The sequence below is a fragment of the Leptidea sinapis genome, chromosome 4, assembly GCF_905404315.1.
Source record: "Leptidea sinapis chromosome 4, ilLepSina1.1, whole genome shotgun sequence".
Lineage (NCBI taxonomy): Eukaryota > Metazoa > Arthropoda > Insecta > Lepidoptera > Pieridae > Leptidea > Leptidea sinapis.
Genome location: NC_066268.1, coordinates 15224028 through 15368206, shown reverse-complemented (window position 1 = coordinate 15368206; position 144179 = coordinate 15224028). Strand labels below are relative to the sequence as shown.

General features: G+C 34.7%; 3 protein-coding genes and 1 long non-coding RNA gene across 4 annotated transcripts; 1 reads left to right on the top strand and 3 right to left on the bottom strand.

Moving 5' to 3' along the window:
- Positions 1-24347: 24347 nt before the first annotated feature.
- On the top strand, positions 24348-91418 carry LOC126979914 (protein Wnt-6). The gene is made up of 6 exons (XM_050829508.1): positions 24348-24573; positions 62771-62991; positions 87990-88096; positions 88934-89140; positions 90649-90789; positions 91047-91418. Exons 1-6 carry the CDS (start codon positions 24512-24514, stop codon positions 91365-91367), a joined length of 1059 nt encoding a protein of 352 aa, XP_050685465.1. The 5' UTR covers positions 24348-24511; the 3' UTR covers positions 91368-91418.
- Positions 91419-91861: 443 nt separating this feature from the next.
- On the bottom strand, positions 91862-93282 carry LOC126979951 (uncharacterized). The gene is made up of 5 exons (XR_007732923.1): positions 93133-93282; positions 92635-92822; positions 92296-92434; positions 92090-92223; positions 91862-92011 (listed from the first exon to the last, which is right to left on the bottom strand). It is a non-coding gene; the product is annotated as an uncharacterized LOC126979951 (long non-coding RNA).
- Positions 93283-96737: 3455 nt separating this feature from the next.
- On the bottom strand, positions 96738-102548 carry LOC126980070 (uncharacterized). The gene is made up of 6 exons (XM_050829688.1): positions 102444-102548; positions 101043-101084; positions 98907-99094; positions 97897-98038; positions 97257-97390; positions 96738-97184 (listed from the first exon to the last, which is right to left on the bottom strand). The coding sequence occupies exons 1-6, from the start codon at positions 102508-102510 to the stop codon at positions 96738-96740; spliced, it is 1020 nt and encodes a 339-aa protein (XP_050685645.1). The 5' UTR covers positions 102511-102548.
- Positions 102549-111445: 8897 nt separating this feature from the next.
- LOC126979908 (protein Wnt-1) lies at positions 111446-134247 on the bottom strand. Its single transcript, XM_050829499.1, has 4 exons — positions 134075-134247; positions 123386-123648; positions 115451-115749; positions 111446-114004 (listed from the first exon to the last, which is right to left on the bottom strand). Exons 1-4 carry the CDS (start codon positions 134164-134166, stop codon positions 113477-113479), a joined length of 1182 nt encoding a protein of 393 aa, XP_050685456.1. The 5' UTR covers positions 134167-134247; the 3' UTR covers positions 111446-113476.
- Positions 134248-144179: the final 9932 nt, after the last annotated feature.

The window sequence follows — 144179 nt, the reverse complement described above, 5'->3', positions numbered from 1 at the left end:
CACGAAGCATCCTTACACAAACAATGAATTCAAGCTCTAAAGGTTGATGCATCCAATATACGATAATTTATATTTTTACAATAAATTCCTTATTACTTTTTATGAAATAATTTATATAATTTCAATACGACTCATAAATTGGATTCAGCAAACTAATTTGTTATATTGTATTTAACAGCCTTTGTAAAATACTCTATTTGATTGAAAATAGTGGCCATTGAGTTTCTTATATGTTCTTCTCGCGAGAATTCAGTAATTTAAAAGAAATATTTGTAGTGACGATTCAAAAGCGCTTAGTTTAAGCCTAATTGAATAAAGTTTGTTTGACTTTGACTCACTTTTTGACCTGTTGGCACACCAATACGATGACACTTACCGATGAGATTTAGCATAAAATAATCTTCTAAGTTAATTATATTTTCTAAGGTATTAATATTTCTTCACAATCATCATTATCATCATTTCGACTGGAAGACGTCCACTGCTGGACAAAAGCCTTCCCCAAAGATCTCCATGATGATCGATGCCGCGCTACACTCATCCAACGTATTCCATAGGCTTGACCAAATCGTCGGTTCATCTTGCGTTTTCCCGTACGTGGTCGTCATTCGAGGATTTTACTGCTCCAACGGCCATCCATCCATCGAATTATGTGCCCTGCCCATTGCCACTTCAGTTTCGCAATCCTTTGGGCTATGTCGATGACTTTTGTTATGCTACGGATCTCTTAATTTCTGATTCAATCTCGCAGACTTGACTACGTCAGCGTACCGTTATTCATTACTGGCAACACACTCTTTGCACAGGATGCGGACGCCTGTTTATGGCGCCTATTTCTGCTGTGAAGCAGTCATGTGTAAGCATTACTGTGTCTCGGTCTGTAGGGCGCCGTAGCTTCAAATAAATCACTGGGCAAATGAGACTTATTTTCATAAAAAAAAAACTCATTATTCATCAAAGAATTATGCTGCCCCTACGAGTTGGTTTCGAAAATCCGGATTCTTTCGCGAAATTGAACCTACCTAACTGTATTATTTGTCTGTAATAATATAACATAATTTGATACTTAATATAGAATTATCACCCAAAATACTTCAAATAGTAAATCTATCGGTATTTTCAAGTACAGACTATTAAATCTCACACCATTCAGCAGCCACTAAACTTAAAACTGTTTACTTTCAGATTCACATAAATGTCAGAATCACTCGATACCTCTGCTTTGTGTAAAGTGCATTGATAATAATCTCAGCTATAGTAGCCTAATAGAGACAGCAATAGATATTTTCTGAGTCAGAGAGAGATAGAGCGTCTTGTACATAAGCTGTTGTAGACTGAGAATGTCGGCAAAAATTGAAAGAACTAGAAGTGTATATAATAATAATAAAAACAAGTATTCAACCATTTTAAATTTACTTTGAGCATCACCTTATAATAATAATTTTATTTTTATTGATTGTAGTGAACCGTAAACGATTAAAGATGAACGTGAAAATAAAAAAAAATCTGAATTGCTCGAAAAAAAATATGCTTGAAGGCATATCTCTTTTTCCCAGAAAAATAAAGAAAATTTTATTATTTGTAATTGAAGCATGTACATTTTAAAAATGCACTGGATGCACGTAATTTTGCCTCTTAAAACATATTAGCAGTTATTGTTTAAAATAAATTTAAAACTGTGCAAACTATTTCACAAATCAGTTAAATTTGCTTGAAGTAATGTTGTTTCAAGAAATGCCTACCAAATTTGAACCACAACAAATACATTAAAACTTTACAGCATATTTATCGCACGCGCGTCGAGTTTTGTTTATGAACCATTCTGTTTTCGATAGTATAGTGTAGATGGCGTGATATTTCACAAAATAATCCGTCACTAATTACTTACCCGAAAAACAATCATGGAAGGTACAATCCAAATTTGCAATGGTACAAAAATAGGTATATATTTTTATTTTTCTATTACTTTACATGTGTTTCTTTAATCACATCGAAGCAATTAATTGTTTATTTCTTTTGATGACATAATTTATATTATTTAAACACGACTCTTATATTGGATGCAGCACCTTATAAACTATTTTGTTACGTATATTACAGCCATTGTAAAATACTCTATTTGATTGAAAATAGTGGCCAGTTTTTTATACACAGAGTTCCTTATATTATGTTCTTCTTACGGGCTTAACTTTTTACGAACATATTATGGTAAATTCAGTAATTTATGGTGAAGATTCAGAAGCGCTTAGCTTAAGCCTATTTGAATAAAGTTTATTTGACTTTGACTTTCGTCAAAATATGATTTTATATCGCAACGTTGACATGTTGAGGGAATTTAATCGATGTGTTGCTTTGGAGGATATTGAGGATGTTAGGGCTATAGAATATTATTATATAGAATTTGCACGGCAAAGTCAAATTGACTACGTAGAAACTGTGGGTTAGCGATACAATTCTTCAGTTCTAGGTGTATATAATATAAGAAAGAGGCCAGATACATATAATATATTGCTATAATCTCTTGTCTGGTATTCTTTAGTATCCAAGTCAGTAAATAAATAATTAGGAAAACCTGTTAACCCTAAAGGCCATCCCTGTAACTTCCCCCTAACTCCATACCTAAACGCTTCAAATTGTACTTATGACGATTTTGAGCTTTTCGAGCTAAAAATATAATTTGTGTTATTTTGAGTTCTTCGAGCTCTAACTCTTTGAGCACGAAGCTAACTACGAACTAAGCTGTTTATTTTTTGAACTAAAAATTTTATAAATTTTTAAACCACAATTACTTTTGAATGAATGAATGAATGAATGAAAACTTTATTAATAAAAAACACAAATATATATTGATTGAATAAACCGATTTTCACGCAGTTTTCAGTTGTTTCATTTGTTTAAAAACTATTCCAAAATTTAGATTTTTTTTTCATAGTTGTTTTGAGATTTCTCAAAATGTACCGGTCCAAATTGAATTAGAAATCTCAGTTTGGTCAAGCCATTTCGAATGGCAACACACACATAAAAATTTGATTCGATACAGAAATTTAGAAAAATAGCCGATTTTTTAAAATTTTCAATTTTCTTAGTGCGAAATTAAAAAGAGATTTATACGCCCATTCTTCTTAGGTCCGAGGCATACTGAACTTTCGAATGGTGGTAGTTTTGATGTTAAATAAATAATTAAAAACCCTTTTTTGATTAGAAATATTTGAAATTGAATATCACCTAGTGCTAGGCTAGGTAGAGTTTACAAGGATCTAGTACTCGGTAAACGGCTCGTTGGGAGAATTCCAAAGAGTTGTAAGATCTGATTCTTCCCGCAAAACTCCAGCTTCGCATCACACGCCTCAAACGTCACCATCTGGATGTACGCCATATTTCCACAGTATAGTTTTCAATGAATTTTCTTCCCTGCTTGATTATTGAGTACCTTCAAAAAGGCGCGTAAATCTACAACTAAAGCTCTCCGAGCAAATAGCAAAAAGAGCTTCATGCTAAATTTCCTTTAACAATGTTCAATATCCACAAAGATAAGACTTTGAAATTATACAAAAGAAATTTTATAGAGATAACTAAACAATATTCCAAAGTAATAACCATTCATAGATTTAAAGATACCATGATGGAGATATAATTTCAACAGATATTTTCATACAAATACTCAAATCGTTTATTTCAGGGATTACATATTCACTCCATATTTTGTACTGACTCTCACTAAAATTAACCAAAACTTAAAATGAGGAGGCGGCTAGTTACGTCGAACAGTTGTCTGAAACAAATTTAACTTAACTAAACAAATTAACTTTTGAGTGAAAGCTGTTATATACTTTGAAATGGATTTAATTTAAATTTATTTATAATTTTAACTTTACTATGCCGTGTTATTTTACAATTACGAAATTAGTTTGCTGCTAAATGCTGTACATTAGGTTTAATAGTATATTTAGGATAATACTGTAGATTTAATTTTATTGTAAGTAGCATTATTGTTCCACGAGAGCAGCTGCAGACAAACTACTAACGTAGTTTGGCAGATTGTACTTAAGAAATTTTGTAAAGGCTACTTCAATAAATGAATAAAAAAAATACTTACAATTGGATCCTATTTTATATATTGTCAAATAAAATCACGCTGCACTTATGAATTTGCTTCTGATTTATACGCAAATATAAACTTAGATACTGTCTGCAACTAATCAACTAATCAGTGTTAAAGGATTAATATTTTTTTTTCAGCCCAGCTCACGAGGCAAAGGCTAATTTAACATCCAAGCGCGGTAGGTAAGGTGTGGGAAACAAAATGAGCGCCAAAATACCGCGCGGCCCGAACCAACAAAGCCATGGGAATACAACAAATTAGCCGAATTTCAAACCTCTGTGACTCATTGATCTCGGTTGCTAATGCCTAATTTATTACTGAACCCTCGTAACTGTGAAATTGTCAAACTATTAACACGAATGAGCTTGGGATCTGATGACTTGATGAAAATTATTAGAATTAGGCATTATATTGCAGATACCCAGAAGTATACAGAATTTGTGAGTTTTCTTGAATATATATTCTACCAAAATTTGTCATTAGTCAACTCGACATGTGTTTCGCCTCTACACGAGGCATCCTCAGGAGATGTTGCCTCACCATATTCTGGCACGAGACTAACTTGATGAAAGTTTTATTTAATTTTCGAGCATGTCTATTTAATATAATCATTTGCCGCGAACCTGAATACTGGTCTGGCTTCTTTCACTAGCATCAAACCTTTTATATGTAAAATATGTAAGGCTATTCTACTAAGAACATGTTGTAATTATTTTTTAGGAACGCTGCAGTGTAAATAATAGCTTGTTTTCTAGAAAAACTGCACTGCAACTGCACGTTTACTGCTAAATAATCAATTATTCATTCTACTTCTATTATTCATTTTCAAACAAAAATATGTAAATATAACAATTTTCAATCAACCCGTTTACTATTATTAATTCATCTTTTCGTGCGTTCATTCATTGGTGGAAATTAATTTTGATTTTAAACTATTACTTTATTTGACTAAATCGGCTTTACTCACAGTATGTACCGTGTAGTTGCAGAGATGGTCCGACTAGTTTCGGACCATTCGGAGGTCCTTCATTAGGGTGAGTGCAGTAAGTTTGCGGTGATATCCCGCCTCAAATTCATGGTATTACTTGTAACTTTTTTATTACAGAACTCGTGCAGTTGCAATGCTGTGAAACTTAATAGAATACGTCAATTAGTACTGCACTGTAACTGCACGACTCAAATGAAGTAGCAGTGCAGTTGCAGTTATAAAATAGAATTGCCCTACTGTACTTTTCTCAGTACCTACTTTTAGTAGAATGTACATGTAGTACACCTTTTCCAACAATGCATTTTATTCCATTTATCAATTCCTCTCATGGTTTGTCCAGCCTGTCTCCACTTTAATCATTTTACTTTTACTGAAACGTCCTCCTCGGGAATCTTTGCTATCTACCTGCCTATTAATTAACTATAAAGCTTATAAAATATTAAAGAAAAAATGTTATAATTTTCAAACGTCAACGAACGAACTTATACAAGGGGCAGCCCTTGTATATAGGTTCATGTTTTTGAAACACGAATTTTAGTAAACAGAAGTATACTTGTCCCTTATAGATTTTTTGTTGGCGAATATCGATTGAGCCATTGTTCGTAGGACATACTTATGCGCGCCTCTTGCTGTGGCTACGTAAATCAGCGCTGGGAGGATATGTTCTTCTTATTGGGGGCCGTGCATTCCAAGTACTTTTCTGAAAGTTACAAATTCTAGTGCTAGATCTAACTAATGTTGGAACAGAACGTTTTTATTAATAAGACAATATTTTAGAAAATTTGAAAATAAAACGACGACCCATATAGCCGAATGCTTAGTGACCCTGACTACTAAGCTAGATGTCCCGGGTTCGAATCCCGGTAGGTGCAATCATTTATATGATGAATATAGATGTTTGTTTCCGAGTTATGGATGTTTATATGTATTTATGTATGTTTAAGTAAGTATATTGTATTAAATATATCGTTTGTCTTGTACCCATACATTGTATAGGCTATGCCTAGTTTGGGGCAAGATAAAAAATAATTAAAAACCAGTGATTTGGCATTAATTTTTTCAATGCGTCATTATAATTTTCCGTACGTGTTAAAAACCTGAATACTTACCTAAATTATGTCTCACAGAAAGCCAATGACACGGTTGCAGTTATTTTTCGTGCTGTCAAAATTTAATGATCTTAATTATTATCAAGGAAGTCAGCTCTTTAGAAAGTTGTTTACGCATGCGTAATTACGTGATTGTAATTAATTGTAATTACATATAGGTAGGTAATTTATTCACACCTAAAAAAATATATTTTAAAATAATTTAAATTTCGATTTTTTGTGCAAATAGCAAATAACACCGTCTGGATGCTTGATGCATATCACTGTTTTCAAGCAACTATCGCGCATAGCCAAACCATGTTAATTAGTTTTATTTACACAAATAAAATTTGAAAAACAAAATTTTATGAACGATGCGGGACTCGAACCCACGACGTCTGGCGTTTCGTGCCAGTGATCTAACCAACTGAGCCAACCGTTTGAGTGGCATATCGTCATAAAATCTTGTATGCTTTGTTCAACTCTCAGGTTGTGGCTTCATCTACAGGATCTACTTTATAGTTAATAACCTGCTCAACCCCAATAATTGCATATTAGGAAATTGACTTGAGATGCCGCTCTTGAAAATCTAAATTGTTTAGTTTTATTTTCTTTAATAATTTAATTATGGTAATTAGATATGACACGTGTCTGTATCTAATAGGCGCGTGGCAACATTCTTGTCATTCCTCTCGTGTTGCAAGACCCAGGTAGCAGTGATCACTTATTATGTCTGTCATTTAAGTGAAGGGTTGTCGTTGAGTAGGCTTCGAGCCTTCGACCCGTATCCGAATATATACAAATCTACATAAGAATGTACTGAAGTCGCATAGTCATGTTAACAACGCTTCAAAGGTGACATAATAATAAACACCAGCGAGTAAGTAGTGATTTAGTTAATAAACTGGAACGGCGACCGTGAAACAATGCATAAATATTATGGTGTGTTTTTTTTTATGGAATAGGAGGACAAACGAGCGTACTGGTCACCTGGTGTTAAGTGATCACCGCCGCCCACAATCTCTTGCAACACCAGAGGAATCACAAGAGCGTTTCGGGCCTTTAAGGAAAGTGTACGCGCTTTGTTTGAAGGTCATATCGTCCCGGAAACACCGCACAAGGAAGCTCATTCCACAGCTTAGTAGTACGAGGAAGAAAGCTCCTTGAAAACCGCACTGTGGAGGACCGCACACATCCAGATGGTGGTATTTCAGTATATCTGACTGTGGAACTTTCCACATCTAGAAATAGTACCAATCTAACAAAATATTAGATTTCATCGGAAAGTCTTTATTTAAATAAACTACTGTTTTTTTTTATAAAATATATTATGACGATCATTATTCCCTATGACACTTGATTTATTTATATCGTCGTCGTTTTGCAGCTATTTCTGCACTAATCTCTCAATATCCGGAGCGTAACTTCCGGCGGTCGGCGACGTCCGCGATACTTGCGGAACACGACCCCCTTCGGCCACAGCAGCACGTCCAGGAAGGTCGATATATTATGTTCTGTCGGGACGCGAACAACAAAAGAGTTAAAATCTACTGCGTGACGCGTCACCAACTTTTCGACCCCCAACCGAAACCTTGTCTTGTCCACCAAGTACTGAACAATATCGGAGGCCCTGGTGGTGTGGTGAAAGCGAGAGACGTAGATATACGTCATAATATATGTATGTGCATATGTATAATACATGTATATAACGGGGAAAGGCCGGTCACATGGTCAGGATCATGGTAGTTGTCTATACGTTACAATCATATTTGGTATTTGTTATTGCTGTATAAAAATCACAAAATATACATATTTATAAATACTTCTTCGGATTATTTCTCAGTAATCATTCCAGCGGAAATATTGAATTAGCCAGCCGCTGCCAGCTCTAATCCTTTTATCCTTCGCCAAGCCAGTTCGGGCAAGCCAGCAGTGAAAAGCCTGCGTCCCACTTGTATTCGCATCCAGTCTTGCACCTTCAAAGACCCGTCACACGAAAGCGGGAATGGTAAGAGGTCATAGAGGCTACTAAATTCATTTGTACATGTCTGTATTGAGCATAATACCTCCTTGGACTTAAATATTTAATCTCTGATTCTCCTAAAATTCTCATACATCTTGTTCTGTACCGTTAAAGTACTTTTAAGGACATCATCTTACCGCTCCCAACAGCATGATATAAAGCAACGACCTTTTTTTTTTCTAAAACACTGTCGATGATGATCAGATCGCTTGATGCATAAATACAATTAAATTAAATATTTAGCAAACTTAGGAATTTAATAATATAAAAATATAATACTACCAAAATAACATAATTTTAGCAGTAAAACCTTCAATAAGCATAGTAGAACACGAACTTAAAACACTTGAAACCATTGTTTAACTAATTAAGTTAAGCTCACGTCGGGCTCTTAATAAAATATTATGGTATTTTATGTTAGGTTATTATGAAATTGTTGACTCCGTAATGAAGGGTTAAGCACTGCCGTTAGAATTGTATGGATATGCTTGTGTTTCATTTTACAAATTTATTTGTGAATAGTACTTTTAACGGACTATTGCTTGACAGAAGCACTCGTAAAACATTTAAAAATAAATTTTGTGTACAAAATTTGTATTTTTATATCCATTAATTCTCTACTTTTAATTATAATATATATGTATATATGTAACTGTCGCTTTATAATTTTATACCAGTGTATTATTTTGATTCTAAAATATTTTTTATAAGTTTTTTTGTAGTTGTTGGAGCATACTCGTATAATGAATCGTATAATTTACTAATACAGCCTATATTATATATATTTTTAGAAACACAAGAAAATTTTCATGACGTGACGTCACCTCTCCACACTTGCAGCCGACAGACCGCTATATAAGCGGTAGCAGAACAGTTGGTGACTATTACTACGTTCGTCCTCGGAATGTGAACATCTCTCCGAAACTCTGTCCGTTTTCGTATTGACTGTTTTTGTGAGTAATTATTTAAATTGTGTTGACAGTGACAGGTGCACAGTGTGAAGACGTCTATAAAAGGTGACGTCTGCCTAGCGTCGACACATTTTCGCTGCAACCGTTGACTAGTTAGGACGTTACTCTGCCCGATTTCTATTCGAATATTTGTCTTTGTGTTGTTTGAAATTTATTCTTAGAAGCTTAAAAACCCTTTTTAATCTTATTTCCTAATAATATATATATAAATAAATTATTATTATAATAATAGCCAATATCTCACGCTTTCACCTCATCCCAACCAGGAATCCCCACAATTATTTGATACATAATTTAGAAATTCAGGGAAAAAAACCAGTTTGTAAGCTTTATTTAATTTTCTATATTTGCGAAACTAGACTTGACCGATTATCCTCTTAAAAACCTCTCAAAACATTCTCCTTTCAGGCATCAATAATTCAGATTTTCAGCTCAGGAAATATGAATGAAAAAGTTATATACATTGATTTGATTGTGTCCTTGATACGGATCACCTTCTCAGGCTTCTAGCGACCCAGCACTGTATGAGGTTAGAACGTTTAAATAATTTACGCAACTAGTTCCATAATGATTAATGATACCATATAGTTCTGTTTTTGAATAACAGATGGAATTGATTATATACATTTATACATAATAATTCCCTGACATTTTTGAATGATACGTGAAAATTCACTATGTTTAATTTCAGCAAACAAATGTTTATATCTATAGAAATAATAATATACGAGTCTACAGATCACCCGAGGTTAAGTGATGCCTATATACATCATTCATCATCTTTATGGTACGCAATTATTCATGGAATATTTTTATTTAAATTGTACATAACACGTGTATAATAGTTTATTAAAACTCCAAAGTCTTATCCACACAATACTTAAGTCATCAAAGAACAATAACTCGTAAACATTTATTACGCGTATTAAATGAGCATTTTTCAAAACGCTAATTATTTTCACAATTAGGTCGCGGCAAATCACAAAACAATTTATTCGCCGCTTTTCACTTTGTCGCTGTTATTGTTTCATTATGTTTTCGTGTGATCGTGTGTTTAAAGGCTACAAATGATTTGAGTTTACTTTCGTGTTAATTCCGCCAATGTTTGTCTTTAAACAATCCGACACGTGTTTCGCCTCTACACGAGGCATCCTCAGGATGTGTTGTCTCGCCAAAATCTTCCAGATTTTGGAAATTAACACTAAAGAAAACTCAAATCATTTGTATAATTATGAATTTTCGCAATGTAACACCTACTTCAATAAGTTTTTGTTTAAAGGCTACCAATTTTTTTAAAGTTTCGCACTTTTAAAAGAAAAACGGAGCCCTATAAGATCAATTTGCTCATCTGGCAACACCCTTCTCCTCTGGAATGTGTGGAGATATCAAGTTCAATTTATGTAAGACGCTTGGATCAGCGATTCATGGCAAACATTCTGACTTTTCACAATCTTATCAAAATGAACAGGGTTCTGTAAAACTTGCTTGGATGCAACCTTACCTTTCAAAGTAATTTGTTACCTAAGTATGTTACAATATATTAAATTAATAATAAGCTATTGTAACATACTCATTGATTTTAAAGAGTAGCCGTTGAGTTTCTGTCGATTCAAAAAGCCATTATTTTCAGCCTAATTAAATGAAAATTATTTAACTTTGCACCATGAAATTTGGAGTGTAACAATGTCTCTAATATAATGTCAAAAACTGTGCTGCTCCTATTTTTATAGTTAAACTGAATCTAACGCACTACTTTGCGTCTCCATGTCTTCTATCCAACTGGCTAAAAGCGTTCACCATTCATTAATGAAGAGTACCTGTCCCCATTGGTTTATGTCCCAAAGGCGATGTTCACGAGCAAAGTGTAACACGATGTTGTCTTTTAAGTTATGGGGCTTTTTCAAGTACAAGATTATGGCCACTTTTCCAAATTTTTCTGCAAACTGTACGCTCCCTCGAACTCCTCACACGATTAAGTTCATTTCAGGCTTCTACAGCTTTTACTCGTATGCTACGAGCTTGGAGTTTCAAGATACGCTAATTCCGCCCTGAAGTACACCTTTATCTGCCTTAGTCCCTCCTTCTTACAAGAGAATTCGCCAGCTGAAGACTGGCGGCAATAGACCAATGACCAATTCTTCGCATTTCAGTTACGTTAATGTGCTTTTACTATGAGATAATTACTAGCACAATATTTGGGTAACGTACGAACTTAATACAAACTCAATTTTAAGTATAAAAGGCATTTATTTTCTTTTTGATGTCATTTCTTATACTACTAGATACTACTACCGCTTCGGAAACATATCAAGTTTTTGAAATATAATTATAAGCAATCCAAACTTTAAAATGTTAAAATACTACGAATAATGACAATAGATTTAAATGTAAAATAATATATTATATCTTACAATTATACATCACTAGTGTAGTGATGTCATTAAAGTAAAATTTATCGATTACATCAATAAAAATAAATGTTAATTAAGAAATCAAATTCCATACATTATAATAGTGTTGGATAGATGTCGAAGACACGATGCCACCCCAGTCAAGTGACTTGCTCTATCATATCGATGTTGCCGTCAAAACTAAAAACCATGCAGAACGTGAAGTGTCCAGGGAATTCCCTGACTCATCTTTTACTTTTTGTTTGCTTAAATATGGTATTTTCTTTTTTTAATTTAAAATATCGCTTTCTTAATTATTATAATTTAAAAATAAATGTTATATGTATTCTGAGATTATGTTTATCATAAGGTTGCTCAGACTGATTTTGCAAAAGCTTTTAAGTGGCTGAAAGTATTATGTAACTTTAGTTGTTTTTGATGATGTACTTAATAGTGCCTAGAACAAAAACCACGATTAATAATGTTTCTCACTGAAACACAAAGTGAGTCCAATATAAATCAAATCCTAGTAGGCTTACTTTTTGTCCTATAACTGTGTATTTCTTATTTCTTAAGAACGCGGTGAGATGAAAAGGGGCTAAGATGTAATTATTAATATAAAAAACAATGACGTTTGAAGTTTCTTGAGACTCTCAAAAGCTACGGCATTTAATGATAATATTTTATCACTCCACTTATATCAAAACTTTTCTAAAATATTTTTAAAGTTATTCGTTCAACAATTTTTTGAAGTCTCATACTTTGTTCTAGCGCTAACATAACTTGAAAGTCTATTCAATCGTCATAGTTGATTAAACTATTAAATCATTTATCTTATTTTTTTTTTCATAAAATATTTATTTTGGGATAAAATGAATACTTTAAGATAAAAATGATATACTTTAAGGCTATTTATAAAGGTTAACAGGCAGAAATAATATAAAGTTAATGAACAATTGTTACTTAGAACCTTTGGTGCGTGAATTTATTTTTTTTAACTACCCAGACTTATTCTGCTATGACAAATTCCACAACCGTATGCTAACATCGATAAGATCTCAAATAACATCGATACCGTACACTAGACAGATCTATTGAAGTCGTGATCCTGATGAAATAATGAATTGTGACTATTAATGATACGTTAGAGATACGAAATGATGACGTTCGTGGAACGAATTAAATTATTCAAATGCTTTTAATGGCTTTGTTTTTTGTTTGATGTGTTTTATGAGTAAATATTTTAACGTACTTATCTTAATATACAAACTTTTATAATTGCCAAAATTTTTGGATGATTTTTTTTAATGAAAATACGGGAAGAGACGAGCAGGACGTTCAGCTGATGGTAATTGATACGCCCTGCCCCTTACAATGCAATGCCGTTCAGGATTCTTGAAAAGCCCAAAAATTCTGAGAGGCACTACAATTGCGCTCGTCACCTTGAGACATAAGATGTTAAGTCTCATTTGCCCGGTAATTTCACTAGCTATGGCGCCCTTCAGACCTAAACACAGTAATGCTTACACATTACTGTTTCACGGCAGAAATAGGCGCCGTTGTGGTACCCATAATCTAGCCGGCATCCTGTGCAGAGGAGCCGCCCACTGGTTTGAACCCGTACAACATTCTAACCGCTAATAACAAATATAATTTTACATATTATATGAAGTGACAGTCACTTATAGAAATAAAAAAATGTTTAATACCCAGAATGAAGAAATTAATAAGCGGTAATGGCGTTTAATTCTTTAAAATATGGTCGTGTGAGATGATGGCTGGTCGATTCATCATTGACGCGTAGGGGCGCTTCTTCTGCTCACTGGATGATTCTGTCATCGAGAACTCATCTCATGTTTGTTAAATTTTAAACCATCTTATAAAACCTAAATTTGTTAACAGTTTGTGTTCATTTACTCGTGTAAGTTATGACATTTAGGTATTTTTATTGAATCTATTCACATAAATTCATTAGATTATATTAATTGTAATTGTGATTTAAAACTGTGAAACTGAGTTTCTTGTCGCTTTTTCTCATTAGAATCCAACCATCTAAAAGTAGTGGTAGATTATAACTAGATATATTTTTAACTGTCGTTAATTGAATAAATCTGATATGATTTGAATTATTTAGAAGTTTCATATCACTGGTTTATGTTTATTTCTTTTATTTATTCGTACGAATGGCATAAATATATGTTATATACATTTACCAATTAATATTCCTTGGTGGCAGGATGCAGGGTACCTAAGTAATTTGTAGATACTAATTCGAAACTAGCAACTTAATCGCCGGCGACTTAAATCACGTAAGCCTCTTGTTTTGCAAATCAGTTTCAATACCACGATCATGGTATACGGTTGGTAGTCAGAAAAATACCGTAGGACAAGATAAAAATAAATACACTGATATGCTTTAGTGAAAAAGTCGACAAAGTAATGAATATACCAAAAGTATTCATATTAATTATACTTGATAATTAATCATTTTGTTGCTGATCTTCTTCTACTTCACACGGGAGCTTTCCGCAACTCGACGTCATATGCGCCTATTTTGCGTGCGAGGGTGGTAGAGCCTACTCCAACCAGCCAAGCTCCTTCAAGAAGTCACCCAACTTCTTAACGTCTCGGAAGACTTCCCGAAGAGCGCCTGGTGACCCCAGCTGCTTCGCCCTGTAGTTTGCCACCTTACTGCATTCCAGCAGAACGTGAGCGGCTATTTCCTCTGCCCCCAGGCAACCTCAGCTTAGAGGGCTGTTCGTGACACCTATATTAAAAAGATGCCTGTTAAAACTGCCGTGACCTGTGGCTGCACATAATATTAATCTTAGTCGACACCGATTAATTTGTAAGATTTCCTTGGTAAAACGCAAGTCGGCGCAAAGTAAAGCTGCTTTGGCTTGCCTGCACTCCTCAAGGCTATCCCAGTATTGTTGATGTAGTGCTTTTATCTTTTGGTTTAAGTGGTTCCTGAACCAACTATGTGGCAGAGGCAGAAAAGGCTCTGGTCCGACCGGTTGGATCTCTGAACCCCTTCCAGCTAGTTGGTCTGCCACCTCGTTGCCCCTGACCCCACTGTGGTACCTTTGATCCACTGAAGTGTTAAGTTGTTGTTTTTGCCAGCCACCTTATTTAATGCTGAGTGGCATTCAAGTAATAGGCTGGAATTGATTATCTTACCTTGAAGGGATTGTAATACCGATTTGCTATCAGAGAGTATTCTAATGGTGTGATCTTGAACCTCTCTGGCCAGGATAGCATTGGCAGCTAGCATAATCTCCATGCATTCAGCCTGGTATACAGTGTTAAGCTTACCCAAGGACTCGGATATGCTGATATTAAGATCTTCCGAGAAGACTCCCGTACCTGTGCCTGAATACGTCTTCGAACCATCTGTGTAGAGGTCGAGCTCATGATGTGTAAGGACACTGTCTTTCCTTACCTCGAGCTCTATTCTGTATTTTTTGTCAAAAATGAATGTCCGCTCTATTTTTTCACTAGCTGCTTCCACAAGTGGCATAGCTGTCCATGGTTCTGAAAGTATGCTAAGATGTCTCACTTTGTCAATTCTCTGTGTTTTCAGGTGTTTTAATCTTAGCGCAGCCATTGCCGCTTCTTGATATATGAATAGGTGGAGCGGAGGGATGCTCAGGGTTATTTGCTGATACATCACAAAACGTTTTATACGATGCTGGAGTTCAGCAATACTTCACACTAGTCCACATACCAGTGTACAAAAAGCAGGTCCGGCCACATATGAAGAATTGCTCTCATATTCTCTGATCTGGTGCATCCCAGTATTAGCCGATTTGACCAAGTGCAACGTAGAGCTGCCTGAATCATCGGGGTTTCAGTGCTCTTGATTATCATCTCTAACATCTGGAAGCCTGGCGTTCCTGTACAGTGCGGTAGCAACCGAACTTTCTTCTAGTAAAACCTAACTATGGGAATGAGCTTCCATAAGCGGTGTTTCCAGGATAATAAGAAATCGATACGTTCAAAACTAGCGCGTACACTTTTCTAAAAGGCCGGAAACACTCCTGTGATACCTCTGCAGTAAAAGGTGGTGGTGATCACTTAGCACAAGTTGACCCGTGTCATCCATAGTAAATGAATTTTAAGAAATTATTCAAAATATTAAATTAAAATTACGAATTACATTGTAGTTCCTTTATTCCATATGAATTTCCAAAATATATCATTGAGTGTCGACATTTGCTTAAGTACACAAAATCGAAATAACAGCTATTTCATCATTCCTTTGCACAGGCTTTTGTAAATTTATACATTTATTTACATACATTATTGCTTCCGTCTGAAGCAATAATGTATGAGCAATGTGATTCGGTCTGAAGGGCGCCGTAGCTAGTGAAATTACTGGGCAAATGAGACTTAACATCTTGTCTCATGGTGACGAGCGCAATTGTAGTGCCGCTCAGAGTTTTTGGGTTTTTCAAGAATCCTGAGCGGCAATACATTGTAATATGCAGGGCGTATAAATTACCCTCAGCTGAACGTCCTGCTCGTCTCGTCCCTTATTTTTATTTAAAAAATATAGTCAATTTATGATTCATGATCATGATCTAACCTCTGCCGCTCAAAGTGAAGAAGGAAAAACTTGAAGAGGTACATAGGAATGGTTTTAAGTGAATTAGTTTAGAGCGGTCTGTGTTTCTGTAAGTGTTGGCCTTACGCATTCTGATCTTGTGGAGTGTTTGTTTGTCCCTAACAAGGCTTACGTGACCATAACAAACGGGGGCTTCACAGACACCGGTGTCCACCCATCTTGTATTTATCAACTGGCTATGACGCAGTCTCACTTACTAATCTTATTATATTTAAATGCATAAAAAGAGTGTTATTTATTAAGACGTGTGTAAATAAAGTAGACATATCTTATTATAGTAAAATAAATAATATTATTTTTTATTTTACTAAGGTCGGCAACACCGAAACTGGGCGATAGTTATTCGAGTCAGAAGTGAGTCCCGATTTAAATATTGGTGTAATTTCACTATATTTCAGAAGGTCAGTCTTTTTTTTATGGAATAGGAGAACAAACGAGTGTACGGGTCACCTGGTGTTAAGTGATCACCACCGCCCACATTCTCTTGCAACACCAGAGGAATCACAAGAGCGTTGCCGGCTTTTAAGGAAGGTTTACGCGCTTTTTTGAAGGTACCCATGTCGTATCGTCCCGGAAACACCGCACAAGGATGCTCATTCCACAGCTTTGTAGTACGAGGGAGAAAGCTCCTTGAAAACCGCACTGTGGAGGACCACCACACATCCAGATGGTGGGGATGATATCCTAACTTGTGGCGTGTCGTGCGAAGGTGAAATTCAGTCTCTTTTAAAAGCCCCAAGATTTTTTAAATACCCCCCTGAATAAAATGTGTCTATATTTTTTTAAAATGTGAGTTGTGTACTATATGCGTATTATGAATTGTTTCAGGATATCAGTAATTCTTGGCTGATAACATATAGCAGGTGCATTATTTCTTCACAGAAATAACGCAAACACTTAAACATCAAATGATTGAAACTCCGCTTCTCTCGACATGAAATATCAAACTATTTCATAAAGCTTTTGTAGAACTTTACAAACAATTCAGAAATCCTTTGATGTTTCCTTCGCGTTTAGATAATATGAAAAAACATCTTGTAATTCTTAGAATATTAATTAAATTTTTTGATGTTTCATTTTAATACAAAATTAGGAAATGGAAATAATGTTGGATTTTTTTAAATTATATCTAATAATAATTCTTAATAATATATATTCTGAAATAAAAGTCTTTTGAAGGATTAAATGTGTCCCCCTGAAAACGAGATCTGGAAAGGTCTTCAAACGTGTGGTTAAACTGAAATAAAAATGTAACTTTTATGCAAAAATCTAACGTAAAAACAGTTACAATTTCACGCGTTTTAAATTTTAATCACATAAAAGTGTTTTATTTAAATGTGTAACACTCGCGTTAATCAAAGAAAATACTATTATATATTCTACAATTATTCCTGTATATATTTGATTATACGAATTTAGTGCTTTTTTTAAAGGTATTTTTAGGTATCTGACAGACGGACGGATAGCAGAAGTAGTAATAGGATTTCCTTTGTTTACCTTTCTGATACGGAATCCTGAAGAGTAATTGTGAGACGAGGTTAAAATATATTTCGGCTCTCGACCTCCTACGTGCAATGTGGCACAAAATATGAACTGTTTGGCGCACTAATGCAGTAAATAAAAAGCACGCGAGTGTAAAATATTGTTTATGAATAAATAATTTTTAGTTTAAAATCGATCATAATATTCAAGTACACTGAAAAATATTGTTAAATTCATGTCCATTCAATTTAAATTGATAGAATTGGTGGTTTCAAATAAAAACACAAAAAAAATCTTTATAATATTAGGGATTGTTTCGTCAATCGCCATCATTTATTATAAAGCAATCTTACTTATGTATTCAGTGTAAACTTATTAATTCGTATACACCATTATAAACATTAAAGTTATTTATTCACATTTATATACCGGTAATACGATTCTCATTCAACTAATGTTTTTTATTACGCCATTAATGTCAAAGCTTTGCGCTATTGTAAACAATTATTAGATTTATTGCTCCATTGAGATGATACGACTGGAACATTATAGACAAAGTAGCGGTAGACTAGGTTTATAGTAAAACTTTGACTATACCTGAAGTATTTACTCTGTCTTATTAGTTACACTCGAAGTAAAGTTACTCCAAATTTAAAACTTTTTGTATTTATCTTACCTTTGTCATTACAGAATAACATGACAGAGAGAAGTAATTTTAAACTTGGAGTAACTTTACATTGCGATTATTAATAAGGCAGTGAGAGTTTCCCTTAGATTTCAATCCAGTGTTTTTTAAGTGTGATGTTATACTCTGTCTTCACTACATGTTATAAAACAATATCCACACGGCGTCTGTTTGTATATTCCCGATTAACTGAAAGACAACTGAACTGATTTTAATGATGCTTTCACAAACAGAATGATTCATGACGATAGCTTAAGATCTCTGAAAAAATTGGGATGGTAGCTTTCATCGAAAATTCTACCTTATCCCTTTTGATAATCCCTTTGAGATAATTATGAAATAACAGTGTATGATGGGAATGTTTCTATTTTATTTGTTAATTTGTTGGTTTCCAAAATAGTAATTAAATGGTTCGGTGATTGTTTCTAACAATTATTATGAACAATTATTAATCCTAATCAAAATAATTAAGTGAAACATTACGAGTAAAATTTGTTGTTTATTGATTTTTTTTTGATTGGACGCAATGGATCAAAATATTTTTTCCACTGTTATCTGTGTGCCTTAGGCAACGCCATAAAATGCAAAGGAGCATCACCTGCGGGACATCAGCCTAGCTGTACGTAAAAAGAAAGCGAAAACGACATTAAAGTCTAGTTGACGGACCTCTTACCCACATCTGGGTAACTATTGCCAGCCTTCGGAAACAAGGGACCTCGCCTAGTAACACAAGGTCCGGTAGCACATTGTAAGATGCCTTCCTCACCAACACATTACGATTGATTTACCCCAAACTTGGCATCACCTATAAGTATGGGTGCATGTGAACGATATATTTATTTAAACCTACACTTATGCATCAATGACTCAGAAACAAATACTTAGATTGATCACATAAATGTTTGCATCTACCGGGTTTCAACTCAGGAACCACTTGTTCCGTAGACAGAATAACTAAATTTTATTCTTGAGCAAGCACATATTTTGGTAGAGTACAGAGCCCCATACTATATCGTTGCAAAGGTCTGATGGGAAAAGTTTATAACCTTTTTGGATTTCTAGATGATATAATTATTTAGCAAAATGATTAAAAACGTCAAGTTAGTTATACAATTTTGTTAAATATAGGGGCACTGACGTGAACTACAACACTCTGCCTTTTTAATTTTGGATATGCTGTTATTGGGTCAGTTTTTTACAGAACACTTTGTCATTGCCTGGCGTTGTATTCAAAGCGCGGTCGATACACAACTGAATGAAAACTGTCTTATAGACGCGCGAGGCAGTGTTTTGCTTCAGATATTTTTAAAAATGATTTTTTTTATTAGAAATTCATTATGGAACATGCGACAAATTACACCATAATGAACTTCAACTCCTACACCTGTACATTACCGCATTTACTACTTTTGAATATTCTTGGTCAGTAAGCAGCAGTATTTTTTTTTATGAAAATAAGGGTTGAGACGAGCAGGACGATCAGCTGATAGTAATTGCAATGCAGTTATGTAAAATAATAAAAAATAGTTTTAAAAACAATTATTTCGTTAAGGTTTCGGGTTCGGACAGTGACAGTTGACACACGACTGAGGCGAAAAGTGTGCTAACATTGTCCTTAGGTTGGTGATATATCCATAAAAGTCATTGCAATCAAAATAGATTTAGAAATGTCAACTTAAACAAATATCATCCCCAACATCTGGATGTTTGACGTTCCTCCAGAGGGCGATTCTCAAGGAACTTTGTTCCACAGTGGGAGACTCCAGGATGCCGGCTAGATTATGGATACCACAACGGCGCCTTTTTCTGACGTAAAGCAGTAATGTGTAAGCATTATTGTGTTTCGATCTGAAGGGCGCTGTAGCTAGTGAAATTACTGGGAAAATGAGACAACATCTTATGTCTCAAGGTGACGAGCTCATTATTGTAGTGTCGCTCAGCAATTTTTGAGCTTTTCAAGAATCCTGAGAGGCAATACATTGTAATGGGCATGTCGTAGCAATTACCATCAGCTGAACGTCCTGCTCGTCTCGTCCCTTATTTTCAAAAAAAAAACGTACAAACAAGGTGTGGAATGAGCTTCCATGTGCGGTGTTTCCAGGACGACAGAACAGGAACCTTCAAAATAGCGCGTATACTTTTCTAAAAGGTCAGCAACGGTCCTGTGATGACTGTGGGCGGCGGTGACAACTTAACATCAGATGACCCGTACGCTCAAAAAAGACTCATAAAAGTTTTCTATCTCCGGTTGTGTATATACTATATATGTTAAAGATCACTTTTACCCGCACTGTTTGCTTGATGGAAAATCTTCAATAGAAATTTGGTAAAACGAATATAGTCTCAGTGGCGTAGTAGGTAAAATCGTTGCCATTCACTATGGTGTCCCCGATTTGATCCTCAGCCGCCATATATACGAAATACTAAGTCTAATACGAAAGTTTCTGTTTTCAAAGTCATGTGTAACGTTTATCCGACGCTTTGTATCGTCTGCAACTTTCATACCATCAGGTGACCCCTATGCTCGATTGCCCCCACCCCCTTTCTTGTATTACTTAAAAAAAAATCAGTTGTAGAGACTGCCGATAGAAATGAGAACATATAAAATTTGAAATATCATACCTAATGTTTAAAAACAATTAAATGATTAATTTCAATTTATTTTTAAAACTTATTTACAATCTATAATATATAAATCAAACAAAAACAACATTTCAACTTTGTTTACATTATATACACATTGAACTTTTCACTAAATCCGTTCAAATTTCACTTAAAAACATATACACAGCACTAATGTTGCACAATATGTCAGCTGTACTCAGATACTACAGATATACTGCTATAAGTATAAGTATACTATGACGCGAACTCACGAGATTTCACCCATCCAAAACGTGTCTTATATATTTATTTTTTAATTATTAATTCATCGCGTGCGCTAGTGCGCATGTCGGTGACGCCAACCCATAAGATTTTAACCTATCAAAAAGTGCCCAATGCGGCTAAAGAATATATCGCTATCTCTGTCTCTTCGCTCAGAGATAGCAGAAGTTCTGATGAAAGAAATGATGACCTTTTTGATACAAAAAAAATTATCTCTGATCGTGTCTTTACTATTCTTAAGCACGACGACTTTATCTCACAATTAAAAAGAAATTAATTTTAATATAAGTTAGGTTTGACCCACATTATACTTAGCCCATAGACAAACAAACCGCAAGTTAGGCATAGACAAACGAGTAGTAAATAGTGAGAGCGAAGAACATCTCTAACGAAAATACAGCAAGATAGAAAAGGAAAGCGAATCTGTTGTAACTGTAACCGATTTTGACTGACAAGTCGTAAGCAGTCAGCCATGCTCGTAATTCGTTCCTTAGTGTTTTGAATATTAATATGCTGGTATATTCTGGTTAAAACGATTAAATGTTGAAATAATTTAATTAAACTCCTTAACGATTGTCAATTTGTCCATCTCTTGGCTCAGGTGTTTCGTATTGTTTGTTTAACACAATTACTGCAAGGCACCTGTTGGCTATTAATAGCGCGCCGCTCCACTGTCCATCACTAGCTCGAATCTACAAATCTGTTTTGTATTAGTACATCTATTAGCCAAAGAGTCGCTGAATGTTTTTTCACATTGTTTAATGTTAGGTAATTTATACGTCTACATTTTTTGCTATTAGACAACCGATATAAACAGGCCAGGTTTTATACTTTAGTGTGCGTGAAAAGCACTTCGTGTTAATATTGCTTTAACTTCATCATCATCAGCTGGAAGACGTCCACTGCTGGCCAAAGGCTTCCCCAAAAGACTTCTGCCCCAACCAACGTATTCCGGCGATCTTAACCAGATCGTCGGTCCATCTAGTGGCCTACCAACACTACGTCTTCCGGTACGTGGTCGCCATTCCATTGCTTTAACTTGCATTGCTCAAAATAGAGGTTAACTCTAAAGTCAATTTTTTTCGACGTTTTCGCAGCTGTCATAGTCAATCTAGACGTACAAAAGATCTAAGCGTTAAATTTTCTCAATAATGATATGTTCTTAAATAAGGATAGCGTAGTTAACGCCACTATTTAGTAGACAATGAATACAAGCAGGATTTCAACGTTAAATTGGCAGGCAGCACTATATACATACAAACATTCAATCATACCTCAAGGGTGTAGGCAAATTTTATAGTTTTCTATTTTTCATGGTTCTGATCTTATCGCTCTTTCCATTAAAGCATCAAAACTTTTGAAACAAGCAAAACTCCGGCATTAAAAGAAGAACTTACTTGAATGGCTTCTGGAATACGAACCTTATTCGTGACTCTCCTGAACTCTTTTTCAGTACAGCCCGACTGTATGGAATGTATGACTTGCTTCCCTACAATCTACATTCACTCATTAATAGGTTGAGTTGATAAACTTTCTATATTTCCACGTATCGTTGCCATTGACTGGAATAATTAATGAACAAATTATATAAATTGTATATATCTAACATTAATATTCGAACAAGGACAATTCATATTTCTACAAGCCTTAGATCACTTATACATCTAGACAGACCGTGAAGACAGTGAAAACGTCGAAAAAAAATGAGATTGATAGTTAACCTCTACTTTAAGCCATGCACGCACACTAACACAAAGTGTCATACAAAACGCGAGTGTAAAATGGAGCTTGTCACTCTAAAGTGATAAAACTGGCCTATTTTCATCGGTTGTGTAGTTAGCAATAAGCTCTACAGTGTAAATTATGTAAGATGAAGGCATAATGCATAATATTCGCCTACTCTTTCGGTTAGGATTTGTGTTCTAAAGTCTCAACAAGCTGTATAATATGGTTCTGTACCTAAAGGGTAATCACCAACCTTGTAACAAAGACCCCGAAATCTATCTTCAAGCGAACTCTATCCCATAAACAGCTGATAGTTTGACAGTGTGTCTTTTACCGCTAAAAAAACAAGATGGCGGTTTTTTTCAAAATGGCCGACGTGCTGATCAAAAAGAGTTTCTTTTACAAAAGAATTTAAACAAAAATAGTATCTTTGCGGTTCGAAAGCCTAAATATGCGTTTTTGACGCGCTCTTGACTGCTGTTGATTGCTTATGGTAATTTTTATGAAAAATAATATGCTGGCTGCTCTATTAAGAAAGTGAAATCGTTGTCAGAGATTATTCTTTTGTATTGGAAAAAATGTGTAGATAATATGAAAACTGTAAAGGGAGGATATAAATTGCTGAGTTCCTTGCTGGTTCTTCTCAGAACAAGGTCCTGGTAGTCTCTTAAACCAATGCATCAAGATTGATTTCCATAATTGTATAAATTTTACCTTAATGAATAAAGAAGTTTCATTCATTCACCAAGAATTTTATAAAAAAAAAACTAGCCTTCAGTTATCGTAGGGTGAAAAGTGTAGCTTCTTTATGGTTTATTTATTAAAGAAATATAATAAGTAGAGTTCTGATTCACGTTTGATTTTAATTATTAATTATAATTAACATCTACTTATCTAATCCAATATAAAACAAAACTAAATAAGCACTAATTAACGATATAAATTTTATAATAAAAATATAACACCAACTTTTGCAAACTCTTGATGTTTGCCACGGAAACGTATATACTTAGATAATCCTACAAATGTTTACAATGTCTATCAAACTTACAGATACCAATCGCGATCTCAAATGAAAACTTCTTGAAGCTACATTAATAACTATGCCATCATTATTAAAAGCGTATAAATCGTGTGTTATAAAATAAACCGTACATTTTTAATTAAAACTTGAATCGGACCCATAAAACATGTTATTGACATTCGACAGCGATACCAATTTAATTACACCCCAAAACAGGCTAATATATTAATCGGTAAGCGTTAATTTATTATCGCCCACACACATCCCCACTTATCTAATACAGAGCCTAATTCGCGAAATATTGGCCAAAATAGAGCGAAAATCGTTAAAGCGTTGCTCGTGCGCAAGGATAGCCCGTATCGTCAGTTGCGTTTGGTTCTCTGGACGAAACAGCACGTCACGCTGCCGCGAAATTTCGGTACAAAACGAAACGAGAACAATTTGCACGCTCAGCTATTTGTTTTTCAAATGGAGTTTGTGTAGAGAGGAGAGGGAGGGTAGGAGTGATGACCCGGGAGACATGCGGCCGATCCTCATCGCGGCTTGCCTGCTGCTGCTAGCGCCTATCACCGATTCTTGGTGGTGAGTCTTGACATCAACGAACGTTTAATTAATAATAATATCTTTTTATTTTCTCCTCACAAAAGATTTTAAAAATAATCAGTATATTAGTGTTACATTTTTAACAGCTGATATTCGTAAGGAGTTTGTCTGAAGTAGGTTGACCCTGTATGTAACCAGGACCTCACCCCTAGATTAATCCCTAAGGACCAGAATTTGTAAAACATATATAATAAATAATAACATGGTATACGATGACTTTTTAATGGCTCTATATTATTGTTTAATATTTTATATAATAACACAGATGTAGCATTAAAAAATCTGTAATGTAAACTTTATTAAGAAAGCTTTACTAAAGGCTTTTAAAAGAAAACTAGATGGGTGGTTAGTTCTAAATATTTTCAAAGAAATCATAAAACTTTTGTTATTTCCCAAACTTTAAACTAAATAATTAATATTATGACAAACTAGATATTTAGTATAGTATATATTAAGTATAGTACAGTAAGTACATTATTTCAAAACTCTAGATTAATCCAATACAGAGTTTTCCGCTTGGTATACTGCGTAGTTCAACGAAGTTATAGTCTTTATATTTGAGAGCTTATTACGTTTAAGCATCTGTTCAGAAACATTTACTGAATGAACTGGAATTATTATCAAATATAGAATTCAAAACGTACTCTAATTAGAATCTGAGTTACTGTGGTATGTATGTATTTGTTTGATAATAATTATTTCTCTTAAAACATAGGTTTACAGCAGCTAGTGGCCGGAGTCACCTTTTAGGCAAACAATGCCTGTACAATATGTTATGTTTTTAAAGTGATAACCCTGACTTCTAGGATTAATACACAAATAAAATTTGAAAACAAAACTTTATCAACGATGCGGTATTCGAACCAACCGAAAGTTGAGCAGGTTATCAACTGTAAAGTAGATCCTGTAGATGAAGCCACAACCTGAAAGTTGAACAAAGCAAACGGAATTTTATAACGAAGCTGTACTCGAACGGTTAGCTCAGTTGGTTAGAGCACCGACACGGAACGCCGGAGGGCGTGGGTTCGAATCCCGCATCGTTCATAAAGTTTTGTTTTTCAAATTTTATTTGTGTAAATAATGCCTGTACCAGGTATCCCCGCTCTTCCATTTCAGCAATTAGTAGATTTGATACTGTTTTATATAAGCGTGGCTAAGTATTAACTGAAAAAAGCGAAGTTCGTTTCGATATTTTAATGTTGTACAGTGACAAATAAATATATAAAGTATGTACTTTATGATTTACGGGTTCATTATTTAAGAAACGGTTTTGCTAAATTTGGGTTTTAAAATTCAAAATGATCATATGCAAAATAATATGTGGCGTGTATCATAAATTAATTAATTTATATTGATCGCACTCACACAAGTTAATTAGCCCCAAATATTACGGTATATTACGCAGAGTCTGCTAAGATAATAAGAGAAAGATTATTTTTTTTATGTAAGATCACCGCCGCCCCCACAACACCAGAGGAATCAAAGGAGCGTAGCGCCTTTAAGGAAGGAATTATATTTTTTTTAATGAAAATACGGTACGAGACGAGCAGGACGTTCAGCTGATGGTAATTGATACGCCCTGCCCATTACAATGCAGTGCCGCTCCGGATTCTTGAAGAGCCCAAAAATTCTAAGCGGCACTACAATTGCGCTCGTCACCTTCAGACATAAGATTTATTTCAATAAACATTCTTAATCATACAAAAATACATATAAACATACTGATATAACGCGAAGACAAAAATTCATATTCATCACACTATAAATGTTTGTACGTACCGGGATGCGAACCCAGTAGCCCTATTTTATTAAGTCAGGCTCGCGAACCACTGAGCCATATGGGTGGGTCATCGTGATGATAACCATTCTCTCATATCTTCCATTAGTGGGAGTATCTGTAATCCAAATTGTCTTTTTTGTTCTACAATTGAATTGAAACACTCAATGCTACTACAGGATCGCTTGACTTCCGTAGGCAATGTCAATGAAATTCGAATGAATTCAATTCATAAAGTATAAATGTTAGGTACTATTTGTATGTCATATAAAGTTCTTAAATACGAACACACTTAAACTTACATAAATACTTAACATCCATGACTCGGAAACAAACATTCATATTTATCATATAAATGTTTGCACCTGCTCGGATTCGAACCCGGGACCTCTAGCTCATATTCTGTAATTTTGAATTAATATATTCTTCTTTTATGATTTCGTTATGAACATTTATTGTTTAAACTGGTTCACATTATACTTTTACTTTTTAAATTTCAATCTGGACTCATTTGTAATAATTTTTTACAGACGATGAGAATGTATTTATGTAATTAATGTATTCTGGCACGCGTTGATAGGGTCCTATTGTAACAAGTAGCGATATTCGCTACATATATTAACGATTATTATTAAGTGGTACCTACAAATATATTTAGGTATTCATAATGATGCAGAGATTTCTTTATAAGAAGAGGGGCAAACGGGCACAAAACTCACGAGATCAGAAATGGAGAGGCAACATAAATGACATGAAGACGAAGATGTATTAGACTGGATCATGTAAGAGAGTCTTTCCTTCGATACTTTTTCCCGTGACTTTGTTCACGTGGAAGTACGTTTCTTTGTGATCCCGGGTCTTAAGCTTTCATCATAATTGCTTGAGTAGTGAAGCCCTGAAAAAGAAACAGACTGTTCCGCTGACTGTTTTTTCCTCTCTAATAGGTAAAAAAAAATATAAGTTTAGTATGTACGGATGCGACATTAGTAGGTAGCATATCAATTGATTTTTTGTAGGAAATCTCTACAAAATGGTTAAACAACACAATATAAAATTTTACATTATTCAGCTGATCTACAATAAAAATAAAATAAAATATGTATTGAGTCTATTTTGCTACAACTGGCCACCAGATGGAGCCGCTGCATAACTCAACCAATATGAGAATTACCTGAACCTTACACTTTGCTCATAGAGAAGTGTCAAATTTAATAGTAAGTACCTACACTCGCCAAGCGTGATTTTGAGCGGGATAGCTTCGTATAAAACAAAACAACCCAAGCGGGCACACACGCATGGCCTTTTAATAATTACAGTACCTAAGTAAGCTGTTTATAATATTAGGTTAGAATGTCATTGATATGAGTTTTTATATTGTTTAGGGCTTGGCACCGACTTACAAGCTATCAATAGGTAGCACATACGAATAATAGTATTTTATTAATATTAAAGGTAAAGGTTTGCAGAAAATGTGTATTTATTAATTTTTTACTAAGTTATTTTATACTTTTCAGTTTTTGAAGTCGGTTTTTTTATCTATCATATGTTTAAGGATTCGATTTTAGCCAGCTGAATAATTATCCAAAAGCTTTCACGTTCAAAAAAGCCATTCATTAATTCAAATTTTCAAAATACTAAGGAGTTAATTTCAAACGTTGCTGTCTGTTTACAACTTGTGAATCAAAAATGATTACATTAAGAATGGATTCGCTTTCCTTTTGTATCTTGCTGTATCTTTACCAGTGGGAGGCTCCTTTGCACAGGAAGCCGGCTAGATTATGGGTACCACAACGGCGCCTAATTCTGCCGTGAAGCAGTAATGTGTAAGCATTACTGTGTTTCGGTCTGAAGGGCGCCATAGCTAGAGAAATTACTGGGCAAATGAGGCTTAACATCTTATGTCTCAAGGTGACGAGCGAAATTGTAGTGCCGCTCAGAATTTTTGGGTTTTTTGAGAATCCTGAGCGGCACTGCATTGTAATGGGCATAGCGTATCAATTACCATCAGCCGAACGTCCTGCTCGTCTCGTTCCTTATTATCATAAAAAAAATAGTTTTTCTTCTCATTTCCTCGCTTTGTTTGTCACTATGATTATTGCTGTTGCTCTAAAATAATCTCTCAATGATTTTAACCTGCTGAATAATTATCGAATAGCTGGCACGTAAAAAAAGCATTCATAAATTCACAAAATAACTCAACATCGACTCTATAATCGCATCGCTTTCGAATAATAATAAACTTGTAATATCCATCGCATAAATCAACGGATAAAATTCAATAAAGTTATAGTCAGGAACCTCCACGGAGGGAGTTTAATTTGCAATTAATCAACTTGAGATGAATTTGTCCGTTCGAGCACGATTAACGAAAATCGATACTCGTTCGACGAGCCATTCTGTTGGGCAGTTTGTGTTTCTTTCGAGTGGAGGGTCACAAGTTCGAATAGTTTGTCCAAGTTTTCAATAAAGATAAATATATTCGATGGTGGCACATTATTTTTCAATAGTGGGAGGATTTCTAGGTGCTGTGGCTTGTAAAATTACTGAGCTTATGGGATTTAACTACTTATTTCTTAAAGTGACAAGCGCGATTTTGGATTTAATAAAAATACTTATTTATAATCATTTATTTACGGTGTGTGTAGATTGTATGCATCTACTGTAATAACTCGTGTTTTAACGTATTAATTTACATTTACTTTTTTTGACTTATTCGTGTAAGGCATTGAGTATTTGACTGCGATGAAACTGTAAATGTTGATTTAAAAGAGTGGCAATGAGTTTCTTGCCACTTCTTCTCATCAAAGCTCAAACTCAACCTTTACCAGTGGGAGATTCCTTTGCACACCAGTGGGAGGCGGGAGGAGATTTTGTGAAGCATTAATGTGTAAGCATTGCTGTGTTTCGGCCTGATGAGCGCCGTACCTAGTTAAATTACTGGACAAATGAGACATAACATCTTATGTTTCAAGGTGCCGAGCGCAATTGTAGTGCCGCTCAGAGTTATTGGGTTTTCAATAATCCAAGGCTCTGCATTGTAATGGGCATGGCGTAACAATTACTACAGCTGAACGTCCTGCCCATCCCGTTCTTTATTATCATAAAATCCCACCTTCGCATAGATTTGAACAAGAAATACTGCGATAGTTCTATGCGCCTTTTAAATACTATAGTGGCTATTCAACCACGTAGGAACTATGACCACATGATGGATGAAACTCAGCAGTGATTAGCTGGAACAAACGGCAGACAAAATAAATAAATAATTAAATATATATATACTAGCTGACCCAACAGACCTTGACCTGTACCTAATAAATAAAATACTGTTTTTTATAAATTTGTCAATAATATTTCATAACATCAAAAATTATTTCGTAAAATATGCTCTCTGTCGTTATAATAAAATTGTTTCACAGCAGAACTGTCAACCCGCGCGTCAATAAATTGTCTCACAGAAAATATGTCTATACAAAACAAATATTGGAAATAAAATAATTATGGGTTCCAAATCGAAATAAAAACTATCCTATCTCTCAAGTTGGACTGAACTGCACTCCATGAAGTAATCCCCATTTAAATCCGTTCATTAGTTTAGGAGTCCATCGGTGACAAACAACGTGTCACGTAATTTATATATATTAAGATATAACCACATTATAAATGTCAATGAATCTCTACACAAGTCGTAGACGGTATCGTGGGATCAAATAAAGGTATGATTAACAATGTATTATTTAACTTGGAAGTCATCATTTAGCATTGCCATGGCTAATTTTTAAGTGTGAAAAAATATAAATACAAATTTAATTAATATTAAATCAAGAAAAAAACGTGACGTATAAGAAACTGTATGTCTTGATAGATTTAGTAAGATATTGTTATTTCACTTAGCACACTTTTAAGTTAAAATTCATTGTATATGTAGATAAGAAAATTCAAACTTAAAAGTTGTAAATTAACGAACCCGCAAAAACCTGCAAAACTTCCATTAATTTCACTCTACTTTTCCGCTTACGAGTCAACCTGCTGGTCAATCATTTCATTAATGTCATCATAATGGTGAAAAATGACTCAATATTAGCCTCAGACTTTAATAACACACTCGAGTACACACACGTATATTTTCAAATTTCTTGCTTCTTATCTCCACGATGTATCTATATGACGGTAAAAATAAACTTGTAATGCCCTGAGGCTGTTGTTTAGTGTATTTTCGACACAAATTTTATAATTTAATATCTTGTTAGGTAAGGATATACATTGATATATATACTTAGTCTGGCCGTAAATACTGTTACTATTAAAAATAAACAAAATATTACATTTGAATTTGGAATCTGTCATTTTTATATGATTGTTCATTGAGTTTTCTCATTTTGGCGCCAATACATTGTACAATATCTTGCGATATTAAAATGGAGTGGGGTGATAAAGTGAAGCGAATCGCTGTGATTGCATTACACAAGGTAGTTATGGAGCCAAATGCAATTTTTCAAAACTCTCCATACGCTTGGTATTAGTAAAATGTTTGTGTATTGTGGGCTACTAAAGGTACAATGAGACCTCCTCTGTTTGTGACAGAAAAAGTCTGGCCGTCAACGTAGAGTTTGTACGAAAAAAGCGGTCAAAGCAGTAAGGGAAAGAATTCGAAGAAATCCTGCCTGAAAGCAATAGATTTTATCTCAGGTGATGAAGATAGCACCTAGAACCATGTCACCTATTTTAAAAGGTGGCTTAGGACTTGCAGCCTATAAAAGACGTACTGGTTTTTTCTTAACTGATAATTTAAAAAAAAATAGGGTGTTAAAATCGAAACAACTCCTGAAGCGGTACGCAAAGGGAGGTCACAGAAAATTTTTGTTTGCGGATGAGATTTTTTTTTATTATTGAGCAATATTTTAACAAACAAAATGACCGTATTTATGCTAAAAAGCTCTAAGAAAGCTTCCTTATTAGTCGGCAGTGTGCAACGTGGGCACTATCCGACTTCAGAAATGGTTTGGTGAGGTATTAGCTACGAAGGAGTGACTGAGCCATACTCTTGTGAAAAAGGTATCAAAACATCGGCATAAGTGTATCAAGATACCATTCTTGAGAAGATAGTGTAGCCCCTTAACAACACCATGTTCAATAACCAAGAATGATCCTTCCAGGAAAAAGCATAAAGCTCGGTCTACACAGTCTTGGTTGGAAACGAACGTTTCGGACTTCATCAGAGCTGAAGACTGGCTGTCGCTCGTCTAGCCCCGATCCTAATCCGCTGGATTATGATTTATGGTCAGTTTTAGAGAGTACGGCTTGCTCTTAACGCCATGATAATTTGGAGTCCCTAAAACATTCCGTACGATTGGCAGTGAAGAATTTTCCGATGGAAAGTGTGCGTGCTTCTATTGATAACTGGCCTCAACGTTTAAAGGACTGTATTGCAGCTTCGAATAAGCTTTTTATCAATTTTTTTTATTTATGTATTCAACTAAAACACTGTAAAAGTAATAGATGTTATTTGCAACAGAAATTTATTTTTCTTTGTTTCAGTATTTATGGCAAGACTAGGTTTATATATATATTTATGATGGTTTAAGGCAGGTCCAATGGTCAGGATCAAGTGGTTGTCCATTACTTGTGGGCGTAGCGTTCCCGGCATGCGCGTGCGACACAACCGCTTCGCTCGATTGCTCCTCCCTCACTGCCTGCTCGGCGCTTGCCCGGCGCCCTATCTCGATTCTCGACTGCCTCGACTACACTCGCACCGCAACAAGATATATATATATATATATAATTAATTTTGAGACATTAAATCCCTTTATATATATACCAAGACATCAAATAAAATGGGATTTACTCTCTCAAAATTAATTTCGTTAAAATACTTTAAGATGTCAATTATAGCACTACTGCACCGAAACAAAAGACGCAAACACTCATGGGACGGTATTTTCAAGACTGTAATTGCTACAAAATAATCATAATCACAATCTAGTCCCTGGCTATTCCGCTTTTAGATATTAGTTTTAATGCTGTGAAAATAAAAATCATTACTGGGCACCTGCTGTTGAATGCCTATTTATATTGTATGGGTATAGGAAATGTTCCTGATTTATTTACTGTTTGAGGGTAGATGACTCAGCTGATCATACCTTATTTGACTACCAACTGTGGGTCTGAAAGAAGGCTACATTAGCCGAATGAAAAAGGAATACCTCAAAAGACTGGAAGAAAACGGGCTTTGGATGCTCTCAGCGATTGACTACTCGACATTAATGACGAGACTTGCACGGGAGGTCCTATTGTTGAAGAAAAAGGAAGAAGAGGGTATGGAAATTTAGCTGCAAGCAGAAGTATAATACGCGACGTAGCGATAACGCTGTCCTGCAGAACTACGTACCAGAGAGGGGAAGTATTTAGTGCATAAATATCCCACATTGCCGGTCAAACAGTGCCTGGAGGTTATCTTATTGAAGGCTTTCCCCCTCTCACCGAAAAAAGGACCAGTTTTAAATTCAGATTCAATTATGAAGCAAATACTAGATACACGCTGTATGTATAGAGGTCGTTTGAGTTATAAATTGTTTGCCGCAACTGCACTACAAATGTTGACTTCTAAATTAATCACGTTTTTATTTTAATGTCTCTACTGGGTAATGATGGATAGACGAGCAATTAACCGTGGTAGAACTGTGTCAGACTATTTCCTAAGTCGACTTCTTATATTGCACAATATTATGATTATTCATTTACTAGATGCAAGAACGAAACTGATTGCCATTTCTTTAATATTATGTTTGGGATTTAAGCACTTAATTCATGGATTTATCATAATCTTGAACCAATTAACCTTTTTTTGGAAAGGAGAAAAGTATATTTACGTTTTGAAGACGTTGTAACCCCTACCGACTAAAAACCTCCTCAGTGCTGATAACCCTAAAGGCTTTTACAGCGAAGTGGGTGGGGGCCTTAGAGGCCTTTTTGGAGAGGATGAAAATACAAACAATTAACCATTAGAAACCAAATCTAAGAAGAATGAGCTTCCTTGTGCGGTGTTTCCGGGACAATACGACATAGGTACCTTCAAAAAAAGCGCGTACACCTTCCTTAAAGGCCGGCAACGCTCTTGTGATTCCTCTGGTGTTGCAAGAGAATGTGGGCGGCGGTGATCACTTAACACCAGGTGACCCGTACGCTCGTTTGTCCTCCTATTCCATACAAAAAAAAAAGAACATGAAAAGTTACAATTGTCAAATGATTATAGCAATGCTTTTAAGGTATTTACGACGTAAAAGTGAAAACTGAATGAAAGAGTGATACAAATAATTCAACCAAATAACTTACCTTTGCATTATTGAAAACGATGTTATTTTTATTACACAACAGGTAATATTTATTTTATGAAAACTTGCTATATCTAATCTATAATAGGTTGAAATTCTACACAAGCAAAGACAATTTTTTTAACTGTCTGCTAATATTTTTGCAAAATAAAACAGCGCATTTGTTTTTTGTGATAATGTCTCACTTAAAGATCATACTTAGAACGACATGTGACGATGTGACTAGACCAATGAAGCATATAATAAAAATTAATTCGGTCTTCGGAAGTCAAGTGCTAGTCAATCCGCCGCTAGCATAGTTAAATAAGAAGAGAGTTTGCCCTGTACTTTCCCCGGGGCATAAAAAGAATAGGGGAGTCCCAGTCCCATGGATGTCGTAAGAGGCGACTAAGGGCTTTTTAGAAATGGGAGAGTCACGCAGCCGTCTTTTGACGTCAGCACAATCGGGCCAGACTCGTCCGGGTTAATTACCACACTCGCACAGAATACCGGCGTGAAATAGCGGCCTAGTGCCGCTATGTTTCGTATAGGTTAGTGTCGAGGACCGGAGGCCATTTCCCCCCCCCCTTCCCCAACAAAGATTATGAAAGCGGTCCCTAAAGAGATAGTACCCCAGGAGGGTACCGGCTCTACCGGAGTCGGAGAATCCCTCCCCGAGCACTCTAGCTCGGGCTGCCCTTCGTATTCTGGGGAGGGCACAGTACCGCGCATGACCAAGGACAAACGAGGCAGTAACACCACGGCACCCCGCTCCACACTCAACGTGGACTTTTGCAATATCAGGGTAATTCACTCCAACTTAAACGCCGTCCACCACCACCTTGAGACGGCGAAGCCGGCCTTGTGTTTCCTTACGGAGACGCAGATATCTGGCGATACGTCATATTTAACGTACCCCGGGTACAAAATTGAGCACAATTTTTTGCCTCATGCCGGGGCATGTGTGTACGTTAGGGAGGATATCTGCTGTCGCCGTCTCGGCAGTTTTGAGGGTAGGGACCTGTCCACTCTCTGGCTCCGCGTAGATTTAGAGGACCGCGTCCGCATCTATGCGTGTGTCTACAGGTCCCATAGTGGTAACGCAGAAACCGATCATCTCATGGGCTGCGTTCAAGCGGCAATTGATGACGTGCTTGCACAGATCCCCTCCGCTAAAATTGTAGTCTTGGGTGATTTCAACGGGCACAATGCCGAATGGCTTGGATGACGTACCACAGACTACGCAGGGTGATCTGTGCATAATTTTGCATTGGCGTACGGTCTGTCCCAATTGGTTTCGTCGCCAACGCGGCTCCCGGATGTGGATAGCCACATGCCGTCCTTATTAGATCTTCTGCTGACTACACATCCCGATGGTTACCAGGTCATTGTCGAAGCCCCTCTCGGAACGTCCGACCATTGCCTGGTCAGGAGTGTAGTGCCTATCCGACGCCCACGTCGCAGACCACCAGCGACCCGCCGCGTTTGGCACTACAAGTCAGCAGATTTAGATAGGATGCGTTCCTTTTTTGCATCCTACCCTTGAAGCAGGGTTTGATTCCCTTCGGATGATCCTAGTGCCAGCGCCGTTGCAGTAGCCGATGTGATACTACAGGGCATGGATATTTTTATACCAAGCTCTGTAGTACCGATCGGTGGCAGATCACAGCCCTGGTTCGATGCGTCGGTTAAAGCAGCATCTGACTGCAAAAAACAGACGTATCGAACTTGGGTTGCGGCGCTGGGCACAAAGGATCCAAACTGCATAGTTCTTAAGAGGAAATACAACCGTGATTCCAGATTTTTTAAGCAGCAAATCGCCCGTGAAAAGTCAAAACACGTCGTCAAAATCGGCGAGCAGCTTTCCAGTTACCCGACCGAAACACGCAAGTTCTGGTCGTTGTCGAAAGCTGCTCTTGGTAACTTCAGCCAGCCGTCCATGCCGCCGTTGCACATGAGGAATGACACCCTGGCCCATACGGCAAAAGAGAAAGCCGATCTCCTGTGCGCTCTTTTCGCCTCCAACTCGACTCTTGACGACAACGGAAAAACACCGCCGACCATCCCGCGGTGTCAGAGCTCTATGCCTGAAGTACAGTTCAGACAGAAAACTGTTCGGCGAGCTCTGTTTTCGTTGGACGTCAGGAAGTCGAGCGGGCCGGATGGCATTTCTCCAATTGTGCTTAGAACGTGTGCCCCTGAGTTGACGCCGGTGTTAACGCGTTTATTCCGGCACTCTTATTCCAAAGGCGTAGTCCCTGACTCATGGAAGTCAGCCCTTGTCCATCCGATCCAAAAAAAAGGAGACACATCGGATCCGGCAAACTACAGGCCTATTGCTATTACCTCCCTGCTCTCCAAAATCATGGAGAGCATAATTAGCCGTCAGCTCTTGGTATACCTAGAGGGTCACCAGTTGATCAACGACCGACAATACGGCTTTCGCCATGGTCGGTCGGCAGGTGATCTTCTGGTATACCTAACACATAGATGGGCTGCAGCTATTGAAGGCAAGGGGGAAGGCCTGGCAGTTAGCCTGGATATAGCGAAGGCCTTTGATCGTGTATGGCACAAGGCGCTCCTCTCTAAGCTTCCATCATTTGGGCTTCCCGAGAGCTTGTGCAAGTGGACCTCCAGCTTCTTCACTGGGCGCAGCATACAGGTCGTTGTCGACGAACATTGCTCGAACCTGAAGCCCGTGAATGCTGGAGTGCCCCAAGGCTGTGTGCTATCTCACCTTTGGACACCTCCAACATTCATTGCCATGCAGATGACAGCACTGGTGATGCCGTATACACGGGCCATGCACGTCTCTCCCGGGAAATCGTCGACCAGTGCCGGGAGAAACTTGTGTCTTCTATCGAGTCCTCTCTTGAGAAGGTCGCGGAATGGGGTAAATCGATTCTTGTAAATTGTCCAATTTAACCCCCAGAAGACTCAAGTTTGCGAGTTTACCACTAAAAAAACCCCATTTGTCGCATCACCGCTCTTCAACAACACTTCCCTAAAAGCCTCGCCTAGTATCGGAATACTGGGTCTTAAAATCTCGAGCGATTGCCAATTCCGTGGCCATCTGGAGGGCAAAGCCAAATTGGCTTCAAAGAAACTGGGCGTCATTAATAGAGCACGGCAATACTTTAAGCCGGCCCACATTCTAGCGCTGTACAAAGCGCAGGTCCGGCCACACATGGAGTATTGCTGTCATCTCTGGTCTGGCGCACCCCAGTATCAGCTCGATCCATTTGACCGCGTGCAACGCAGAGCAGCTCGAATTGTCGGGGACCCAGTACTCTGTGAACGGCTGGATCACTTGGCGTTGCGTAGAGACGTCGCTGTCATTGTGTGTCTTCTACCGCATTTATCACGGGAGTGTTCCGAAGAGCTGTTTTACCTAATTCCTGCCGCCGAATTCCACCTTCGCACGACACGCCACAAGTTAGGATATCATCCTCACCATCTGGATGTGTGGCGGTCCTCCACAGTGCGGTTTACAAGGAGCTTTCTTCCACGTACTACAAAGCTGTGGAATGAACTTCCTTGTGCGGTGTTTCCGGGACGATACGACATGGGTACCTTCAAAAAAAGCGCACCTACCTTAAAGGCCGGCAACGCTCCTGTGATTCCTCTGGTGTTGCAAGAGAGTGTGGGCGGCGATGATCACTTAACAACAGGTGACCCATACGCTCGTTTGTCCTCCTATTCCATTAAAAAAAAAAAGTTCTAGAAGTAAGACTTTTATTTGTAATTGAATGGCGGACTTAAGACATAGCGCAAATATGGTGTAACCGTATTCCTAACTTAACTAACAATTGAGACAAAAAACTAAATGGTCAAATTATATGTAGAGGTAGTTGGTGAGTATTGCATAGTATGTAGATGAACATTATTTTTTGTTATTTGGTTGAGTTCTCGTGACAGGTATCGTCATGCTCTGCATCCACTGCTTGTGGCGACGACGTGGGGCGGGATCTTTCCTTCTCAAAAATATATTTACCAGGCTCCTTTGCACAGGCTACATGCTGACTAGATTATGGGTACCACAACGGCGCCTATTTCTGTCGTGAAGCAGTAAGCATTACTGTGTTTCGGCCTGAACGGCGCCGTAGCTAATGAAATTACTGGGCAAAGGAGACTTAACACATTATGTCTCAAGGTGATGAGCGCAGTTGTAGTGCCGCTCAAAATTTTTGGGTTTTTCAAGAATCCTGAGCAGCAGTTTATTGTAATGGGCGGGCGTATCAATTGCCATCAGCTGTACGTCCTGCTCGTCTCGTTCCTTAATATCATAAAAAATATTTTCGAGGGAGGCGATGGCTAGTCCGTCTTGTTACTGAGAACTCTGCTTCTTGTTTTTTTAATTTAAGTAATAATATTTTCTATAATTGTTAATAAAATGTTCGCGTTGTCTGTGTGTCTATTGATGCATCTACTGTAATCCTGTACATTTTGTTACGAAACAACTTTCCTTTGCAAGGCATTTAGTATTTGATGTTTGAGTATTTTTGTTGCAACACTTTACATTTTATATTTTAATTGGAATGATTCGTAAAACGATGAAACTGTAAATGTTAATTTAAAAGAGTGGCAATGACTTTCTTGCCACTTCTTCTTGTTAGCTCAACCTTTTCCGAAGTGGTGGTAATTGTAAAAAAAGAAAACTTTGAACATTCATAAGTGTCATTCCTTGACCTGCATGAATAAAGTGATTTTGATTTGATTTGAGACTGGAATCACTTAAGCGGCTCCAACGGTAGTAAATTGTCTTACCCACTCGGATCTGATTTATTATTTAATTAACAGATCAATAACCGGCAATGTAAAACCAAGTATGAGCGTCAGATAAAACTCATTTCCTCTATTCATAGCTTATCTGAATTCTAATGAGTAGTGTATAAATAATATAATACATCCGTATCAAGGCTCAGATATTATGGTAAGTTAAAAGTGCCTTTTCATTGCTACTAAAAAGAAGGTCTCTATCCTGATAGGCAGGAATAAGGAAGAAGAAGATTAATAAGGTTAATCAATAAGTTATTTGCCATATTTTGACGTTATTTTTCATGAAAATCAGTGACGGAAGAGCTAATAACCCATCTGATGTTGAAGGCCATCTACCAATAACAGGATAATTACTAAAAGACTAGAATAGAATAGAAATTCATTTAAGTGCCATAGGGAGTGATAATAACATAATATATTGCAACAACTTGGTAAACGTCATGATACTACATCAGTTAATAAAAGGGCTGTTTCATTCTCAACATGACGTCAAAATGCCAAAGACCACCGGCATGTGACGTCTGGCATTCCACAACCGCGCAGAAATTAAATGCCCCGCACGGCCACTATGTGGGATCAATTACAGACTGCTGTTGTCCCGAACCGATAAGACCTTCAAGAAAAGAGCATACTCACTCCTTAAAGGCCGATGACATATCTTTTGACAACTGTTGTTGCGGATATCCATGGGGGGTTGCCTCACCACTCGCGATTCCGTGAGCCTCTTGTATAAAAAACCAATGCAAGCGGCGTTACGAGTAAATCATTCCACTACGAGATTTGTATTGAAACGGCACCAGTACCAAGAATAAGAATCCTGGTATGAAATGGATGATGTATGAGGAAGACGCGAGATAAGTGTATCAGTACGTGATAAACAGAAGCCCATATCTTCATCTCCTCCTCTAGAAGACAACCGTGAAAGTCTGAATGTAAATCATGGCAAAATCACTCAATCCTACTCATCCATTGTCTCTATCTGTTCTGCATTGTTATTAGCTCCGTACTCTAACAGTAAGAGAGAGAGTAAATAGTCCAAATCGCGGAAATAGGTATAAGAAAAAACTTACAAAATGCACTTAAATTGTCGAATAAATCCCATTTAATTTTGAATTTAGATATTGTAGAATTTCATCAACTTATACTATGGAGCCTCATACTAGGGAGCCTGCCCACTATACCGTGCTATACTCTGACCGTGCTATGAAAGTGTCAGACATGGATAGAAATACGAAACGGACAACTTTTCCCACTAGATCGTTTCACCAGAGAATAGAGACGCTCCATGCATGCGACTTCAAAAATGAACTCAAAATCATGATCTACCTAAAAACACTGGAAACGATATGCAAATTCTTGATATTATAGTTTTGCGAGGCAGCCATCTTGGATTTCCCAAATAATCTCAATTTCCTTTAAAACAGTTCCGAGAAATCTCCAAGTCATTCCTTTTACTTCTATAGCTTTCTTTTGCTGTCATTTGTGAGATGTATATCCGTCCTAAAATTCATATCGCACTCGGAATAAAAAACTTTCTAAGCCTTTTCTCCCTCGTGACTGAGGATCGTGTTCATCGTCGGCTGAAGATGCTGAGACACTTAAGAAACTTACCAGAACTTAAGTTCCGCTAAATCGTGTTTTTTTTCCATACAAGTGTGGGAGATTTGTATAATGACGATTGGTTGACGAGTTAAGGCATGGAAACTTTAAATCGTCCACGCGGACGTCGTCGGAGACAGCAGCTTGTGTATAAATACAGAAATAGTTATAAAACAGTCATGCCAAATAGTCGTAGCATCATCATACGAACGTAAGCAACAAAATTGTAAAGCAGCTTTCCCATTCAATTTAGTGTTTCTGGGACAGATTGAAATGTGTACGGTTATTAAATGTTTACGAGCTGAGTGATTACGCTTTACTCGGCGGCCTACCAGTTGTTGAGTAATGAGCTAATAAATTTTACGATTGATAGATTAACTTGATCGCCATTATCTCGTATCTTTAATGTAGACTTGGTACCGAAGGGACACTTCGTAATATTCTACTATTTCGTAAGCTTTTCAAGTATTTAACGGCGATCTCACTCCGACCAAAGTTGCATGACGTGTTCAGAAAGTCACTTAGTAAATTTTAACAGGAACACCTACATAACAGAAAACAATGACAATATTTTATTTTCGACATCTGCTGTAGCAACTTAATAATTTATATATTTCATAATTTCTTTAAATGTTATTAGTAATACTATTCTTATTGCACACTTTGGGGCACATTTTGTCCATCTCATTTTATATTTGATTTACCTAATAGAATATAATTATTTTATCATTAAAATATGATTTAATAACTCTTAAGTCCTCCGCCCCCACCGCATCGCCTCCCCACTTGTGTCGCCTATTTATCGCGAAGATGTTCTACTTGAAGATTTTAATTTACTTTGCTTCATACCATGATTATTATTTGCTTTTATTCTTGAATTATGCTTTCTTGTTCTTCTTGAATACTTCAAGAATCTTGGTTTATACTTTCCTTAGGGCAAATTTGCTAAATTACATAAGGAGCACCTGTTAGAGTATTAACTGCTAATATAGAACAAAAGATTAGTATACAAGTAAATATATTTGGCGTCTAGCAACTGGAGCACTTACAAAGATGACAAGTGATATTATAGCCCCAAAGAGGTCGCCAGTTGTAAAAAGTAAACAAATTGACGAACTTAGCATTGGATTCGATTACAATCCTTGTAATCGTTTACTTTATATTAGACGACAGAATACTAACGTAAGTCCATCTCAACTAATCTTTAACCAGGCTTGAACCTAATATTGAAATGAGCGGAATAAATTACGACATGGGAACCTTAATAAAAAAGCGTCCAGTTTATTACAAGGCTGGCAACGCTCCTGTTTATGACTTGTGAATTAAAATTGTTTACCGTAACAATAGATACGCTTTTCTTTTCTTTCTTGCAATATCTGCGATAAAGACGTTCTTCTAATGCAAAATAATGACTGCCAAGTTAAATAGCTTATTGTTAATTTATTTGGCTTTATTTGATCTCCGAGTAGTGTGGCTATAAATTGACAATCACAATGTAGTTAAACACTAGCCGTTCCCGGGGCGAGACAAGCAGGACGTTCAGCTGGTGGTAATTGATACGTCCTGCCCATTACAATGCAGTGCTACTCAGGATTCTTGAAAAACCCAAAAATTCTGAGCGGCGCTACAACTGCACTCGTCACCTTGAGACATAAGATGTTAAGTCTCATTTTCCCAGTAAATTCACTAGCTACGGCGCCCTACAGGCCGAAACACAGTAATACATACATTACTGCAGAAATAGGCGCCGTTGTTGTACCCATAATCTAGCCGGCATCCTGTGCAATGAAGCCTCCCAAATGGTTATCCATGTTTTTTAAATTTCCCACTGGTGAATACAGTTTAGATTGCTATCCTATCGCTATAAACCCGATAGATAGAAAGCAGGCAGTCGTGAACCAGAACCATATACGAGGGGCGGTCAAAAAGTTCGCGGAATGGCGGGGTTGGCGGGGGTGAGGTCGCTCCTCCAGGTAGCCGCTACTTGAGTAACTCATAATTACTATATATGCCAATTTCTAGCCTAATTGGGTCATTAGCTTTCGAGTTACAAACGAGTGAACAAGTAAATCGGGAACAAACTAGCCACTATGGAGAAAATTGAACATCGCGCCGTCGTAAAGTTCCTCACCAAACAAGGAAAAACGCCTCAAACTATTTTGCAAGAGATGTTAGCTGTTTACGGAGACTCTGCTCCTGGTAAAACCATGATTTACAAATGGCACGGCCTTTTCAAGCAAGGAAGGGAGTCAATTGAAGATGATCCTCGACCTGGACGGCCCATTGAGGCCACTACGCCGGAAATCATTGAAAAAGTTGAAAAACTTGTATTGGAAGACGGAAGGTTGAAGAAGAAACAACTTGCAGCATCAGTTGGAGTATCAGAAACCACAATTTTAAATATTCTTCATCAACATCTTGGCATGAGTAAAGTGTGTTCAAGGTGGGTCCCGAGAATGCTCACGCCGCTGCAAAAACGTGAGCGCGTCAACTGTTCCCGCGAGTATTTGGACCGCTGTGGAGAAGTTAGGGAAGAAATTATGGCCCGAATTGTAACCGGTGATGAAACTTGGGTTCACCACTATGAGCCTGAGTCAAAGCAGGAGTCGATGCAGTGGCACAAAAAAGGCACACCACCCCCAAAAAAATTTAAAGTGTCGCAATCGGCCGGAAAGATCATGGCGACTATTTTTTGGGATACTGAAGGTATTCTTTTGATCGATTATAAAGAACGTGGTGTTTCTATAACGGGAGAGTACTACGCTTCCCTATTGGACCGATTAAAAGAAGCTATTAAAGAAAAAAGAAGAGGAAAACTGACAAAAGGTGTACTCCTTTTGCACGACAACGCGCCCGTTCACACGAGTCATGTTGCGACGGCTGCCATTCATCGATGCGGTTTTGAACAACTACGCCATCCACCCTACAGTCCAGACCTGGCCCCTAGCGATTTTTATTTATTCCCAAAGATGAAGAAAGAGCTGCGTGGAAAAAAATTTAGAGACGATGATGAAGTCAAGTCGGCGATTTCGGCGTATTTTGACGCCCAAGACAAAACCTATTTTTTCGACGGTATTAATAAGTTATATGCCAGATCCCAAAAATGTATTCGTGTTAAGGGGGAATATATTGAAAAGGAAAAATAACATAATGTATCATTTCATCTTTTTTCCCAGTCATTCCGCGAACTTTTTGACCTCCCCTCGTATAAACCTGGTTTGATATTCATTCAAGGGGTGACAATGAATGAAAATGTTTGCGAACACCAGGCAAGGCGCTAACTCGCGACTCGTTACGATTAGCGATGCCATGACGACCTAACTGTAAATATAAACACCCATTACAACTACAACACCTGAACAAACTAGCTAAACAAATCTCAACTCTGTCCCTCTTGGAATAGGTAAGCTGCGACCGCATGCTGAAGGTTGGCTTCACATTTGTCAACATCCAGCAATGGTTAGAGATAGTTCTGTCACATTGTGGTGAGTAAACACTTTTAAAAGTTGTATGAGGATGAGCAATGTTGTCGCAAGGTTTTAGTGAACGCATCATAGATGCTCATGTTAGTGTTTGTTGTCGTACAGAATTGGACCCGAAAGTCGTCTTTTGTCAACGTTTAAACTTATGAAATACTTTAGGACTGTTTAAGTGTTATTTGTACGGTGTTTGTTGGTAAAAATTGAATCCGAAATAGATACCTTTAATGTACCCAGTATATGGGCCATTTTAATGGCTGAAAATCATTTATGCAGCTGAGTTTAACCTGTATAAGTTACAAGATTAGTCTGGAAATGAAATTTCTGCAGCATTTTCAAAATAATCTTTACAAATACATAGTCTTCCTTTATTAACTCAATTGCTATATATACATTTCTTAAGTTATATTTCTTTTGGCGCATTAGGAAAAAAAATCCAGAGTGATATTTACGATTTTTCGTCACTCAAATTCAAAATCACTTTATTCATGTGGGTCACGGAAACACATATGAATGTCAAAAAAAATTTTTTTTCCTATTGAATCTACCACTAAGCTTCGTAAAGGGTTGAGCTAATGAGAAGAAGTAGCAAGAAACTTATTGCCAATCTTTTAAGTCAAGATTTAGATTCTCATTGCTTTACAAATCATTTCAATTACAATATAATATGTAAACTGATGCAACAAAATCTGCTCATGATTTAATTTCAATTACAATATAATATATAAAGTGATTCAAGAAATGATGATGAAATTCAGCAACCTGACGTTAGCTGGTCAACTAGACCATTTGTTTCATACTTCAGCTTTTTTACGCTAAACAAGTATTACCTCTTGTGTACGTACATAAGTATGCACATACTTTTTTTAAATAAATCTAGCTTGCCTTTCTACCGTGGTCGTTCATGCGCTGGGGTACTTCAACTATTCACGTTCTTGCCAGCAGATTTATGGGTATCATTAGGTTGATTTTGAGAAGCCCAATCCAAATCCAAATCTTTATATTTTGTTTTGGCCAATTGATGAGCTTTGACCATCATCGTAATATTTTTTATTATTAGGTACTTTTTTAATATAAAACCCGAAATAATCATCAAATAATTATATCACATAGTATTACTGAAAACGCATTCGATAGATTTCAATGAGAGCCTGATGCTTGAAATAAAAACGAGCGTCGTAGATTGTCAAAGTCTTCTTCTAAGCTTAAGCTATATGAAGCAACGAAAATACCTCGTAAAAGGAGTGGTTTTCCCTCTACCAGGCGCAATTAATTACAATCCTCACTTAGTGTTACAATTTCTTTGATTCTTTGTCTATCGAATGGTACGTATAATTAAACTTTGGATGGCGATGATAGATATGTAGCTACAATCCCAAGCTGAATACCCATACATTGCTATTATTAAATTTTTGCATTGTTTCGCACTATTAAAGCAAATTTGAAGACATATTCATGTAAAAAATCACTAAGCGAAGATTTGCTCATAGCATATAACCCTGAGTACCTACTGAAAATATTGCGAGATCTTATAAATATGAAAATATGAAGCCTCTTGCTGCTAGACAACCGATGAAAATAGGCCAGGTTTATTACATTAGTGTGCGTGAGAAGCTACGTCTTCCACTCGCGATTTGTATGACATTTTGTGTTAGTGTGCGTATATGGCTCAAAATAGAGGTTCACTGTTAACCCCACTTTGTTTCGACGTTTTCACAGCTTTCACAGTATATCTAGACGTATAAATGATTTATGATTACGAGTCCGATTCAACTAACACCAACTAAAGATAGCGTCAAATAAAATCAAACCAATCAAAAATTAAAATCAATCAAATCAAAACCTTTTTATTTGAAGTCTCACTTCTTTAATGTAATAAGTTGATCATTAGTATTGTTTAATTTACCTTCAATGTAGTCTACAAGTTGTGGGTGGGTATCTTTGTTCGAGTGACATCACCTTGAAAGCATTTCTCGTAGGAAATATCCAATAAATATTATAAAATACTATATTTAGCAGGAGTGCAGTTTGTACACATATTGGTCCTCCGCGATAATTGTTGAGGCGCTCTACGCTACGCACAATGAAGCACTGAATTGTATGTCAAAGATTATTCTGCAGATATGAACTTTATATAATTATGAAATGATATGACTTATGGAGTTTAATACAGAAACAAGGCTCAGAAAAAATTGAAAAAAACAATGTGCTTCTTATTTCCATAGATTTTTTAGATATAATGCAAGTGATTTCCGTTATGTTCTGTACTTGTCTTTTTTTTATGAAAATAAGGGATAAGATGAGCAGGACCAACAATGCAGTACCGCTTAGGATTCTGAGTGGCACTACAACTGCGCTCGTCACCCTGAGACATACGATGTTAAGTCTCATTTGCTTCCACATTACTGCTTCACGGCAGGAATAGGCGTGCCAATTCTCTTGACAGTATCTGGAATAAATAAAAGTTTTTAAGGGCGGAATAATACTGGCAAGAGCCATAAATGTATTATCGAACATAAATACTGATTATAAAAATAGGTTAATTAATTCTTGTTAAAACACGTGCCAAAGATCTGTTTTGAATTGAGGTTGAATTTTTATGTAATTATAGTATATAGACAGAAAACATTAAGTCACCCTAATCTTAATAATAAAATGGAATGGGTGGTTTTATGAAACTACCGTAAAAGTGAAACTTTTTTTCACATTATAGACATTTAACTAAAAATTATTATATATATAAGTCTATACACTACACGGTCAGCTGCTGCGAACTATAGGGGCCGCCCGACCGTCACGCGACATGCAACACACAGACTAAAATGTTTGAGACGATGTAATAAAAGTTTCACTTTAATAAAATATTTTTCATCCATTAAACGGATTGGCGACGGCTGCTTCCTTTTCAACCACACATACAATTAAGTAATACTACTGCTACTGTCGGTGATTCCTTAGTATCGATTTTAGGTCGAGAATAATTGTCACACAACACTATTTCTCCCGATTATTTTGTTTGAATTTGATTAAGCATAATTATATATATTTAGGTTGAAACAAATACATAAGTATATATAATAATGTACATAAATTCGAGCGCACAAAATCGCGTCCCTGCTAAACATATATGCCGCTTCTGCGCTTCCTAGCGTCTTGTTCTTTGATGCTCTGCTTCACAACGACACATCGGTTAGCGATAGCACGCTAAGCGATGGACAAACATGCGCGGGCGGCCCGCACGGTGTGCGACAGGGCATCGCACTAACTCCGAGGTACGGTGCTAAGTGAACTAGTTCCACAATATACCACTGTCGACTATTTTGTCCTCCCTATTTCATAAATAGCTCTATATTGTAACGGTATGTTCTTGTTCAGTTTGAATTGGTATACTATCTCAATAGTTGTGCGATATAGGTCTGCCTTTCTAGCAACGGGGTGTAGGTTCGATCTTTGCTGGGAACATCATTAATTTGTCCATAACTTGGTGATTAGAAATGTTTTGCCATGTAGTTGAAAGTAGCTTAGTGTCAAAGCCTTGGCACTCGGACAATGTATAGAAGAGTGTTTGTAAGCTTGTAAAATATACTATCTATATAGAGTGGCGAGCTCTATGCCTAAAGTTCATATCAGACTGAAAACAGGTCAGCTCTACTTTCTTTAGATGTTAATAAATTGAGTGGAATGAATGGCATTTCTTCAACAGTTACTTCACTCTTACCTGCTATCTACAGCCTATCACTTCGTTGCTCTTCAAAATCACATAGATATCAACCGCCACCTCTTGAACTACGCTGATGATCAACAACCAACAGTTTTTCTGAGTTCTGGTAAATTTGACTAAAAGAAGAAGTCTTCGAAATTAATCTGGATATAACGTCTTATAAGGCCTTGGATCAGACATGTCTAATATCCATAGATTAGGAAAGATTTTAGCAAGTAGACAAGCTTTCTCACTGGGCTTAGCATTTAAGTCGTTGTCAATATAATAATAATAATATTGACAAACTTTTACACAAATTATCTTGCCCCAAACTAACCATAGCCTGGGTACAAGACAACGATATATTTAATACAATATACTTACAACATACATAAATACTTGTAAACATCCTTTATTCGGAAAGAAACATTAATATTCATCATATAAATGATTGCACGTACCGGGATTCGAACCTGGGACCTCTAGCTTAGTGGTCAGTCACCATTCACTAACCGGTCACTAACCATTTGGCTATATGGGTCGTCAATATCAGTGATATGTTGGATGCATCCAATATGTTCCATGCATTGCTATACCATTGACAGAACTGAAAATGTAGTATACACCAGCTGCATGGCTGTCACTGGAAATCGCCGACGAGGGTCGGAAGAAATTTTTATCTTCCATAGAGTCCGTCTCATGAAAAGGTTGCAGATCGGGGTAATATTACCCTTGATCAATTTAACCAGTCGTCTTATCAATTTAAAAAAATCAGTTCACTTATCACATTTCCTAGTATTGTCATCATTGCCTAGTATTGGGGTTCACGATATTTCGAGTGATTTCCAAATACAAAGTCATCTGTTGATACCAGCAACCGAATTCACCCGACATTACATCAATATTCCCACCGCATCATGTTCTCTCTAGGCGTTCCACAACTGTGCGTTTTGCAAGGAACGTATTGTCTCGCACAATTGTGGAATCAATATTCAAATTCAAATATTTTTATTCAAAATAAAATTCAAAATCACTTATTTAATGTCAAAAACTACCAACCAGTCAAAATAGACTGCCTCAGACTCTTTTTTTTATAAAAATATGGATTACAATGTAATATCGTACAATAAATAATACTAAATAACAATACAATAAATAATGAGGTTGTTCGCTTCATTCCCAGTCTGTAATATCATTAAGAAAATCGGTTAATGCTATAATAACCTTTCCCGCACAAACGTTTTCAACAATTCTTTTAAATTTCGTAACACATTTGTTTTGAACTTTTTCTGGGATCATATTGTAGAAGCATATACATCGCCCTGTAAAAGACTTACTATCTCGACTTAACCAAGTAGTAGGCATAACAACAAGTTAATGTTTAATCCTCGTGCTATATACTTCCAACTTAAAGCGTGGTAGAGCATCTCTTGACCCCGACTCTTGCAGATGTTCGTTGCCTAAACAATTCTAATACATTAGTCTCTTGGCCATTTGCCCCCTTTTAATAAAAAAAATTATGCAAAGCCAAATCAGCTGAACGTCCTGCTCGACTAATCCCTTATTGTCATAAAAAAATAGCCTTCGAAGAAACTGGGGGTCATCAGCAGAGCAGGACGATAGCTTAGTGACTTCAAGTGACTCGGGCTCGTAACTCGTTTGTCTTCCTCTTTTATATCGACTACAACAGCTTAATGAGCAACAGATGTCATCTTGTATATCCAGGATATATTCTTGATAATGTAACGTATACAAATAAAATTTGAAAAACAAAATTTTATGAACGATGCGGGATTCGAACCCACGACCTCCGGCGTTCCGTGCCGGTGCTCTAACCAACTGAGCTAACTGGCCGAGTACCGCCTCATTATAAAATTCTGTTTGCTTTGTTCAACTCTCAGGTTGTATCCTGTAGATATTTTATTTGTGTATTAATCCTAAAAGTGAGGGTTATCACTTTAAAACTTAACATATTGTTTACATTTACAAGAGCAACATCTCAAGTCAATTTCCTAATATGCAAATATTGGGGTTGAGCAGGTTATCAACTGTAAAGTGGATCCTGTACAAGAAAGCCACAACCTGAGAGTTGAACAAAGCAAACAGAATTTTATAACGGGGCGGTACTCGAACAGTTAGCTCAGTTGGTTGGAGCACCGGCACGGAACGCCGGAGGTCGTGGGTTTGAATGCCGCCATCTTTCATAAAATTCTGTTTTTCAAATTTTATTTGTGTATTAATCCTAGAAGTGAGGGTTATCACTTTAAAAACATAACATAATGTAATGTATGTTCATAGGCACTTAAGTGAATTTGCTAGAAACTGTCATCACCATAATGTTAACACCAGGAACAGACATAAACTTATGATGCCTACTACTAGGTTAACTCGAGTTAGTAAGTCTTTTGTGGGGCGATGTATATGCTTTTACAACAAGATCCCAGAAAATGTTCAAAACAAAAGTATTACGTTATTCAAAAGAACTATTAAAAAAGGTTTGTGTGGTAAATATTACTATAACATAAATTCTTAATGATACCAAAGATTGGGAGTGGAGCGACCGCCCTCTATGGCTATTAAATAATAAGTTTAATTGTACAATATTACTTTGTAAACATATTTTTTCGATGAAAAAAAAAGCCCGCTGAGTTTGTTGCGCCCATTCTTCTCAGGTATGTGGCTTTTTGGAATGGGTGGTAGTTTTTGACTTTCAATAAGTGATGTCACATTCTATTTTGAATAAAAATATTAGAATTAGAGTTTGAATTACCAAATATATTCCTAATAAACTTAAACAGTTCGTTATTTAGCACTCAGACGTAATAAGTACCAGCTACCACTAAAAACCAAATTATAATAATTATGTTTTTAAATAAAAGAACAAAATTAATTTGACAGTCTCTATACAAAGCAGTTTTTGTCAGCATCATATTTCCTAGGAACTTTGCACAATACAATATTTATAAACTTATAAATCGTATAATTTATTGATTAATTGGAAAACGGACGGTCATACACAATAGGAATCAAACTATGGAGTTTTTTGTTTAAAAATATGGCTTTTTTTGTGGTCATCAGTGTATTCTTAGTAGAAATCAAATAAATTTAATTAAATACCACACAAACAGCTTTGCAATTTATACAACTGTAAAAAAGGATATTTATGTTATGCAGATAAATATGGTGCCTAATAATTCTCTAAATACTATTTATGAACAATCAAAGTTCGAACAGTCAGTTTTACTAGTGGGAGGCTCCTTTTCACCGGATGCCGGCTAGATTATGGGTAACACAACGGCGCTTATTCCTGCCGTCAAGCAGTAATGTGTAAGCATTATTGCGTTTCGGTCTGAAGAGCGCCGTAGCTAGTGAAATTACTGGGCATCTTATTTCTCAAGGTGACGAGTGCAATTGCAGTGCCGCTCAGAATTTTTGGGTTATTCAAGAATTCCGAGAGGCACTGCGTTGTAATGGGCAGGGCGTACCAATACCATCAGATGAACGTCCTGCTCGTCTCATGTCTAATTTTCATAAAATAAAACTATTTACGGACAATCAAAGTACGAACAGTCAAATACTTCTCTATTTGACTTCACGATTGTCTGATTTAAAATCCAATTGTCTATAATGCTCATTGATATTCCCACGTGTGATGAAGAGTACGGTATTCACCACGGAAGTAACACTCATTTAACCTTTAGAACTTTGAATCCCTCGAGTAACAGTCACGCCTTTTTAATCTTCATTTGCTCCCTTCATAAACAATCTATTATAAGAGTTGGACTAAGTTTAAACTCACCTGAAATAATTATAGTTTTAATTTATCAGCAGTGAACCTATTGTAATAATTGTGTCATAAGTCTCTCAGCACATTCAGGACGCATCGTGAACTCACATGTCCCACATAAATCGCCAACTAATTAACATCTGTATATTTGTAGCGGTGTGTTTGTGGCTGCCAAACGATCATATTGTTAGCCTAGGTCATGATCTGACTTTTACGTCAACGACTTCATTTTCTTAGTTTTAAATAACTTTATTCTCATTAAGACCATTCTAACAAATAACGTAGGTATACATACAATGCAATACAATGTTAGGCAAATAGATAAAACATAAAACAACCCACTTATGCTATTTAAACGTTTCATAATTATACTTTATGCTTTTAAAGACTCGCCTGAAAAGAAGTCAATATTTTGCCATTTCTTATTTCTTGGCACGTCTTACTAACATTCTTTCTTACAATTCATATTAAAAATACTCTAAGCGACATTTTCAAGTGCATTAGTTATTATTGTATTGCTTTTAATAAATTACTGTGTATATTTACGAAAAATATTAATTATATTTAACTTAATGTACTTAACAATATTATGACATGTAGTAAATAATATCGATACGTGGAAGTAAAAACTTCGACAAACAGCAGTTATGATTAATAATAAAACTCACAACCTGTGTTTTCTACTGTGATTTAAGACAAAAAAATATCTCAATGTAACTTTGTTCGTTCGTGAGGCTTTCAAAAGCTTTCCTAAAATCGATATGAACTGTGTCTTATTGTTCTTAGGCGTCTAGTGTGAGTAGATTGCGCTATTATTGACATTTATAGATATTGTTATTAATTTATTGATAAAGAATATGATAGAAAATAAAATCAAAACTCAAAAAGTCTTGTTAAACTGTTTCTTTGTGGTGAACGCATAAAGATATTAAGACTTCTAGTGCGCCCAACTGGTGGTCTTCTTGGAAGCTCTTGGTAGGCCTTAATAATACGGAATAAAATTTGATCATAACTAACAGTACGAATTAAGTATTAGTATTTTTCATAAGTTATAGATAAATTATTATTGTTACCAAAATTATAAATAGCTCTACTTTTCGCACATTCGAGTTCTGAACTTTCATCATATAGAGCATGTAATCGGTACAAAGTTCGACTGTCCATCATAAAGCAACTTCCTCTCTCCGGCTAGCCAACTTTCTCACCACATGGTGCTTTGAAGAATAATTAATTGACATACAACTTATCACAGCTAATTTATTCGTCTAGATAGACACAGGTTTGTCACCAACTTGGCGGCGCTCCATAGCATTCAAAGCCGAGGAAATTTATATTTTAATCCTCATGTTTAAAGTCGATGTTGCTGTGGCAATTTAATTGTGGCGTTTTCTTGGTTTATGCAACAGAACTGTCACTAAGATATACAGAAAATGAAGCCAAAATAAACCGTAAATGTTCAATGACGTATTTCGTAACCGTATTCAATAATTATTTAGTCTAATAATGATGAGTAACGTGTCTCTTATATAGATAATATTACGATGTGCTAAAACGTATTTTAAATAAAGTTTATGGTTATCACACTGTCTCTTTAAGGTTATCCATAATTCTCAATTTATGATTTATGTCATCAATATAAGTTATAGGTTGTAAAATTGTGGTAGGCACAAATTCAAATGTTTTTTTTCAAAATAGGATTTGAAATCAAATACTCAAAATAGACGGTAATTTCTCATTAAGTTTGGTTACTATTGCTCAAAACCATCATGGGTAGTAAAATCTTTTAAAGCCAAACTGTACATCATTCTACAAAGTCAAATACTACAGATATATTGAACCACATTGCGGTTGTCAAGCTTTACTTCCACGTACAAATATCACACGAACTGGCAGAACCACTAGGTTGATTTATCATTTTATATGTGTTTCTTCTATGTAAAGGCATGCAATGGTCTTGCAAAATTTCATATGCATTACTGGCAAAAGAAATGTAAATCTACTACTAGTAAATAAAGTAAGGTAAGGCTTTATTTACTACCTTAGTAGCAAATAAAGTATTTTCCATATTTTTTAGTTTGTCTTCCTATCAAAGCTTGTTTTTTATTTTAAAACAATAAAACCTAAATAATATCAGCGTAAAAATGTGGCAACGTCACTAAATTATCGTAATAGATGTTCCCTGGATGCTCATATTGAAAACTCTTAGTCGTTACAGGTAAGTATTAAGCTATGCTATGAAAATACATTTGCGACTGACGTAGGAACAGCATAAAACAAAAATGATGTGTGAACTTATGACTAAATCTAGGCAAAAGATTTGGCAGTTATATATTGGAGAACCTATCATAGAAGAAGACATAAATATAAATTCAGGCAAATTCAGGGGCTCAGTATTGCGCAACTAGAAGGCTTAAGAAGATGGATTGAAACGGTATTGATTCTTTCGCGCAACTTCCATTGGAACTTTCCTCTTCTTGATAAACATAATAAACGTACCTACTTTCAAGTTTCAAGTCAATAAAGAAGAATATTTTAATAAGACCCCATTTTGCTCCCTCCCTCGTATAACTACTGCATATGAGAGTATAAATTTAAATCTATCAAGTATTTAGGCGCTGAATTGAAAGTCCCACGTGTGTTTGTTTAAGTTGCGATTGTCGTGAGTCGTTATGTGTCAGCCACTGAGCATTGTGTTGCCACTCTAGCGACGATTGATTCCGCTAATATAAGCGTCGATAATGATACCAGCTCGGCTCTCATACGCTTGTGATTTCAATCTTTAATTCACGAGACCTAGATTGTTACGCGTGACATGTATTTATGGTGTTTTAGATCGCGATGATAAGTTGACGCAGGTTTAAGATATAAAACAAATGAATATACAACAGCTTGGCATTTGAGACGAGTTTCTTGCGAGATTCAGTTGCTTTCGCAATTTTCCATCAAATAGTAATCTTTCATAGTTTCTAAGTGTAAAAACTTGCGTTGATAAATATGTATGTAAGAGAACTAGAGACGTATTTATTATTATTGTAAATCAAAAAGTGAAAGGAAGTAACTATAACATAAATCGCCTTTATATAATCGACATAATGAGTTTGAATGACTACATCCCTGAAAAACAATCAAAAGGCTACCACAGGTCCAAACAACCAAAGCCCAGATATTTTGGTTGGGCTAATTATGTAGCACAACGTCATCAATCGATTTCTGATGACATTTCTGCATCGCAAGAAATTATACAAGACGCATATCGGTCGATTGATACATATTTAAATAAAACTATTTGTAAGCGGTCTTATTATTAGTTCAGATTTATTATATGGATCATGATTTCTTAAACATTATTGTTCAATAAATTAAATTTGTAACGATGAATTGTTTATAAATCTTGGTATATCTTGATCAACTCTCAGGTTGTGTCACTCGAACGGTCGGCTCAGTTGGACGAGTTCATAAATTTAATTTAAATAAACCCAGAAGTGATATCACTTTAAAAATAACAAATTATTGTTCATGTTGAAGATATAGTATAGTACAGTATAGCATAGTAGTAAGAATATGTAAAGGAGGTTTGTTCATGAAAAGGGGACAGATAAAAGCGGATTGATCAACAATTTATTGAGAATGTGAGGATGAAAGTGTTGGTAAAAAGCGTGTCACAACCAGATTGGGGATGTTTGTAAATGGACCAGTACAAGAGTACTATATAATGGTCAGGAACGTGGAAATCGAAGTGGATATCTGAACTCTGGGAAATGGGTCTGATACAGTTCAGAACGAATAGCCTATGCTTATAATTTCGGCTTTTTATTATTAATGTTTTTGTCAGAAATGCTTTAGGCAACGGAGTCGGATGAATAAGAGACCAAACCTGCGATTGGTAGACTACAAGACTAGCATACTCCAGGAACTGGTGCATAATGGATACAGTGCCCTAGAGGAGCTCATGTAGACTGCATTAAATAACGGAATAAGAAATGTGTACCATAGCAGTTTGTGTAATTGCCTCATTTTTTAAAAACCAATCAATATTTTCGATTTTGTGTTTTTAAGTTTTCCTAGAAATGTTAAAAAAATTGACAATATTGTGATCTAAATTGAATCCCGAGGGCTTATAATAAGTAAATATATTACAAACATCCTCTTACAATGTTAACTAATTAAACTAACCCAAGGGGAAATTTGAAATTGAAATATTTGGTCGTTTTTGTCAAAATCCGTTATACAAACTGGATTTAAGCTTAAGTTTTGAGAGATTTGTGAAAGAAAAATTTGTCCTGGGTATTAATAAGAATTTAAATAAACAGAAATAAGAAGAAGAAGGAAGCGGTCTACGAAGCTGTTAGCTCTTTGTGGACATTTATATGAGTAATAATTATAATGTATGTAATATGTAATAATAAATATTATATTTATATATAAATAATAAATTATTTGTATATAAATATATTTATGTGTATAATTAATCTCAAGAGAGCCCATTTCGTCTTCACCAGGCTCCTTTGCACAGGAAGCCGGCTAGATTATGGGTACCACAACGGCGCCTATTTCTGCCGTGAAGGAGTAATATGTAAACATAACTGTGTTTCGGTCTGAAGAGCGCCGTAGCTAGTGAAATTGCTAGGCAAATGAGACTTAACATCTTATGTCTCAAGGTGACGAGTGCAATTGTAGTGCCGCTCAGAATTTATGGATTTTTCAAGAATCCGGAGCGGCACTGCATTGCAATGGGTAGGGCGTATCAATGACCAGCAGCTGAACGTCCTGCTCGTCTCGTCCCTTATTTTCATAAAAAAACCGTGTGAATTTCCTCAGTGATAAAATTTATAATTGTTGTCAGGAGCGGAGATTACCAATAATGCCAAAACTCGATTTGTCAACAATCAATCGATTTAATACTACGTCAATATAACAAATGCTTTAATTTTTTCTACATATACCACGTCATGTTCCTCAGAATCAGCTACATTCCTATGACGAAACATTGACTAACACGTAAACACAGTGTGTGGGGTTAATAAAATAATTTCCTACAGTCTTGCAATCCGCGTGTGCTGTTCATAACTCAGTCTGCTCACGACTTTTACTGTCTTGAAGCGAGGCTACCACTGGCTGTTTACATTAATTAAATTCTTGATTGAAAACTCTTTCCTGTAAACTACATGGACGGGCGGTAATTGAGACGCACAAGTCTGTTAATTGTGAGCGAATTCCTCGTTTTATAGCTTTCGAAGAGCCATGTTGAATTATAACAGACAGTGGACGTTTGTTTGATTTTTTTAGGATTTTTCCGTGGAATATTGGCTTAAAAATCTATTCAATCTTGCGAAAAAATACTTGATTAATTATTTTTTAAGTAACTTTTTGACACCACAACCAAATTAAGGAATTGACTTAATTGGCAGTGTCTCTAGGAAGATACGACATGGCTTTTTTTTTAAAAAAAGCCCGTAAATTCACCTAAAAGGCTCGTTAGGCTTGCGTTAGTCCTTGGTGTTATAAGAGAGAGTGAGTAGAAGTGATCACTGTCTATCAGGTAGCCCGTCCTCCTCCTGCATAAAAAACTTTACTTTAATTTGTGGACACTCAAGCTCCTTACCTATTAATTATTAAAATAAGAACATTTTTATAAATGTGACTGTTTGTTGCTAAAATAAAGTATAAAACATCGGTCTCTTAGAATATTTTATAGCCAGTAGCCAATAATAAAGATGTCATACAAGTTACAATATTTGATGATACATATTATTTACGTTTACATAATGACCCAAATAAAAATAGAATAAAAAGAAAAAATCTCTCTACACTTAATTAAAACTATATCAAAATTAGCTTAATAATAACAGATACAGCTATGCTCTTCGAGCAAGTCTATCGTAGTGGTTTCTAGCCGCCTTTACACAAACGAGCATTACATTGTCTACCGTGGCGGCTCAGTCTCACTCATTATCAATAGATAATTTCTACTTTCAGCATTATATTATGGTATAATTAAGTCACTTAAAAGCATGATGTAATCTTAACACTAGTTCTTCATTTATATTAAATGGATAAGATAGTGGCTTGATTACCTCGTACATTTTCTGCAGTTACTACTGCGTTGCTCGAAATGCATGATCCAACAGTAGTGATGGTAACTTAAACGTTTCTTTATGAATACTACTATTAATGAAAACAAATATTTGACAAGTTAAATGTTGCATAATTTGCTGTAATATAAGTTACTACTTTGAAAAGAAGCTACATCTTTTGTTTTAATATAGGTGTAGCACAAAGTACCTCATATGAACATTTTCAATTAAAACTATATGTGAGCATCAATCTACTACTCTCACAAAATGTGAGATACATTCTAGTTTGAAAATACTTTTTTCTATTATCAGTTCGTTAGTCGAAAAACAAATGTAAAACAATCGATCAATATCATCTGAGACTCGGTTCCCGGTAGTCTTCAGACATGTCTAAATTTATTCGAAATAGCTTCGCACTCGATACTCTGACAATGAACTCTTATCGAGTAAACAATCGATCAGTCAGCACACCCTGGCGCTCGTCTCTCACCTATCGACGTGGCGGATCGTAAATCGATATTTACAGACTAGGAGCACAACACTAGCTGTTATAAAAGTCGACTTTTATGACTGTTTCTGTAATTAGGCAACGTTCTGATTTTTAAATTGATCATTTGATTCTCTTGTGATGGTTAACAGTAAATATTTAACATTCGTTGTATTTTACTTCACGCCACAAATGTTTCATTTCATTTGGGTAATAATTTACTGTACTTAATACTTCATGAAAAAATTATTGGAAAATGAAAAAAGAAACATCTAGATGCGGATAATAAGACTAATGATTGATTGAACGAAGAGTTCGACATTGACATTGTATGTTCACTTGTTTTCCGCGATACAGGTATGCATAGTACAGAAAGCGCTGCTAATTTGTATTTTTATGTATCCATTTTGTCAAAAGATACACATTTCTTTTCATAAACAAATAAATTAGTGATGCACAAATAGATCACAAGTCGATTCTCAAATCATTTTATTTGGATGCAATTTCGTGGGTTTGTTTTGTTTACTACTTTATTTCGGTTTTGGTTTCATTGTTCATTGATCACATCTGCAACGACTCAAGTGCATAAAACGCGGGACATTAGAATTTGTAATACCCATCCCACTACCCACCATACCATACCCAGTATGGTCAGTAGTCTTTGAATGACAAAACTAAATGTAATAAAAAAATACAGTAAACTTTACAACCGTATCCACGAAGAACTTTCCTAAAAAGTTCATGAAGTTTGCTACCATACGATTAATTCGAATGTTAATAAAATTAGGGCTATTTTCAAACACTAACATTTTTTTGTAAATATATCTATATAATCGAACATTTTTCCCTCACTAAGTTTTCGTTTCAAAGTAAAAGTCCTGTATACTTAAAACCGATTCCTGAGCCTGCCCGAGAGAGGTCTTGCATTCAAATTCAATTATTTTTATTCAAAATAGGATGTGACATCACTTATTGAAAGTCAAAAAAACTACCACTCATTCCAAAATGAATGCCTCAGGCCTGAGAAGAATGGGCGCAACAAACTCAGCGGGCTCTTTTTTTTCATCAAAAATATGTTTTACTATTAAAGTAACATTTACATAGTAACAAAGTAACATTGTACAATTAAACTTGTTATTTAATAGACTGAGGGCGGTCGCTCCATTCCCATTCTGTGGTATCATTATGAAAGTCATTTATGTTATAGTAACCTTTACCATACAAACGTTTTTTAACAATTCTTTTAAATAACGTAATACTTTTGTTTTGAACATTTTCTGGGATCCTGTTGTAAAAGCATATACATCGCCCCACAAAAGACTTGCTAACTCGACTTAGCCGAGTAGTAGGCATTATAAGCTTATGTCTGTTCCTGGTGTTAACATTATGGTTATGAAAGTTTTTCGCAAATTCACTTATGTGCATATGAACATACATTACATTATTAAGAATATATTGAGAAGCAACAGTCAAGATGTTAATTTCTTTGAATTTATTTGGCCTAGGTTATAAATAGCGCGAATAGCCCTGCTCTGCAGCACAAATATTGTATTAATATCGGCAGCTTTGCCCCATAGCAATATACCATAGGACATAATACTATGGAAGTAACTAAAGTACACAAGTCGCGCCGTATCTATGTCAGTTAATTGTCTAATCTTTTTAACCGCGTATGCTGCAGAACTAAGTCTGTTCGCCAATCCTTCAATATGGGGGCCCCATTGTAATTTGGAATCCAGAGTAATGCCAAGAAATTTAGCAGATTCCACCGATTTAATCACCTCTCCGTTTAATAAAACACTTGCATCAACATTTTTTACATTTGGTACGGTAAATTGTATATATTTCGTTTAAATAAAATAAATTGGGGTTGTCTCTCTGTGACTCTTATTTGTTGATAGAATCTGAGGGAGCTGTAGTGAATTACAGCATTATGTGGCCACCAAATAGCTACCATCACTTTACTGTGGGTAAATTTCGCTTTAGAACAATGTTGCGGCATTTGACCTAGGGTCAACCGTAGCAATATTCGCTATCGATTATCGTTTAGAATCCACTTTTTTACACAACAATTCGCCCCAAAGCCCCGCTCCATTCTATGCTGGTTCAACACGGTTTCTATAACAAGTACAACTTCTTTCTAACTACAAGGCATGCTTACCTCTGTAGGTCAGTTAATTAACATAACAAGCAATTTTATTTTATCAAATTAATGCCAATGGATCAATATTTTGGGTAACACCAACTATGCAACTGATTCCTTGGAAGTTAACAAATTGCTTTTTAGAACCGCATTCAATTCATTATTTTTTACCTTTGTGGCTAAAGTTCCTTTACGGAAGTTCATTAACTTTATCCTTTCTAATACAAATGTGTTCAAAAATTACTTCAATTTTCAGTTCATTTTTATAGGCTAGTCAGCAAGGTCAAAAACTTTTTAATTCTTGATAAAGCTCCTTAAAAATAAGGGGCCATTTAAATGGATTCGGAATGACGTCTAGAAAATTTTTACAAAAATATATATAAGCACATGAAAATTGCAAATGTTATTATCTAACAAATTAAGAAGAATAAATATAATATTTCATTTTTGGTTAAAAACTCAAAAACTGTCTTTAAGGAATTTTGCAAAATGCACTTGTTTAGGCTAGTCGCATATTCTTTTTAAAACTTTAAAACCTAACAGAAAACCAAAAGTCAGACCATCCAATATTGAGCATTCTCTGAATGCTGTCATGTGACAAAAGTTTTACTCATATATGTCTTACCAAAGAGGTTTCAATGCAGCCAAAACGGCTAGTTGATATTGAAGCTCCTATTACCTACAATTTTATTATTTCTATTACATAATAAAAAATAACTGGAAAATATTGATTGGATTACTGGAGAGTTTTTTATTATTTGCTAATATTACTATAGAAACAATACAATAAACAATCTTTAAAAAGTTCAGTCAGGCGATATGATGGACAAACAGGGCTTACTTGGTTATATAGGGTTAGTTGGGTTTTTACTAGTGGGAGCCTCCTTTGCACAGAATGCCGGCTAGATTATGGGTACCACAACGGCGCCTATTTCCGCCGTGAAGCAGTAATGTTTAAGCATTATTGTGTTTCGGTCTGAAGGGTGCCGTAGCTAGTGCAATTACTGGGCAAATGAAACTTAACATCTTATGTCTCAAGGTGACGAGCGCAATTGTAGTGCCGCTCAGAATTTATGGGTTTTCAAGAATCCGGAGCGGCACTGCATTGTAATGTGTAGGGCGTACAATTGTGCTCCTTACCTTGAATAAGAGCGCAATTGTAGTGCCCCTCAAAATGTTTGTGTTTTTCAAGAATCCTGAGCGACAAGGCATTGTAATGGGAGGGCATATCAATTACCATCAACTGAACGTCCTGCTAGATACGAATCTAACGAAGGGACGACCCTTACTTTCATAAAAAAAATGCAACATGATTACGGTATCATAAAATTCCCCTATTTCAGTAAACAGTTAAGCTCTCAATGAATGTAATCGGGTATATTGGTAGAAGATATATCTTAAGATAAATCCGCCGAAAATGAATAGCAATATCTTAATCAAGAGATCTTATCTATTCTACCTTATATAAATTGACAACGTGTTACTCGATGAAACTCTTAAGCTGAGATGACGTTTAATAATGTAAAATAAACACGCTAAAATTAACTTCATTCACAGTGGCAGCACGATAATGGGGTCCGTTCATGTGAACTGGACTGAATACAAGGTAGTGTTTTGTACTACAAGAGTATTTATTACTCGTAGGAATAGCAAATTGTGATATTCTGACTTATGTATTAATTTGTTCTTTCGTTTTAGATCGAATCCTGATTATCTTTTTCAAACTCCAACTACTAAGTAGGTTCGAACTAATATGCTTTTAAACTACTATATTCCTTATATAAGAGGCAAACTGTCAAGAGGCTATAGTGATTGGAAGTGGTGAGGCCAGCCTTTATGTTAAGAGAATGCTTTAACGTCCCTAAGTCGTATCGGTTTAGGGAAACTGCAGCCGGTAATTCATTCCACAATGTGACTGTGCGAGGCAAGTAATCTTAAAGATATAATGCCAGACATCAACATAATTTTGGGTTGAATTTCACATTTTGACTAGTGGAAGGATTCTGGGTTATATCCTCTTCTTTGAGGTACCCCTTTACTTTACAGCATAGCAGAATATGCACAAGCTGGTTTCAGCCTGTATGGGTTCGCATTTGTCTTCAGCCCATATTTATATATAGTTTTGCATGAAGCAAAACGATTATATTATAACCAAGTAAGATTTTTTTATTATTGAAGTAGGCGTTACTTTGCAGAAATCCATAATTATATAAATGATTTGAGTTTTCTTTAGTGTTAATATTTGTCCCTAAGTAATTCGACACGTGTTTCGCCTCTACACGAGGCATCCTTAGGACGTGTTGTCTCGCCAAAAGAGACTGTCTCGTGCCAGATTTTGCGACAATTTTGTTTAGGGACAAATATTGGCGGAATAAACACTAAAGAAAACTCAAATCATTTATTAATCAAGTAAATCAAATCATTTTTTTATGACAATAAGGATGAGACGAGTAGGACGTTCGGGTGATGGTAATTGATATGAGAGATGATTTTGTCAGTGATATAAAATGTAATGCTGTGTCTAAGGACTGTACATAGAATAAAAAATCATTGCTGAATTAATAATTATGATACTTAACAACGTTTGTTTACCATGTAATGAATTTATTCTGTTTTATATGTTTTTATTAGGCCTAAGTAGGCCACAAAACAATACCTAAAATCACGATAACTACTAGGATCTACCTACACTGGTTTTGTACATAACTTAATTTACTTGTTAATAAAGATATTTTGAAATTGAAATCGAATTGAATTGATAAGCTCTACCCATTACAATGCAGTGCCGCTCAGGATTCCTTTAAAACCCAAAAATTCTGAAGAGCACTACAATTGCGCTCGACATTTTGAGACATAAGATGTTAATCTCATTTGCTAATTAGCTACGGCGCCCTTCAGACCGAAGTACTATAATGTTTACACATTACTGCTTCACGGCAGAAATAGGCGTCGTTGTGGTACCCATAATCTAGCTGGCATCCTGTGCAAAGGAGCCTCCTACTGGTATATAAGTAAATAGTAACAACAAGTATCATTGACAGGGCGTCTGGCAGCGCTGTGATCCTAGATCCCCGCATGGTCTGCAAGAAGAACCGTCGCACCAAGGGTCGCCTAGCCCAAATCTGCAGAAACGAGACTGGTCTTCTGAAGGAGATCAGTCGAGGAGTTTCGCTTGGAGCAACCGAGTGTGCTCATCAGTTTAGAAACAGACGTTGGAACTGTACTACACAGAGAAGAAGTATGAGGAATATACTCATGAGAGGTTGGTACTCAAAATAATAATAATAATAATGTTTAATAATAGTAAGTCTAATATTTCTAATGTTTAGAAGAAGCGATAAATACCTATCGGAACGAGAAAAATACAATTTTTTATGTGTATGTTATCAGACAGAAACCATGCACTAGCGCCAAAATGAAGCTTTCTTCCCAATCATATTGTGTTTTTTTATCAAAAACAATCCACAGAATCTAAACGTATATATTTTTTAATTTAGTTAACCTCCTAGTGTCGAGAGCTACGACAAAAACATGTTCGGATTTGTTACGGCTGAACCATCTGACGCGGTCTGGTCGCTACCAGACCGCGTCATAACGGTCCGCTGACCATATTGGATGGTATGTCCCATTGTCCACCGCAAAAAATAATTGTTATTACCGTCCCGAGTACGACACCGGACCAATCAGAGCGAGGGGCCCACCGGACTGTCCCATGATCCGGCCGTACCATGTATTTAGGTTATATACTGGGTTAAGTAGAGTTAGTAAGTCTTTTGAAGGCAATGTATATTATGTGTTATGAATATAAAGCTGAAGGACAAGAAAAAATCAGAAAACATACACAATAAAACGAAAGTGATAGATGCCCTTCAGCATATGAAACAACTGAAGTGGGAATAGTCATGTGAACGTCAGATGAACAGATGGACGGTGGACAAAGCTGGACACCAATTGGTCTGGACCACGAGGCAAGAGAGCCAGAGGACGTCCTAAAGAACAGTGGGTTGATGAGATCATAAAAATTGCTGGAGAAAACTTGACTCAGAAAGGAAAGTCAAGTAGAACCTGCAAAATTGTTGGAGGAGGCCTATACCCAGCAGCGGCCTGAACTATTATATAAATGTATATTTTTTAATTTTACGTTATATTAAGAAATAAAAGGGCATTATCATTATTATTATTATGTATATGCTTTTAGAACATGATCCCAGGAAATGTACAAAATACAAAATAATTACTAGGTTACTACGACGTAGATGACTCTTAATTTTACCACGAATTGGGAATGAAAAGTCCACCTTTAGGCTATTTAATAATAATTTACCGTACGAAATCATATTGTGGCGAAATTTAATTAAAAAAAAAGAAGGAGCCCTCTGAGTTTCTTGCGTCCGTTCTTCTCAGGTCTGAGGCATATATTTTTAAATGGGTGGTAATGTTTGACGTTTAATAAGTGATTAAATCTTATCCTGAAGTAAAATATTGAATTTGAATATGTACAATTTATTAGCGACAATTTGTACGGCGCAGCAAAATAACGCGAGGGAACCTATATACACCTGCGAAGAAATTCAAATTTCGAACAGTCATAAAGAACTTGAATCCAGCGTCATAATACAGAAAATAGGCGCGACGGCTAGTTGCGATAAATAGCTCATATGTTAACTTTTTCACATCAGTGAACCACGTTCAAATAGTTAGATAATAAATTAGCAAACAGACAAACCAACTAACACAAATAATCATCATTAAGTGGCCGTCAAAGTTTGAATCTTTTTGTGTATTGTTGAAATAATTTATGTATTAATTAAATTAGAAATTAAATTATTTTAGTTTCCATTTACTTCTTATCGTAGCTTCAACCAGTCTGTAATTTTTATAAGTAGATCTGATATTTTTTTTGTGAAACTTTTATTACTTTATTTTATTTATTTATTACCTCAATTATTTTCGTTCTCATTGCGCATGTCGCATTACAGACGGCCGCGGAATATGGTTTTTGTTGAACCATTAATTTCAACTACTGCTCTCAAGCAAGTTGGCCAAGGAGCCTGGGTTCGAACGGCACACCTAACAAAATAGCATAACAACATACATTACTGTGTATATAAAGGGCGCCGTAGCTAGTGAAATTACTGGGCAAATGAGACTTAACTTCATAAGTCTCAAGGTGACGAGCGCAATTGTAGTGCCGCTCAGAAATAGTGGGTTTTTCGAGAATCCTGAGTGGCACTTGCACATTGTAACGGGCAGGGCGTATCAATTACCATCAGCTGAATGTCCTGCTAATCTTGTCCCTCAATCCCATAAAAAAAATATTGCTCTTTACCTTACTGTTTTATTTTTCGTTAAAACTAACATGCAATCAGTTAATGTGCAAAAAACTACAGAATTTCTCAATTTGATGCTAAATGATTTTGAATCTAAAGGAGTCATCGAAATCTGAATCCCTTTTAAATTACGTTTGTATCTTTTTTAATATTATTCATGATACACTCCTGTCTCATTATTTTAATCATCACGCACCCACATATTTTATTACTAATAACATTTTATTGAAACGTGAAACCAAAATCGAATAGATGAGTTCATCAACATTTAAGGTATTAAGCCTAGTACACACTAAATCTACTAGTTGCGATACCTTAGCGGTAAAAATATAAGATCGCCTGTTCATTTGTGGTGAAAAAATTAGTACCTGTACTAATAAATTCAATAACTGGCATTATATCTGATTCTAGTCTAAGATTGATTGTAGATAAACCAATAAAAAAATGTGATGTATTGAGTTTGATTAAATTTTTTTGCTTAAAAAGAGACGAAAGATAGAAACTCAAGTAAGTTTGTTGTAGTTGTAGATACAGAAAATTAAAAACAAATCTCAACGAGGATTGTTGAAACAGTTTGAGCCTATTTTAAATGTAATATGATTATTTTAGACTTGACATAATGCTATCTTATGGACATATTAGCATATTTAATAAGAAAAAGTTAGTTGAATTACTAATGAATCCCAGTATGTTTGCATTTGATCAGTGTCTACTTCCTGTTTTTTTTACAACAATAATAGTAATACCATTATATACCTTTATAAAACATCGCAAAAATTAAAGAAAAGAATCAATTTATCATAACCTCGGTTCTACTTTTAGACAATTATCGTATTTTGTTATTTATTTAAGTTAGAGTGAAAGTTAATGACTTATTACAAAAATCTAAAACAACATAAATAGTACGCAGCGTTTCTGTCTCTCAGTGTATAGAGGTCTTAACATTGAGCTTGGAAGCTCGGATCGCTACCTGCCAGGTTTATTAGTCGCTCGACAAAAGAATGCAAAATGTGTTAAATCGTATAGATGGCTATCTTCGACTAATTCGATTAGGGTAAGGAGTTGATTTTATGCGACCGCCCGTTTATCTAAATGCACTTCAAGTCTCGACATCGATTCGGATGACCGATATTTCGATTAATCGATTCACTTATTAGCATATTTAAAAATCGATTATAATTTATGAGATTAATCAATTATCTTTTTTGTTCGTATATTTTGGTAGTCATAAAGTAGCTCCAGTCCAATGTCATTTGCACAGCGTAATAAATTGCTATTATTAATTTATCGATGTTTTGATTTTATTGTCGTAACACTATTTAAGGTTGTCATTATCTGTTGGTGCACGAATTGGATTCTTTGTTTCATTAGTGAATGTTTATGATGTTCAACGAATTATATTTCACAACGCATGTCCTTTGGTTGGTATGCTTGTATACAAATATATTCCACTAGTAGGAATGTATGATAAGTGAAACTTTATTTTATATTCTTTGGACTTAGGAAAGAGACTACTTTCTTTGATTGAATGAAGGGAGATTTTCTTAGATTCTTTATCAGATAAGTGAACTAACGATTAAGGCTGACCTGTAGAACGTACTAAGACTTTGCTCAGTGTTTACTTACGCAATACTCACATTAGTGCGATAAAACGCGAACTTTTCTTTTGCATTGGGCTGTCTCAGCTGAAGCTCAGTATAATTTCAGGTGTCAAATGACAACTAAAACGAAATCAAAGATTGTGCCAATCTTACACTATTTAATAAGACATAAATAGTCAGCCCAACTCACAGTGGCTGACTGTTTAAGACTTGTCAATCAAAATCGGTTATAGTAACAATAGATTCGCTTTCCTTTTCTATTTTTCTGTATCTCCGTTAGAGATTTTCTAGGAACTATTTGTTTATCTATTCGTTAGTATATTGTAAGTTGTAATATATGAATCTATAGATGGCCGACATAAAACTGTTCAATCAACGCGTAAACTTGTTTGTTAAAATTCGTGCAGAAGTCAAGAAAAATAGAAGCAAATGAACGAATCCGATATTTTTGTAAGAATTGCATCGTTTCAAATGTCATCGCTAATTCTTATAATACTTTTTGGGCATCACTGGACATTTTGCTAATGTAAAATACATTAATTAAATGTTTTACTGTTTGGAGCGATAGCTTAATTCTCATATACGTATTCATTTTTAGTATTCAGGTACCTGGCTTACTGTTTTGTTATTCTGTCATTTGTTATAATGTCGGGGTATACGGTTTATTAATGGCCGCATTATAGATAATATTATAATTTAATAAGATTATTAACTTTTGTGTTTTTGTGTGACATCTTGGCATACATTGTCTTGTATGATTATCCGGGTTTATATTTGGTATATCAATGAATGGCGTGGGATACAACTATTGATTCTAGATAAACCTCAGAAAATTCACATTTTACGGCTATTGAAGAGGAATTCTCGGGTACTATATATACAATACGTAAATATTCAGAGGTTGCCTTATGAATAAATAATAGTTAAAAAAAAAACTAAAAAGCACGCTTTATATAAAACTCAACTAAAAAATAGAAAATAAATTTAAAATGAAAATAGTGTAAAAAATTACATTTTATTGTAAAAAATAGCGTGGGGTGTAGAATAATTATTATTCTAATATCTTAAGAAGCACCCCACGCTTTTTTTTACAATAAAATATATTTTTTTTACACTATTTTCAATTTAAATTTATTTTTTATGTTTTAGTTGAATTTTATATATAGCGTGCTTTTTAGTTTTTTTTTAACTATTATTTATTTTTCATTTTTTATTCAAATTAGTGTAATGTCATCGGTCCTCGATAAATCTACAAAGTTTGAACGAAATCTAGCCGTTTAAAGTGGGTCAAAATTGCGCCCAAAGAAGTCGGTTACAAACATACATACAAACATACAGGTGAAGCTAATATAAAGCGTATAAAAAGGACTACTACAAAACCGCAGACTGTTTTAATGATAAAAATATTTGAACAGGCTAATTATGAGCTACTTATCTATATTTTATAGTTGTAATGTTTACTTTAAGTATTTCTCTTTTTTTAAAAGTAAGACGTGCAAAAGCTTTTCCTTTGAAAACTACTTGCAATAAAGTGTTTTGAATTTGAATTAACATTCCTTTTACATACAAACAAACGTTATACAAAGCACATACATAATATACAAACTATTTTTTTTGGAAAATTATTTGAAATGGTTCTATACCTTTCGATTTTATATTGGTCGCCTGTAGAATATAAATGAATATAATGCCCGTAACTTATTTACAAAATTCATAAAAATTTTAATTTTTTTCCACATCCGTGGCATATTCAGATATGACGTCATAATAAGATTAATTCATAAACTGATACAAACAGATACCCTATTAAGGCAGAACCCATCACTAAACTTTTAAAGTGAAACTTTTGTCATATCGCCTTAATTGTTTTCGTCCATCTATCGCATGTCGCATTACAGCTGACCGCGGAGTAAGGTAGAATTTGAATCATTAATATCAACTACCGCGTTCAAGTCAGGTTGGCCGAGTAGCCTAAGGAGCCTGATTTAAGTTCTGATTCCCGAGAGTTCAAACCCCACTTCCTGTAACGGTTTTTTTGTTACAATAAAAATATAATATTTTTATTTTATGAATAAGCATAATAAGTATTAATAAATTTGTTTATTTTTCTTTCGATTTTTAATGCTGATATACATATTATGTTATTTTGTGAAATTATCGTTCATAAAGACCACACAGTTCCTTTTTTTGTTAAGGTTAAGCAATCTTAATGTTACTGAAGAAAAATTTAATAATAAAGGATGCTCCAACAAATTGTGTTAAAATTTTAAAAGCCTATAAATTGAGTGAATAGCTCTGCGTCAGCCGGCGCGGGTGCTCCGATACTACGGCCTACGGATACAAAACTGAATTAGTCCCGGTTTTTTATCACACAATGTCATGAACGAAATCTACAGAGTGTTCAAATTTGATCAAAAATATCAAATTGTATTTATTGTTGCCAATTACTATCTAACTAGAGGATTAAAAAAGTATTTGTGTGTTTGGTCCCAAGCGTGAGGCCACATTTGAAAATCTTAAGAGAAAACATTGTTTGAGGCCTTTTTCAGATTTAAGAATTCTAAAACAACATACTGTCGTGCTACCGCGGGCGACACAATCGTCAATATAATAAGGACCACTACAGCTCCGACTAGTTAAATACTCAAAAATCAGGGTTTATTTCTCGATAATTTCCTCCTCCAAAACTTGGAAAATCGAAACTAAATTTTGGAAACTAATTGGGAAGGAAAAATTCTATGTCGAATTGTTGATTTTTGCTTATTGTAGTCGGATTGTATATAAGGTCCCAGTTTGCGGATTATCTGATTAAATTATGTTATTAGCACTCACAGAAACAAAAATATCTAAAAGCGCATAACAGAGACACAGATAATGAAGATACTGATCTGATATGAAAATTAATTTGAATCTAGGGTTAAAAACTAAGGAGAAAAGTGTCGAGGACGTTTGTATGTTAAAATGGCCATGTTTCATTGCCTCACACCATGACCAAACAGACCATACCGACCAATTTATCGCGTGTAAGTAACCTACACTTAGTTATCGTAGTGATATCTCGATGTTCTTTGAACGTGCGAATGATGCAGCCCATGAGCGGCTTCAATATATTTTTTGATGAAATTGGCAGTACGGGAAAAAACACTTTTCATCTATTAAATGGTCTCAAAATATATTTGTTTGTGAAAATCAAGTTCACTGACTCAGTCACATAATACATACAAGCGAAGATAATATTATGATAAGGTAATATAAAAAAAGAGTATGTATGTATAAAAAATTTCCACATGCACCATATATAATACGAAAATACATCCTGTATAATGGCTCATGACAAAAAAAATCGTTAATTGGTCCCTTTCATTAGTAAGTCCGTGCATTCTTCACTTCGTTGTTTTTCTGTGTCAAAATGTTATCAATGAATAAGGATTTCAATTTTACTTGAACGGCCTTATCTGTATGTAAGTACCTACTTACTGTCAATTATAGAACTTAAGTCGTAAGTAGTTGTTATGGTTTTGGTTGGTTTTGAAAACCTTAAATTTGAATCATGTTTTTTTTGTTTCAAGTATTGTGATGTTTTAATTTATTTGACGGGAGTTAGCAGGAAATGAAACGCGCAAAGATATACTTTTCATTATGATAATTTAAATATGAATGTAAAATACATTAATTGTTGGTTTCGATGATTAGTAGTAAATTCCTTTTGGTCAGAGGGTTGTCTGGCATACTAGGGAATAATATAATAAGGATTTAATATATTTATAATAAAAAAAAATATTTTATAGCAGAATTTTGCGAGTAATTGGAAAAAAAGAAGAACGACAAATTTTTATCTTAAAACGTTTAGTACTAGTATATAGTACACATGCAAACTTAAAATAAACTTATAAGACTTAAATTAAACTTATGAGGAATTTCCACGTTTAACAATGAGTTATAATTTTCAGTTTGTACTTGTATTATCAGTGGCCGCATGTATTTAAATTACTTATGTCTATTTATTTATATTTAGTTTATTGTCTTATGTCAACTGTCAATTATAATTTATGCATTATTGCATAAATTATAAAAATGTTTTTTTTTAATTGCATGTGCCATTTTCGTTCTAGGCACTTTATATAATATACTTCATATTATATCGCTTAAATGACATTGCTTGTGGTGGTATCGTGGCAAGGGTCGTTCCCTTCTCCAAAATAAGATCCAGGGAAGCGAAGGCTCATCCATGCGTAAATGGGCCGGGCCCTTCTTGTGGGGACTGGACGAACCTGTGATCTTATATATATTATAAAAATATCACACTTTTGTTTCTATAAATAAATCAAGTTTGTAAAATGTTCGCATTGTGCCTTTATTTATACAGCTTGTGCGGATTGATGTATCTACTGTACTCAATAACTGTTAAGGTTTTTTTGATAAATAGTATTTAAAAAAAAATATCATGATGAAGTGGCACTAAGTTTATTACAACTTCTTCTCAGCGAACCTAAATTTTTCGCACGTAGTTAATGGTATATTGTAGTATATATATGTAAATTTTGAAATTTAGGTGTGTAATTTTATTGCCTTGATTAATAAATATTTTGATTTTATAACAGCTAATTCTGCAGTAAAATAGAACTACACAAAAAGCACTGCACTTTTTTACAGTCTCTTGTAGTTGAGTTTTTTGATCTTTAAATCTCAATATGACGGATATGTCAAACGTGAACATGAAAGCAGAACACTTGGCCCGTGAGGGCCAAAGGCTCGGAGAATGTACAAAGTACTATCTATCCGCAAGCAGCTATTTCGGTCAACAGCCTAGCTATCCAACGTGGAAATGCTGCCAGTATTCTTGGTACATTTCCTCGTAACGAGTTTTAATTCTATTTAATTTAATCATATAATTGTCAATATAAGATTTGTTTTGTTTCAATAAATATTACTTTAAAAAACATGAAAGCCTGAGTTCGTTTACAACCTTTCGAACCTTAAAAATTATCTATTGTATATGCCGTATTCGAAGATCAAATCATTTTGGCAAAAAGAAAAATTATATGATTGTTATTTATCTAAAAGTTTTCTTGAAAAATCGAAGTAGAGAAGTTTATTATGATGCAATTTTAAACAAACACATACTAGCAAATATTTGGATTTAGAACATCGAAAGTCAATAAAAGTAATATATTATGCCAGTGCTCACTAGGCAAATTATATGGGTATGTTAAAGATACCTACTTATGTGCTAGGTAGCTCTTTCCAAGAGGAAGTCTGATTGACATGGAGTCCTAGTAGACACCTAAGCAGGACTAGAATGATTAAGCTGAGGTGGGAAATTTTAAAATGAAGCGACTTCTCCAAATTTCTCAGGACACTTGGATTACTGAGCTACTAGAAAATTTTACATTATCTGGAGTACATGGCCATCTAATACTCAATGAAGCACTTGACAAGTTTCTTCTTTTTCTATCATTTTATTACAATTATTTTACAATACTCGGCTATTCATAGAGTGAAGATCGAAGTGACACAAGCGCTTAGTGCCACTAATAATGAACTATATTGAAGTAACTTATTCCTTCACCCGATGTTTATTAATGTTATTAAATAAAATTCAGCTCATTTTATAGCTGTTATGTTTCAGTCTAATCAGTTTCTAAATTCTAATATTTAAGTTTCACTATTTTTTAAATTAAAAAAAATACGAAGCTTCATTAAACGAGGTTTCACCGTCCGTCATTGTGACGCGCGTCCGTCATTGTATTATAAAATTGGTGTCAGCAAAGCTAGGAACAAGAAAGATCGTTTAAAGTTTACTTAATTCATATTAAATAAATTTCATAAAGAAGTTTCACAAGATAATGTCTAAAATTATGTATCCATTCGTAAAGACAGTATTGAAAAATACATCAATTTTTATGATGTTAGTACTTATAATGTTACGGACGGTAGACAGGACGTAGTATAATAAAGTTGAGTTCATTCAATTGAATTCGTAAACACTCACACATAAATCAACGAACAGTAAATAAGGGCCAATGAAGTTTCTAGTTTGTCAAGAAGCCACGATCGTAAACGTCAACAAAAACAAAACTCCAAAACCCCACGATGAACGTCAGAAGCGCGATATCAAATCGTAAATACTCGACACCTTATCTGACTAGAGTCGACGCCGATGATTTCCACTTATACAAAACAGCCTAATTAAGCTATAAACAAACCAACGAACATGGGCTCCCAAAATATTGAGATCGTGTGTACTAATCTGGCGGAGCCATTACTTGTCGACAGGTCGTCGGGAGTAGCAACGGGTTCACATAAAGATACCCCGAGATAACTGCTGCCTGTAGGACCTCACACGTACCCAAGGATACCTCATAAATACCCACCAATGACTCGCTCCTAACAAAAAACTCGGCGATAAATTTGGCGCCCCAACACGTAAATGTTCTTAATTATAGTATATCTGTAGTAAAATATATCTGAAGAATATTTTTGTTAATCTTATCTGTTCGGTCGTATGGGCGCTCCCATCGACTCACTGTGTATAATGTTCTTAATTTCGATATGGATTACTAATTCGGGTTTCAATTTTCGATAATGTTTATAATTAATAATGCAATGTCCGGGGAATAAATTAGGAGGATAATAAAAACATTCCTGCATTTAGTTAAATGCAAACCAAACTCAATTTATACAGTTTTACCTGTCTGGAATGTTCATAATTATATTCCTTGCAATCATGATAACATTCCCAAATTCTAATAATAAGGAAATAAGCGAACAGGCGAGTTGGAAATTGGAAATTCGGCAAACGATGTAACATTTTACTTATACAAAACAATATTCCCATTTATTAGTAAAAAAAAAATATTGGAAACAGTACTTAATATGTGTATAAACGAACGCAAGAAGTTATACTTATTGGGGAAACAAAAGAAAAAACTCTTATTTTTTTTTATTCCTCGTGCCATTTTACGTTTGTAGAAAGAAGTTTGATACAATTAGTCTAGTTGACCAACTACCGTCAGGGTCTCAAAATTTGTTGTAAGTGTGCGGGCTTCGTAATAATTAACTGTGATAGTTTTTCCCTAATGCCCCAAAATAAATATTACTTCAAAATGATTTCTAGTAACAAATTCTGCGGCCTGCATAATAATAAGTACACAGCCCTTAATATCTGTGTCCTTCGAAAGTGAATACAAACTATGAGGAAGAGAACTGGTCAGACCACTCATAAAGGAGACAGCGTCGCGTCGCCATGGGATGCACGCATTAACAGAGCTAATTATTCCTATTAAACAAGCACAATCCATTCAAATTAGCCATCGGACGTACCTTGAATAAAGTATTCGCGTTTTGTGCGCGGCTGAATGAGTGTGCCCCTTCCGGTGGGTGGCTGATGTCACAACATGCAATGCGCGCCGTGGACTCACCGCACCGCATAATGAGACGTTTGCTCGTATTAGCTTAAGAAATTGACAAGTGAACAATAGCAGCTCGAGGGGAAAAAGAAACGCGAAAAGTGCAGAAAGAGCCGGACAGTGTGGTATCGTATTACTCGACGTAAAATATCTGGGGGAGAGGAATGAGAAACGATGATTCAATTTAAATAAGTTGAGCGGTGTCCGCGTGCGTTCAGTAGCGTGAGAATGCGCTTTATTCGGCGGCGACAGCGAGCCCGTCCGCGCCGGTGAAGGTTCGGAGCGTCGATAAATCAGGTGCGGTTGCTGTGACCGCCAGACGCTCGTATATCGGCCAGAAGAGCCCACAATGGCTCCCAACTGACAACCCGACACTGATGCAATTGCGCGCAGTCCCCCATCTACCATGTCACGGACTTCGCGAATCTCTCCCTCTCCAACCGCGCCCCGCTGCCCTTGTATTTATTGCGCTAAATATTTGAATTAATCAGATGAGATAAAATGCTCGCTGGAACATTCCTATGCGGCCTCTGTGACAACTCGATGTATTGTCCTCGCATTAAGTTGATCCTCTTTAAAGAAGTCATCTGTTTTCTTTTTATGGTGCTACGGTTGGATAATTTAAGTCGTTATATTTGACGATTTATGTGACATAAATAAGCTTAAGTGTGTGTCATAAAGGTGTAATCTTAATTCAATTTTAAAGGATGGAAATAAAAGGGTGATCTACAGGCGCAATAGAGAAACCAGACCGTAGTTTATAATCGAATCATATAAACACACGAGGCATGACGCTTTTATGTCTACTTCTTAAATTTTTTAAACTAATGTTAATGACGTGTCTAACTTAAATTTAGTAATAGAGAATTTACTTAAAATTTCATTGGGTTTTCGTTTTTGCATCGCACGGTATAAAAAGAGCCAAAACAGTTTTGCTGTTTTTAACTTTTTGAATTCTACTAAATAAATTTAAGACTGTTTAAAGAGCGACATTAGCGCTCCTGATTAGAGCGACAAAGAACCCCAAAGCGTGGTTTAGCGCAAATATATTGATTAAATATTTATACCTAGGTATGCATCCCCGAAAGCTCAAATTCGTCGCTTATTTTCCTACACGAAACTACTGCGTGATTACTAAGTTAGTACAAAGGTATCAAGAAGCTAAGTGGTAATCTCGTAAATCTGCAGCAACAGTTTAAGAAGCGACAATTTTATGACGGCGATGTTCCGCAGCATGTACGCAGCCACCATACATGTTTACGACACAAGTTTCGCATGACATCCGATACTTGACACTTGTGGCAGGTCTAGGAAATCACATCCCATATCTCACTCTCCTTAACTTATGAGGTGAAGTTTACGTGTTGGAATGTGCTATAAATTGTCGCTTTTTACAGAAAACTGATTTTTAAATGGTATTATCGACCGAATAAAATACTTTATTTCCTATGTGTGTTTCTATCTTATACAAATATTTCATTCATGGATAAAATTATTATAATGATCTTAATATTATAAATACGTATTTGAAACTGTTTGTAACTATGTATACCTGGCAACGGGTTGTATGTGTAGATATTTTAAACATATTACCACCTTGATTCTTCTATTTAATGCATTTGTGCGTTCTTTACTTGAATTGGGCTCGGTAATTTGGAATCCTCATTACAATGTCCATATTCAAGAAATAGAGAAAATTCAAACGAAATTCTTAAAGCATTTAAAATTTAGGTGTTCCGCTATCGATCAATATGTCCCTAACTTAATCTCTCTGGAAAAACGTCGTAAGGTAAAGGATCAAACATTTCTGCTAAAATTACTTCATAATATGATTGACTCTCCACTTCTTCTTAATTGCCTTAATTTCCGATGTCCAAGACAATCTTCGCGAATTAAATCTTTATTTAATTTACATACTACACGCACTAATTATGCACAAAATGCCTTTATTCATCGTTCTTGTTTAGATACAACAAAGAATTCTGTTCAATTGATTACTTTTCAGGGTCGATACAGAAGTTGATTGAACAAATTAAGAAAATGTCTTAGTTTTAATTAATTCTCATTAGTATTATATATAATAAATATTGCATCTCTTTATTAACTTAAAAATGTATGCTATTATTATTAATATTATTACTAAAATCATATATAATTTTCTATAAATATTTTGTTATTTTCAATTCAATATATTTAATTAATATTTATTATTTTCATTACAAATAGGTACTTTTAAATTGTAATTAATTTGCTCGCATTTTTCTATGTACTATTTAATTGTGGAAACTTTTATTGGTCAGTGATTTATATTTTAAGTTTTATTTTTTTAAGTGTATTAAGTTGTACTGTTTGTTTCCCGAATAAAATAAAATAAAAATAAAAAATATTTCTTCTAGTTAAAATATCTTTATGTTAAGATCAAATATCGAATCTCCATCAGTTCTAGGTTTGACCAGTCAAATCTCGGGTGTGTCAAGATGCCTTACTCACAGTCCAAGCGAATACCGTGATTCGGTCTTCTATGCCTAATCCTAAGAGAGACCGATTTGGACAGTCAAACTTCAAAATATATTATAAAAAATTAAAGTATAATATACGAAACTCAGTCTATTCTAGATTTGGCCAGTTATACCTCAGGTCTGACAAGAAGCAACAGCGTGTTTTGGTCTTAAACTGGAGACCGATATGGACAGTCAAATGCCGTAATTTAACAGATGTTAAAGTCAAACTTCGAAGCTCAGTTACTCAGGTTTGATCAGATCTGATCAGACAGATCATCAGATCAGATCTGACAAGGAGCCTTATTCAAAGTCCAACACAATAGTATGTTTCGGTTTTTGACTGATATATTTTATCTTATGCTAGGAGAGACTAATTTGGACAGTCAAACCCGAAATTCATCATAAAAAACAGTGATTAGTTGTGAGGTGTGTTTGAAAGCCAAACATAAAATGTGAAAATCATTCAAATCGTTCGAACGATCAGAAATCATGAAACATCCGGGTACACACGATACAGCTTTTTGTCAAATAAGGAAGATTTACAAACCAAAACTGAACTCGTTAACAATATACTATTACGCAATCGCAGGTTTATTGCTTTTTTTCCAGTGGGATAGAACTTGCAACCTGTTGATCAATAGACAGGAAAGCAAATTAACTGACCTATTGGTCGCCCGACAAACTTTATTCTTTCATGAAGAAAAAATCTGATAGTGGTTATTGTGTTATTTAGATCATAGCAGAAATTAACAAAGAACTTGAAATAGTGATGACACATCGTCGATTAAACTGTCGTATATGATAGTGGGCTTATTAATTTTGAGTGTTTAAGCTGAATTATTTATCTTTATATATACTGTATTGAACAAAAAGGTTGTCTTACTTTATTAGTGGATAATATTTGGCTGCATAATAAAAGTAATATCACTGACCTCCACTCTTTACCACTGGACTGGCGGTTGTCAAAGTGCTTTTGTGCCTATTTGATATTCACCACTTTGGCGCTGTTGGCCATATAGCAAGAGTCTGCGGTACTAAAACTAGTGATGACAACCTCAGCTAAGCAAACATCTATAGGGAAACTATGTACAAAAAAATGTGTACTTAACGGTAATTCTTGAAGTATAAATAAAACGAAAAACGAACGAATTTAATTCAAATTACAAAAATACTTCAGAGTATTGTATGTTCCTTGGCTGCCATTTGTATTATATGTCCAAAATTGTTCTCTGGACGTTCGTGAGCGGCGCTTCACACAAAATTTGTTGTGAAACATGTGGAACAGCCTGTCCAGTGGTATTTATACAGGTCAGTGATTTTGGCAAAATACAATGAAAAAATTCAGTTAGTATTACACGCGTTCTTTAGTTAAATTCTTTAGTTCTTTACTTATCAACAATTTACTTTATTCTATTTATCAAAGAAACTTGTATCTTGTATATCAGATAATTTAAAAGCGGGTAAACGTTAAAAACAGCTCGTTAAGCGCGAATCGTATCATCTGACGTGTCCATATCAAATCTAAAATTCCTGTTCGGGGGTGTGTAAGGTAGTTTAATGTCGCCACAGACGAGCGAACGCTATGATCGGTATCGAGAGCCGCCTCTCCTTATCAGTTTGTAGCGGGAAGCTCTTGCTGTACAAGTGCGAAGAGAATAGCGGTTGGGTTTCACGAAGTTTGTGATTATATGTTAACAGAATAAAATGTTAATTTGTACATGAAAAGTAAGAAATAAATGTTTTTTTTTAAATATAATAACTACTGTTAAACGACTATGTCACCTTATAGTAAGTCATCACGATTTCATTTTTAATCGTACAGTGCCTGTTCATTTTATTTGCCATCGTGCATTATTGGAAAGATTCAAAGCCAACGGTTCTGTGTCATATATGGGTCCCCTCTATTAGGAAAAGTAATAAGTCGGGGAAAAGTCAATTCACATATATTATATGTATTTTGTAATAAAATCTCTTTATCTGTATTTGTATCCTTTTGGTTTTGATACGATTAAAAGGGTTACATTTCCAATAAGAAAGAAATTAATGCAATCTTGTCTTCAGCATTTTTTATTATTCCATTGTTTTTTCATAGAATTGTTGTAAAATTTCGTTAATTAAATAAGCAAGTTTCGTTAATAAGGCGTATTTTTCCTTAATTGAATAAAAACCACATTTAATAAAGGACGGTACAGTGATAATTTAAATAACAATTCGACAACTATTTATAAATTACAATAACGTAAAGCAAAACATATATATGTCTCCGATTATTAGCTTGGCTGATGACAGCTACGAGGGGTGGCTGATATAAAATCTACTTTGTAAAAGAAAGTTTTGAAAATCGAACTGGCCACTGCAAAATCATATTCTATATTTATTCCTTTTTCAAAATTATGACGCTTATTTTTTTTCGCTTGCTTTTGTTTTTTTGGCGCGGCTTTGATTTCACCATGTCGAAAGAAAATTGTAAAATGATGAAATTTGAGCATCGAGCAGTGATTAAATTCCTAAGTAAAGAAGGAAATACGCCTACGCAGATCAGAGAGCGCATGTTAAAGGTGTATGGTTATTCAAGTCCTTCTGAATTTGTCATAAAGTTTTGGTCGAAGCAATTTAAACATGGCCGTGAGAGCCTGGAAGACGACCCACGTAGTGGAAGGTCAATTTCTGCTGTTACCGCAGATAATGTTGAAAAGGTGAAGAACCTGATTCTTGCAGATCGGCGAATCAAGCAGTGGGAGATAGCCACAGTTGTGGGCATTAGCAAGGAACGAGTTCATGAAATTATTCACGAACATTTGGGCATGTCCAAGGTGAGCGCGCGTTGGGTCCCTAGAATATTGACCCCCTTTGACAAACAAAGGCGAGTAGAATGTTGTCAGGCATTTCTAGACCTGGTCAAAGGTAAAGAAGAAGAGACTATCTCTCGAATTGTGACCTGTGATGAAACTTGGATTCGCCAGTGGGATCCGGAAAGCAAACAAGAGTCAATGCAATGGAAATTTAAAGGAGAAAAGCCGCCAAGGAAGTTCAAGGTTCGGCCGTCGGTTGGAAAACTAATGGCCACCGTATTTTGGGATGTCGAAGGGATTTTGATGATAGATTATTTGCCTAAAAATACAACAATGAATGCTGAATATTATGCAAACTTGCTTGACCAGCTTCGTGAACAAATCAAAGAAAAGTGGAGAGGCAAACTCAGCAAAGGTGTTCTGATTTTACAAGACAATGCTCCTGTACACACAGCCTTAACGGCGAGGTCAGCCCTGAGCAAAAACGGCTTCACAGAAATTAACCATCCACCTTATAGTCCAGATCTGGCTCCCTGTGACTATTTCTTATTCAAAGATTTAAAGAAAAAATTGAGGGGTCGCAGATTTTCGACGGACGAAGAAATGAAGGAGGCTGTGACTGACCATTTTGACGAGCAAAATAAAAATTACTATTATAACGGCATGATGTCACTTATTTGCAAATGTCATAAGTGTATTTCACTTGCAGGAGACTATATAGAAAAATAAAAAAAACTAGCCATCAAAGTCTTTTCTTTCATAGTTAGGTAGATTACTTATCAGCCTCCCCTCGTATATGTCATTTCTTTCCGCACATAAATCTCCACCCGTTAAAATAATTGCAGTAGTAGCATAATTGAATTTTACGGCCTTACAAATACACTTGGTAAAAAGTTATAACTGATGATAAACAAAGAAAATGCAAAATGTTTACAGCATCGTTGACAACACTGTCAATACAATGATAATTCTGAAGTTTTCCGAATGACACGCTGCCTTGTAAATAAACGCGGGAAACGTTATAGGTCCTAACAAACCATTCGTAAGCAAAATGTCTATTTGTAAAGGTTTTACATATTCTTGGTTTATGCTTAGTTATAACTTTATGATACGAAGATTACTTAAATTATATATTTATTATTATATAAACTTGTAAACTTACAGTATTACCCAAAGCGCTTACAAGCTAGTCCCAGAAATAGAAATAAAATAACAAATTAGATTTTAAATTAAAGGTAAAAAACAATGATAATTATATTACAATAGTAAAATATTACAATAGGTTTGTAGTCCAACTACAGGGTGAACCAAAAGTCCGTTAACATTTGAATTGTTGCCGCGTCTAGCAACGGCGGCGGAGAAGGGTGGAGGGGTTACGCATTACAAGAGCAGCCAATGGGAATTTAGTACCATGGCGTCGTTCAGCGGTAGTCAACGTGGGTTTTGTGTACGCGAGTACTATCGAAACAACGATTCAGCGACGTTAGCTCAACGAAAGTTTTGCAATCATTACAAGATACGACAAAAAAATAAAGCTCCATCGTGTGTGTGTGAGTGAGGTATGTTAATTAAAAAATGGATGCTCAAGTCTGAGAAGACCGGTTCAACAATGGATTTACCTCGATCTGGCCGGCCTAGAACGTCGAGGGACCCCGAAAACGTGGAGCGAGTAATTTCCGCTCTAGATTTCAGCGATGCCAGAATAATAAACGATTGCATACGGATGATGTGACATTTAAGAATTAAATTCCCCTTTTGTTTACTATCAAAAAGAATAAACAATTCAAATTATAAACGGACTTTTCGTCCACCCTGTATATAAGCCGGACTAATTAGTGGAAAAAAAGTTTAGCATCGAACTGACCTATATGTTATTAGGCTGATGAAACGCTTCTTCATCTCCTCTTCAATTGGGGCCCAGTAATGCATAAACGTAACACCATCCTTGGCGAACACACCCTGCTTCCAGGTGATTTTTGTTATACTCGCGTTAAGAAGAACAAGCGGTTCGTAAATGCGGCAGGTCTTGACGACAATCTTTAAGTATGAGTGGCGAATACAATAGTTCAACTCTGGACGCGGTGTTACTATCACTCACCAGGACTAGTCAAATAGCCTCCCTCTTCAATAATATATTCTTGGTAATAAGATCACAAGGGGCTTTTTTAATGATAAATTATAATACCTCCATTCCAAATAATTAACTCTAAAATTAAATAGAACAATTTGTTAAGTTTCTAAGAATAAATTAAGAATAATTATTATATAAATTAGGAAATTGAGCAGAGTAATATCTTAACTAGTAAACGTTGCAGCGGAAATGTGTCGACGCTAGGCAGCGTCGTCTTTTATAGACATCTTCACCCTGTCCACCTGTCACTGCCAACAATCTGTCATTAGTTAGAAAAACTACCGAGAGTACGAGTATGACCTAGACCAATATATTTCTTATTCTTCTGAGAATAAGAAATATATTCATCTAGCATCAGAATGCTGCGGTTTTAACAAATTGGTCTATGAGTCGCAAAGTTTGTATGCTGGAACAGCCTGGAACAGCATTCTATGTGAGGCTAAATCTCTTGCTTTATGAACGAATTTTTGAAAGGAAGCATCATTTTACGCGATGCGCTTCGCATGATGAGTATTGTGGATATAGAATGAGAGTGACCCATCACGCTGGGATATGTAAAGCTCGCTCAGATGAAATCGGCTTGAGTTGACTAACTCGCTCGATGGGCATTGCATAGTAGTATCATGAATATTGGCAGTCTGGTTTTAAACACTCACGGTTTTAAACAATCTGATGGTAACTGACACGCTTGCTCACCATTTTCTTACATTATACTAGCGTATAGACAAATGAAGCCTGCGAGAGAACAGAACATCTCTAATTAAGATACAGCAAGATAGGGAAGGTAAGCGAATCTATTCTTACTGTAACAGAGTTTGATTGACAAGTCATCTTAGTATTTTGAATACTAAACTAGTAGCTAATGCACACATTGACAAAACAAAAGTTATCACGGGTTTGTATATTTTATTAAAAAAAGCATAAAAAAAGAATGCAGCGAGAGTTTGTTTTGCCGTTTCTTCTTTCTCAGAGCGCCATTTGTATCCGAAGCGGTGGTAGTGTTTGAACTGAACTCAAAACGAATTCTCTAGGAATTTTGATATAATAAATGCCTTTTATGCCTTTTTTCACTATCTATTTGCTATGTCCTAGTCTAGTCTGTTGTCCACTAGCATACTATCATTATCATCAGTTTAGCCGGAAGCTGTCCACTGCTGGACAAAGGTCTACCCCAAAGATCGCCATGACGATAGGTCCTGCGCTGCCCTCATCCAGCCTATTCCAGCGATCTTGTCCACTACCATATTCCACTCAGGATTCTTAGAAACTCAAAAATCTGACACGGAAAATGAGACATTACATTAGCCCAGTAATTTCAATAGTATCTGCTTTAATCGCTGCCTGCCGTGACATAGAGCTCACGGCTATAAATAAAATTAAAATTGCAAAATCCAGACAATTTCACATATGGCCTGCAAAGATGCTCGCGATCCCAACGGCTCAAGTCTTATCTTCTCAACCTGACGCACACTGTGGTATTCAAGCTTGTTTTATATCAATATAATTTATGTCGCAGTTACAATTGATTAATGTTGTAATTGGGCCCCTTAAAATACGATCATTAAGGTCCTGAAACTTGTAACGGGTTATTAAGTGTAATTATATGTGATTCATGCATCCTTGATGTCGGCGAGGACAAAAACGTTTGGATTGCCGTCAATCTGCGGTTGGATCAAATATTATCTGAGTGATAACAGCTCGATTGTTGTGCAGTGTGAATTTCCGCGTCAACTACAGCAATGGTTTCTTATTAAAGGTAAGCGTACACTAAAGCAGTTAAGGCTCATGTCAAATTTAACATCAACAGTAACACTGACTTTAACATAAACTGCGGAATGTGCTGCACCATTGTATTATTTGGCATAGTTATAGTTTAAGTTAAATATCAAGTCAATATCGATTATTTATTTGAAATTTTTGACGGGTCTAATGTAACTATTTAAAATTAACAATAGCTTTAACCGGCGAAGTTTGGACGGTTATAGCTGACGTCATTTAAAAATTGTCAAATGGAGTGGATTCGAACCCTTCTCGGGCAGTGGACAAGGTCACTAACCACTAGATTTTTTTTATTAAATTAAGGGACGAGACGAGCTGGAAGTTCAGTTGATAGTATTTGATACGCCCTGCCCATTACAATGCAGTACGGCTCAGAATTCTTGAAAAACACAAAAATTCTGAGCGGCAATACAATAGCGCTCGTCATCTCGATACATAAGATATTAAATATAATTTTCCCAGTAATTTCACTAGCTACGGCGCCTTTCAGACCGAAACACAATAATGGTTACACATTACTGCTTCACACAGAAAAAGGCACCGTTGCGGTACCCATATTCTAGCCGGCATCCAGTGCAAAGGAACCTCCTTCTGGTGAACTGTTGGATTACACGCGTCGTACGTCCCAATAATTTTATTTTTTATTTATTTTAATAAACAATAAGAATGTCATTTAATTTTATACAGTTGTTGATGGTTGCAATGCAAAAACGCATTCCAATTTATATTTATCAACAAAATCAATCAAATAATATAATTATTCTAATACAACAGCAAATACATCTTACTTCTTTAGTAGCTGATGGATATTCAATTACAATTTGGAGATAAGCTCTTCTGATATTTGAATGATTAAAATTAATTAAAATTTGCAACTACGTAAATGGTTAGGAAAAATCTGACATTTCAAATAAGGATCTATTTTGAAATCTTCAGCTTCAAAAAGAAATACCTCATACTTATATTTTAAATATTATACATACCTTACAATTTTTTTTTATTTATTGTTCAAAACAAAGCATACAATAAAATTTCTATACTACGAAAACCTCTAAAGGGTAATGTGGGTAAGTTGTAGCTCGCGTTTTCAATGTTATATTACTAAAATTACAATAGTTAAATTATTAGATAAATGGTATATTTATGTTTACATTGGTCTTCACATAAATGTGGCTGTTATTCTAAAAATGTTTTAAGTACGCCTATATATTTTCCATTCATTTTATATAAATTTTGTAGATTCTCTGGCAAATCGTTTAAAATATTAGGTATTATATTACTTAGCATGTTCATGATCAACCAGCAAATAAATAACTATTAAATAATTATTAGTATTTTATCGTTTTTAGTAAATTATTTACTCATATTGTTATAATAATGCCTTGCGCTAGCCAGTGTACCAGTCTTAGTCCAAATTTTCACCTCTTTAGAAAACTTAAAAATATTTGTCCTAGAATTCCGGTAGTTACATTGATCTTTTAGAAAATTTTCTCCAAAATCATCTTTTTTTTAGATTTCAATAATCTCAATTTGTATATGATATAATTTGTGCAAAAAACCATACTGGTTTAAATTTTTTGCTAGCGGAAGTTTATTTTGTGTTCAAAAATCATCTAAGTCGTTTCACTTTAATCGACTGATAAGATTCATATTTTTCTCCGACTTTGTTGAACAAAAAAGCACTGTTACAAAGATCATAATATAAAATTATAATAGAAGTGTTTTTCTGAAAATTTAACTTAAAGTTCACAAGGCACACACACACTAATTGGAAGATTGCCCGAAAATTTCATAAAGTCTGCTCCAAAAGCATTAAAATATGTAGTATATACCAACATAATATAAAGATGTAAGCAAAGTGCACGTGCCACAATTCCACGCATGACTCTGCAGGAAACTTCGCGTATTCTGAAGCCACAAAAAGCTCCATAATACGCATCTGAAAGTGTGAATCAATTCGATCCATTGGTTATTGATCGATTTAACGGTTCGTTGAATTATTCAATGGGACACGAAAAGCAGCATTCCATACATTCATTGCTTCAACAAAAAACATGTCGTAATTCTCGAATATTATGGTGGGTGGACGTCGTGGGAGTGTCTCAAAACAGAGCACAGTTTGTATTCGAAGACAATAGAAAAAAGGCAGCATTTGGTGATGAGAATGTCATGTCCCTCGTTCTCTACGACATATTTGTGAGTCGAGACCAAGTTTTGAGATAATTGCAACGCATAACGCGGCCGGTGCGCGAGGAATGTCCTGCTCAGAGCTCACCGCCGCAGATTTATAATGACGGGCGAGTGTCGCAGCCGCGCTGTCCTATTGACAACCGACCGTACTCGACAGAAAAAGTATAGCGTTCCAGGCATTCGCTCGGGACGTGCCTGTTCCCATGCCACTCGTCCCCCTCGACGACCCCACTTTTTCCATCATCTAAACGACTAGCAAAAGGTTTCGAAATTGAAATTCCTTTCATAATTCCATTGGAGGACGAATCCTTGACGATGCCAGACAAAATTTAATCGAAGATAAAAATACCCACGCGATATCACCGACTAAAGCGGCAAGCGTTGTAATTACTGTTTAAATTCTGCGACAGATGGGTGTGCACTCTCGCTTTTTTGTCGCACCTCAATTATATAAATTGTTTGTGCAATAAATTTCTCAGTATCTTCTTGGACGGGTGGTGGAATGTGACGTGTATTCCAATGTCTACAGAGTAAGGGTCCAATTAGCATGAAATCGATAGGCGCGACCGATGCCAATCTGAACTCAACTATAGCACTGCGTACAATCTAAACACGGTAAACGCTTAGAGCCCGCTATGTGCCATGTTTTATTGTAGCTTAAAATAGCACCATTACTATAGATTTTATAACAGTCCGAATATAATAAATAACAAGGAACAGTTAGCTTTCAAGTAACGAACTCAATTTATCAATCATCGATCGATTAATAAAATCTATGATTACTTTAAATACCTTCAGCACAAATTGTTGATCGTAAAAGTGATTACTAGACTAAAACCAATCTATTCTGTCCAGATATGAAGTCATCGACCCAGTCCCATTCAGTATCGGTCGCATATTCAGTGCTTATTGGATATATCTCAAATTATTCATGCCAGCTGAATATTCATACAACGATGGTCGAACCACCATTAATTGTTATAGCCAGACTGCATAATACACAGCTTCAGAGCATGGCAAACAAGATCTTTAACAGCGATTAGTCATGGTAATTTCGAGTCGCGAACACGATCAATGTCGCTGGCTCAGAATAATCTTTGTCGTTAAATTGAATTATACAGTTATATCTAATTAGGTCTTAAAATAAATATATACAATATTTCGTAGTAACACTTATAAGTTGTATGTACAAATAGGTCGGAATGATATTGTTTTACATGGCAACTTGAAAATGTTGTAAAAGCACTTTGTTCTTTTGTTTGCTTCAATAATTGAATGGTTTAATAGAACAGAAAATTAGAAAGACTCAAAAGACCAGCTGAATAATAAAATAATAACGAAAATGGTATTTTGTATGGTATTCACAAAAGATTCGAGTGTTACACATTCTGTTGGACTGTTCTGCAGTCAGTGTTTTTGTAAAAAACAAATTGATTGATATTGGGGGCATAAATGGAACGAATTGTACTATTTTTTTTGTGATGAGATTGGAGGGAGGTAATATATTATGTATTCGAGTCAACTGACAGTAAAAAATCACCGCTTCCAACGCTTTTTTGTAATCCCACCTGAATCATAGAAGCTTTGCTAAACTTCTCTTATACCTTACCTTACCTACTAGGCTTTGAGAAATTTGCACAAAAAAAAGATCGTCGAATCGATTACTTCTTGATAAAGCGGTATAAATTAAGAGCGTATTTTTATAGTTTGCTCAAATAATGTTGGTGAGTCTTATTGACCATGTATCACGCTCACACAGACCGAACTTCTTGATTCGTAACAGTCATCTTTGTTTATTACAATGAGCGTGTGAATATTGATTTTTAGGTCAATTGCTTTACTTTGCTCTTTGGGATTTACGTTTTAATTTATCATTTTCTATGGATTACTATATTATATTATATCTGAAAACGATAAATCACCTGTAATTATAAAATAATCAACTGCCAACCGCGACTGTTTGTGTTTATTTTAATAACATCACAATTCACTCATTCAATACGATTTTTTTCAGATGCCATGTTATTTTCTTTAATATAAGCAACCTAAGATTCTCTTCTATGCTAACAGGAGCTATCTGCTAGTGAAAGCTCCGTGAAATCAGTTCGACCATTTCAATAGCTGGAAAGTTACATAGCCAAAAAATTCTAAAGATTGGTTTTCTGGTCTAATATAATATTATACAAAATTGGTTTGAACTTAAAATAAAGACTTTCGGTAGCTAAATTTAGCTTATAGAACGAAAATTATTTTGTACACGTAATCGCTACGAAAATATTAAAATTATGCAACGTCACAAAAGGATTATTATGCTATATGTACAGGCATGTCTCGGCTAGGAAATAGACAAATTTTATGATGATATTTTTCATTTAACCAATAAAAATTTGTGCTGCGACTCTTAATAGGACTCAACGGAAACATTTATATTTATTCACTGATTTATGTCACAATTTAACTGAAGTCAAGAATGAGGCTGGCGAGAATTTAATAGTTTCTTAGCTTAATATGATGAATTTTGTTCTAGACACAAGAGAGACGGGGTTTGTCAACGCCATCACTGCCGCTGGAGTCACCTATTCAATCACACGAGCATGCACGGCAGGATCTCTTCTGGAGTGTTCTTGTGAAAAGGTTATTTATTACACGATGAATTTTCGTTTTTAGAGTGACAAGTGTGAATAGGAATAGGAAGATTTTGTTAGTAGAAGTAAAGATTACAGCCGCCCCTGGACATCAGTAATACCAGAGGTAAGGAGATGCTTTGCCAACCTCTGATACGGTTGTATGCTCGAGACTTGAAGGTCTCTATGTCGTGTAGGTTCGCGAATTCAGCAGCTGGTAGATGACTATGACATCTCATACGTCTAGTGATACACCCGTTTGTGGAATACCAGACATCAACGTGATGTGGATGGAATTTCGCATTTTATGGTAATGTCCGTTGGTGAAACTCTGCTTCTGGTAACTCTTCTGAGCACTCCGTGAAGGAAGAAAGTGCAGAGAAACCTCACACATCTACGCAAAGCAAAAAACAAGCTGATCGGGGGTGATACAAGCCGCTCTTCGATGAATGAGCGCTCTTCGCGGTCAAGTGGGAAAATCTATTCTGGTTAGCCCCATGCGGAGTGAAAACATTACTCCATGGAGGCAAATAAGGCATTCCCTCCCTTCAATAAAAAAAGAGAATAATTCTTCTTCGAAAAAGAAGAAGGAAATCATTCTTCTTCTTAATTGAAGTCTTGTTCCAAACACCTTTGACAATTTAGTTTTTAACAAAATGGCAAGGAAATTTTCACACATATTGCCTGACTCATTAGACTTGTACAATATAGAAATATTAGCTATTAAACTGTAAATGGATGAGTAATTTTCAAAAGTGTATCAATGAACTATCACAAGCACGCAAGCGTAGGGCAAAGTAGAAGTAACGTGTAATAGTTCTGTTCATATAGAGAGTTTAATTTTCAGGAAGTATCAAAGCCACGTCGCGGTCGTGTATCACCGGTCCCGTTGCCACCTGCGCCTGCGCAAACAGATCGATGGCAATGGGGCGGCTGCAGTGACAACGTGCGCTTCGGTCTTCAGAAATCTAGAGAATTTATGGATAGTAGATATAGAAAGAAAAGCGATATAAAAACTTTAATAAAGCTACACAACCACAATGCTGGGAGGTTGGTTAGTATTTTTTTAACCTACATTTAGCAAAAGACGAAAAACAATTTTCCTAGACTGGTCTTATGGCAGAACTTATGTTCAGTTACAAATAAAAATGCAATTATTTTTTATCTAAACTTATATGTCTGTCTTGTGCTTCTCTGGGCCATAAAAAGAATAGGTAAATCCCAAGCCTAAGGGTGTGATTAATAAGAGTAGACTAAGGGAATTTACTAGTAAGAGGCTTCTTTGCACAGGATGGCGGCTAGATTATGGGTACCACAACGGCGCCTTTTTCTGCCGTGAAGGATTATTGTGTTTCAGTCTGAATGGCGCCGTAGCTAGTGAAGTTATTGGGTAAATGAGACTTATCTTATGTCTCAGTATGTGGAGCTCAATTGTAGTGCCGCTCCGAATTTTTGGGTTTTTCAAGAATATTGAGCGGCACTGCGTTGTAATGGGCAGGGCGTATCAATTAACATCAGTTGAACGTCCTGTTCGTCTCGTCCCTTACTGTCACAAAAAATATTTATAAAGTATCAATATATAATAATTATGAAGTCAAAAATGCAACACCAAAATTTATGTTTTAAGTAAACTGACAGGTTAAGAAAAAAAAAAAAATCAAAGAGTTTTTTTTTCTAAACCTTTTCACGCGTGAATTGTTTTTGTTTTAGAAATTGGCGCAGTATGAAGTAGTGCACTCACGATTGTATACAAATTATTTAAGTTTTCCTTAGTGTTAATTCCGCCAATAATTGCCAATAATTTTCTCACGATTGTAGTTAAATTTGAAATTTACAGTAATCAAAATGTACAGCGAATGTTTTAAAAAAAAACTACGTTTAAAAAAACCGCCTTCAAAAACTGAAAAGTATCAAATAACTAAAAATATAATTTAATACACCTCTTATGCAAACCTTTGCCTTTAATATTAATAAAATACTATTATTTATATGTGCTACCTATTGATAGGTTTTAAGTCAAAGTTTTTTTTTAAGTACTTTTATTTTTTACGTTTTAGTGCCAGTTAGTAATAATCTACCTGAATGAAAACTCAAAATAAAGCCGCACACAAAAAACAATTATGTCATCCAGATAGACGAAAATTTTCATTAAATGAAAACTACTGGGCCAAACTATGTAAAATGGCATCTATTTCGCATCAAACATAAGAAGAATTACGTAAATCGGATCATAAATCTCAGAGTAATCGGTGTAAATACATAAAGAAAAATATGCCGATTTTGTGTTTTGTTACGGTTTCTGTAACGGTTACAGTGAAGCTGCTGGTTCCCAATTCTTATCCCTTTATATATTTTAATAAATTTTTGATCTTGCATTTTTGACTTATTTCGAAAAAAGCTAAAGAAACATATAACTCAAAAATGGTTCACCTTTGCATTAAAATTATCACAAATATAACCGTCTAACGGGAATACGTCCAATATCCAATATCCCTGTGTTATACGCATTTAAAAATAAATATATATTTTGTATTCTAATTTCTCAAATATTTTATCTTATAGGCAATCAAATCTAATATGAGAGTAGAATGCAAATGCCATGGGTTGTCAGGATCTTGTACTTTAAGAACCTGCTGGTGGAGAATGCCAAGTTTTAGAGAAATTGGAGATCGTATAAGAGATAAGTTCGAAGGTGCTGCTAAGGTAATAATCATTGATGTTGAAATGTATGTCCGAAAAAGCTACGAAATAGAGTATCTGCAAAGACCTACTATATATACAGAAATACACAGGTACCATCAAATACAGCTTTTGAAATCTCTCTGTTGCGACAATAATAATGAATCCTTTAATAGATAAAATTTGTTTAGATCGTTGATGCTCAAAAATAGAAACCACTCAGATCCCATTGTGGGAAAATAACTTTATGTAACTTAAGATGTTAATCTCTTTATTTTCAGGTAATAGCAAACAATGACGGTGATAGCTATATGCCAGAAAGTACAAATATAAAGCGACCAGGTAAAAAGGATATTATATATTCTGAAGAGTCACCTGATTTTTGTATGCCAAATTTGAAGACCGGTTCCCTCGGAACGCAGGGAAGGCAGTGTAATATAAGCTCAGCGGGAACAGACAGCTGTGATCAGCTTTGTTGTAGAAGGGGCTATGCACAAAGCACGATTAGAGAGACTGAAAATTGTAATTGTCAATTCAAATGGTGCTGCGAAGTTATATGTGAAACTTGTTATGTAAAACGTGACATACAAACATGCCTATGATGTGATAGCTAATGTGTAAAACGAGAGTATGAAATTAAAACATTATACTAACTGTTTATTTAATTTATAATATAGAATCAAAACAAAGTTTATTCAGCAGAATGAAAATCAGACACATGTAATAGTTCACTCGAAATATGTCTTTTCCTTTTTTCTTCATTCGAGCTGCGTTTTTTCCTTTGTTTGGGATACTTGGGCTTATTTAATTTATATTTCTGTCCATGATTTTGTGCTTCCTTTCCTTCCTTATTTACAATTTCCTCTTCTGATTCATTGTTTTCTCCTTCTTCATAGCTAGCTTCATTCCACTCTTCTGAATTTTCCTCTTTACTTTCATATTGATCTTTTGACTCTCTGGGATTTTTATTTTCCTCAAGGCTATTTTCATTCTTACCTTTTTCCTGCTTCGATTCATCAGGTAGGCCTAAATACCTATTGGGCTTCTGTCGTGGTTTTGCAATTGTTAATTTCAGTTTTTCATTTTTGAATTTTTTACCTACCTCAAACATTTTTTTACACTTTGAACTTCTTATTTCTTGATTTCTTTTATATTTTGAAATAAAACTATAGAGAAGTTTTATTTTATGAATGTCATCCGAGCTAAAACCTTTGCCTCCACCAATATGTATTTGCAAATTCTCACTCTAAAAAGTTATGTTTAAATTTTTTATTTTGTTGGTGGTTAAGAGCGTTCTCAATTAAAAACATGACATTACTAGTACCTTTGGAACAATCGTAGCACCTCCATTAATTGTATGTTTATGAGTGCCAAAATGACCAGCGCTTATGAAGTCATAATCAATGTCATGAAACAACCATTCGTTATCCTTTAATTTATCAAATAACGCCTTCTTATCTGTAATAAAAAATAAAGCTTTTCTTGAAATTATGATATACCACTATAATGATACACGATCTTAAATACAACCTGGTAATATATTGTCAGCATTAATTACTATGTAATCATCTCTGTTTGGTGCATTATGTTGCGGTGGAACTCCTACAAGAGACAACACTATTTCTGCTAATGCCTCATCACTAATGCAATTATAACCTAGCACAACTTTCTGTAAAATAAAAAATAGCATAAGTATCATGCTTTTAATGTGATATGTATAATAGAAAAGTATAGTCTATAAATCTTTAAATATTTATGTCAATTAAAATAATTAAATTTGTACTTTGCTTGACTTAGAACAATTTAAAATTGTAAACGAATAAGATTCAAATATAATGTCTGAAACGAAAATGTAGAAATTTTATTTACCTGTATTCCTGTTTCTGAGAAGTTTTGATACGGATGATCAGTGCAACCTAGTAGACCTTGACGATTAAGAAAGAAAACCCATCTACTAGATTCATCTTCAGGCGGTCGTGGTAACTCGATAAATTTTAGTGAAGTAGCATGATTAGTGTAGTCGAGAAAGGAACGTATCCTGTCCCGTAATACTTTATCTGCAAGTTTGTTCGTAACGAAAGATGATAACAATGTTAGTAATAATTACAATTGGATATAGTAGGTACTGATGGAGTGACATAGCAACAATGAATACATATTAAACCTGTGCGTTCACTGCATAGCAAAGAAAGACCTAAGTAGAAGAACTCTTAGCTTGCTTAGCGAACTCCATCAAATATATGAAGGGCATATATAAATAATTTCATGCCTTACATATCATTTTATTATTATTTAGATAATATCTTATATCTGTATGGAGTTTTACCAAATATTATTATAAAATTGCGTAAATACATATGACTTTACCGAATGAGTAATCATCGATGTAGTAAGGTATAACTCCTCCTGGCCAAATATGAAATAATTTGATTTCATCATTAGTTAGATCAAATCCATCTACAGGTATTACCTCTCCTTCCTTTTCCATCTCTTCTTTGGATTCGAGTGAATCCTTCTTTTTTGATGGATCCTCGCTATTTGAAAATGAATCAAAGGAATTTGATTCATTTTCAATTGTTTGATCTGTATCATCGTTAAGCTTTTGTTTTGATTCCTCTGCATGATCTGCCCCACTTTCAGTATTTGCTTTTGAATTATTTTCAAGATTTTCATTTAATATCATATTATCTCTTTTAATTTGTTTTGCTTGAAATATCTGGGGTGGCAGATTGTTCAGCTTTTTATTTGACTTAGTATTAACACTTTCATTTAAATGAGCTAACTTTTGAGGTAAAGGTCCAAAAGTATTTTTTTGTAACTTATGATTGTTTTCCTTTGATTTGCTTTGAGCTTTTAGAGGTGGGAGATTGTTAAATTTTTTGCTTGTTACTTGATTGTCGGGTTTGCATTTTATTTCTAAAAAATAATTTAATTTCATTGATTAAGATAACATATAGTTGTTTCTATAAAATATTTTTATGTTTCTATTAATTATTGTTTAAATTTGTTATTAAATTTTATTTTAAAAGCAGATCATAAACACTCCTCACTGGAAGTTCTTAAACACTTTATTATATCTACGATCACGATACAAGATTTTAATTACCACGAAAAGTTAATCTCAAATTTTAATGTTCAATATTACATGTAGTATTATTATAATAAGTCCTAGTCATAACTCGACTTTCTATTCTATGCTTATATTGTATTGTTCATAATATGGAATGAATTTATTGATGAAGCCTGTATAAAACTATCATTACAAGCAATTTCGAATGAAATAGAGATATCGTTTGGATTTACTTTGGCTACGTCATTTTCAAAATACTTCCCTATTTTCATACAACCAAACGTGATAAAACTATAATAAAAATTTATTCAATCATTATATTTCCAATCCTACCTTGTAGGTGAATTTGTAAAATGATAAAAATAAAGAACCACTTATTCACATCACTACCTCTCATTCTGAAACCTTACTTCAACATGTTGTAGAAGAATTTAACGACTTTTTTATGGAGTACGGAAAATCAATAAACATAAATTCAATGAAATGTAAATCGAAATAAATTTAAAATGTATGTTTTATTATAATATTCATTTTCTTTTGTTTAAATTAATAGATTTTTGTAAAAACTATCAGAAAACTAAAAAACATTTCCTTTTGTACTTGTCTTGAAAAATCTAATAAATATTTGATTGTGTGTTTACGTTCTTCGGATAACGCAAATATTAAAATAATTTTACATTTCGTCTCCTTTCTGAAGTAAAAACTTCATTGTATTTTGTAAGCATTGAATGATTCTTAGAAGTCACGTTCGGCTATATATCGCGCAAAGTAGACTCGAGTCGGCGAAGGGAGACTCGCTCCGTGAGCATCGTTGTAGTTCGTATTATAAGCCTCAGTATGATGACGTCAGTGCACCCCGTCTTTTAATTATAAGTTCTGGATCGTATGATAAGCTTGAATTCCTACAATCCACATTAAATAATCTACTTACTGGTCGTTTCAGCACCGTATTGCCATAATATGCAAATTTCACAACACTATTCGTTTTGTTTCATAAAAAATACCCTGTGCTGTAATCCGAACGTATCAGGAATCCGAACGGGGGTTAAATTTTCGGAGTTCGTAGTAGTAAGACCTTTTTAAAGAGGTACTACTGTAATCGGTAGATTAGCAGACGAAAAAACACTAGAGCGAGTCGTATTCATACACAAAAGGTTCCATATCATTGTACAAGATATAAATCTACGTATTTTTAAATACCCATTTTTTATGTGCTTAACGCCCAATTTTGAACACACCATCTTCATTTTTGATGCTTATGATAAACATTATGGCTAAATTTCACCTTTTTAACTATTGTGATAATGGGCTTCTCTTATAGACTTATAAAGGAGATTTATCATCTAAAAAGCTAATATTTTCCTAAATGCTAAGGGTTTCCAATCTACTAAATATGATAGATAGATATAAAGTTTTATAGGTGTATATTTCTCCTAAACTAATTATCAGATATTTTGTTTTTATTGATATTGCGGATTTTCTTTTATATATGGCAAGCAACATTTAGTATAAGGTTTGCAATATATCACTCAGTAATGCCAAGCTGCAACCGTTGGCAAGTGTGCTACGTGACGCAGGGATACCCCAACGACGGCAGTATATTTTTAGGAATTTGTTAATTTATCTGGATAGTTAAATTCTTAATATCTAAAATTATTTTTATTATCTACAATTCACAAAAATAAGCTTTTCTTGTATATATTAATATATAGGAGCAAGGCTCAGTAAATGCAGATTCTCAGCAAAACTGTACAGATTTGGCTTAATGGTATGATTTGATTAGAGGAGGCTTTTTCTATAAAAATAAGGGCTGAGACGAGTAGAACGTTCGGCTGATGGTAATTAATACGCCCTGCCCGTTACAATACAGTTCCAACGCCAACGAAAACATGGTCCGAAGTAGTCGTAGTACTATTTCTATGGTACTTTACGCACTAGATCCGGCTTCTGTCATCTGCTTTCTTTCCATCAGAAATAGTTACGGTACGGATTGAAAGTAGTGCAAAAGCGCTCTAAAGCTGAGCTGGATGATTTTTTAGTGTGAGGAAAATTTGAGAAAAAGACTTTGGTATAACTTATTCTTTAGTGCTCAATGTTGTAATTTATATATTACTCATATACAAGTCGGGTTAATTCACATGACACCTCTATTGAAATCGATTTATTCTTCTCCTTTTACCCCGGACCAGGCCTGCTAAATCGTGAGAGGTAAGTAATTTGTTAACACTGAACTGAGAATTTAGTTACTCGGTTGGTATTTTTTGATTTTTGAGATTTCTTACATTTAATTTTTTATCTAACTAATGGTATAGTATCCTCCCTAGTTGTTATAACTAGATGTCATAATAATTAATATAATTTCTAAAGATATGAGTAAATCGTTTGTATTTTATATAAATTTAAAAATAAGTGTCTTAATTAAACTTTAACATATTTTACTTAAAAAAAATAAGAATATATATGAAAAATGTACACCGCACTTCCCTTTAACGTCATTCAAACTAAATGGCATGTTAATACTTCCGTGTAGAGTAGATTAGAATACTTCGTTATTTTTATCGATTATCGAAATCACCAAGCTACGAAATCTATTCTATTGCGTTCACATCACGTCACTAGTCAACTTGTAAATTAAAAACATCTTAAATAGTGGTATTACTAATGATTTAAAAGTAATCTGTCAGTAAAAACCTGTTTAGTCTTTCAATAAATCACATTCTCGCTGATTTTGACATTGACAATTATTTACTAATCTATGAAAGAGAAAATGGCTTCTCTAATACATTATTATGTTTAAAATGTTGTCGATATAAGTACATACTTTCACTATAACTGTTAAAGATAATGCAAAAAATAAGAACCACATTCTCATGTGTGCCAACAGTTTATTTGGTAATAAATCTCATCCAACACCCCGAAATTTCTTAGGATCAAATTTAGAGTCATCAGATCCATAATCAGATAATTCGAGTAATTCCATTTTTGATTTTACTTTTAATGGGTGAATCTGGCGACCATGCAAAGGAACAATCATCAAATTAGTATCTTGATTATCACTTTCTTCGCTACTTTCGTTAATATTTTTATCGTTCTTGTTTTCATTATCATTTTCAACAGGTAAAACTAGATATTTACTAGGCTTTTTTCTTGGTTTCGGATTTTTAATCTCAACAGCTAACTTTACATGGTTCAACATTTCACCAGGCTCAAATAGTTTGTCACATTTAGACAATGTTTTTTTCTCGTCTCCTTTATATTTAGAAATATAATTATAGAGCAAATTTATTTTGATGATGTCATATAAACTGAAACCTTTACTATCGCCAATACGTATTTTAAAGTTTTCAATCTGTAAAAAAATCGCAATGTTATTCACGGCAGCAACTTTTTATTCAATTCATCTTCAAGAAAACATCCTTACCTTTGGTGCTATCGTGGAAAATCCATTGGTGGTATGTTTATGGGGCCCAAAATGGCCAGCGCTATTGAAATCATAGTCAATATCATAAAATAACCACTCGTCATCTTTTAATTTTTCAAATAAATGTAGTTTTTCTAGAACATATAATTATTGTTTTAATATATATACGAGTATATATTTAAAACAAATGTTCTCATCTCCTGTTTCACTACCTCGCCAAATCAAATTGAATAATCTTTTTTGAGGTATATTTCTCTATTTATTTTTAATATCTAATATATTATTTGTAACTTTTTAAAGAATAATATCACACCTCGGGAATAGACTAAAGGATCTTTAATTACAAAGCAGCCCACTGGAACTCTTGTGCTCTTTCTTCTCAGATCTGACCCATATCTTTTCGAATGGGTTGTTGATTCGTTTGTGCAATAAGTGATTCAAAACTTCTAATTTGAAATAAATGATTTGAATTTGAATCAATTATTGCATTTAGAAAAAGCTCAAGACTAGATTAATCTGAAATTTCAAAATTCTTCGTAGATTTGTATCTGCCCACAGGAAATAAATATTTTTAGTACAATTACGTAGTTTAGTTACGAGAACTAATAACAAGATTGTATAATTCTACTTAAATACGAACCTGGTAATATATTTTCTTTGTTTACGACTATGTAATCATCTCTATTTGGTGCATTATGCTGCGGTGGAACTCCTATAAGAGACAGTACTATATCAGCTAATACGCTTGTGGTAATGAAACAATCATATCCTAAAACTATTTTCTGTAACAAATAAGTAATCAACTCTATAATTGTTTTAATTCTAATGGTTGTCAAAATTTACTGGACAATTCAATGTAATGACTTCAGCAATTAGCAAGGAGTAGCGGTAAGTGAGAAGGTCATGGACAAATACTCTTACGTCTCAAGTTAACTTTGGCGTATTATAAAGAAATATATGAATACTATTTTGTAACGTATTATGTCTAGCAAAATACTAGAAAAAAAGTTTTAAATTTCTGATTATTGTGGCATCAACAAATAAAATTTAATAAATCACCAAATTAAAGCATCTACATCTCGTCAAGGAGATTTTCGTGCAACAATTTGGGTTGCACACGCAAAATGAATAAAATCAGCGGTTAACATTGAAACTCACTTGCTCCAACAACAAAATATTAATCTGTATAATTTTCTATTCATCTTTGATCGACAAATTGAAGCTTTATCTTTTGGATAGAGTATAGATAATAAAAATATATAAATGAGTATAATATAAAAAAAATTAACAAACTTCCCATACATTGCTATAAAGGGTACGTGATTTTAGGTGACAATAATTAAAAAAATAGACATACATTTGGTTGTAACAAAATTTTGTAGATTTTACTTTGAAAATGACGAACTTTCATACACCCGTTCAACCCTTATCTTTAACCCTTAGAGGTGAAATTACCAAAAATCCATACTTAATGTTCACTTATGATATTTTGGAATTGGGAAAAAATTCCAGCCCCAGCGGCTTATATTGATGCGTTACCATGTCAGTGATGCGACTTAAAATGTTGTTCCTCTTTCGAAAGTGCTAGGCGAGGTAACTAAACACTTCTTAAATTTATTCTATATACATAAAATAGCCACTCAATTTTACCTGCACCCCTACACTTGAAAAGCTGTGGAATGGATGGTCATCGCAACTGAGCAGGCCTTGACGATTTATAAAGAATGCCCATCTTGCAGTATCGTCTTCGGGAGGACGAGACATTTCAATAAATTGTACAGAAGTAGCGTGGTTTGTGAAATCCAAAAATGATCTTATTTTGTCTCGCAAGACTTTATCTGTATGTATGGTAAAAATAAATTTATTATGTCTATTATTTTAATCAATATATTTTGGTATATTCTCCTTTCTAGTATTTGTTTTTATTGCAATTAAAATTTCATAACATTAATCGTTTTATATTCCCCTAAACTCCTTAACCTCCTTCCCCCAAACCTCCACAGTGCGGTTTTTAAAGTGCTTTCTTCCACGTACCACAAAGCTGTAGAATGAGCTTCCTTGTGCGGTCTTTTCGGGAAGATACGACATGGGTACCTTCAAAAACAGCGCGTACAAGGTGTACGCGGCATAAAGGCCGTCAACGCTCCTGTGATTCCTATAGTGTTGCAGGAGAATGTGGGCGGCGGTGATCACTTAACACCAGGTGACCCGTACGCTCGTTTGTCCTTATTATCCATAAAAAATAAAAATAAAAACTAGGGGTTGCCTGGGCTATTTAAGGGTGCAAGATAACGATACACATACTTAAACATAAATAAATACATTTGAGCTTGAAACAAACAACCATACTCATCATATAAATGTTTTCACCTACCGGAATTCGAAACCACGAGCACAGTATAAATAAGTAGAAGTAGAACAGAAGCGTAACATAGCCTCCTTGAAATTTATGTACATGTCTGGTGCATATGTATGCGGACGACATACATATGCGCCAGACCTTTAGCTCAGTGAGGAAGGCTACTAACTACTGGGCTAACCAATCACTCTATCAATTACTTCTGGCCAATTAATGTTGGCCGTTTCACCTGAACAGTTTGACCTAACCAGGTATATATTTCCAAATGTCTCACATAATTGACAGGAAATAATAGGGGTTAAAGTATGAAATTTGCTGTTTTATTGTAATAGGTACTTCGAATTGACATAGAACCTTCATACTTTGAGATTTTTGAGTGAAACTTTCATTGTAGTTCTTTTTTTAAAATGTGCAACATTCGGTTCACCTTTATGTTGTTTTTTTTACCAAGTTTAAACAAGAAAGATACTTTGAAAATTCGAGTGATTTTTAAATACGAGTTAGCGGCCAGGAATTGGCGGCATGGTTTAACGTTACCTTACCAACAATATGGACTCATTTGCGTCAAATTAATAAAATTAAAAATATTAAAAATGGGTGTCTCATGAATAGACAGATCTGGAAAAAACGCGTGTTATAACTTGTGTTGCCTCATTCTTTACGATAATCGTAAGCAAAAAATGCAATGGCTGACCCCAGGTCAAACGCCGCAACAGTGTGCTGAAACAAAGTTTACCAATAAAAAGGTAATGGTAATTGTTTGGTGGTCACTATGGTGTTATTCACTATAGCTTCCTCCAATCTGGTCAAGAAATAACGGCAGATGTTACTGTACCAAACTCTGAACAATGAGAGCAAAACTAGCAGTTAAACAGACCCGACGCATGATTCGATCTTCACCATTATTGCTCCATGAAAACGCAAACCTCATACAACACGAGAAACCGTTTTAACTCTACAGGAACTGCAATTAGAAACCATTCGTCACCCTCCATATTCTACAGACCTTGTTCCAACGGACTACCATTGTTTTAATGATTTGGACAATTTTCTACGTGATAAAAAGTTTTCTTCTCAGGAGCCAGTACAAAATGATTTCACACAGTTTGTCGAATCTAGATCACCACTGTTCTATCGCAAAGGCATAAATAATCTTCCTATTAGGTGGCAGCGAATAAACGGCATTAGAAAATAATGTATTAGTTACAAATAAACTTACAGATACCCTGATGTGAGGCAAAAAAAAATGATATGAGCATTATAAATACCAAATATACCAAATGAAAATTCATCAATGTAATACGGTATCAGTCCTTTTGGCCAAATATGAAATTTCTCGATTTCATCATCACTCAAATCAAACCCATTAATAGTATCTCTTCTATTAACTAGGCTATCCTGATTTTCGAGAATTTTGTTCATCTCACTTTTATGATTTTGTTTTGATCGATTATGACGTATTGCATTAACTGTAACAGACAGATTTTTTTGTAATTCAAGATATTCGAAAATCTTATTAAATCATCAAATGTTAGGACTCATTCACCAGCTACGGCGCCCGTCAAACCGAAACACAAAAACGCTTGCACATCACTATTTCACGACAGAGAAAGGCACCCAAAAGCTTATATATGTAAATAAAAATATAAAAGTACTGGAATCATGGAGATAATGTTCAGGTTGATAATGAGGACAGGCAGAAGTCGAAATTAAATGGGGTGTTAGATAGGGCTGTATCTTATCAACTACCCTATTATATTTGTACTCGGACACCATAATAGCAGAAGCAGTCGAGGACGGTGGAGTCATAATAAATGGCCAGAATATAATTATATGTATATATATTAGATGTGCTGATGATACAGTCCTAAAAGCGTCATCTTCTAAAGATATTCAGAGATTTGTCACCGGAGTAAATAGGTGCATCGAAAGAGCTGGTCTTAGGATGAACAAACAAATTATTTAAGGACAGGACAGGACAGGACGTCCTGAGGATGCCTCGTGTAGAGGCGAAACACGTGTCGAATTGTGTTTTAAAAACAGGTATGGCGGAATTAACACTAAAGAAGACTTAAATAATTTGTATAATTATGGATTTCCGCAAAGTAACGCCTGATTCAATAATTTTTTCTTTTTTTCTTTTTTAGGATGAACATCTCAAAGACGAAACTCATGATCATATCTAAGAATAAAATTGACGACTTTGAGATAACAGTAGCAAGCAGGCCAAAAACAAGAAAGAGTGCGCAATACAAATATTTAGGTACGTGGTTAAATGAGAACTAGAATAGAGACCAAGAATTTAAGACCAGAATTGAAGTGGCTCAAAGCACCTTTAGTTAAATGTAAAAAGTACTTTGGAACCGCGGTCTTAAGGTTTTAGTCGCGGTCTTTCGAAATGTGATCATTTAGACGTAAGTTGGCCATAAGTTGAACTCACTCACAAGGTGGATGTCCTGCGGTGCGTCCATTAAAAAACGCGAACTCATGCAAACCATCATGATGAGGAAAGTCGCATATTTGGGGCACCTGTTTAGGCACGAGAGGTACGGACTCCTACAACTAATCGTGACGAGAAAAATTGCCGGATGATGAGGCTTCGGTCGTAGAAAAAATACTTGGCTACGCAAGATCAGAGAGTGGAGAGGAATCGCGATTGCAGTAGAAATATTTCGCCTCGCGAAGAACAAGGTTGAATTTACAAAGCTGACTACCAACTTTCGCTAGTCGGAGGGACTTGCGAAGAAGATGAAGAATATTAAATTAAGTTTATTACAACTAAGCTGAACAAATATCTAAAGTGCAATATAAAAATTGATACTCTGTACCTTTCGTACTTATTTGATATGTGAAAACAATGAAGAACAACTTATGTATATATAAACATACTTGCATATTGCACTTCAAATCGACTATGCAGTTACTTTGTTTTATAGATATTTTATCAAGCGAAAAGGAATCAATAAACTCTGTTTTACGTACAATTGATATCAATGTAATAACACGTATATTTTTTTATAATAAGCCCGATAATGTTTACGAGCGATAGTGCGCTTCGAGAGAACGCATGAAACATATTATAACTTTTTTGTGTCTTAACTGATTGAAATGAAATATAAACTTAGTCCTACTGAGAGCTTACCTCAATATATCAGCGAAATCCACATTTAATTTGACTTAGCCGTTTCTAAGATGATCATGCACAGACAGTTTTCTTTAACATGCCATATAATTATTGTGATTTAATCCTAACCTCAAAAAAATATGTTAAGTGGTAGCAAATTATCGAAATTTTCAAAATAATAAACGCTTTTCAAATTTGAATTGAAATAAATAAAAATATGAAGCTTTCAAGATGTAACAATATTTATGGCCAAACCAGTTATTGTCACATTATATTATATTATATTATACCGACACTATGGGGCACGTAGTGGTAGGCCTCCCACAAGATGGACCGACCATCTGGTCAAGAACGCCAGAGTAGGTTGGATGATGGCAGCGCAGGACCAATCGTCATGGCGATCTTTGGGAGAGGCATTTATCCAGCAGCGGACATCTTACGGCTGAAATGGAATGGAATGGATGGATTAGTTACATAATAAGTTTAAAATAACAGTGAAAAGAAACGAAACCATTTTCTGGCCGCGTTCAATACAATAAATCTTCGTGTACTCGTGTGTGTCGTGATTTCGACTCTTGGGGTGTACCCCATGTAACATCTACTGCAGATTTCCAGCACCACACTTGGCCGGTGAAGCTTATTTCCTTTGTCTTTTAAGGGCGAATGTTCTCATATACGATCGAGAGGAAATCTTGGGATGTTTCTGTCCATCAAGACTTTCGTACTCCAGTTTCGAAATGTTGTTGAAAGAGTGATTGTACTATAATATGATGTTACAATTATTGTTAATTTAATTAAGTAGGCTTGTAACTACATACATAGCTATAGTGTGACAAGGCGAGAGCAAAGTGGGGCCGATTCCAAAAATAATAATAATTGTAACTACATTCTATTGTCGCAAATAATTTGATTGACATTTAAGTTGTCAGAGATTTTTAATTTCATTTTACTTAGGAGAACTCTCAAAAAAATATTTCTAATAAGTTGTAGAAGAATACACAATTTTTTCACTCCTTTTGTGCATTTTATATTATTTTGGAATAGCTTGTTTTGAAGTCACTTGTTTGTTATTTTTTTTTTTCTCTCCTGCCATTCTGATCCAATCTGGACCAGCCATTCCTTTAAGGTCATCCTCTAATCTATTAATTTGTCACCCTTTGCTCCTTTTGCATTTTCGTCAAACCTATTAGGTTATGATTTTTGCTTTTGTCACGTAGCTTATATCGAGCCCATTGCCACTTTAATATTTTGCATTCAGATTTGTAATCTTTAGTTGTGCTCTTACTTTTTATAAGATTTATTTTATCTCTTTACTCCCATTACACTTCTATCGATTCGGTTTCGGCAGTTTATTTTTAATATTTTAAGAGGTCTCAATATTTATATTTTCTTTTTCGTGGAATAAAATATACAACTTGTACGTGGAGCAACGGGAACAAAGAAAAAACTCTCACTCGCGAATTATTGTTGCGAATTCCTTTTGCGTGAAAAATTATTAACGCTATTTCAAATTCAGGCACGCTATTCATATCTCTTATGACAGATTTCTTAGTCCGTAAACATAAATTTTCCTGAGCGCGCGATATTCGTGGGAACACGCTTGGGGCTGTGTCGACCACCAACACAGAATGACTTTTCACTTTCGAAATGCGGCCGTTGAAAAATAAACCTTATTACACTGAAGTACCTCTTATTCTGCACCGTAATAGGATCCCTCTTCAACAATAAAGCTGTTTTATAAAATTGCGCTATCAAGGAAACCACTGAATTGAGTAACTACAGGCTAAGTTAAAACTGTGAAACTGAAGTTTCAGGGTGATTCGGTACTTGCTCCTGACTTCGTCTGCGTGTAGTTATGAATTAAAATTATGAAAGCGTCTTAACTGACATATATTGACAATGAAGTTCTATACATATGGACATATCATTCGCAGTCTGATAACGGAACGGAAAAAGTGTGCTTAAAGACAATGTAAGCACACTTTTTTCCTTAGTCGTGCGTCAACTGTGTGTCAATCAACAAGCCTAAGTGTGCTATAAAAAGTGCTTAAATAATATATTAACGACCCAAAAACAAGATGGTGTGACTTATCGTAGGTAAGGTTATTTTATTTATATAAGATTGATATGCAAAAAACCTAAGTAATTTAATAAAAGCGAATATTTTTTCATTAAATATGGTACAATTATTGACATGTCCCCAGACAAGACCCGCTTGTCAGAATGAGACAGATTAAAGGACACAGTCAGAAATGAAAACAATACAGTCGTTCTTTTTAACCGACTTCAAAAAAGGAGGAGGCTCTCAATTCGTCGGTATGTTTTTTGTAATATTTGTTACCTCAGAACTTTCGACTGGGTGAACCGATTTTGATAATTCTTTTTTGGCAACCATGAGAATACCTAAAATTTCTAAAATTTGTTAAAAGTATGTGCGCAACAAATTTACGAATAACTAAATATCGCGCCATCCAATTTTGATAATTCTTTTTATTGGAAGGGATATACTTCAAAGGTAGCTTGGTGATAGTTTGGTTAGGTTCTGCTTGTGGGATCCATGACAAAGTAGCGGAAGTCTAAGAAGCAAATTAACGATACTTGGCCGAATCTTTTTTGTGCTATCTGGATATTTGACTCACCTACCGTACCGTCGTTATGGTCAAGTAATTGACGTAGTCAAATGTGATGATCAATGGAACTCCTTAACGACTTACAGCAAGGGTGCGATTTGTGTCAGAATTTCTAACAGTCTGTAACAATATTGCATTGCGCTTACGTTTATTGCTGCATTGCAAAATTTTGTAGATCGGCACAAATTTAGACTTACAAACTTTCCCCTTTATAATATGAAAGTGATTTTTGATTAAAAACGTATAAAACCTCCGACTGAACAGATCTTGATCGGATGAGGTGCATTGTCTATATGTATAGAATGTCATTGTATATTGAGATATAAATTGTCCTATGTTATAAGCTATGTGCAGGCAAAATTTTATTAAATTTTAGGCATTTTTAATGTTCATTCCAATAAATTCGATAAGTATTTTTATCAATCGATCTACAACCCATATAAATGATGAAACAAATTTAATCAATACAGATTTATATGAATTTACAAAATGATCAAAAAAATTCTAAAAATGTAATGGTTTGTAGCACACAGAATGGTTTAAACTCAATTGTGTCCCACTCTATATTAAAAATAATTTTGGCTGTATGTATGAAGAGCAAGACTTCGGATTTGGGGTACTGAATGAAAAGTTACGAGTTAAGTCTGGGGACAAATCCAACGGCCTTGAGGAATCGAGCAGAGGTAGGTTACCCCTCTGGTATAAGATCGCCATAGTTTTGAATTAGATGTCATGTTAAATAGAATTGGTAAACAGATAATAATTTTTCGTACAATTTTTATCTAGATTGAATGATTAACATGGCTCCAACTGTAAAAGATAGGGTACTTTGGTGATTTTTTTTCCCAATATCTACTAAAGAACAATATAATTTTCTTCTTATATTCTGTAGACACATAATTATTTTAAAAATAAAAGCTTTAAGTATATAAACCGTTAAATGGGTTCAATTATGGGATAGAAGCCTTAAGAAATATAATATGAGCTCGCCAATTTTTTTATCCTGATAAACAAGCACACATAGGGGTCACCATAGTTGAGTATGGGTAAACGTTTTTTTTATGGAAAAGGAGGACAAACGAGCGTACGGGTCACCCGGTGTTAAATGATCACCGCCGCCCACATTTTCAACATCAGTGGAATCACAGGAGCGTTGCTGGCGTTTAAGGAAGGTGTATGCGCTTTTTTTGAAGGTATATATGATGTCGTATCGTCGCTCGTAGTCTCGTCATGTCGTCGTAGGGTAAAAGTTCTAGTGACTATATCCTACCCACCATACTGCTCTACGGAACCCCGGTTCGATCCTCGCCCGCGACGAACCAATGTGTTTTCCGTTTTCGTGTTCATATTATGTATTCGACGCTTGATAAGGTTAAAAACCCTCTTGTGTTACAGAGAGTATGGGGCGAGGTGATCACATACCATCACCTACTTTTTGAATATAGGTTTTTTTTATGAAAATAAGAGATGAAACGAGCAGGACGTTCATCTGAGGGCAATTAATACGGCTTGCCCAACGCAATGCAGTGCCGCTCCGGATTCTTGAAAAACCCAAAAAATCTGAGCGACACTACGATTGCGCTCGTCGTTCTGTGCGAATGCTCTTTCCAACTGAGCCAATCGTTCGAGTGACGTATCGTTGATAAAATCTTGTGTGCTTTTTTCAACTCTAAGGTTGTGGCTTCATTCGTTCATAAAATTTTGTTTTCAAACTTTATTTGTGTATTAATCTAGAAGTGACGGTTATCACTTTAAAAAAACATAACAAGTTGTTAAGTAAATAGAAATGAAATATCAAATAGATCTATGTATGGTTGTGCTCTTATATATATAAGTTATAAATACTTCATGAATACTGATAACATAGTTATTTAATTAAAGGTATGCTAAGATGGTTTGGACATGTCGAGAGAATGAATGAAGAACGATTGAAGAAGAAAGTGTATAAGGCCAGTGTGAATGAAAGTGTTGGAAGGGGTAGACCTAGGCGGACGTTTTGAGATCAAATCAGCGACTTCTTGAAAAAAGGCCAGGTCAAGAGTACCCTAAACCGAAGAGCATGTTTGAAAGGAATAATGAAAGTGCACGAAGTTAAACAGGTACGTAAGGATCGTAGAAAGTGGAAAGAAGTGGTCCATGCCTACCCCTACGGGAAAGAGGCGTGATTGTATGTATGTATGTAGTCATTTAATGATAATCTATCAAATTTAAAGGATTCTAATAAAGTTCCAATAGTAATTTAAATAAAATAATCAAAACGTATGCTATTGTATATATAGGTAATGCTACGAAATCATGAGAGTTGCTGCTTCTTGGCATTTACACAATACAACAATTGTCATACTGCTTTTGGCGGGAAGTGATATGATTTGTTAATGTTGATAGCGTCACGGATGCCACGCCCATATCCTCACAAAAATTGGTTGACGCGGAGTCTATAGTAAAAGTATGTAGCGTCGGCATATTATTTTCTTTAATTGTCTTTGCGGCAGCAAGATTGGCCGTGATAAGTGTGGCTGTTTACGTTGCCTCTGAGAGGCCATATATGGGCAACTTTTGTAAAAAAAACAACGTGGATTGAAAACCCTGAAGTGTCTATGTGAGTTCCACTATTGCACGATGGAATAATCTGAAGTTGAAGTTGGTGCCTGCCTGACCTCCGGCCGAAAAGGTTTTTTATAGAACCTCTTCCATCAGCACAAATCAGTGTATAAGTCGCCTGATATCAAGTGATGAAAGTCAGACATAAATCTCCAGCAACACCAAAGGTATCACAGGAGCGTTGCCGACCAGCTAAGCCTGGGACTTCTGAATCTTAGGAGATGCAAATGTTAATACGATTCATATATTCATATGTTTGTATGTATTTTTAAGTATTATTTAATTTACATTACCCCACCAGCATGTAGGTACCGTACCTCATTTAATCTCAAGCTTAAAAAACACAACTTATTTTTTTTCTAAAATTAACAATAAATTAAACCGCCATACATAGGATATTAAAAGTCAAATTTACTTAATTGGATTTTTATTGCTTTTTATTGTTTATATTTCGAAAAACTTATAATCACAAATGGCACATGATATTATACAAAGGAATTATTACATCAACTTTTTTATATGAAAATAAGGGACGAGACGAGCAGAAAGTTCAGTTGATGGTAATTGATACGCCCTGCATTACAATGCAGTGCCAGTCAGGATTATTGAAAAACCCAAAAATTCTGAGCGGTACTACAATTGGGCTAATCACCTTGAAACATAAGATGTTAAGTCTCATTTTACCAGTAATTTCACTAGTTGAAGCAGTAATGTTTACACAATACTGCTTCAGGCGCCGTTGTAGCACCCATAATCTAGCCGGCATCTAGTGCAAAGGAGCCTCCCACTGGTGGTCCCACTTCCGTTGAAAGTGGTTTAATTTCAATGCATCATAAATGTTAATAAAAATAATAATAACCAACTCAAGTTTTCTTAACATTGAATATAAGATGGTCGACAAAGTCGTTTACGTGCCTATTTATTGAATGCTTGTCGACTTGTAACATCCCGGCGAACATGCGACATGTCCGTACAACAATATAAAATGTTATGGACTTATTCTGTTGTACGTTTCACGATCGCAATATGTCATACTAAGAATTATATTGTCTTCGTACTGTGAACTTTGTTATGTGTTTTAAAGCTGATTTAAAAACCATTTGGATTTGCCGTTTCAATTCTTCTTTTGAGTGGAGATGATTTATTATAAAATGAGTTTCACAACTCTTGCAGCCTACAACATTTGTTTGAAGTGAAAACTTCTATAGCCGCGTTGGGCACTTTTTGGTAGGAGAAAATGTTATTACTTTGTGTCACCGATATGCTCATGGACAGGGGTCTGGTGTACGTAATCAATAAATAGTTATAAAAATTGTTTAAATACATATATATATATATATATTCTTCTAATATATAAAATTCTCATGTCGCGGTGTTTGTAGTTAAACGCCTTCGAAACGGCTTGACCGATTCTCATGTAATTTTGAGTGCATATTGGGTAGGTCTGAGAATCGGGCAACATCTATTTTTCATCCCCCTAAATGTTAGGGGTGGTCCACGCCAAATTTTATTTTTTGTATTTTTTTTAAATTTGTTTGATTATTATTATTTTTCAAAAAAAAAAAATACATACAACTTCAAATTTTCACCCATCTACGATCAACAGTTACTTTTGTATCGCGATTTTAGTATCGGCAATATAACGTTTGCTGGGTCAGCTAATATATATATAGTTAGACAATTTTTGGATGGGTGAAATCTCGTGAGTTCGTGTCACCGAAATACATCTGACGTATTGTGCAACATTAGACTGAAATTTAATGGATTTATTGAAAAGTTCAATGCATTATTCAAATAGTGTTTAGTTTGATTATATTATTATTATAAATAAGTTTTACGAATTAATTGAAAATAATAATTTAATTATTTTTAAATATTATGACATTTCAATTTTAAAACTAAATTTTCTAAGTTTTCACTTCTATCGGCAGTCTTTACAACTGCCAATTTTTCTTATTATGAAGAAACATCAATGTTATAAAAGTAGAAGAATCTCAGTTTTTAATGGTGGTTTATGTTTGTAATTAAGTTGATTCCATCACAGCCGTCAATGTATCAACGTTATGACAACTGATGCAAATAAATTGAATTCATTCAGCATTACTTTGTACCAGACACGGATTCATTCGCGAATATTTAGTAAATTGAGTTAAGCATGTGTTTTTAGAACAAAATTGATAATTTAATTTGATTTATTCGTATATACGTATAGTTGGTAAAGCGGCTTTTAGCACACTTCAGTGCAGCCCTGTTCCACTACGGCTAAAGTGATCTATTGTGATAGACACTGTTTATTAAAACTCATCACTAAAATTGATTCTTTTCGTGAATCTTATTTTATCTTTTGCAGTGAGCTGACGTATCTAAAGTGGTTGAAGAATTGGACTTCCCAAAGAGATGCTACGATTTCGCACCAAAGGAGAAGATGTGCAACGGGGTTTTATCTGCAGTATTACAGAATTTACACGCTCTGCAATCTCTGAAGCCTAAGATTGGTTGGTGTTTCTATAATTTACGTAACTATTTCCTACACTGCCTAATGGGAAGCCTTTTTGTTGAAGGCTTAGAAATTAGATATATTATTATTGTCATTGTTTATTTTTAGTAACATTTTTAAAATTTAAATTTTTACTCTTAAAATATGGCAGTTTAGATCCAAACGTCACATGATAGGTTCACTGAAAATCAGTTAAGTATGGACACAGCTGTAACTGAGTAGACTCCAGTTTTGGAAGACCAGTGCCACAAAGATCATTTAGTATTGTATTTTTTTCTTTTGTATAACATGACGCTTATATTGTGTTTTCATTAACTTATTCTGTGTGAATGTGTGGAAAAGTTTATTTTCCAATTAAATTTATTTTCATTTCATGTCATTAATAGTTACCATCAGACTTAAGACATCCACTGCTGAACAAACTACCTGCTCAACTACCTTGACGAGACCTCTACACCGAATGATCTTGGGCGCTCTACATCCAATGGTCCCCCACTACATTTATCTTCATCTTCCTACCCGTGGTCACACTTGAGACGCTTCAGTACCTAGGGATTATTGGTTTTAAGTTACTAAATCTTTCCGCTAATAAGTTAGTAACATTTCTTGTACCATTGACAAACTTGATCTGTGAGCCACTTTGCTCATAAGTCTGTTGATATCATAAAAACATTTAGGTTTTATTTGCGCGAACAAGATTGTATGACAATATTCGTCGACTATCAGTGTCTAATAAAATGATAACAGTTAAGTACTTAAGAAATGTATGTTCAAGCGAATTTCGACCTACTTGTTTATTATGAAAATGACATTAAATTGGGCCACAATTAATTTTTTTCGATTGTACTGCAACTAAAGTCGTGTCAGTCATGTAACGCTGAGATACTCCTAGCATAGCTGTCAAGTTTTAACTCGTTAAGCGTCTTTTGAAATGAAATCTTCAAATGGTTAGATTAGGACAGAGGTAATAAAAAAAAGTTTCCATGATCAATTTTATATTTTCAGTAACAACTAATCAGTGTCTAATCATAAATAGATATTAATATACAATTGACAGAACAAAGTGTCAACCACAATGCGGTCACTGGACGAAATAATTTCATAATATTTACTATACAAAATAGTTTGAGATTCAGTTAAGTTCAGCTGATTTTTATTGACACAAATCACCAAAACAAGGGAGTTCAACCAACAGTAACTTGTATTACAATCTAAATTAAAAAATAAACATTACTGCTTCATATCTGTGTATGTTATTATTTGGACCATATGATGGACAAAGCTATTAAAAAGGCCATTAATGATAGTTACTCTATTTTAATATGTTACATTGCTTTTGTGATCTGTGTATCGCATACAACTAATATTAACAATTTAAAATACATTCACATAAATAAATTAATAAAATAAGATAAAAATATTTACATGCGTACTATTTCATTTCGGTTTGCGTCTGACAGGAAGCGATGGCACGGATTTAAATGAAGATTTAATTATAATAAAATTTATCACATTTGATTTTGCTTTAAATTTAATATCAGTAGGAAGATAGGCAGTTCAGTCTATCAATGGATCAATCTGTTGCGAAATAAACATTATTTTCAATGTCTAACTTAGTAAATTCGATAATATTGTGTATAAAATAACAACCTAGTCTTCAGCTTGTTGTAAATTCAATAATTCAATAGTCCTAAATTAATTTAATATTTTAATAAATAGCTTAATTTAAAATAGGGAAGTTCTCCTTCCGATATATTACAAAATTCATTTGATATGCTAGCAATACATTTATATCACAATGAAAATACCAATAATGGTTATATTCATTCATTAAGCTTAAGCAAACTGTTGATTGGAAACTTTATAATACCTATAATTTTAAAATATGATGCTAAGTCTATTAGTAGTAATAAAAGTTACAATTTGATTCACTGAGAGGTAGTTTAAAGCTGGGATACAAGTTAAGACATGCTAAAACATTCCGAAACCAACAGTTTGTAGACTAATTAATATTAAAAGCGAATAAAACATGCGTTAATAAATAATGAACAACTTAAAGTAAGGCGAAACTGTTTAAATCTATAACAAGTGTCAACTGACTGAACGTACAAGTTTATCTCCGGGCATCGGGCGATGCACGCACACAATATTATACGTATAATACTGATTATTTAATTCCTTTAATATTTAATTAAAATTCTCGAGAGCTTTTATCTCGTAATGTGGGACACTTTTACGATGGTGCTACTTATTCAGTGATAAGGTTAGCCAGAGACCAACAAGCTGAGCATCCAAGATAGGACTTTATCGAGATCGATTTAAGACGCAAAATGCTCCGACGTCTCTTACAATTAATATAAAATTATAATTACAAGATAATTCTGCTCTCGAGCCTCAAAACGGCTAACGCGACTGTAAACCAGACCCTAAACTCTATAAAATGGAAAATATATAAAATCATGATTGAGTTATTATACACAAAGGTATAAAATAATATTGATATATTTAACTTTCAAACGATATCAAGAAATACCATTCAAAGTAGTCTTACATTAATAATTTTGTGTCTAAACAATTTCAACAGGTTATTTTTATATAATAAACAACGTTTCAAATCGTAAAGAAACCAACAAGAGAAGTTTGTAAGCAAAGAAATAAAAAACAATTAAAACATTCTAGAAAGTTGTTCTAAGCGTTAAGTTCTAAAACTTTACTTATGAGTTTCTTAACGATACTGTTATTAAGATGTTACCAATAGGTTTGTTTAACTGACTAATAAATAATCGCAAAATAGTAACAACGTAGCTATTGTCATTTCACGCTGTTTAATAAATTGAGAGTAATATACACTGGTGTACACAGATATTTACATGAGTCAAATGATATATCCACGCGTGCTCGCGATAAACGATTATATACACGATATCATTTCCTTTAATAATATCAAATGTTTTCTCTTTTGAGTCCATAATGAAGACATTAATGTCACTTGAAAGCGTTTACATTTGCCTATAAACATGTATGCACTACTTTTTCTGTACGACACAATTTACATTTAACTTCACAACACCAGTGGAATGTGCAATTGCACCGTTCGACAACGAATATTGTCTCAGTCCGATAACCGCGACCGCAACACATCAAATCACAGCCGTCCACTCCTATACTCGTGTCATTGCAGGTACGTCCATGCGTGCCTGGGATGCCTAATCTAGGATTCTTCTCGCAGAATCCCGGTGATGATTCCAAGTAGACGAGGTCTTTTACGCCCGGCGATTTATGATCCGGATTGTGCGGCCTTAATTGAAATCTATACCTATCTCTTCGTGGTACGCGTTGTGGTGCAGCGTCGTTCCTTTGCAACGGGGCTTCCAAGTCTGTATTGGACATCATTACCCTTGATGCTCCGTCGAATCTGTCTTTCAGCGTATCGCCAACTGAGCGAAAACTGGGCAGCCTCATCCAACAGGTTTTCACGGTACAGGATCCAGACATGCCGTGACATTTGCATTCTTGCCTCATCTCCGTTTGGACCTGCTGTGTGACAAATTATAACGTTTAATACATGGTCTATAAAACAGGGATACTTTTTGTTTATGATCCATTCGATCAGGTGATCGATGACTTAACGATAGACACTCATCGATCGAATCTGGCCATCGAGCAAATTGTTACAAGTCGTAAAGAGGTGGCCCAGTCCTCACAGCATAAGGGACGGATCATAAATCATTTCGTATCAATATCCATCACTCTAAAGAAATAGATAAATGAAGCAACGATGAAAACAGTGAATGTTCCACTAATTCTTTGCTTAGTTTTTTAAATAAGTCTGTGTCATTTATTTCTTTCACATGTAGATTGTTGGACATTGTCGAAATATGTGTCAAAGAATCGACAGAATGTTTTAAATATTCATCATATGGACTGGACACCCACAATGTTTGTCGTGACTGGAATTAAGCGGATTGGTTTATAATACTTTAGGTGTCTTGAGGCGCCCGACGTCCCTTTTGGATGAGTTTTAGGATGAGATGGATTGTGGGTATGCAAATGTGGGTGTGCTGTGGGAGGGGGATTTCAGACCGCGACGAATGGGTGCCAGTTGTATATCGGCGCGGAATGGGTTGGTCCATCTGTCGCTTATTCTCAAGGGTTATGTCGAGTAGCTAACAATCGACAGTAATGTAAACATGGGGAAGTGATATGTCATCGGCTACTTCATGCCATTGAGTGGAGTAGCGAACAGACATGTGATATTATATTTGATATAATGAGTTTTTATAAGAGAGATTTAACAGGATTCGTGATATGATGAGACATTTTCGTTGAAAATTTTTAAGTATGGAAAAAATGCTAATAACTACACAGGAAAGAAATATAAGCTTCATAGGACATTTGCGTTATTTTAATTAAATCGTTGTATATACTCTAGTAAACTTTGCACTGAACTACCCGCTCACTAATAGCCTGAACACATGGTCGGATTTGGTACTTTGGTTCGGACGCGGTCTGGTATCAGACCGTATTCGATGGTATAATCGCATTATCTATTGCACAAAATTATTATTATCACCGTCCGGACCGTCCGATGTCCGGGCGTACCAAATTCGACCATGTGTTTATGCTTTACACAAATACCCAGCGCGAAGGGTCTGTCTCATTCAACGCCAAAAATTTAAGACCATACTCATATTACCTAAAGAAGCAAATGTTATTTGACGCAATCAATTTATACGCTATACTGTTTTTTTATGGGATTCAGCGACGAATTGAATAAACAGATCGCTTTACTTAAAGCGACGTCATCTCGCCATAAAAATGACATTTAATCTGACTACCTAAGGAGTAGCGTACCACAATACGAATCCGATCGTAGGTATGAAATGCTTCTATTATGTCTACTTGACCTTAAATACGCTTCCCTATTTAAATTTCAAGATTTATTTATTTCTCATGTGCTTATGTAATTCTAATGTTTCTTACCATTCTTCCAGCCTCGTTGTTATGAAGATTCATCTTCTCTCTCAAGGTCTTCCCTCGTTCGCCAGTGTCCACGAACTCCCTGCTGAACTTGAATCCAAAGCCAATGTTATCGCTGCAACCGCCCCACTTCCAGACACGAACGTTGGCCGCTGCAGCCGCCCTTGAGCGGTGTGGTTGCCGGTCTACATGCGAATAGTCACACGTGCAAGATTCTATAGATCCTTCTGCGCATGCGCGGGACACGGCATGTGTCACTCCGGCACTTGTAATTGCGTAAATAAACGCCGTCTCTCGACAACCTGTAGGAAAAAATCAATCAGTTATTTATTTAACTTGCTGCTGCAATTAAAATATATTTCATGATATAACAATTAACGCCACTTTATATCGAAAACAATAATTTATCCGCAGACAGTTTGTAATTGCTAAAAACTTGTAAAAGGTAGCGAGACTTGTTTCTTGTTATTGTTTTTTCAAAGGAATATAAAGTTTATTATAATACAAAGGCATATTTGGTATGCGGTTGATTAAATTCAAACGTTGGAGGGCACAATATTTTAATCAAATTTTATCGTTGGGGTTCGGACGGAAAAATCTCGCAACGTACTTATTGGCATGACGGATATTTTTATTATTAATACAGATATTTATTTGCTATATAATAATGAAAAATAAGTCTTTTTTTGTTATATTTTAGCGTTCATAGGTGAAATTTTTGACCCTTAGAAAAAACGCAATAGAGACATTTTCTTTTTAATAAATGACCTTTTTTATGAGAAAATGTCACATGTGTTCAGTAAAAAAGCATGTGCATTTACTTAGCACCGATGTGTGACTGCTAAGTAAATTAAGAAAAAAATTGTTTTCTGTTTTAAGTTACATAACACAAAAACACAAATCATTTAAATGTCTCGTAAACGTCATCTTAAACTATAAATCGAGCTCCAATAATAATGCAATCGATGCAAGAATCATTCATCTCTATCGACTCCATAAATCGATATTCTCCCGTATCGAATACTATAAATAATTAATGGCCCCGCATTAGAATCAAATACTCATAAAATACAATTAAAAGAGAGAGGGCATAATATCGTCGATCGAAAATAAAAGAAATGAGTCTTACCTACCTGAAGGATTATAAATTTAAGAATTACATGCGGTGCAAGCATCGAGATCTTTACATCTATATAAACACAAAACATCGATACTATCTCGCTGTTAATAAACACGGCTCTTTATTGAATTGTATAGGTTAAATGAATGTAAGATTTGCATAAGTTATTCAAGTGCCATCAACGGCTATTGACAAGTTTTGGGATACCAAATTAAGAATAAAAATTGGCCAATCTTTATGATTAAATCGATTATTTAATCGATTCATTCATCGGGTTCGTTATTTTACAGCCGCAGTTAATTTTCACTTTTATAAGATTTCAACGCGATGAAACTTTTAATGACAATAAACAATATGTTTTTTATGATGCAGACGTTTTGTTTTTACTATATTAACGCTTAAACGATTTAACGATTTAATCATATTCAGTACTTTAATTAGTATTGCAATAGATGTTACCAATGTAAACAAAATAATTAGGGATGGGCCAAGCAGATTGACCGAAGACTACTATGATAAGACCCTTATTACTTGATGTTTATAAGGATATTAATATGTTTATAAGGAGTGACTGGTAATTTTATATGAATAAATTTTGATAGTGAGAATCAAACATATTTGACCTTAGCTTGTGGTGATGATTTTAATCTTAATTTAACATGCGTTTAACCACTTATATAATTCAAGATAAGCGACCATCCAGTGAACGTAATTTTTTACGTTAAAGGTAATCACAAAAATATAAAAAGAACATTTTAAAACTATTATTCGGTGATATAATGAACTTGTAAACAATATAAAACCCATATGAAATCTATAAAACACGAAATAAAACAACTTATAAACATATTGTCAGGTTTAAATAATTTTGGAGCGAAGGCCTCGTTGAACGTCATCAATAAGCAAATGAAATCATTTTTTTATTGACTTGTCATCGTGAATCTATAAATTACAATGAATCTCAGCGAACAGCCGAGAGGGTTCTTGGTTTTTGTGCTCCATTTGGGACCTTACAGAACTGTACTTTATTTAGCAATTACTTGAGACGCTGGAATTGGAATTTTAATGTCAATTTCACCATCATTCAATGTTGGCAGGACATTAATTCGGATGCGAATCAAGATTACGCTGTCATTAACTGCGTAGAGACTATTAAGATTAACAAAAAGTAAACATTATAATATACTCTATGTATTGAAGAACTAACCATGTTCTATAAAACAGTTATTCGTGTTGTATTAAACCTAATAAATAACCCTTCATGGCAACTTTGAAATCAAATCGTTTTTATTTGCGTTTTATTTCGTATCCATCTAATGACGAATGTTGTTATACTGTTATTGTAGTATTTTTTTTAAATAAGAGGGAGCAAACGAGCAATAGGCTCATGGTATAGGGAGTGGTGAGGTACCCACTAATGGTGTCAAGAGATGCCTTTAAAGTAAGCTTATAAGAATAACAATAAAAGAAAAAAAGTTAATATAAAAGAACAATAATAATAATAAAATATTACTGAAACTATCAACGAATAACCTAAGAAATATTTTAAGAAAGAGTCATAATGTAATTAATGATCCGTTCGTTCACAAATTTTACTCACAAGTGAGTTGTGTGTCATTATATCGAATGGTTCGAGTATTAATTGAACACAATTGTGTTTAAGAGCGATATAAACTCACGGACGTTGCGGTATGAGTCAGTGTCGGAGGTCTGGCGACGGGGTGCCGTCCCAGGTGCCTCAAGCCACGTGCTGTGAATGAATACACATCTTCACTCCACTCCACACATCTGGCGAAGACATCTGTTCACCCGCCGTGATTTTTATTCGCTACTTTTACTTAATCTATAATTTAATATAACGGCATGATTAACATACAAGTTACAGGCAACCGGATTTCTTAATTGGTCAAATCTCGTGGAGTGATTCACGGAGATAAACTTAAACTTGATGTAATAGAAGGCGAATTGTTATTAATAATACTATAAATAATTCTATAATTTATTTCGCTCGAGACCGCGACCATCGATTTCTCATAACAAAAGCCGATTGTCGCATTTTGCAAATAAATCGCGACGTAGAAAAATTATGACAGATGTAAGAAGGCTTTGCCGGAGAGGCCATATTTGTCACGGTATTAAATTATATGTAAATGCCATCTATGGTCCTAATTAACTGCACAAACAGGCCTAATCTGACATAAGCTGTTTGTAAACTGTTTATATTAAAACTTTAAATATCTATTATTATTCATTATACTGTTGTAGACTTTTAAATTCTAATTTATCCTATATTACAAAATAACAGCGTTATTTTTAATGCAGAAGTTATTATGTCAGTTGTATTATTTTGTCCAACTTATTGCGCCTCATCCGATTAACTTTTAAAGCGTTAAATGTTTTATTAAACTCAAAAACTCGTTAATGCAACAGCAGATGAAAAGTTCCGTAAAATAAAAGTTAATCGCCGTTGACATGCAAACACCTGGACACAGAATGGACTATAAAATAATTCGGAATTAACGCACTAATTAAATATTCCTGGACGCATTAAGTCATCGGTGTGAAGTGTTTTGGAAAGATTAATTGGAAAGATTGACTTATGACGGTTTCGCGCGTCGCTTCTTGTAGCTTATTATTTATAGCGGTCGCATTATTCAAATTTGATGAGCTGTAATTACTCAAAACAATCATAAATCACCTCCTGAGCTATTAATACGAAGATTTGCCGATCGAGACACCTCTGGCAATGAATTCGTTCATCTGTTTTGTTTTTTCTATATCATCATTGTTTATTTCATTATTAGCGACTAATAATTATGTCTTCAATATAACTTCAAAACAATCAATCTCATTTAAGCTGACATTTACATGAACAATGACTGAAGCTACTTTTAGAAGTCTTGAATGAAGTAATAAAAGTCAATAATTCATTTTCGTTATGCTATCTAAGGGTGATAATTTAGTATTGAACGGCCCCACCGGAGGCATCTCGACGACAAAAGTTCGTAGGCCATATATCACTCATTGTGAGTGGCACAATGCACTTGAGCTACTACAGGCTACCAGTAACACTTCTGAGCCCATTCAGACGACGAACAAAGGCATTTGTTTTCAAACTGTTGAAGAAACACCGAGAATAATTATTTGATTTGAAACATATTTATGACAGCTCATTAAGTCTTAATAGTTTGGTACAATCGAATAAATTGAAATTGGTAAGGAAGGTACGACTTAATTTACGTCATCCATACATTTATCAATCGACCGCAATATCAAAAAAAATACAAAACGGCAAAACCCTAAATGCTTATCTAATTGAGCATTAAATATTTCGTCGAGAGATTTTGTATCTTTTATTTTGGGCTTTATACGTTGATTCCGCCCACGGCAATTGTATCTTAGAGGTGCACGGATCCAAATAATCAAGTATGGCGAACATTTATTAGAATCTTACTGGGTTTATCTTCAATCAATACATAGGTGTAAACATGTAGCTTCCGTTCACCTATTACGATTACAGTTGAGTCGCTAAACCACCCAGCATGAGGCCTCGCCGCGGGATCTCGGACCGATATATTTCTCTATTCTGTCAACAATGACCCGTCGCATAAAACCTTTGCTATTGTACCGTTGTCATCATTTGTGTTAATGCTATCCTTGAGGTTGACACCACAATGAAATGAGAATGTCGCGTCAAGTCATCAATGGCGTGTCGACATGTATATTAGTAATCATTGCTGTTCCTTCTGGGGGTTCTTTGTATTTCCGAACAGTAATTATAGCAGGAAGACCCTATTCAGAATGCTGGACCTCGATGGACATAACAAATTCAGTGACACATTTACGATGTTTTAATGAGAACCGTTGGGAGGAGTTCCCACTGCGATCGGTTCTTCATTTATGATTTTCTCGAATGAACATAATTGCAACGCATTCAAAAGTTTATCGCTGGATATTTGCAAGCAGCCGTTATGTGCGCGAGCGTGATCGGCCGCCTTGGCTGCCCTTTATAAAGCAATATACTCTAAATACACACGCATATAACATAAATTTTGTATCGGCTTTTGCTCTCTTTATAGAATTAAATTATCATGACGGTGGTCCGACTGTTTCTTTATCTGCTATTAATTTATAAAAATCATACTCGCATTAATACTTATCATTCATAAACATTTGTTTTAACTCGGTCAATATTTAAGTGCTCTAGGCGATTCAATTTGTGATTGGCAGAGATGTAATAAATTTATTCAACCGTTTGGGCTAATAAAAAAAGACTAGCTAACCGAGTAATTGCTGGTCTTGAATTAATGAATTTTATCATTTTAATTGGTTCTGTCTTACAAATTTACATTACTCTACTTACATAAGTAATCGTTTTGGGTCCGAAATTATTCTTTATGATTTACATTCATATGTTAACAGGTCTTTATTTGCCTCCAGCGATCATTTCGTCTTGTTTTTTCTATTGGAACGATAGAATATTAATGTTGTGTAAATATTGCTGTTTGTACGTAATATTCTCTTAATTATTATATTCGATCTGTTTTGATATTAAACCAATACTTGAGCTTTGTTTATCATGTAACTTTATTCTTACTAGGTTTATTATAAATATCACAGGAAGTCTTGCGTCTGGGTTATTTTATACAGAATATAATCAGGGACTTCGTGATTAATAATTTGCGATTAATTTGGTGCATTATTAAGGTATAACATCGTAATTGAATCAATTTAAAAGCTTTTAACTTTATGATAACACAGATGCAATGTCTCTCCCGTTTAAAGTGCTCACCGTGTGAGTTAATAGAAACATCATTTAAACAAAATGTTTGTGCATTTCATTAACAGGAACCAAAGAAGTTCAATAACCTGAGCCTGGTTTTCTTGCATCCAGATATCGTTCCGAAATGAGATCGAATTAGACACAGATACAAAATCGAAAGCTCTTAATTCTTACGATAACTCGTAATGCTTCGGATAAACTTCGATCTAAGTCTGGTTATTAATTTGTTTCTATATTACATGATCTATTTCTAAAACACGTTCATTCAACTCACATTTGTTTTGGTTTCAAATATTTGACATGATTAACAATAAGATCGAGACAGATTTCATTTACAATACTAGCTTTTTTTTGCTATTGGCAAATAATACTTGTTGGAGGGACCAGATGTTCGCAAGCTCATAATAAGGCATATCGCGTACAAAGCATCGAAATTGGACACCGAAGATAGGGCAGTCCTGATGCGAACTACAAATTTACTTTTGCTATTATCAAACACGGCAATGGGCCCAATATAGTTCGTATTACGATGCATTAAGGTATTCACTGCATCAGTGCAGCTTAAAACTGTTGGCTTGTTAACATTTTAATTTTCGTAAGTGCACCTTTTATGAATTTAATCTCGCCTTTTTATTATAACATACCCATTACAACATTATCCATATAAAATATCATACTTGTGACTTTCTCTTGTAATTTATAAATAAATAATATTTTGGATGAATACCATTCCTTTTATGCAGTTGATTTCTACTGCAATTACTTTGATATCTATATTATTATTGAATTATCTGTTATTATTAAAATCTGGTGTTCCGAGTTATATTTTAATAACTTAAATGTAATTTAATAATTAAAAGCTATGTTGATGACATTAACGATCTATCTCATCTTTACGAGACTTATCGGAAGGCATTCGAATGAATTCGTTAACGTTCAAAATAAAAAGATATCGACAAACGGGATTTCGAACGTCACTCGGTCCCATGTAATTGATCTGGGAGGTTTTATCTTGATGTTCCCTTTATAATATGCCCCCGATCGCTACCCCCGCACTGAGTCCAGATAACATCTTTAAAAAGGGTTGCCAACTAAAGATATCACTTAATTTGTAGCCTCTCTTTGTTAGTGGGATTACAGTCAGGACAGCATTTTGTATACAATTTTTTAAACACTAATTCTGCATTCAAAAGAGAATTGATGAAGTTTTTTAAGAGATTACTTCACTTAAACGTCTCAATACCTCATAATCTGTTCCTTTAGTGTCTTGATACTTAAGACTTTTCCTTTTTTAAGCGTTTTGTTGTTTTTTCTTGTGAGAACGAAATTAAGACGAAGATCGCGTGTTATATTCACTATTTAAGTATATTTCTTGTTTTGTTTAATATTTGCGAGGGATAATCGGGGTCTGGCCATTACCTTGTCAGTTTTTATCATAATTTATTCTTAATTAAGTCCATATTATAACAACGTTTTATGTTTATTAGGATAATGTGCACTGCAGTAGGTAGGTAAGTCAACAATGTGTGCATGTTATTAATAATGTTTGTCTCACTGACTGTTTTTTGTAATAGCATTACATGATTTATATACAGATATATTTAGGCAAATGAAAGTATTACAGATCTTATGTAGATTATTGAGATTTTTAATGGGAGTAAGTACATTATAAAGAATACCTTATTTTGATGATGAGGTTTTAATTGAATTTAAATTATGTATCTAGGTCTTAAATATTGTCTGATTTCTAAGGGAAATCCATTCGGTTGGTGATCGATTCAATATGAGTAGGTGTAAAAAATTGCATCGTCCACCTTTTTTTAATTATTTCAATGTTCGACATTCCAAGCTATCAAGAAGCGGCTAACCATGAAAAATAAGTAGACTTCTTTATATTGGACATTTAATTTTAGCTTAAATTAAAACTAAATACTATTAAGATTGCCACAAGAACGATATTAACGCTGAGAAATTACGCGGCCACTCGTTATTTATAACGAAACTATATTTATCTAGAATATAGATGGATAGGTACCTCTGTCAACAATTTTCCCGAATAAATTCTTTCCTCGTAAGAAATTTCTCGTGGAACAGTTCCATCTTCTATGCTTGAACTGGTGCTGGCATTCGTTAACTGCCATGCTAGCTCCCTTGGCCACAGCTGCCAGTACTCCTGGGTTCTCTCGTGCCAGTCGCCGCTGCTTCCGCCTCAATGTCGCGTGAACTGCTGGATCCATGTACAGTACTCCTGGTGACAGCGGTGAGAGTGTGTTTGGTTCACCAGCTTTAGCTATACCCCTGTAAAAAAAGATACTATATTTAACAATTCTTAACTTTAAAATTACTGAGGGTAAAATGATAACTGAAGGGACACTGCATATTTTTTTACGTCTAGGTGTCTGTCAGGGCAACGAATAGCTAAAATTATTAAAAGTATTCTAAAATTGCCGTTAGGACTATTAAAATTTATGGAATTTGGCGTTATTCTAATAAAATCCATAATAATTTAAATGTAATGAACAAATATTCATATACATATTTAAATTGAACTTTTAGTGATTGACGTTGAAAAGCAATTTATTGATTTTATGTCAATAAAGATTAAAAAATATATATTTCCTAAATAAAAAAAACAACAAAAAATATGTATTATATATTCGTTGGTAAATGGTAATTATATCATATTATAATATTCAATCTATCAAACAAATTTTAATTATTTTATTTAAGTAAATATTATCTCACTCCATACCTACCTATTCATCTAACTACACAAAACCTAACCTTAAAAGACACGATCTTGTAAAAAATATCCAGTTGCAAGAGTCTGCTGTGGTAGCAAAAGCTCGTAAAACAATGCAAAAACGACACCTCTCAGGAAAAAACTTGCGGAGAGGACAATACAAACAATTGAAAACGCCACTTAAGGCAATGAGTGCATCTCGAAATGAAATGCTCATTTGGTTAGGTAAGGACAACAAACAGTCCAGGGCCGAACTGTCAATCCGCAGACGTTTAGATAAATATTTGCTCCACGCATTAATTCTCAAGGGCCCAGCGGGCAAACAAGCGCGGGACAGGACGATCTACATCTACTGCCTTCGGCTGCGGCTCAATGCCTATACACACAACAACTGCGAAACAGCACTTCCAAATACCCCTCGTACAATTCTCGCAATCCACTCTCATCTATTCGACGTACTTTGCTGAACCCGCAATGGATTGCGCCCTGATGACACATAGATTTATACAACCATACAACTAATACAGGTTGTTCTCACAAAAACTCAGTCCTCTCACGGTACGCTGTAAATCGTATTACTTCTCTATTTATCTTTCTTTGTAGTCGAGTGTAACGTCAATATAAGCATTAGTAGACTTTACCCATTTCCTCCGAGAATATGTGACCGGGTTATGCTTTTGTTTTTTAAAGCTATAATGCTACGAGAAAGTCCGTTAAGTACAAAATGAGATAAGATACTCATACAAATGATTTAAGTTTTCTTTAGTGTTAATTCCGCCAACATTTGTTTTTAAAACAATTCGACACGTGTTTCGCCTCTACACGAGGCATCCTCAGGACGTGTTGTCTCGCCAAAATCAGTCAGACAAAGAAAACTTTAATCATTTGTATAATTATGGATTTCCGCAAAGTAACGCCTAATTCAATAAATTTTCATAAGATACTCACTCAAAGTGATTCGAAGATGACTACCACGTACTAGGATTCCTAATATGACCAAATATCGATGCATATTTGGTCATTTTATGAATGATGCACCGAAAAGGAAGTCTGAGAGTCGAGTAAGCAAGGTGACATTATCATGCAGTTTTTAATATTTTGAAAGGTTAAATTTTTCAAATGGACAAAGACATAAAGCACGTTCCTCCAACATGAACGTTTGTGTGAGCTAAAACAAAGCGAAGGATTCATATTTATCCATCCGTGCGTCCAGTCCCCTGCACACTTGTCACATTGGTAGGAAATCAAATAAAGGAGACGAAATTGTCGAGAAAAAAATATGAATGCCTTTCACGAACAAACGTTATGTTTGCCCAGCGATAAAGGGTGTGTGAATGTGTCAAAATAACAAATATTTTCTTTGGCCGGACCTGTTTCGAGTAATTAAAGTTTCTCTTTGGTTTATGATACATTTACGTTTAGAATTCATTACAACTTTCCGTTTAGATAATATACAAATTGGATTATTTAACTGGTTTATCAGTGGTAGCAACATTTAGAACTGTTGGCAAATGAATGACATATACAATTTGATAGGTTTTAATTAATGTTTTCAACTTTATTGTTTATGGATGAGCGTCGCCGATCTTAAAAGGCGTCGACTAAACGTACATTTGAATTCAAATATAGAAAACACAATCGAGACGTTCAAATTTCAAACAGCGGTACTGTAAACTTTTTTTATTTAAATTTTAGATCATTAGGCCCAATTTGTTAAGATATTGGAATGGTGAAGATATATTGGCCGCAGACCAGCTTGCTGGGCCGACAAGGTAATAAAATACTAAAGTTTTCTTTTCTTAGCATACCTGTAGTAGGTTGCTTGATTTTAGCAACTGGGGGAGAGATATAATTGTCAATCACTCGTTACTCACGGTTTAGAATGCATTGAGGACAGACGCGTGATGCATGTTGGGCATCACTTATTGATAACTAACGTAGACTACAAAAAATAATGTAGAATAGTTTGTACTTATCAATAAAAACGCAGAACGGTCATGAGAGATGAGTGCACGCGCTGATGATTTATAGTACGGCGGGTAGGGACTAGGTATTTGACTAAATATAACTGAATAAAATAAACAACAGTTGTTGATTTTTTTTTAGAAGAAAAGGTATTGAATAGAGCAAATTCTTCTAGTTTCCAAACGTGCTCCATTATAATACAGTGATGCTCAGGATTCTTGACTGAACATAACATATTAAGTTTTATTAAAAAAATAATAATTTTCATTTGTAGCCGTTTGAAAATAAAACAAATGTTTTGACTTGTCAAAAGTAAATAGTGTTCAAATTCCCGTGTGCGTATGATAAAAACAATCAACAAATTTGCGATTCAATGCACGCAAACTAAATACACATAAGGATTTTATGATTTAATTTGTTGCCTTACGAGGTGTCAAAATATCGAGACAAAGCCACCAGCGTTCAAAGGTCTCGGAACTTGTAATATTTCTCAACATTCACAAACAAAATTTGAAGTAAAGTGTATCAAAGTTGAGTGGTCAAGTCTTATCTGGTATCTTCACACTTATAATGATGTTCATAGTAATTTAACTTGGTGTACTTGAATTCCATATTTCCTTTCCATATTCCTCTGAAGCCAATGTTTTTGCATCGGTTTTTTTATTTCTGAAATTTTAATATTATAAAAGATTTTCGTTTTGTTACGGTTATTTATTTCAATTACAGGCCAATTCAGGGTGTTTAGAAATTTTGGTGAGGTTGTTTTGGTTAGAAATTTTAATAATAAATAATTTTTTTTGGATCCATGTAACTTCATGGTAAAATATATACATTAGTACAATTGGACATTATTCCAGAAAAACGTTCCAAACCACAAACATGTCGAAATTGAGTTAAGAACATAAAACTGGTCACGTGGTCTTGTCAATCTATTTTTGCCCAGTTATAATGACATTCAGATGAAAATAATTTCATCAATTGTATTTTAACCATTTTTATATCTTCAGGGATGTTAAGGTGAGTAAGAGAAAAAGACTAAAGTGGAGTTTAAGAAGATATAGTAAGTACTTAATTAAGTTATAATGAAGGAAACACTTTATTACACTATTTAGAAAATTCATTTCAAATAAATATAGATAAAATTAAGAAAATCCTGAGCATTTTTTGTAAAAGATAAAATTACATTACATTAAATAAAGTATTATTTATTGACACTCTTATATCAATTATTTACACTTACCCTTTTTTCAATTATTTTATATATACTTTTTAACTTAAGAACTCGTGTAAGACATGTTTGAGAATTTTCGTTGCATCGCTTCACATAGATTATTTCTTGTTTCTATAACTATTTCCAAAGTGGTTGTAAAAGGTAAAATGTACAACTTTTGATATTCATAAGTGTTATTTCTCTGACCTAAATGAATGAAGATGTTTTTTTTAAATCAATTTAGATTCATTAAATAGGTAGGTGAGGTCAAGTTAACCAAATACATACATACACATGTATGGACTCCATTGTCGGATCGGGGATGTACTGATCTGAAAGCGCTTGTGGTGGCTGGTCAATCTTATCATAGGGAACTATTATTTGTATGTTGGTTATATAACATTTTATGTTATAAGATATATTTCTTTTGATTTATTCATTAAATTCTTTAAAAATGCCCGCATACTTTTCTGTTTCATAAAATACCTTTACATTTTTACAGCGGATTCAAATTCAAATATTTTTATTCGAAATAGGATTTAAAACCAGTTATTGAACGTCAAAAACTATGACTTCTTCTTCAAAAAAATAACTTCATGCATTTATTGAACTTGCTACCTATTTTCATGATTTATTTACTTTTTTTAAATTCACAAAATTAAGTTCTGTAAATATTGGTTTAAAACAGTGGACATGAGTTTTTTGCCACTTCTTCTCATCAAGGCTCAACTTTTCTGAGTGATAAATGGTAAAACACGCATCTTTGACATTTATTAGTGTTGGTTTGAACTTGATTTTGAAAAGAGCCCAGGGTAAGTCTTCCAAGAATAAGAGAGCTTGTATGAATTGTTGATTGAGTTGCGGAGAAGAAACGCATGGGATACATAGCAAGACGTGGCAAATTATTATAGAAATCTTAATAATAATATAATAATGATGTGTGACGGTCCTCCACAGTGCGGTTTTCAAGGAGCTTTCTCCCTCGTACTACAATACTGTGGAATGAGCTTCGTTGTGCGGTGTTTCCGGGACGATACGACAGGGGTACCTTCAAAAAAAGCGCGTACACCTTCCTTAAAGGCCGGCAGCGCTCTTGTGATTCCTCTGGTGTTGCAAGGGAATGTGGGCGGCGGTGATCACTTAACACCAGATGTCCGGTACGCCCGTTTGTCCTCCTATTCCATAAAAAAAAAATAAGAAATATAGCTGCTCTAAACATGTTGCATCGTTGGTGACTTATAGACCACCAACGAGTTAGTAGTGATTTAGTATTAATTGGAACGGCGGACTTGGAATAACGCGTACATATGGTGTACTACAGTAACTATATCTTACTATGCAAGACCGACCAAGGCAGACCATGGATTTTCAAGTTTCAACATCTGATGTAAAATTTTGTTTACAAAAAAACGAAATACTGACATTATCGGTTCAATAAGGCAGTTATTTTAAAATCTATGAATGCAGTTTAAAGTGTTTTTGAATTAAAGACTTTTTTCTGTAAAATGTTACATCTGCAATATTTAAGGTACTTTTTTTTAATGAAATTAAGGGACGAGACGATCAGGAAGATAAGCCGATGGTAACTGATACACCCTGCCCATTACAATGCAGTGCCGCTCAAGATTATAGAAAAACCCAAAAATTCTGAGCGGCACAACAACTGCGCTCGTCACCTTGGGACATAAGATGTCAAGTCTTAATTGCCCAGTAATTTAACTAGCTACGGCGCCCTTCATACCGAAACATGGTAATGCTTACACATTACTGCAACACGGCAGAAAAAGGCGCCGTTGTGGTACCCATCATCTAGCCGGCATCCGGTGCAAAGGAGCCTCCCACTTTCCCTCCATGTGACGCCCTGTATAGATGTATAGAATACAGTTGTCCTGCATTAGTACTCACGATATTTCTACAACTTTCATATTAAGATTTCTATGCGAATAACAGATCAGTAAATTTGGTTCTCATGCAGCGGTTTCATGATTTTCCGATGGGGAATTCATTCCCTCTACCCCTACTCTCGCCATGTCAAAGAAAGCAGTTATCATGAAACTGAAATTGTTTTTTTTTTATTTATATCCCACTTATAGGCACTTATATCAAGTCGAATAATCAGTTAGATACATAATAATTATTTCAATACCAATTATTCAGTTTTACATAGTAAATAATAAAATAGTAATTGTCTGTTCTGGATGTCCGTGTGTCTGTGTTTATAGATCGGTGTATGTGGCAGGGAAATCGGTAGAAAATGTTATGGTACTGGAATATAATATCATTTTATTAACTATCTATCGGCCGTTCCCAATATACTATCTACAGATAGAGATTAATTACTACCTTCTACTGTCAGTAATTAGCTCTCAATAATCTGAAGCTGTCCCAATATACCCGATAAATCATTCTTATCGCCTTATATTGGGACGCGTGAATTGCAATTTCTATACAAACTTCTATCGCTGGTAAGTTATACGTCCTCCCACTGACGTTATCTGTACACGCTGTCTGTACGGATAACGTGACTTACCGTCGATAAGTTTATTGGGACAGAAAAGTCAACGATAGTTACGATTTTTATCTCAAGTAGGCCACAACCGGAGATATTAGGAACGGCCGTAAGTAAGGAATACACTGCGGATTGTCTCAATTAATATACCTAAGCGTTCAGCGTCGCTTAATTATTATTAAAAAAAAAATATATATATAACTTTGTATCTTTTTGTATCTATCTATACAATTTATTACAGCATTTTTTACCGCACCTTAGAATATTGTGGAAAATGGTTAAAAATATAATTTTGGATTTTACAAACTTTTTATTCTTTCTAGCACTTTTATAAATAAAACTTTATAACAGAAGTTTGTTTGTGTAGTGAGAGACACGCGCTACTGTTTGTAATGAGATACAGGGATAATGTTGATAGTGAGAGATAAGAATTTACAATAGAATTGAAATTAATAGACGGTTCATGTTCAAATTTATATACTGTCATTAAATAATATAAAATTTTGTTTGTTAAACGCTTAGATTAAGGATTGTTTGCCGCTGTAAGAACAACACCAGTGTTGTGTTAAGCATTACTATATATGTATATAGAATCCTGTGTGGCACTGCATTGTAATGGCCAAGGCATATCAGTCACCATCAACTAAACGTCCTGCTCGTCCCGTCCCTTATTTTCCTTTAAAAAAAAGCTTTTTTTCCTACTTTATAGCGTCCACACGGGTGACATCGCGGACTACAACTAGTATATTATATAGTTACAGTCATGCTACGAGTATGAGTATGAACTATAAAGTAAGTGATCTTAAGACCGACGGAAAGTGACGGATGATGTATAAAAGCCGTCGGACGGTTATATCTTCAACATTTTCATGGTAAAACCTATCAATTATTCTATAATATAAACCATAGGCTTAGAACATATTAGCGTATAGACGACCTGACATAATGTATTTGTCAATTTGTAGGTACATTAGCTAGAGGTCTACTAAGGAGATAATGCGTGGCTGACTGATTCAAATACAATATATTCGCTTTCCTTTTCTACCTTACTGTATCTCCGTTAGACATGTTCATCTCTTTCGCAAGATTTGATTATTTATACACCAGTATACTGTCTTTCAAATAAACATATCAATGATTAACAATTGTTTATCGGCCGTTCCCAATATACTATCTACAGATAGAGATAAATTAGTACCTTCTACTGTCAGTAATTAGCTGTCAATAATCTGAAGCTGTCCCAATATACCCGATAAATCATTCTTATCGCCTTATATTGGGACTCGTGAATTGCAATTTCCATACAAACTTCTATCGTTTGTAAGCTATACGTCGTCCCATTGACAGGTAGCGTGTACGGATAAGGTGAGTTACCGTCGATAAATTTATTGGGACAGAAAAGTCAACGATAGTTAGGATTTTTATCTCAAGTAAGAGATAGACTGAATATTAGGAACGGCCGTATGTCAAAATCGTTTCTTACTTCGTTGAAAAAATTAAACAAATAAAGTTAACCAATTTGCAGTAAGTAAAAATGATTTTAAAATAAAATACCTTTAATGTTATTTTACGTTATAACTTTTAAATCAATTTCAACAAAGATACTCTTTTATTCGATAGTAATTAATACATAATAAAGTGTAATTGTTAGTCTTAATTTTGCGCAACTATAGTGATAATAAAATAATCATTAATTTTATGTAAAACGTTAAAGTCGGTGATCAATTTGGTTTTATGGCGTTGTTAACTTTATTAATCGTAAATAGAGGGTTTTAATGCCCTGTACCTTTTAATATTTTGCACTTGTTTTGCTTTAGTAACAGGATATGATGTAATTAATGTTAGATAACGTCTATATTTACCTATAGGATAGACCAGGAGCTTCCGTAAAAGCCGTCGGCATGTTTATATGATAAGTTACACAAACTGTGTTATTAATAAATCCAATGAAAACTTACTCCAAGTTTAAAATTATTTCTCCCTGTCATGTAACTCTATAGTAATAATAATATAAAGAAAGAAGGTATTAAACTTGGAGTAACTTTACACTGCGTTTAAAGACAGATGACACTTATTGCGATTCAGCTTTCGAGTTATTTATAATTAAACAAATAATTCCCCTTAAGAGTCAAATCAAGATTTATACAATACATTGTCTGCGGTTGATTGACATTAATTTGTTTAACTTACCTTCCTAGTATTTTTGTGTTTTTTATTATAATTTGTAAAACTATGAAGCTGTTAATGATGATTTAAGAATCGCAATAAGTTTAGTGCCACTTCTTCTCAATAAAGTTCTTCTCTTTCCGCAGTAGTGGTAAATGGTAAAATGTATAACTTTCAAAATTCATAAGTGATACATTACCTTGACCTAAATGAATTAAGTGATTTTAATTTGATTTATATGTTGGCCTAAAAGGCACATTTTCTCGAATATTATACACACATTGCCTAGCCCCAAACTTAACATAGCCTTTAGACTGGATGTTAGACAACTATATATTTATTAGAATTGAAATAATATATATACATAAAAACATCCAAGACACGAAAAAAAATATTCTTTTTCATCATACAAATATTTTAATTAGGTAACCGGATTCAAACCCGGTAGATAAAAGCAGGGTATGTAGTATATTTACTAGCTGACCCGACAAACGTGGTATAGCCATATTAAATTTATAAAAAATCGGGTATAAGAAATAGCTCACCGATTCTCAGACCTAACTACATATAAAATTTCATTAAAATCGGTCAAACTGTTTCGGAGGAGTATATAGCAACTGATAACGTGACACGTGAATTTATTAAATATTTAAGATTATATGACATAGCTACGAATAGCTATTTTTTATTTAAATAACAATTATGTAATAGAATTAGGTATATAAACTTGACTCGTAGAAAGAAAGAATTAAACATTATCTACTTATTTTTATATATATATATTTGTGTGCCCGTAAAATAAATGTTTAATCTATAAAAAAAAGTAACTTTAGTGCGATCATTGGAAATTCAATACAGTGATAACTTTGATGTTTTAACATTATACGTGCGAATAAACCAATCATAAGCAAAATGTCTATTTATTAACATTTTGCATATTCTTGATTTATTCTCTGGTATAACTATATACCAAGTTTATTTTTAAGGCCGACATTGTTACTTTAAGGTATTTAGGATTAAATATCAGATAAAACACGGGTTTTAAAAACGGGTCCCTTAAAAAATATATTTTATTAGATTAAATATTAAGTATTATGCTTTTGTGATGCGTTGTAGCTCTATGGCTTGGATTGGGCAACTGCGTATAAGGAGACAGTGATAGTCAATCTAAATAAAACTAAGGCGCATGCGTCCATCAAACTACAGACGAACTGTCAGTCTGGATGTCATATACTTAATACTTTCACTTACTGTGTCATTAAGATAAAATAACAGTTTGGTAGACTGAATAGTAACAAATACATATATAACTAATTGTACGATTTATAAAAAAAAATTGTAAGTAAGCTAACTGGATTATGAAAGAGGCGTATTTTATTTTAATGTTATATGATTCAACTATGTCATAGCAACGTCATTACTATGCCCTTTCAAAATAAAATATCATATAACTATAGTTATAGAATAGCATTCACTTGATGGTAGGTGATGTGATCGTTGCAACAGCTTTGAGGCGATAGAGTGATTCACAAATTCAATAACACTAATAACGACCTCAATTTGTATGACTCCCACTTGAAGTTAAAAAAATAGTTATATTATCAATCAAAAGCCCCATTACATATTACATAACCTTAAATAACGACATGTTTGAACATGTTCAATTTATCGAGCATTAAATAAAACCTTAAGCGGTATCGACTTCATTAAAGACACGAGTCTTATATACTAATAACAAAACTGTGTAATTGTCTGTTAAGTAAACAAGACATTCTATTATGTAAAGTTATCAGTAACACTTATTTCTTATAATTATCTAGTAAGTAAGTGACACATTATGATCTTACTTCAAACTTTAAATCATAATAATACAATCTATTGTAACCTTTAGTCATTCATTGCGCCACATTAAGATTAGGTACTTAAAGTCATTTAAAACGAGGCACTGACATTATTGTGACCCGTCACTTAATTCAAGAGATCTTTATTAATTTATTCAAACACGCGTTTTATTTATAATTTACGCCAATCATTAAATACTATTAAGATATTTTGTAAATAAAAAAGCTTGGTCAATGTTTGACAGTGACATCTGCACGTCAAAGTTGCAGACGGGGTTGCCAGTACTCACCACCACATACTGCCGCGGCCTCTCCTGGGCTTGTTGCCAGCTGCTTCGCACCTCAAACACAGAAACAGCACAATAATGCACAGACACTTCATTCTGCGATGGGCGGACCCGTGGTTTTACATGAGCGCGCTAGATCGTAACACGGCACGGTCTGCGAAGCGACTACTCTCGATCGCTCGTCTCGAGTCCCAAGGCGGAGTCGTAGAGGTGGGAGGTTTTACCTGCCTCTGTGCCCCAACGCCCGATATCTCACACTTTTTTATTTACGTTTGGGTCATTGGGTTATGCAATTCGGTTAGATAATACGATTGGATTATGACGAGCCTTTTGTTTGCACTAATGTTGCCTTTCATCTTTAATTTGCTGTCTAAATTGATTATTTAACAGCTTTTTGGGATTATCTCCTAATTAATACTTTAGTAAACTTCAAACAGCTCAAAACCTATTATAACGCATTAATTATTAATACTTTGTGCAATTTTATTAAAAACTTTTTGCAACAATTCCATAGTACTTAAATATCAATTATGCTAGCTTCCATCCTCATCTTTGCTTGCATGGACTGATGTTAATTAGGAATAATAAGAACCTATATCCTTAGCTTTAATTAAACCTACACAAGGCGACATTTCTGATAGGTAACGGTAAGCATTTTAAAACTTGATGAAACAGTTTTGTAATTATATTTTCTTTGATTAACGCAAGTATTACTCATTTAAATACAACATTTCGTTACATAAAGCAACTCGGCGATTCGTGACTTTTCCAGAGCACGGTCCCCCTGAAAAGTCCTTTATTCCTTTTAAGTTTTATAATTGTAACAATTTTGTATTATAAGCATATTATCATTATTGTCATTGATAATATTATAGTAGACAAGTAAATAATATCTACTCACGGTTAATAATATATTTACAAGTTACTTCAAGTAAGGTTGATTCTACTAAGAAATTGTATATAGTTAGTGAACAATAGTACAGTCAGTAAAAATATTAACCTCATGCGACCCTATCATACAATGGAGACGTCATAATGTACAGGAGTCTAGTATGCACAATAGTGCAATAAACTGCATTGTTGTACTTAGGTACTACAAACTCTAAGAAGTCATACAATTTCAAGGAATATGTGAATAGGCCATAATCCTTTAAAAAATATTCGAGTTTCTGAAATGGGCATAAAAATGTAATACTAAAATGCTTTAAATATAACACACACAATATTTACCTAAGTCTATTTAATTATTAAAAAAAATATCTAAAGGACAGCTGTTACTTAACTTTATTAGAAGTACAAATTAATCGACTTATTATCTTATTATCAATTTTCAAATTTTCAGTAATATGCTACATTTGTTATCGAGGAGCATCCGATTGAAGGGCAATATTGCATCGCGGGCGGCTGCGTTTGCGCAAGTGGGAGGGGCAGCGTCAGCCAATCAGATCGTCGGACGTAAGTTGAAAGCGAATACGAGTCACAACACGTGCACCTAGCAACTCGAAACAACGCGCATCAATCAACAAAGTCATTGTTATAACAATTATTGTTTATTTATAATATATTAACCAAGTGGTTAACTAAATACTTATGTTCATTGTAAATCTGTAAATCGTGTGATACAAAGTAGAATACATAAGGTTTTTAACATATTTTAAAAAATCCATAAGTGTATCATTTTAAATACATCAATGTCAATGTATGGTCGAGTTTTCCGCAAAGCAAAAGACATCAACGCGATCACATAAGTCTCATACTTTTACTTAAGGCTTGATTGTAATTTTAGCCGTCAAACTTTCGATATTTATATTATCAACTGTTTCGTTCCAAGTTACATATAAGTACCTAAAATGATCCACAAATATTTCCATAAGAGGTTAACTGCAGAGTTAAATCAATTATTAATTCAGGTCCAAAAATGGCTTGTCCATGCGTCATGTCGTGAACGGGCGCTACTTGTGCTGATTGACCTTGTCATCAGGAACCCAGGGTTCCATTTTTCTATAAAAATAAGAGATGAGGTGAAAGGACATTCAGCTGATGATAATTGATACGCCCTGCCCATTACAGTGCAGTGCCGCTCACGATTCTTGAAAAACCCAAAAATTCCGAGCGGCAACTGTGCTCGTCACCTTGAGACATAAGATGTTAAGTCTCATTTGCCTATCTACGTTGCCCTTCAGACCGAAATAAAATGTTGTTAATTTTAACATTAATATATTTATAGTTACATATGCCATTAGGCAAGGGGTTCCTTGTATATCGCTAGTCTTTGCGACCCCCGTAGCATCCACTACTAAACTATTTTTAACTATTTACGTAATTTACTTTATAACTTTTTTGCGGATTTGTTTTTTTTTTAAATTTTATGACTACTTACAAATGCTTTTATAAGTTTACTTATTTTTTTTTTCATTTCATTTCATTATTTAATAAATATTTTTATAATGGTTATATGGTGCTCTCATAGTACCTCTACTTTTCTATTGATTGATGATTGTCCGTCAGTCACCAGGCTGTATCTCATGAAACGCACTGGGCCGTTTTTTTTTTATTTAATTTTCATTTTTTTAACTTACTCAAGTAAGTTAAGACTGTTGAATATTTTTGTTACAACGCTTCTCATAAATTGTAATAACAATAATTTGTGAAATGTTGAATCTATAAATATTGATTAAGTGTGGCAATGAGTTTCTCGCCACTTCTTCTCAATCCTTTCCGAAGTATAAGAATGTAATTTTTTGACCTGATTGATTTGATAAGAACGACAGATATAAAGTTCAAAGTATTACATTTTACTATTTACCAACTCTTAACAATAGTTGTTTGTAGGTAAGTAAGTTAAGATTAGCCTTATACTTCAGTATATATTGGTACCTTTTTCTACGCTTTGTAAAACTTTTGCTGTCTTATTCATAATGACTTCGCGGAGATTTAAAACATCGCTAATATGCGCTTGTTAAAAAATGGTATTAATAATCGCAGCTAAAACGCTCATTATCTCTTCGATAAAGCTGACATGACTTATAGTAGATAGGATCCTTCTATAAACCTATTTTAAGCACTCGAACGCAAAAAAACATGGCTGACATCGATCCGCTGTTCGTTAAATATTGTGATAAATAGCTTCCCGCTCAAAGTTGTTGGATATCCGTCATAGATTGACAACCAACAGACTTCAAAACTTTGATTTTTAAAGTTGGATAATATTTTGACATCGAATTTTGACAACTGACAAACCATTGACATTAGAAAGATGTATGTTTCAATTGACAGTTCCTCATTGAATTAGTTAAAATCATGTCCTTCCAAAACATTTTTTTGTACGAAATGGCAACATTGCGTACTATAGAGACGTATTAGTTATGGGAGATTTATCTAACGAATATGAATAAGGAATTTTATCGAATTTGATAGGCTTAAAACACGTTTTAACTAATGTAGCTTTACACCTTCGAAAAGCGTTTAATTATTAATAAGGCAGTAAGTGTCTGTCAATTTAAATTATCATATCAATGTAGATGTGGTGTTGAGGTAGACGCTCTTGGGCGTCACGGGCTATCCTGTTTAAAATCGGGAGGCCATATCAGTCGTCACGCCAGCATTAATGAAGTCAGCCGCAGGGCATTTTTTGCTCTTAATATACCAGCTGTTTTAGAGCCAAATGGTATTACCCGCTGCAATGGCAAGTGTCCTGATGGAATGACCCTGGTGGCTTAGTTACGGGGAAGGTCGCTAGTGTGGGACGCGACTTGGGTCGACACTCTGGCTCCTTCTCATGTCCAAGTTACGATATTTGGTGTAGGGGCTGCTGCTGAAGACGTTTACTACGTTGCAAATATGTTGGTTTCAATGAGTCTTACATCTTTGTGCCGTTTGGTGTCGAGACACTTAACCAGTGGGGCTCAGAGGCGCGAAGAAAAAACAAAGTTCTACCTCGCGCCTCAATAAGGCTACTTATATATTAGCTGGAACAAATAGACAACATCCTGATATAGTAGTGCTTGTCTTCTTTAAAAAATAATAAGGAGACTAAATTTAATAGCGATTGATATTCTCGTATATGAACAAAAACACTTCTGACACAAAGACACTAACGGCCGTTTTCAATAACCTATCTATCCTTAGTTTAACTTACTAGAGGTAGACAAATCTATCCTTTTACGCTTACTTAAATTTCAATAACCTATCGACATAAAGCATTGTACTTTAACTATATTGGACATAACTATGGAAAGATAAGATCTTGTCATTAAACGGTGATAGCAATGTATCCGTAACTAGAGATACGTTATTGAAAACGGCCGTATGTTGATACATGCATGGGAATAAGGGGCTGAGAAGTATATATCAAGTGCACCAAAATTTAGCACTTTTATCTCATACAAAATGTAACTGTAAGTGGTTGACCTATTTATAAATATCCGTGTTACTGGGAGGATAGCTGTAGTTCCTGAGATAGTCTCGTGCCATGGACATGTGTCAAACACGTGATATCTGGCAGTTAAGTGACAATTCGTGTTTGAGACAGATGTACACAGGAAGGTGCAAGCACTTTTGTTTTTATCTACTCTTATATTTTACTGTTTGCTGTTAATATTCCAATACCTCATAAACACTCACACATTCACACACACACAAACATCCTATTTATATAAGGTTTTTCATTTGTTATATTATACTAGCTGACCCAGCAAACGTTGTATTGCCAATATTTAAATCGCGATACAAAAATAACTGTTGATCGTAGATGGGTGAAAATTTGATGTTGTATGTATTTTTTAATGCTGACTTATAATCAAACAAAATAAAAAAAGCGTGGACCACCCTTAACATTTAGGGAGATGAAAAATAGATTTTGTCCTATTCTCAGACCTACCCAATATCGACTCAAAATATCATGAGAATCGGTCGAGCCGTTTCGAAGGAGTTTAACTACAAACACCGCGACATGAGAATTTTATATATTAGATAATAATAGACTTAATTTGGGATCACTAGTTATGGAAGAGTGTGGCCTTCTGGCACAGGTGATCCTTACTTAATAGAAGATTGCATCCACTATTATGTTTGTACCATTGTTGTTACTGAAATAAATATTTTTTCAATTTTCAAAACGTGTTATTTTTAGGCTAAGAGCTAAAGAGCGTACTTGGACTTTTCTTAGACTTTACTTACGTAAAGCTTTGCTAAATGTTCTACAACGTGAATTTGACATTTGCATTGGGCTGTCTTAGCTTAATCTCAGTATAATTTCCTGTATAAGCGGAAACTAGGTTACTACCCGTACTTGTACCCGACGGCGTTTCTCGTCGGATGCCTCGGATACAACACTCTGGAAACCAGACGGGCTCTCGACCAGGGAACTACCTTGGTGAAAGTTAGCCGTGGCTTAATAGATGCCCCTGATATTCATAATGAGCTGATTCGATTGTATACACCTGACAATTATATTCGTTGTAGAAATCACCGTCTGCTGGCGGTACCCGCGTGTCGCACGGTAGCACGCACTGCGGCGCCCGTGCCGCGAGTCTTGAAATTGTTTAATCACCTCGTAGAAGCCCGCCCTGATTGTGATCTATTTACTAATAGACTTGAGGTGTTGGTGCAGTTGCTGCTCCAACTTTGTGAGTCCTCGCATAATAGCGTCTAACAATAGTTTAATGTAGGTACTTGATTATTGTAATTGGTGTTGTAACCGTTTTAATCAGAATAAAAAAATAAAAAAAAAAAAATAGTTTCAGCGGTCAAATGTCTATGAAAACGGAATCAAAGATCATGCTAAGCTTACACTCAGCAAAGTTTTACGTAAGTAAAGTCACACAATTAATATCATCAAGTTAATTATAAATTGCACTTCGCTTTTCAACCCATTTGCGTTTCTAACTTAAGTGTGAATTTGTATGATGCAATATTAGTCTAAGTAACTTGTTTATTTTACCCGGGCTTTTATTGTTGTCGATTGAAAAAAGTCTCTACACCTAAACCCCAATTACTTCATAACTACCAAGAATTATAAACAGTCTACTGTTAAAAACAACTGAAAACCCACGAGATGTTTCACACGAGTTTCCCTTTTTACGCTTATCTCTTACGAAAAATAAACACACCTTAAAGACAATGCGCAACAAATAAGTTTCTTAAACGTAAAATTTAAAACGATGTATAACTCAACCCTTTATCAATGCTTAAAACAGACTTTGAGTTGTATGATTTAGAATTGCATTTGCAATGAATTGATATATGTAAAGTCGAGCAATGGATAATATTCGTTCATTGTGTTTATTGTTGAGAGTAAATAATTTTTATAATGTTTACAGATAGTCTCGGTCTAAGCGGTGGTCGCCTCCCAGAGCGATCGATTTCAAAAAGGGATCGTACATTTTATGGCGCTGACAACTGAATTAGTAGCTCCTCATTTTTCTATGAGAATTGTTAAAGGAACGCTAAATTCGGCACTCAGTTAATGATTAATCTATGACCAGGCAGGTTTCTTATTTATGAAATGAAATGTCATCATTCAATCCTCAAGTTATTTCATGCTGGATAATAGAGATATTTTTAATTATTTACATTCTGTGATGTGACTTTTTAGAGTTTTCTTGAGTATCTGGTAATTATGTTTTATTTGTAATCCGTTTGTACGTATTGTACATATGTAAATTGAAATACATTTTAAAATTTAAACATTAGAGATGATTATGCAATATAATACTAGCTATAATTTAAATTATATAGGAATTATTTTTTTATATTTATTTAAAATTTTAGTAATTATATAAATGCTGCCAAACTTTAACAGATTATTGCCAAGTAATTGCGCTAAAAATATTGAATTATGTGTACCTACTTATCTACTATTTACTTTAAAATAAACTATAGAAAACATAAAAAAAAACCTTTCACCTAAACGTTTATAAATTACAAAATATCATCGTTGAGTAGCATTTGAAGACATGAGTTATTCAAATTCAACAGTGTATTTTTCAATGTAAAATTTTAATGTATGGCATCATCAAAGTTTGGCATCACTTTTCAGCCACGTTATATAATTGTATATGACCCGCACAACATATTCACTTAATTACTTACCGTAGTAATTTTTTTAACTTTGGATCCACTAGCTTGCCCTATTTTCAAAGCAGATTTCAAAAAATATGTCCTACAGTTTTTAATTAATTGAGTCTGCGATTAAAATAGTTAGCAAAAAAACTCAACAAATTTTAACATTTACTAAAAACCTACGTATATACGTAGCTTCTACGCATCATGAAGATCGCAGTTTGCGAACCCCAAGAAAGCCAAAAGAAAACCCATTCTCTCCTCTAAGGTCACATACGCACTACGCGGTTACCACAGCGCGGCGTGACGTATGGCCTACCGCACGGTGCTAATTTGTATGCGAACCACGATGATCGAACGCACTGGCTGGCGGTGAGCCGCCAGTTTTGGCGGTAGCAAGGGAGCCGTGGCAGCCGCGCGCGGCGTGCCGCAAGTCCACTCGTGCGCACTGCGCAGTTGCGGTTGCGGTCGTCTGTCAGTCGGCGGCTAGTCTTCGTTCGCGCATGTTGTGTTGATAATAGAAGTTTTTGAAAGTCACGCGATGCGCGCGGCATTACCTACTAATCTACGGTTACCGCCTAGTGCGCATAAGCCCTAAGAGAAGAAATATATACTGAACACCAATTAGTCGAGGTTTTCAGTAGGATTGGGCCCTGCACTAATCTTTGATTTTATAGTCATTTGACAGCTGAAATTATACTGACTAATGCAAAAGTCAAACGTCAAATGAGCCAAATGTTTTTAAAATTTAATTTGTGTAATTTATCCCAGAAGTGAGGGTTATCACTTTAAAAAAATAACAAATTGTTTAGATTTGAAAGATCGACATCTCAAGTCAATTTCCTAATATGCAAATATTGGAGTTGAGCAGGTTATCAACTGTAAAGTAGATCCTGTACTACAAAAGCCACACCTGAGAGTTGAACAAGGCATACAAGATTTATAAACTTTACGTCACTCGAACGTTTGGCTCAGTGGACGAGCGCACGCATGGAACGCAAGAGGTCGCGGGTTCTAGTCCCGCATCGTTCTCAATATTGTTATCATTTTAAAAAGATAACAATTTTATAAATAATCATATAATAAGTATTATTATGTTTTGTGTATTAAATTGTAGGGGTAAAATACATAATTTTATGAAAGTCACAAGTCAGACTTGTCAAGTAACATTTGAAATTGAACAAATGAGTTGAAGCGGTAATAGGTTTCAAACTTTTTGTTGAAACGCTTCGATTTATTTGAAATTCTGTGGAGACTGTTCAAATCTCACGCGATTTCATTACATGTGAACACATTATTAGATGAAGATTATAACAACATACAATAGATAACTCAAACACAAAACACTCTTGGTTTAATTGCTATTAATTTCTTTATCCAGCCGATTCTTAATATTATAGTAGTTTGATCTACATTACATACAAGATCGCCATAGTTTTAATTGAGAATTAAGAAATATAATACAATTTTCTTTACAAAACTAACAAAACTATGTCATGTTAAATTGTAATTATAGTATTGGTGTAGAATTAATAAATTTTCGTACAATTTTTTTCTAGATGGAATAATTAGCATGGCTCCAACTGTAACAGTAAGGGGTCTTTTGGTGATTTTTTCGCACTGTCTATAATAATATAAATGTAAAGAAAAAATTAATTTTCTTCTCATATTCTGTAGATATATATATTTTTAAATATGCTTTATATTAACCCTCAAGAAATAGTTTCAATTATGGCCTTAACCAAAAAATGCTATGATATTGTATGGCGATAATAAAACTATGAATTTTAGCATTTACAAGTTAAAAGTCAGTTAATGTCTGATCTTACATATTAATTCATTTTAATAAAATATTAAGTACGAAATTTTAAATCTAACATAATACTTTAAAGATAGTGAACCACAGGTAATATGCTACCCAAGCATGAGCCTTTATAGTTGAAAACCACAAAAAATAGAGACATCCAAATTCCAGTCCGAATTTAGAAGCGATAAAATCACCGCCCTACTATATTATTACTAATAGCATTTTAATATCAGGGCTTAGTCACAGAGGCTACAAAAACGTGGACTATTGTAAAAAATCCCCGGCTGAATGTATTTTAACCAGTCTAGACGACTGAACGTCAAATTAATCCTCTTATGATAAAACAGTCAATTGGATTGATTACGCAATTTTTTTGATCAAATGTTTTTTATATGTACCTCCCGCCGTCTCACCTTGAATTGATTTGTGGAGTGACTAAGTGTTGCGTAAACAGCGTTCTACTGCTGTCATACTAGCATTCAAGTTCGAGTTATTATGTATGTGTTGTGGGTATTCTGTAAAAGCCGTAACATTACAATTTCACTAGTGATATTATAATGAAATGGTAGATTGTCAATCGACTTAATTTATAACTATTTAACGGCCTGGCTTTAGTAACATTGTAATTTCACGGATAGACTAAAGTGATATTATAATAAATCTAGGTACATTACATTTACAAATAAAGTTAGCAGTGTGAGACGTCGAGCATTCTGTTTACTATTATTGTTTTGAAAATTGCGCATGAAACAAAAATTGAGCAATCAGAGGCGACCTTATAAACTAACGACCAGTTAAAATATCATATTTGTACTTATTTTAAAATGGTAAAATGATGAATTCATATATATAATGCTCAGACAACGAATCGTCGTAATTTCATATCTGTAGGTACTTTTGCGTGGTCCTAACAATATGCCAGAAAAATAAAATCATGGGAAAGGACACACAAATAATCATTTATTTTTTATAATAAAATCATTTATTTAAGGCATACTACCCATATAAATTAAAAAACAGATAAGCCCTTACAGTCTTGACAGCAAATTCATAATTTTTTAGTTACAATAATCACTTATACCTATGTTAGTTGCTATCTCTAATCTTAAGTCTACCTTATAAAACTACTTGCACCCCCTACTGCTAAGATGAGCCTCGTTCCAACATTTCCAAACTGTCAAGTCGAAATACCATTGTGCTAAGGAGTTAGTGCTACTCTACTCATCATGGACGCAGCAC

Coding starts and splice junctions, on each gene's coding strand:
- LOC126979914 (XM_050829508.1), top strand. CDS start 24,512: ATGCGGCCGATCCTCATCGCGGCTTGCCTGCTGCTGCTAGCGCCTATC. Junction 24,574..62,770: donor CCTATCACCGATTCTTGGTG/GTGAGTCTTGAC, acceptor TATCATTGACAG/GGCGTCTGGCAGCGCTGTGA. Junction 62,992..87,989: donor GAGGAATATACTCATGAGAG/GTTGGTACTCAA, acceptor ATTTTGTTCTAG/ACACAAGAGAGACGGGGTTT.
- LOC126979908 (XM_050829499.1), bottom strand. CDS start 134,166: ATGAAGTGTCTGTGCATTATTGTGCTGTTTCTGTGTTTGAGGTGCGAA. Junction 123,649..134,074: donor GGCCGCGGCAGTATGTGGTG/GTGAGTACTGGC, acceptor CTTTTTTTACAG/GGGTATAGCTAAAGCTGGTG. Junction 114,005..115,450: donor ACAACGAGGCTGGAAGAATG/GTAAGAAACATT, acceptor TTTGTCACACAG/CAGGTCCAAACGGAGATGAG.
- LOC126980070 (XM_050829688.1), bottom strand. CDS start 102,510: ATGCAAGTATGTTTATATATACATAAGTTGTTCTTCATTGTTTTCACA. Junction 98,039..98,906: donor TTTCAAGTGTAGGGGTGCAG/GTAAAATTGAGT, acceptor TATTTGTTACAG/AAAATAGTTTTAGGATATGA. Junction 97,185..97,256: donor TTTCCACGATAGCACCAAAG/GTAAGGATGTTT, acceptor ATTTTTTTACAG/ATTGAAAACTTTAAAATACG.